Source organism: Syngnathus acus, chromosome 16 (genome assembly GCF_901709675.1).
Source record: "Syngnathus acus chromosome 16, fSynAcu1.2, whole genome shotgun sequence".
Classification (NCBI taxonomy): Eukaryota; Metazoa; Chordata; class Actinopteri; order Syngnathiformes; family Syngnathidae; genus Syngnathus; species Syngnathus acus.
In genome coordinates this window covers 844,310-961,155 of record NC_051101.1, presented here as the reverse complement: position 1 = coordinate 961,155, position 116,846 = coordinate 844,310, and the positions used below count along the sequence as shown (strand labels likewise).

General features: G+C 47.5%; 7 protein-coding genes across 22 annotated transcripts; 2 read left to right on the top strand and 5 right to left on the bottom strand.

The window, feature by feature from the left end:
* Positions 1–1,868: 1,868 nt before the first annotated feature.
* Positions 1,869–9,924, bottom strand: usp5 (ubiquitin specific peptidase 5 (isopeptidase T)). Of its 3 annotated transcripts, none has more exons than XM_037274907.1 (20): positions 9,736–9,924; positions 8,062–8,193; positions 7,916–7,982; positions 7,199–7,326; positions 6,829–6,974; positions 6,569–6,753; positions 6,415–6,509; positions 6,157–6,350; positions 5,941–6,012; positions 5,782–5,869; positions 5,587–5,712; positions 5,343–5,496; positions 5,027–5,189; positions 4,873–4,961; positions 4,616–4,801; positions 3,750–3,893; positions 3,514–3,653; positions 3,014–3,164; positions 2,838–2,922; positions 1,869–2,411 (listed from the first exon to the last, which is right to left on the bottom strand). In XM_037274907.1, exons 1-20 carry the CDS (start codon positions 9,859–9,861, stop codon positions 2,318–2,320), a joined length of 2,565 nt encoding a protein of 854 aa, XP_037130802.1. In that variant the 5' UTR covers positions 9,862–9,924; the 3' UTR covers positions 1,869–2,317. The 3 variants fall into 3 exon arrangements, with proteins under 3 accessions (XP_037130802.1, XP_037130803.1, XP_037130804.1); XM_037274908.1 differs by lacking the exon at positions 9,736–9,924 and adding an exon at positions 8,661–9,037; XM_037274909.1 differs by lacking the exon at positions 9,736–9,924 and adding an exon at positions 8,661–9,026 and having other exon boundaries at positions 4,673–4,801.
* On the top strand, positions 9,741–41,471 carry rgl2 (ral guanine nucleotide dissociation stimulator-like 2). 6 transcript variants are annotated; one of them, XR_005100737.1, is made up of 20 exons: positions 9,745–9,866; positions 10,833–10,948; positions 12,212–12,259; positions 12,409–12,483; positions 12,716–12,882; positions 12,944–13,000; positions 13,287–13,486; positions 14,036–14,154; positions 14,312–14,524; positions 14,612–14,715; positions 14,808–14,892; positions 15,286–15,345; positions 15,549–15,638; positions 15,705–15,737; positions 15,896–16,017; positions 16,103–16,195; positions 16,260–16,449; positions 16,638–16,877; positions 16,950–17,209; positions 41,433–41,471. XR_005100737.1 is itself a non-coding variant. In XM_037274922.1 (20 exons), exons 2-20 carry the CDS (start codon positions 10,847–10,849, stop codon positions 17,736–17,738), a joined length of 2,184 nt encoding a protein of 727 aa, XP_037130817.1. In that variant the 5' UTR covers positions 9,745–9,866; positions 10,833–10,846; the 3' UTR covers positions 17,739–18,694. The 6 variants fall into 6 exon arrangements, 5 of the variants coding, with proteins under 5 accessions (XP_037130819.1, XP_037130817.1, XP_037130814.1 ...); XM_037274922.1 differs by lacking the exon at positions 41,433–41,471 and adding an exon at positions 17,563–18,694 and having other exon boundaries at positions 16,260–16,344; positions 16,950–17,064; XM_037274919.1 differs by lacking the exon at positions 41,433–41,471 and adding an exon at positions 17,563–18,694 and having other exon boundaries at positions 16,950–17,064.
* On the bottom strand, positions 39,181–42,325 carry dnase2 (deoxyribonuclease II, lysosomal). Of its 2 annotated transcripts, none has more exons than XM_037274991.1 (7): positions 42,190–42,325; positions 41,110–41,207; positions 40,578–40,740; positions 40,441–40,516; positions 39,995–40,159; positions 39,730–39,927; positions 39,181–39,575 (listed from the first exon to the last, which is right to left on the bottom strand). In XM_037274991.1, exons 1-7 carry the CDS (start codon positions 42,280–42,282, stop codon positions 39,199–39,201), a joined length of 1,170 nt encoding a protein of 389 aa, XP_037130886.1. In that variant the 5' UTR covers positions 42,283–42,325; the 3' UTR covers positions 39,181–39,198. The 2 variants fall into 2 exon arrangements, with proteins under 2 accessions (XP_037130886.1, XP_037130887.1); XM_037274992.1 differs by having other exon boundaries at positions 39,183–39,575; positions 40,441–40,513; positions 42,190–42,321.
* A 1,228-nt stretch (positions 42,326–43,553) lies between these two features.
* LOC119136459 (G-protein-signaling modulator 1-like) lies at positions 43,554–47,536 on the bottom strand. The gene is made up of 6 exons (XM_037275000.1): positions 47,507–47,536; positions 45,805–45,949; positions 44,730–44,892; positions 44,457–44,619; positions 44,114–44,340; positions 43,554–43,857 (listed from the first exon to the last, which is right to left on the bottom strand). Exons 1-6 carry the CDS (start codon positions 47,529–47,531, stop codon positions 43,717–43,719), a joined length of 864 nt encoding a protein of 287 aa, XP_037130895.1. The 5' UTR covers positions 47,532–47,536; the 3' UTR covers positions 43,554–43,716.
* Positions 47,537–76,472: 28,936 nt separating this feature from the next.
* Positions 76,473–87,155, top strand: pbx2 (pre-B-cell leukemia homeobox 2). Of its 2 annotated transcripts, XR_005100741.1 has the most exons (9): positions 76,473–76,878; positions 79,631–79,704; positions 79,858–80,105; positions 80,380–80,570; positions 80,644–80,779; positions 83,649–83,790; positions 83,940–84,019; positions 86,498–86,631; positions 86,676–87,155. XR_005100741.1 is itself a non-coding variant. In XM_037274990.1 (8 exons), exons 1-8 carry the CDS (start codon positions 76,622–76,624, stop codon positions 86,579–86,581), a joined length of 1,212 nt encoding a protein of 403 aa, XP_037130885.1. In that variant the 5' UTR covers positions 76,473–76,621; the 3' UTR covers positions 86,582–87,155. The 2 variants fall into 2 exon arrangements, 1 of the variants encoding a protein (XP_037130885.1); XM_037274990.1 differs by having other exon boundaries at positions 86,498–87,155.
* Positions 87,156–87,943: 788 nt separating this feature from the next.
* On the bottom strand, positions 87,944–97,811 carry LOC119136432 (zinc finger protein 420-like). 7 transcript variants are annotated; one of them, XM_037274927.1, is made up of 8 exons: positions 97,689–97,810; positions 96,811–96,881; positions 96,150–96,487; positions 95,357–95,635; positions 95,148–95,229; positions 91,181–91,548; positions 90,577–90,721; positions 87,944–88,645 (listed from the first exon to the last, which is right to left on the bottom strand). In XM_037274927.1, the coding sequence occupies exons 2-8, from the start codon at positions 96,869–96,871 to the stop codon at positions 88,002–88,004; spliced, it is 1,917 nt and encodes a 638-aa protein (XP_037130822.1). In that variant the 5' UTR covers positions 96,872–96,881; positions 97,689–97,810; the 3' UTR covers positions 87,944–88,001. The 7 variants fall into 7 exon arrangements, with proteins under 7 accessions (XP_037130822.1, XP_037130825.1, XP_037130823.1 ...); XM_037274930.1 differs by having other exon boundaries at positions 91,202–91,548; XM_037274928.1 differs by lacking the exon at positions 97,689–97,810 and adding an exon at positions 97,346–97,682.
* Positions 97,812–98,956: 1,145 nt separating this feature from the next.
* mrps12 (mitochondrial ribosomal protein S12) lies at positions 98,957–100,406 on the bottom strand. Its single transcript, XM_037275030.1, has 3 exons — positions 100,200–100,406; positions 99,853–99,906; positions 98,957–99,603 (listed from the first exon to the last, which is right to left on the bottom strand). The coding sequence occupies exons 1-3, from the start codon at positions 100,213–100,215 to the stop codon at positions 99,221–99,223; spliced, it is 453 nt and encodes a 150-aa protein (XP_037130925.1). The 5' UTR covers positions 100,216–100,406; the 3' UTR covers positions 98,957–99,220.
* Between the last annotated feature and the right edge of the window lie 16,440 nt (positions 100,407–116,846).

Sequence of the window (116,846 nt, the reverse complement as noted above, 5' to 3'; positions counted from 1 at the left end):
GATCTGATATGTATTTCTGAGCACTTTGAAATAAATGGTTTTTGATATATTGCCTGAATAGCTTAATGACCCTCAAGCAACTGTTTAATGCATGCCTGATGATTTTCTAAATCACGGACACTGCCAAAGTCGTCTAAAAATGTTCAGTACTTCTTATGTTTTGACTAATGCTTAGACGCCAGTTTTCGATTACTACTGAACGTTCTGGACAGAGGGAAATATTTTGCCTAACAAAGAAAAGATATGGTTGGAAGCATGATTACACTAAGAATATGATGACGTAAGCAAGTACATGGAGTATCAAAAGAACAAACTAATAAAAACATGGTAAGTGGTGAGTACAAACTTTGCATAGTCAGTGAACATTAATAAATTGATGATGTCAAAGCTAAAAGCTCACATAATCCCGTACAAAATGACAAAATTGAAAGAATGATGAATGGGTGGTGTGCGACAGTGAGCGAAGTGGATGTATGTGCAAGAATGGTTTACAGGAAGGACACATGGAGATAAAACCGGTAGAGGTGCCAGAGGAAGAGCGGCAGGAGGAAAACAACCAAGAACCCGGCCAAAGGTGATCGCCAAAGCTGAAAGACAGGATGGAAAACAACAGCCCGCACACACACTGAATCACCCATAATCAGCACCCAACCCCACGGAACCAGCTCTCACCGAACCAGCACCCACTCCCATGGAATCAAACTCTCCTGTGAACTTGCCACACCCCCTGACTCATCACCCATCAGACTCGGCCCACACTGGCATGTGCAACTGAATATTAGCTGACCAAAGAACCTTGAACGTTGCCTTTTCTGAATGGAGACTTTCTGCTCTTGAGCATGGTCACACGAAAGGCCCAGCGCTGTATTGTACTTTCCTGAAAACAGAGCTTTCTTAACAAGGATTGTGATGAAACTCAACCAACCTGTGTAAGTCTAAATTTTGTTTCGGTGTCTTAGCCTTTTTCTAAAACTGAAGAAATAAAACGAGCACGCGGTGAGTAAATTGGATAACAGGTGATTGGCTATGGCTTTTGCCGTGAGGCGTGGATAGCGCGCTTCCCAAATTGTGGACCAAATCCAACAAGGCCAAAGAGTCAAGTCGGTCCTGGGAAGCCTGCGAGTCACAGCGTGAGAGCTGTCAAATCACTGTCATCTTCCACTAGGCCGCGGAGGGCAAACCTTTCACAAAACAAAACATTTAGACCTGAGAGTAAGGTCAAGCGGACCGTATTTACCTTCATTTCTTGAGGGGAAACGCATTTAAAGAATACTTTTAATGTGTCACCACTGGTGCAGTATTCTGCCAAATATCGCAATTTTGGAACAATTTATGTTTTCTATCCATATAGTTCAGGTACAAGATGATGGCGTGAATGTGACCCAAAATATTAATTCAAGCGTGACATTTGTAATGTCGTGTCAGCAAAACAAGAGCTCCGACTACGCTAAGACACTTAGAACTACAGCACTGTCACAAAACCAGAATTAGCCCAGCCCGAGTTTTCAGTGGCTCAACTCTACACTTTACTTTAGTTAGCTTAATTGCCTTAATTGCTTCTTAGCTGTTAGATGTGCTATATTCTCAGTCAAGGCAGACATTTTTGCTCATCCTCTGCTACACTTGCAAGAGACTGTAGGAGGCTCAACACAGAATGAAGAAAGCGGCAATTTAGATCATGCAAAAGAAACAACTTTGTGACTTTGATCTTTGTACTTTCGTAAGCAACCCGAGCTGAGATTCTGCACACGCCTTAAGGGTGTAATAACTAATGCCTCTGCATCACTTCACTTGAAGAAGCTCATCTAGGGAAAATGCTAGCTTTATTGTAGGCATGATTGGAATAATACACACAAAACAACATTGGCTGAAAGTTGATTTGGTGTTTTTATTTTCTTTCGTAGCACACATTGGAGCCAACGTGTTGTCGCTATCGCTCGCTCTGTATGAATGAATGAGGTGAAGGCCGACCTGGCTGAAATGATGTTGAACAAGCACAAGGACGTGGACGCTGCTTTTCAAAGGAGGAAGACATGCGTTGAAAACCAACTATGGGCACACCATTTTAGAGGCTGAAGGAGGCCTTGGATATTAAGTGAGAGTTTGTCTCATGGCGGGTTTACTTAGAAAATTTGGATTAAAAAAAAAAACTCAGCCAAGTCATCAGAAAGTATGTACAGTTATGATGTGTGCCAAGGTCTTTCAAAGACACTGTAGGGAAGTATGTGCGCCACGAAAGCTGTGCGTGTGTCCATACTCGCCACTTTCCCTCCCACAAAATTGTTGCCACAAACCCCCCCCCCCCCCCCCCACGGTCTCATTCGGCCATCCGCCGGTAGAAGTAGAGGTAACCCAGGTCCTTGGGAGGTTTCTCGGAGGCACACACCTTCTGGTCGTTGAAGATGACCCACCTGTCAGACACAGACATATGAAGCTATTATTATTCAAAAAAGAAATACATGAGAATTTATAATATGCTATCAAAATAAAAAGAATTCCGTGGTCTTAAAACAACACTCAAGTGTAATGAATGTCTTTAGAGGCCTTGGTTTACTAGCTCAGGATTTGTTTATATAACGACACAGCGCCCTCTGCAGGTATTAAGTATAAGAAAGTCATTTGAGTCTATGATCCATGAATACGCTTTGTCCTCCATAGTCTGGCAATTAGGTGCCTTAGCAGACCAACAATGGTGTACTGGTAGTCGATTTTGACATTTGCCCCCCACGTAGTTCCAGAAGGTCTGGGTTTTCGTTTTCATGGGGCTGCAGGCTGCTAGAATGCGCACGTGGAAAAAAAAAAAGTGCCCACGAGTGAGATCATTTGCGGACACTTACTGCTGATCCTTCTTGATATGACAGACGTAATGGCCGCACATTGTGCTCGTGCCCATGTGGCTGATGAAGGCAAACAGTTCGTATTCTGAACAAGACCACAAGAGAACATCAATCATCATGTCAGGATTTGCCCAAAGAAAATATTTTTCTCCCCCCCCCCCCCCCCAACCACTCACTGCCTGGTCCATCTCTGACGCAAGGCCCTGGCGGAGGCTCCCGAGAAGCCTCGCTCTCGCCGGCCGAGCGTCCTCCTTCAGAAACCTCCATCGACTCCAGGTCGTCCAGGTGCGAGAAGATCCAGTCCACGGCCCGCTCCAGAGTATTGCTCTGACAAACACGTGATATTGTACAAATGACTTAACTTCAAGTAGTTTCATTCATTCAACAGAAAAAGGTGTAAACAAGTTGCTGAGTAAAAACTCAGTTTGAATTCAGATTGCATTTGCTCAGTATGTCTGGTCTGGATAACACTGTTTATTTTCTACCTGGCGGGGTGGCACGAGTTGCTCGGTGTGCGAGCGTAAGCGCGAGAGCCGTGGCTGACGGCAACCTTTGCGTGCGCCAGCGACTGTTTGCCTTACTTTGAAGAAACAACCAAATTGGCACTCCTTTCCCAAACGCGGGGGCACCAGATGACCTGATGAAGCTTCATGTTGTGCGAATGCGCGCCTCTAACCGTCGCTCGAAGCGCTTTGGTGGCTTGCTCTCGGCTGAAGCCCATGGAGACGATGGTTGCCAGGTGCTCCTCAGAGACGCTCTCCATCGTCGGCGTGGTGCCGCCGCTGCAGCCCGGCAGGACCAAGGGGGCGGAGAAGTCTGCGGCCAATGGAAAAGGAGAGGACGGCACGGCTTGAGCGATGTGCTCGAAAGTGACCGAGCCCCGCCCGCAGACCATTGGCTCGCTCGGCGCACCTGGATCGTCCATGTGGCCCATCACCCAGTTCATGGCTGAGTCAATGCCGGTGTTGCCGGTGTAGTAGACTGCTTTGCGGCACGCCTCCAGAGGGAATCCCATGTCGCAGAGCTGTGACACGGTGGAGTCGTCAAGGACCGGCGCTGAGGAATGTTGAAAGGCTGAATTACTTTGACGACGTGATTGTTGAGCCAAATCAAATTAAAATGCTGACACGTTTCCTCATATGGTGGCTGGAGATACCGATTAACTTAACCTCAGAAGGGGTGATACGAAACAATGTGCCAATGTTGTTTTGGGAGCAATTCTGATCATGCCCACTGGTCTCACCCTGTGCCTGCATCATACTGCTCTCATGTGGACAAAAGAAACACCAAGAGGAGCAGCACAACGGCCATTGAAGTGAAGTGAAAAATGTGGCCAAAACTGTCAATTTTGACTCAATCCAATTGTGTCACTTTGGAAGGGTGAATTAAGTACGATACTGTCGTGCTATTAAAAAACATATTTTTGGACCACGTGGGGATACACTAGAGCCGTTTGCAATCCTTTCCACGAGGAAATGATAATTTGTGATATGAATGGTTCAAGTTGCCACAGGAATTCAACTTGTAAGTGAAGCTACTACTGCAGTATTCAAATATGTAAGGCAGGTAATATTTGCCGAAAACGGAGTCGATAAAATGTTGGCCACTATTTGGTAGAAATACGACGAATGATACAACAAACCAACCCTCCCTCGCCGACATGATGGAAAAGTGAAGAACTGAAGCAAGATGAGGACGTCAAAGGCAGAAAAGCAAGAAAAAGAGGAAAAGCCGAGCAGTCCCGTATGAGAGACAAGGAGCAGAAATGACAGACTGACACAGCAGTGGGGAGTAGAGAGAGTCGTCCTCCTCGTTGCCATGGGAGCCCAGGATACCTTTAACCTCCGCATCAGGGGTCATGAGTGGGGGCGGGGCCACCTCGGGTAAGAGCTCCTCCCCCCGCCGCTGCCCCGTGGCGCGCAGCATGCTCAGGTCCAGTGTGTCGGGCACCTCGATGCTCACGTCTGCGCGGAGAATGTCTGTGAGGCGGCTTCCGGGGCTAAGCCAACTCAGGAAAAGTGCTCTCTTTGCTCACCCAGTTTCTTGGGGACCCAGTCAAGGCCAAACGTGAACTTCTTAATCTGAATAATCAGGTGGTCGGGGAATGAGGCGAATCGGGTTGTTCTGACACAACAAAAGCGGTCAACTCAGTGTAAACAATCCAATTTGGAGTGCCGCTGCACGCGTACTTGGTGGCGGTGGTCTTGGCCTGCACGGCGGAGCTCCAGAAGTCGGTGAGCAATTCGGGCTCGCTGAGGGCCGCCAAGCAAACCGCAAAGGGGATTTGCGCTCGCACGGGCATGACCGTTGAGTCACCGTTCTCGCGCTGGCGCTCTGCCTCCTGCAGCTCGTCTGTTGGGCGGACGTTAATACAAAATAAAAGATACTTTTGGATTCTGATCACTCGAGTGGTCCTTGTTTTTGCCGTTCTTGCAAGCGGCCACAGAGAGACAAATATGTTTGCACCTGGAAAGCACGCCATCATATTCAAGCGCACCGGCTCACCAATGTTACTGGCCTGCTCCATGGGCACGGGCAGCTGGATGATGTAATCCACCCGCTGCGTGTACTTGGCCTTTTGGGACTGCTGACACACAATCCTCTCCTCCACCAGGAACCTGAAGGCTTCGGACGGGTTGGGCCCCAAGCGGCAATTTCTCTACAGTCCAAAGAAAGTCACAAGATAAGAAGGAGGAAAGGAGGGCGGGGGGGACCCCGATGAAATAGTGTCTGGGGTGCTCAAACCTACCTCCACCATGTTTATGAAGTGCAATAAAAACTCCTGAGCATCCTGCTGTCGATTGGTGGAGAACTCCGGGTGGTTCCGGCCAACGAGTGCTTTAAACATTCTCGGCGCTATGCCAATTTGGTAGTCCTGGAAGTCAGTGAGAACGCATGAGCAAAACATTATCGGCTGAGACCAAGCCATTTTTGTCGTCTTGACCTTGGGCTCGGCTGCACCATTTTCTCCCCCGAGCTCCGGCGCCGGTTTGGAATAGTCTCCCGACAACAGGCTGTAGCCCAGTTTGGCTCTGCGATAGACAACAGATTTTGTCACGGTTAAATTACAGACGTGGCACGGACACAATCGAGAGATGCTCACACTTGGGTTTTGAAGTCTTGGGTGGGGTCACTCGGGGCCTCGTCTATTATCTTGTCGATGTTGGACACGTACCTGGAACGGAATAGCTTTGCAAAGTTATCCTCTTGCTACTGCGGATTGTCTATGCGCAGCTGTTGTGCTTTGAACGTAAACACAGCTCAGTGCAGCTCTAAAACAAATGTTCAGCTTCATTTTCACTCAAGGACGGATACGAACTTGTTGTGGAAGTCCGGAACGGTGAAGAGCACTTGCATGACGGAGTTGAGGTAGCAGCTGTTGCCCAGGTTCTTCATGCCGGTCAGGCCGGGCCCGTACAGCGGACGCAGGGCGGTGCCGGACTCTTGGATCACCTCCCACTCCCCGACGCGCTGGTTCACGGCAATCTCCAGCTCCGTCATGGTCCGCTCAGTCTGGAAAAGGCCTCACGCGAGTGGGAACAGGGTCGCTAAGGCCACATGCCGAGTGCACTTTTACCTTCTCCATGGTCATCATGTTGATGCCAAAGTGGGAAAGGTGCTCCGGTAACTTGGAGTCCAGCACCATGTCGTCCTCGTCATAAGAATAAACATCTGGAGAGGGAAACTGACCGGGTGAATTGAATTCTTTCGACTGGGCGTGGTGGTCTCACCAGCTCCGTCCGGGGTGATGGTCCCCAGTTTGACGGCCAGCGGGTATCCTGTCTCCTGGAAGTAGAGCAGGGCGTGGTTGTTTCCCCCCGAGCCGTCGTAGTATCTGCGACCGCAGAGAATCTTGCCGTCCGTCAGGTTCATCCAGAGATTCTCCTGGAGGCCGCACACTTCGCAGCGCCAGCCACTATCGCACCGAGGGACACTCATGACGACAGGCAACTGAGCGAAGGAGGCTGGCGGCGGCAATGTCAAGGCTCACCTGGGTGGGATCTTGACTCCGTTGTCAAGCTGCTTGAGGTCGGCGGCGTATCGCGACTCCTGTCTCACCTCGCCGTCCCACTGTTGCACTTGCAAGGTGTGAGACACGGAGTCAGCGGCGATGATGCCCGTCATTGACAGGGATACCTTTGCAGGGCGCGGGGAAAAAGAGCAGATGAGCTAACAAAAGTCAAGTTGACTTGAATTCATTCCCTAATCAAGCTCTGCTGACACGTACGGCAATGCCACCTCACATCCTTCAAATTGAGGTAAGCGGAAAAATATCAAGCGACCGCTGAGCCAGGGCGCAGCCACAAGAAATGCCAACCCGCACGCACAAAACACATTAAGAGCACCTCACAATAGCTCACCCGCTCTTTAACAACATCGGGCATGGCTCCAAGTTCCTCCAATGTGACTTCCTGTCTTTCGGGAAAGATGACAACCTTGTAGTCCTCCTCGTAGTGCTCCTGCTCCACATCGAACCCACCTTCGATCCCTGGGAAAATATGATGATCGATAAGCTGAAGATCAAAATACGCTGTGCGTCGACATGTATTTACAACAGCACCTTGAAAATCCACCAAAATCTAGGGGGGGGGGGAGGCAATGTACTTTAAATGTAGTAAAAATGTTGTCATAAAGCGTCACGTACGTCAACATGGCTGCCTGCGTACCTCACAAGAATGAACTGCATGCTTTGCTTTTGCCGTTGGCTTTTCGGAAACGTGTAAGAGATGAATGTTGATTTTATTAAGTGAGGTTTGATGCCAGTGGTTTTGTATTGCTGGGTTTCCATTTCCCGAATTCCAATTCCAACAGATTGGCCAGTAATGATCAAGTTTAGGCATTCCATCTTTGGTTTCTGGTTCAAGCTTAACTGTTGCGTACGCAATTATTTAGCCATAACCAGAAAATGGATGGATAGTATGAAATTTAAGAGGTGGCACCTGATGTTTTTGCAGTTGAGAGTGTGAATCTGCATTGTCGTCGGGGGTTTTTCCTCAGGTAATATGACATTGATCCCACATTTTGTCAACCTTCAAAGTATGACTCTACTTTATACCAAAGATGCTCCCGTGTTTCACCTATTGCCAATCTGGTGGGCTTCTTCTTGGGCGGGTGTCCGGATCCAGAATTATTTTCATCTTCTTTCTGGCAGAGAAAAGAAATGGCTGACAATTGTGTCACTTGTACAGAAACAGGCACGTGAGGACACGAAATGTGTGTCTACCTTGGTGGTCTTATGAGTCCTTGTGATGTGCAAGTAAGCCCTCTGGCCAGTCCGAGAGTGGTGCTTGTCCACATACTGACTTCCGAATCCCAGGAAGCTGTTCATACACACGTATAGGCCTCCCTCGCTTTCCTGGGAAATAAAATCCATACATTTTATTAGACACTTGAAAGATCTCCTCCCGCATCACCAATAGACGTTGAGAAGAAGTTGGCAGCGATGTTGCTAACTTCACGTCAGTCAACCGGTCTTAATGAAAACTAGCGAGAAAACGCCAAATATGTCATGTTAATGTTTTCAAGTGGAATATACTGACAGCAAACATGCGAACATGAGAGTTTAACTCACGGAATTCCGGCTGCAAGCTAACATGCTAAGGCAGCTAAGTTACACCATTACGCTTAAGGCGCTCCATTAGCTTAGCTTAACGTTCGCTGGCTAGTTTAAGGCACATTTGAGGTAAATGACGCACGACATTTGTGTTTAACATTCCGTTCTGATGAAACAAAACAGAGACGACAGGCAGCGTGGAACGATCGAGCGCCGTTCCCCTCGCTTGGAAAACGAACAGAAAGCGAACAAGAGAGGCTGTTGCTCACCGGAGAGGAAAATGACAAGGCGCATTCATCTTTGTGGACGCGGTCCCCGGGCTTTGGCACCCGAATTGTGGACAAAACCGACATCAAAACCTCGCTGACGTCCGACATGACAAGCTAGCTGGTGCCGATGTTCGGAAAGTAAGCGTGAGTCCACCGGCTCGGAGTGAGAGTTCGTCGCAAGAGCCCGTCAAACGTTGCGTATGGTTGGCTTGAATGAACCATGAGACGATGCCGCCTTGTGTTGTGGGAAGGCCGTGAACACAGCTGCCTCGCAGATACTACCGTAACTACTACAATACACGCATCCTCCTCCAAAACAAATATCCTGTTTTTAAAGATTAAATTCTCATATTTTTCTATCCATATGGATAGAAGACACATATGTGTCTTTCGTTTTAATAAAACGGTGACACCTGTGCTCAATGTTAGTGGCTACTCTTATACTGCGTAACAGAGAGTTCAAAATATCTCTTGATTGCATTGTGGGATAGTTACGGTATAAGTATCACCGTAACTACTGCCACTACCTTCAATTGAGAGGCGTATGTAGTTTTTAAGTCAATTTTGCGCATATTTTCTTATCCCTAATCCCTTTCAACATGACTACGTGTAGTAGTTACTAGTACACTGCGCAAATGAGAAAGTTGAAAACAAGAGTTGGTTCAGTTTTGTGATGGTTACGGTAATAGAACAAACACGCACAAACCTAGAACCTCTTGAGTGGGGTCCAGTTTTTTTTAATATAAAATTTGTTTTAATCCTGAAAATGAGCATGCGATGAAGACCTTTGAGTTTAAATTGTTAGCGCTTTAGCGCCTCCTATGTGCCTGCTTTTTTTTCTTTTCTTCTTCTTCTTCTTATTAGTTTCCTGCCGGCAACGTTGCAGCCAGCGGCTATGCGTCACATCAACAGAGTTGCCTATCAGCTGCTCGCACTGGCACCACGGCCAGGCAGATAGCGGACGAAGGAGAGGCTGGCTGAGTCAGGCTGGTGAGCAGGCGAGCTGGCAGGCAGGCAGGCGAACGGCGACGCCTCCCACCCCCACCCCGAGCGAGCAAACACTCCCCGCCCTTACTGACACCGACGGCCACCAATTCCGGATGGGTGCGACTCTGTCGTCGCCGTCAATTTGCAGTCGGCCAGCCGGCAGCTCCTCGTGAGGCCGAGACAAGCCCAGCGAAGACGACGAGCCCAGGCGCATATGTTGTAAGTTTACTTGCTTGCTTTTTTTTTTTTGCTTGCTTGCTTGCTTGCTTCCTCCTCCTCTCACTCTTTCTCTCTGCGCCCTCTTGATAAGCTCTTCCTGTTCCTGTTTTCATCGCGTTTCTTGTCATGTTGTCATAAGTGTGTGTGTGTTTGTGGGTCACGCGCGCGTGTGGTGTGTGTGTGTGGTGGTGGTGGTCACGTGAGCGTGTGTTAAAACATTCGAATGTTCAGAAGAGGAAAGATGATTTCATAGTTTGGCAAGAGGGAACAAGTGTCCAACAAAATACGATAGTTGGGGGGCCTTGAGATACGAGTGGCCTCATTTGCGTGTTTGGCACATACGAGCTGTCAAACTGACATTGATGAACCCGTGGGTGAACACTTTGACACGTTTCCCATCTTTTGCATGAAAAAAAAAACAGGATCAAAATGGGTCATTATGAGCAAATTGGGGTCTGAGAGCATATTTCCTGTGGCCGACGCAGCGAAAACGTGCGTGCCAATCGGTCGAGCGTTTCCGTGCACGTTCGCCAGTTGCACTGCTGTGGGACCTTGTGGCAGCCATGGAGGGTTGAAGGCGTGAGAACCGCTCCATAATGGAGCGCTATATCGCATGCGCGCTTCAGACCCAATGCGAAATATCGCGTCCGAACGTCGTTTGTATTTTGATCTTGTTCATTCGGTTTGAAATCAAACAATCAGACGTTGACGTACTCACAAATTTTTGCTTCCAGTCATGATGTGGCAATTTAAAGACAGTTTGCATTTTTCCTCCCTTCACAAGAGTGCAATGCTGACGCTGTGCTCTCAATATGGCGCGTCGCGAGTACACGTTGAGTCATCCGGCAGCCGTTTGCCCCCAATGAATAACGGCCATTCACGGACGGACGGAGAGCTGGGCCGGCCCGGAACGAGCTCTAAACGTGTGTGTCTGACGTGCATGTGTTGTTTTTGTGTGTTGAGCAGCCGCGCTGGTCGGCATGCTGCCCCGCCACGCGCCAGCAGGCGGCTACGACCTGCCGGGCTCCAGCGCTGTGCCACTCCTCGCTTACCGGCCTCTGTGCGCTCGGCCGCAGGTGCAGGTGAGCTCCAAGTAAACACGTTGCACAGACGCAAGCTGATGATAGGCGAACCCAAAGGTTTGGATCGGCAAGGAAGCTTTTCTTATGGGGAATGAAAGAAGCGTATTGCACAAGACAAACTGAGGAATGAGCAAAAAGGAGGTTTCTGTTGGTTGAGAAATGTGCAAGTCATCCCAAATTGGGGGAACCCCACGTTTGCCGCCCCGGATTCGGATGCTCTGTCTACAAAATGGCATCCAAAGGCCCCGTTGAGGCCTAAATGTTGAATGTGGCGTCGGCTTTTCCCCAGGCAGGCCAGCCTCCAAGCTGCCGTCCTTTTTCTCGCCATCTCGTCTCTGACGCGGTGCTGAATAATCAACGTGGCGGCCGTGGGCGTCGTCGTTTCACAGCGGCATCCGCTTTCACGCTGCCGCCCGGCAAACGGAATCTGATACAGCCCGACATGTTGTAGCTCTTTATCTGTGTCTTGGTGGGATTCCAATTCCATTTCTGTATTTATTCTGAGTCGGGCCTCCTTGGGATGTGCTTGTGATGGGAGCCCCGTCTGGACAGTGGCCGTTGTTTTTAGTTTTAGCGTTGGCTTCATTCGACGTTGTTGGCATTGCCGTGCGAGAGACGAGTTACCAGTGTCCAAATCTCCTTTTGGTAAAAGACAAAGGGAAGGGGCAAAGGTTTGGCAATCATTGCTTGTGAACTCCTTGTCAAGGACTTGAGGCTAACAAGGACAAGGCTAACAATTAGCATCAAGGTGGCCGCGTGCCCCGCCTCCACCTCATGTTTGTTTGCACTAACGGCCTGTTTGCTGAAATAGCGTCATGGGACAAACTGGTTTCTCACAGTGCACACAAACACAAAGAAGGGAAGAAATAGAGCACTGGAGAAAGACGAGAGGGGCTATTGTTCTGGAAATAAACCCCCGGGCTTTGTGGGCACGCGCACTCCACTGCTTCCCGCCAGCAAATGAAAGACAAAAAGTGACTAACTGCATATGAATTGAGGAGAAAACGTGCCTATGTCAGGCAGCAATTAGCATTAGCCGTATGTCCATGGCCTCGACTCGGCCAGCCCCTCGTGCCTCTCTGGCGTTGCTGAGCCAACGCTCGGTCTTGACTCGCCACGAGCAGCCAGCTGGCCAGCTTTGTCTCTGTGGGCAAAAAGTGGTCCCGTGCTTGTTCAGAAGCCCCTTGCGACGTTTCTGCCACAAAGGCCTATGGAAAGAAACTTGGTTGGGCTTGACGTGCCACTCGTATTTTTCTGGCTCAGGTGGAGTCGTCGCCCATGAAGACAACGTGGTACTGTCCTCTGGATGCGGTGAGGACGCCGACCGCTCTTTTGGCTGCCATAAAGAAAACTAAAACGCTAGATGATAAATATTCGTCTTGCGATACCAATCAAAAGCAGCAGTTATGTGCGTTCCGCAACGAGCAACATTAACATGCGTGCGTGTCTTGTGCGTGCAGTCCACAGTCGCGGAAGAGGAAGAGGATGGACTTATCTACACGGTGGTGGTCAAACAAGTGGCTGGCTCGCCCACGGTAAGAGACAGCGTGTGTATACTGCAGATATCTGCATGGGAGAGCCTTTTCATAGTGGTTTGGAAGTGGAACAGCGTTGTAAACGTGAGAAAAAAAAGGTCTGCGTGCGTGCGTGCCGTGAACTGGGTAAAAGCCTTTCAGTTGTGTGTGTGAGCAAAGTCTGAGTGTGAGAGCATTATACCACTGTGAGAGGTAATTGGTGTGTTGTTTTGGTTTGTCCTTGCGTTTGCAGTCGTGCGTTTCCCGCAGCAAGTATGTGAAGGCAGGCACGGAAGAGAAGCTGGCGCTACACCTGCTGCACTCTTTCGCGCTGGGCGACCCGTCCTTTGTCGCCATCTTCCTGGCGACCTATCGCTCTTTCAGCACCACGCAGAAAGTGTTGGACGTGCTCACTGACAGGTAGGGCTCCCGTTTCCGTGGCCACACCAGACGTGGCCTCACCTGACCTTTGCTCGGGCAGGTTGGAGCGGCCGCCCAGCCACGCTGACGACGGACAGCCCAGGAAATCCTTCAACAGGTCGCCGCGCATTTGACGCCATAAATAGTTTCGGTCAACGCCTTGATTTACGAGTCGAAACGGTCTGTGACCCCGCTCGTATTTTAAGCAAGCGACGGCAGCATTTGGTTGCGTTCTGCCTTCCAAGACACTCGACAATGTATCCCTCGCGGTAAACGGGGGTTGACTGCATTCTGTTCGTGGCCAAGGCAATTGAACGAAGCTCTCTCTGGCAGAGTCAATTTGGTCATTTGGTGAAGGCAAAGTGCTTGCAAGGGTGTCCCTAATGTTGTGACCTGCACCGCAGAGCCGTGCGCTCGGTGTTTGGCGCGTGGCTGTCCGAGTACCCCGAGGACTTCCGCGGCCTCCAGGAGCCTTCGCGCCTCCTGCGATTGGCGCCACTTCTTCCTGGAGACTCACCGTCCGCCGCTGACCTTCGCGCTCGCGTTCTCCGCCTGGCCGAGGAGCTCAGTGAGAAAGCCTTGCTGCCCGACGACGCATATCCAGGTTGAGCCTCAGCCCTCCCCCCACCCCAATATCCATCCATTGTGTGTACCGCTTGTCCCCACCGGGTCGTGGGCGTGCTGGAGCCTATCCCAACAGTCATGGGGCAGTAGGCGGGACACCCTGAACCGGTTGCCAGCCAATCGCAGGGCACACAGAGCCGAACAACCATCCGCACTCCACTCACACCTAGGGCAATTTGGAGTGCTCAATCGACCTACCAACCATGTTTTGGGGATGTGGGAGAAAACCAGAGTGCCTGGAGAAAACCCACACGGGCACGGGGTAAACATGCAAACTCCACACAGGGAAGGCCTGAAGTGGAATCGAACCCGCATCCTCCTAATTGTGAGGCGGACGTGCAACCCAGTGCCGCTCCTCCCCAAATAATGCAGAATTAAAAATAGGGGCCGATCAAAGTTAAATACTACACGACAAAGTATTTCAAGCAGTCCAAATGTTATGCCTGTAAAGAAGTGATTTTTCATTTTTTAATTCATCCGTAGCCTCTCACGCGGGTCAGACCCTGACAGCAAGCATTTTTTGTCCCAGGGGCAGAGGTGAATGTCGCCAGCAGCCCGTCGTCTCGGGATACACATCAGTTCCAGGCCGCCGCCATTCTGAGCTTCCCCACGGCCGTCGTGGCTGAGCAGCTCACCCGCATTGAAACGGTGAGAGAAAATGTCTGCCTTGCCGTCTCTCGCTTTTGCGTTACCACTTGCGTGGGCTTTGCGCCGTCGGTCTTCATTTGGGATTCTGGAGAAAACGGTTAGACTCGCCGATACATGGCGCACCTCACCTGTGCCAAACGTGTCCGCATGCGTGTAGGATCTGTTCGTGCGCCTGGTGCCGTACCACTGCCTGGGCTCGCTGTGGTCGCAGCGCGACAAGAAAGGCCACGAGGGCGCGTGCTGGTCCGTGCGGGCCACCGTGCGCCAGTTCAACTGTCTGGCCAACGCCGTGCTAGTCTCATGCCTGAGCGGCAATGCCGGCACACGGAGGCCGGCCAGGCTGCTGGAGAAGTGGATCGCCGTGGCCCAGGTGAGCGCTGGTGCCAACCGGCTTCAGCACACGGCTCATCTGTCGTAGCTCTGCCTTGCATTTGCACCTCACGCTCACTTTGTTAAGGCGTGTCGCGGCAAGAAGAACTTCTCTTCGCTGTACGCCATCGTGTCGGCCCTGCAGAGCAACCCCATCCACCGCTTGAGGAGGACGTGGCAGGACACCGACAGGTGCGGACGTGCGCCTTGACTCTTTTGACTGCATGTGCTTCGGATCATAACGTGATGTCAAATTGTTTTGCGTGCGGCTGTTTGTTTTCAAGGGAGATGATGAAGAAGTACGAGGATCTGTGCGAGATCTTCTCGGACAAGGACAACTACTCGCAGAGCCGAGAGTTGCTTAAGGAGGTGATGTGAGAAAAGAAATCCTCTGCGTGGAATGACAAATATTTGCGCTGTACAGATGAGCTGAGAGCAGTTGAGACGTCTCACTGGACAATGTATCCTTTTGTCTGTCTGTGTGTTTATACCGCCCCCAGGTGGCCAAGGTGGGCACATTATAAGGAGCAGAATGGCCTCCCAAAACGCTTGCCTTCTTTTGTCTTTGCTGTGAGAAGTTGTCAGCGAGTGCACTATGACGCTTTTTTTGGGGGGGGGCTTGAATCGAGGAATTCAGGGCATTTGCCTTTGTTTTATCAGGAAAATCGTTTTTTTAAATCACGCCAGCGTCGTATGTACCAAATGTACCAGATAGCGATTTGCCACTGAATTAATTTTTTCCCCTTTTTGTGTCGAACGTAGGAAGGCACATCCAAGTTTGCCAACCTGGACGAGCACATCACCAGCAAGCGCGCTACCGAGGTGAGCCCAATTCATATCAAATAGCACTTGGGAAAAAAGTAAGGAACCCAATGTGGGATATAGGCCAACCTTTGGGGTTGAGTTGTTTGAGCCCAAGTAAGGGAACCTGATTTGGAGCCAAGATCGGCGCAAAGCTCGCAAAAAGAAAAACGTGCTGGTTTGAAAAGCAGACGGTGTCATGGTCTTGCTGACTTTCTTGTCAGTGGGGCGCGTGCCAGGGCACGGTGCCCTACCTGGGCCAGTTCCTGACCGACCTGACCATGCTGGACACCGCTGTCAAGGACCGGCTGGAGGTCAGTGCGTCGCCGCCTTTGCCTGCTTTGCCCGCCTCTTTGCTGACCCGCGTGGTCCCGTTGCAGAACGGCTACATCAACTTTGACAAGCGCCGACGGGTGAGTGGACGTGTAGTTAGCCAATCTGAAACATGGAGGCCGCGCCCATAATGAGAGACTTTAGGAGCCAGCCACTCTGCCAGCGCGGTCGCAATCTCACGCTCTTTGCACGCTTCGATCCTCTCTGCTTGGATTCCTTTATTGCTCCTCTTTGACAGGAATTTGAGGTTCTAGCTCAAATCCGGCTGCTGCAGTCGTCGTGTAAAAACTGCGCCTTGGTACCGGATGAGGCCTTCCTGCGCTGGTACCGCAGCGTTCCCACGCTAAACGACCAGGAAAGGTAAACTATGTTCAGCAATGACAACAACCCCGCTATGACGCCCCTTTATTTCAGAAAAAGGAGACGGCCACTCGTGCGTGTTTAGTTACAGACTATCCCATGAGATCGAAGCACCTTGCGAAGCGGTGCCACAAGCCTGCGGCGGCCTGCCGACCGTCGTCATCACGCAGTGCCCCAAGTAAGTCCGCCTGGCCGAAGCGTCCCGCCTGTCTCGCCGTGTTCTGACACTTGCTTGTGTCCAGCTTCAGCGTCTCCGTGAGCGGCCCGGCCGACGCTCCCTCGGACCCGTCCTGGCCCGTCAACAGCCTGCTCTCCAAACTCACCAAGGTGAGCGCGGGCCTCCTTTCGCCAGCGAGCCGAGCGTGCGTCCGCGCCGTCGCCTCCTCGAGGCGGGTCACAGTTGCATCCTCGGACGATCCTCAACTTTTGGAGGTTTGCGTTGGGCTTTTCAAAAAATATCATTTGGATCCACAAATTGGATTTTAAAATACCTAGCTACAAAATATGTGAGTTTTGACCCCCAAAGTCCCCAAAAGGTAGATATTTTGGAGGCAAATTTATACATTTTTTGAAGTCACAAGTTATGGTGGATCGACGTTTTTTTTTTTTTTTTTTTTGAGCATATGAGATCTCCGTCAGTGTCGTGTCTGGATGTGGACACGTCGCCGCCGCTGGCCATCAACGGCTCGGCGGCCTCCCGGTTGGTTCCAGGGACTCCTCCCAAATCCCACCGCCGCTCCGCCTCCTGCGGCAACAACCAGCCTGTCGCCAGCAGCAGGGGTCAGAGTTCGGGCCCCGACATGCGCATTATCAGGATCCGCATGGACCTGCAAGATGGCAACTTGTACCGCAGCATCCTGGTCGGTGGAGCGCAGCGATTGATTGCCACGGCGGCACTGTTGGAATTGTAGTCCAACTTTGTTCGTCCTCAGGTGACGAGCGACGACAAGACGCCGGCCGCCATCGGCACGGCACTGGAGAAGCACAATCAGGACCGGGTGCGGGCGTCAGCATACGAGCTGGTTCAACTTCTGCCCGAAGGGAAAGGTGCACCGCAGCTCAGACTCGTCCCCCAGGGGCGTGTTTTGGGAGCATACATTGTGCTTTGAGCTCAAGCTGTGTAAAAGCTTAATTTAGACACAAGTAGTGCTTTGCTGCCATCAACAGGCAATCAGAAACCTCCTCTGGGGTCTCAATTATTACCAGCCAATCTCCCGCCGCTTTCTTGTCCTCCTTCCGAGTACAAGCTGAAAGTTCCTCAAAGATGCCCAAAAGGTTTTGGTTGTTGTTTCACCACCAAAACATTTATTGAATCGAATTGATTGCTTTTGTACTTCTGAGTTTGTCAGACTCGCCCATGTTTGACTTGGAGTCAAGTCCAGACTAGAGAGACGCCTTGACAACTTTTTCCATGTGTGAGTTACGTGATGACAACGACTTTTTATTTGCGAAGCCAGCCGTCCATTTCTTGCCGCTATCCGAGTCGAGGACTCTTAACTTTTGAGTGTTGCGGCACAGTTGTTGACTTTGTGTTTGTTTCCTCAGAGTTGCTGATCCCGGCCACGGGCAATGTTTTTTATGCCATGATGCCATCCAGCGTGGACTTCCTGCTGAGGCGCAAAGCTGGCGACACGCCCGCAGGCCAATCGGAGCACAGCGCCGCCGCCACGTATCCTCGAATCAAGGCCAAAGGAAGGAGATTGGCCCGAACTCTCTTTTGATACCACACCGGCGCAAGCCGCTTTCATTTCAGTCTTTTTGGCTTTGTCAATTTATTCCCTGCCCATTTTTTTAGGATCTACTTTGTATTTCTTGTTTCTGTTTTTAAAACAACCGGATGTTTTACAGCTTCCACTGAATGTACTGTGTTTATTTCTTTCATTGTTTTTAAATTTTTGAGTTTATTTTTCTTTCGCTTGGGTTTTTGTTTAGTGGGTGGGGGAGTAACTGTTTCATTTTTCTAAGGTAGATTTTACTGCATTTGACTTTCATTTTGCCGCAGCTCCTACCAAATTAAGATGAATCTTTTTTAAGTTAAAGTTTTAAATTTTAATTTGCATTTGTGTGTATCTAATGTCTTATTTTAAACTATGATTTCCAAATTGTGTCTTTCAAAGAGATTATTTGCAAATTCTTGGAGATTTGTTTGGATTTAACTCAAAATGTCATTTTTCCTACATGCTCACAAATTATCCATTTTTTTGACTGGGTTGCTTTCCAAATCATTTGCTTTCTTGAATGTTTTCAATTGGTGCTTTCTGTCAGGGGTGTCAAATCCAGTCCGCGGGGGCTCCTGCAGAACGTGAGGATGAATGATCATTTGAATCAGGTGTGTTTAACAAGGTAAACTTGAGAAACATGCAGGGATGCGACACCCAATGACTGGAGTTTGACACCTGTCCTCCACATGAAGTTTTTTGCTTTGTTTTGATGGTGTTGGAAATGTCCCGCAGTCACTTGTAACGCATACTTGGTCTTTTATCACGGCTGTGTCGTGCGACAGGGCAAAGTGCCACCTTTGGTGAGGCCAAGAGTAGCTGACTGGAGGCCACAGCGGCGCCAGTGAACTCATTGTCTGTTACTGCATAAAAACATGTCTGCTTTTGGGTGCCTTTCTGTAAAAAGTGCACCCCCCTGTAAGTATTTCCAATAAATGTCCTATTTTTGCACAGGCAAATGGTAAACTGTAGCTTTTTTGGATCATTATTTTGAATGTATACGTATTTTTCGGACTAAGAGTCGCTCCGGAGTACAAGTCGTATCAGCCATAAAATGCACAATAAAGTGAAAAAAAACCCCTATAAGTCGCACCAGAGTATAGGTCGCATTTTGGGGGAAATTTATTTGACAAAATCCAACACCAAAAACAGACATGAGCCAGCTACAACAGGCTAACGATACGATATGCTAACGTGACATAAACACAAACGAGAAGCTGAGAACGGGCCTGATGTAACATTAAAAGTTATTCAAATAACTATAACATAAATAACACGTTTATCAAACCATCTGTGTCACTCCAAATCATTAAAGCCATCGATCGCGTTCGTCCTCCTTTATGTAAACAAGTCCGACGTCAGCGGCGCGTTGCAGTTCAAATTTTTCCACAGGCCCATATAACAATATATGAACTATGTATGAAATAACAATAATATAAACAACAATTTTATCGAACCAATCTTCGTCTTGTGTCACTTAAAACCAAAACACATGCGCACACACACACACACACGCACGCACACAACACACACACACACACACACACACACACACACACACACACACACACACACACACAGCTGTTGACGCTGGAAAGACTACGTGCGCCGCTGACGTCAGACTAAATGTAATATAAAGAACAATTTTAACAAACCCTCCGTGACACTTGTTGGATTTTGTCCACAATTTAGGGAGCGCGCTATCTGCGCCTCACGGCAAAAGCCATTGCCAATCACCTGTTATCCAATTTACTCACTGCGTGCTCGTTTGATTTCTTCAGATTTAGGCAAATGCTAAGACACTGAAGGAGAAATTACCGTTTTTTTTCATGTATAATGCGCCCCCATGTATAATACGCACCCTAGTAATGGCATGTCGATGCTGGAAAAAAGCCTGTACCCATGTATAATACGCACCCAAATTTTGACTTTTTTTTTTTTTTTTTAAAGTCCCAGTGATCGTCACACACGCATCTGGGTGTGGTGAAATTTGTCCTCTGCATTTGACCCATCCCCGTGTGATTTTGATCCATCCCCTGGGGGAGAGGGGAGCAGTGAACAGCAGCGGCGCCGCGCTCGGGAATCATTTGGTGATCTAACCCCCCAATTCCAACCCTTAATGCTGAGTGCCAAGCAGGGAGGCAATGGGTCCCATTTTTATAGTCTTTGGTATGACCCGGCCGGGTTACTTAAGTCCGTAAACGTAAAATTATTTCAGAAAAAAAATCATCTTTGGGAACAACCGGATGTTATTCTGCCGGTCAGTATCACTGCGCATGCAGTAGCAAACTCGATAGCGAAGAAATATGTGAGACTCTCAACGGGATCACCAATATTTGAGTGATGTTCCAGTTATTTATCACAATTATTTATTATTATAATAATAATATATATAATATATATAATAATTATTTATTTATTATTCACAATTGTCATGGTGATCTTTCTGGTGATTTCTTAACTAGGCTGGATGTACCCCTCCGTGAGTCGTCACCTTATCGTGGTGGAGGGGTTTGCGTGCCCCTATGATCCTAGGAGCCATGTTGTCTGGGGCTTCATGCCCCTGGTAGGGTCACCCATGGCAAACGGGTCCTAGGTGAGGGGCCAGACAAAGCACGGCTCACACGAGCCCCTTATGATGAACAAAATAAATGGATCTCGTTTTCCCTCGCCCGGACGCGGGTCACCGGGGCCCCCCTCTGGAGCCAGGCCTGGAGGCGGGGCTCGAAGGCGAGCGTCTGGTGGCCGGGCCTTCGCCCATGGGGCCCGGCCGGGCACAGCCCGAAAAGGAAACGTGGGTCCCCCTTCCCATGGGCTCACCACCTGTGGGAGGGGCCAAAGGGGTCGGGTGCAGTGCAAGCTGGGCGGCGGCCAAAGGCAGGGACCTTGGCGGTCTGATCCCCGGCTGCAGAAGCTGGCTCTTGGGACATGAAATGTCACCTCTCTGGCTGGAAAGGAGCCCGAGCTGGTGTGCGAGGCAGAAAAGTTCCGACTAGATATAGTCACACAGTTTGGGTTCCGGTACAAGCCCTCTCGAGAGGGGCTGGACTCTCTTCCACTCTGGAGTTGCCCACGGTGAGAGGCGTCGAGCAGGTGTGGGTATACTTATTGCCCCCCGGCTGGGCCCCTGCACATTGGGGTTCACCCCGGTGAACGAGAGGGTAGCCTCCCTCCGCCTTCGGGTGGGGTGACGGGTCCTGACTGTTGTTTGTGTCTATGCACCAAACGGCAGCTCAGAGTACCCACCCTTCTTGGAGTCCCTGGAGGAAGTGCTGGAGAGCGCTCCTTCTGGGGACTCCATCGTTCTACTGGGTGACTTCAATGCTCACGTGGGCAATGACAGTGAGACCTGGAAGGGCGTGATTGGGAGGAACGGCCCCCCCGATCTGAACCCGAGCGGTGTTCTATTATTGGACTTCTGTGCTCGACACGGATTTTCTATAATGAACACCATGTTCAAGCATAAGGGTGTCCATGTGTGCACTTGGCACCAGGACACCCTAGGCCGCAGTTCGATGATCGACTTTGTAGTCGTGTCATCGGATTTGCGGCCGCATGTTTTGGACACTCGGGCGAAGAGAGGGGCGGAGCTGTCAACTGATCACCACCTGGTGGTGGGTTGGCTCCGATGGTGGGGGAAGATGCCGGTCCGACCTGGCAGACCCAAACGCTCTGTGAGGGTCTGCTGGGAACGTCTGGCGGAATCCCCTGTCAGGAAGAGCTTCAACTCCCACCTCCGGCAGAGCTTTTCCCACGTCCCGGGGGAGGCGGGGGACATTGAGTCCGAGTGGACCTTGTTCCGCGCCTCCATTGTTGAGGCGGCCGACCGGAGCTGTGGCCGTAAGGTCATTGGTGCCTGTCGTGGCGGCAATCCCCAAACCCGCTGGTGGACACCGGCGGTAAGGGATGCCGTCAAGCTGAAGAAGGAGTCCTATCGGGCCGTTTTGGCCTGCGGGACTCCGGAGGCAGCTGACAGGTACCGGATGGCCAAGCGGAACGCGGCTTCGGCGGTTGCTGAGGCAAAAACCCGGGCGTGGGAGGAGTTTGGCGAGGCCATGGAGAATGACTTCCGGACGGCTTCGAGGAAATTCTGGTCCACCATCCGGCGTCTCAGGAGGGGGAAGCAGTGCAACGTCAACACTGTTTACAGTGGAGATGGCGTGCTGCTGACCTCGACTCGGGACGTCGTGTGTCGGTGGGGAGAATACTTCGAAGACCTCCTCAATTCCACCTACACGCCTTCCATTGTGGAAGCAGGGCCTGGGGACTCTGAGGCGGACTCTCCAATCTCTGGGGTCGAAGTCACTGAGGTAGTTAAAAAACTCCTCGGTGGCAAGGCCCCGGGGGTGGATGAGATCCGCCCGGATTTCTTAAGGGCTCTGGATGTTGTGGGGCTGTCATGGCTGACACGTCTCTGCAACATCGCGTGGACATCGGGGACAGTGCCTCTGGATTGGCAGACTGGGGTGGTGGTTCCCCTCTTTAAGAAGGGGGACCGGAGGGTGTGTTCCAATTACAGGGGAATTACACTCCTCAGCCTCCCTGGTAAGGTCTATTCAGGGGTGCTGGAGAGGAGGGTCCGTTGGGAGGTCGAACCTCGGATTCAGGAGGAACAGTGTGGCTTTCGTCCTGGCCGTGGAATAGTGGACCAGCTCTTCACCCTCAGCAGGATCCTCGAGGGTGCATGGGAGTTCGCCCAACCAGTCCACATGTGTTTTGTGGACTTGGAGAAGGCGTTCGACCATGTCCCTCGGGAGGTTCTGTGGGGGGTGCTTCGGGAGTACGGGGTACCGAACCAACTGATAAGGGCGGTTCGGTCCCTGTATCACCGATGCCAGAGTTTGGTCCGCATTTCCGGCAGTAAGTCGGATTCGTTCCCAGTGAGGGTTGGACTCCGCCAAGGCTGCCCTTTGTCACCGATTCTGTTCATAATTTTTATGGACAGAATTTCTAGGCGCAGCCGAGGCGTTGAGGGTGTCCGGTTTGGGGACCTCAGCATCGCGTCTCTGCTTTTTGCAGACGACGTGGTGCTGTTGGCTTCTTCAGGCCGTGATCTCCAGCTCTCACTGGAGCGGTTCGCAGCCGAGTGTGAAGCGGTCGGGATGAGGGTCAGCACCTCCAAATCCGAGTCCATGGTCCTCGATCGGAAAAGGGTGGAATGCCCTCTCCGGATCGGGGATGAGATCCTGCCCCAAGTGGAGGAGTTTAAGTATCTTGGGGTCTTGTTCACGAGTGAGGGGAGGATGGAGCGCGAGATCGACAGGCGGATCGGTGCAGCGTCGGCAGTAATGCGGACTCTGTACCGGTCCGTCGTGGTAAAGAGAGAGCTGAGCCAAAAGGCAAAGCTCTCAATTTACCGGTCGATTTACGCTCCTACCCTCACCTATGGTCACGAGCTATGGGTCCCGGATACAAGCGGCCGAAATGAGTTTTCTCCGCAGGATGTCCGGGCTCTCCCTTAGAGATAGGGTGAGAAGTTCGGTCATCCGGGAGAGACTCGGAGTAGAGTCGCTACTCCTCCACGTTGAGAGGAGCCAGATGAGGTGGCTCGGGCATCTCATCAGGATGCCTCCTGGACGCCTCCCTGGGGAGGTGTTCCGGGCATGTCCCACCGGTAGGAGACCCCGGGGACGACCCAGGATGCGCTGGAGAGACTATGTCTCTCAGCTGGCCTGGGAACGCCTTGGGATCCCCCGGGATGAGCTAGATAAAGTGGCTGGGGAGAGGGAAGTCTGGGAGTCCCTCCAGAAGCTGCTGCCCCCGCGACCCGACCCCGGATAAGCGGAAGAAGATGGATGGATGGATGGATGGATGGATGGATGTATTTTTTTTTAAATAAATAAACTTGACTTTTGTTGGCGTTGATTTCTCCGACTGCCCAGAAAGGCACCACCGCGATCAGTTAGGTTAAAATGAAAAGAGAGGAAAGTGACGTTGTAAAGAACCATCCGTGACAAGATTTTCTTCAAAAATTGTTGTACCATGATTTTCTTAGAAAAAAAAAAAAAAAAAAAAAAAAAAAAAAAAACTTTTTTTTTTTTGTCCCCATGTATAATGCGCACCCCAGATTTTAGGACAATAAATTAGTTAAATTTTGCGCATTATACATGGGAAAAAACGGTAGACTTACACAGGTTGGTTGAGTTCAATCACAATTCTTGTTAAGAAAGCTCTGTTTTCAGGAAAGTACAATACAGCGCTGGGCCTTTTGTGCGACCATGCTCAAGAGCAGAAAGTCTCCATTCAGAAAAGGCAACATTCAAGGTTCTTTGGTCAGCTTATATTCAGTTGCACATGCCAGTGTGGGCCGAGTTTGATGGGTGATGAGTCTTTGGGGTGGAGCAAGTTCGCAGTAGAGTTTAATTCCATGGGAGTGGGTGCTGGTTCGGTGAGAGCTGGTTCCGTGGGGTTGGGTGCCAGGGCCGGTTCGAGGAATGCACATAAGAGGGGGCAGTCAGAAATGTGAAGGGGGCATGTTCTTTTTTTTTTTTTTTACACATTTTTAACACTGTTAGTGTTTTCTTCATGGCAGTTGTTATCTGCGTGTCCAGATCTCAACCTGGAGAAGTGGATTGCACTCTGTCAGGCCTCTACACTAAGACCTGTCCAGCTTGGGTGTCCCACCTGAAGATTAAAGCTTCTGCTGGTATTGCTCTTAGGGTCACTGAGGCACGCAAACCCCCTGACCACAATAAGGTGGCAATCTCTCAGGGGGGGGAACATATAATATGAATGTTATATTAACTATTATTTGAGTTGTCGTTAATCATTAGTTATATCATGGGTCATTACCATTTGGTGGAGTTTTTACTGCTTCTTCCAACTCCTACCGCGCTGACTGTAACTTGACACTCTCTGGCTGCGTCTTGCCCATTTGCATGCTCACAGTGATTGGATGTTTACGGAGGGGCGCGGAGTCCTGACAGCAGGCTGTGTGAGGACACACACTGCACCGACATGAGAGAAGAGAGGGGGCTGATAAACGTGTGTTTCTATCAGCGGATTTTTCACTTCTAAAAGTTTGATTCGAGGGGGCGGGACATTTGTTTGAGGGGGCGTTGCCCCCTCTTGCCCCTGCGTAGAGCCGGCACTGTTGGGTGCTGGGCGATTCGATGTGTGTGGGGGCTGTTGTTTTCCTTCCGTCTTTCAGCCTTGATGATCATCTTTGGACGGGTTCTTGGCTGTCTCCCTCTGGCAACTGCTGGTTTTATCTCCAAGTGACCTTCCTGTAAACATTCTCCTCCATTCTTGACCTGCGTGAAGCTGGCCCCCCACCCCACGCAATATTTAAGCAAAATAGTCTGTTTCGTTTGTGCTTCGTTTGTGCTGGTTTGTGCAGCAAAAAAATTCGTTTGTGCTGCTATGGTTTTTTAGTTATGAACGATTCTTTTATAGGTCATCCAGAGTTCACCCAGCCCCCCATCTGCTCAAAATGGACCCAAAACGGTACCGTTCGTTTGTGCTTCGTTAGTGCTGGTTTGTGCAGCAAAAATTTTCGTTTGTGCTGCTTCCGTTTCGGAGATATTACACATTTATTTAATAGCGATGACGTCACCTAGCCCCCCACTTCCCTCCAAATGGACCCAAAATGGTACCGTTCGTTTGTGCTTCGTTTGTGCAGGTTTGTGCAGCAAATATTTTCGTTTGTGCTGCTTCCGTTTCGGAGATATTACACATTTATTTTATAGCGATGACGTCACCCAGCCCCCCACCTCGCTCCAAATGGACCCAAAATGGTACCGTTCGTTTGTGCTTCGTTTGTGCAGGTTTGTGCAGCAAAAATTTTCGTTTGTGCTGCTATGGTTTTTTAGTTATGAACGATTCTTTTATAGGTCATCCAGAGTTCACCCAGCCCCCCATCTGCTCAAAATGGACCCAAAACGGTACCGTTCGTTTGTGCTTCGTTAGTGCTGGTTTGTGCAGCAAAAATTTTCGTTTGTGCTGCTTCCGTTTCGGAGATATTACACATTTATTTTATAGCGATGACGTCACCTAGCCCCCCACTTCGCTCCAAATGGACCCAAAATGGTACCGTTCGTTTGTGCTTCGTTTGTGCAGGTTTGTGCAGCAAAAATTTTCGTTTGTGCTGCTTCCGTTTCGGAGATATTACACATTTATTTTATAGCGATGACGTCAGGTAGCCCCGCCCCCCTGTTTACTTCCAAATTGACCCAAAATAGTGCCGTTCGTTTGTGTTTCGTTTGTGCTGGTTTGTGCTGCAAAAATGGTACCGATTGTGCCGCAAAAAAATTTGTTGACGTTCAGTGAATCATTCAATTTGTCATTTATTTAATACTAATTTATTTTCTAGAGATGTCAAATCCTTGCTCCATGGATCGTTAATTAACCATTTGTTTGTGCCATTGCAATTTTTCATTATTAAAATCATGCATCTTCATTAACCCCCTGTCATGTATTTTATTCTTTTTCACTTGACATCATGATAACTCCTTAATTCTTACACATGTATTATCCAACTAATTACCATGCCAAGTGACCTCTGCAGGCCGGTAAGACATATCGCAACAGGGTTGCGAAAAACAAAGACGTGCAACTTTTTCAAGCGACAAATACACAACTATCTCCGAAGATTTAATAACAGTGAGTGACAGAAAGTGTCTTTTTCTGGGAAGTGACCATCGACCAATGTAAGTAAAAACTTTGTGAGGGCAGGATGGAACCACATGTATGGCGAGCATCACAGGCAAATAAATCGATGGACTTCGGAGACCCTGAGCCACGCCACCTGCCAAATTTGGCCACCCTGCGCAAGGCAAAGCAAGAGAAAAATGATTTGGCATTAGGTGACAAAAATCCAATTTTATCATTGCAGATGTTGAAATACAGTGCACCTCACAGTGACAGCATCAAAGACATTGGACTTGACAAGTTTTTCTGTCACTATTGGAGTCAAACACAAATGCATGTGTACAAGAGCTTAAAGAAATCCCACCCAATATTATGTGTTGATGCAACTGGCTCAATAGTTAAAAAACTGATGAGGCCGAATGGCATGTCTGGCCATATCTTCCTGTATCAGGGTGTTATGACAGGGCATACCAGCTCCAGTGTCCCAGTCGTGCAGATGCTGTCAGAGAAGCATGATGTTAATGCTATCACACAGTGGCTGAAGGAATGGATCCATGCATCCAAGATGGCGGCGCCCCTGTTGGCCGCGGCCGCTACGGGTCTCAGCATTCGACGAGGATATTCACAAAATATGTCGCCTAGGACACTACAAACAACTCAAAGTTTAGTTTATCCATCCAGTAGATTAGCGTATGATCGCCAGCGCCTGCTGGAGGTACGGTCATCGAGTGTTTTCGGACACGTAGCCACAACTACCCTAGTCTGTTTGCGTAGCCTCGGAGTGCTCAGGGCGCTAGCCCCAGGAGCTCACGACGCAGCGGGCTCGCCGGGCAGCACACGCCGGAGGAGGAGTAAGCGTAGGCGGTGTGACCGGCGGCGAAAGCGCGGCTGTCGAGGTGGGCTAACGGCTAAGCTGAGAGCTAACCCCTACAAACCGCCGCTTCCATCCATCTTCCTCTCCAACGTCCGCTCGCTGGATAATAAAATGGACCATCTAAAACTGGAACTCTCTTCAAAGAGGGAAGTTAGAAACTGCTGCGCTCTCATCCTGACGGAGACATGGCTGAACTCATCAATGCCGGACAACGCCGTTAGCCTGGAGGGGCTCGCTACATTCCGCGCCGACAGAAACAGCGAGCTAAGCGGTAAATCCCGAGGAGGTGGGCTGTGTGTCTACATCAACAACAACTGGTGCAAAAATGCTAGATCTGTCGCCAGCTTCTGCTCTTCGGACATCGAGCTTTTGACTGTGAACTGCAGACCCTTCTACCTGCCCAGGGAGTTTACTGTTGTTAGCATCACGGCTGTGTACGTGCCTCCTAGCGCTAACACTAAAGAGGCCATGAGGGTTCTCTACCGGACAATTAGTGAGCTGCAATCCACGCACACAGAGGGGGTTTTCATCATTGCTGGGGACTTCAACCAGGCTAGCATGAAGACTATTCTCCCTCATTTTTACCAACACGTGGATTTTCCAACTCGGGGAGAGAACACTCTGGACTTGGTTTACACCAATATAAAGGATGCATTCAGAGCAGCCCCCCGCCCCCACCTCGGCTCTTCAGACCACCTATCTGTTATGCTAACCCCTGCATACAGGCCCCTGCTGATCAGAGCAAAACCCACAGTGAAGCAGGTGAGGGTGTGGTCTGAGGGGGCCATGGAGGCACTCCAGGACTGCTTTGAGTGCTCTGACTGGGACATGTTCAAATCAGCAGCAACATATGACAATCAGATCAACATTGATGAGTACGCCATGACTGTGTCAGCCTACATCAACAAATGCTCCGAGGACGTCAGCACCACTAAGAACATCATCACCCGAGCCAACCAACGACCCTGGATGACTGAGGATGTACGTCATACGCTGCGAGCACGGAACTCAGCCTTCAAGTCTGGCGACAAGGAGGCACTGAGGACAGCGAGAGCCAACTTGAACCGTGCCATCAGGCTAGCGAAGCGAAGCCACAGTCGGAAAATTCAGGATTTTTTCCACGACGCCAATAACACCAGGAGTATGTGGCAAGGCATACGGGCGATCACGGACTACAACTCACCCTCCCCCCCGGTGGGTGAGGTTGATGCTGACTTCCTAAATGGTCTAAATAACTTCTTTGGGCGTTTTGAGGCACTAAACAGCACTCCGGCAGTTAAAACTGTTCCCCACCAGGAAGAGGAGGTCCTCTGCCTTGACTCAGCCGACGTGTGGAAGACTCTGAGAAGAGTCAACCCACGTAAGGCCCCAGGCCCCGACAACATACCTGGGCGGGTGTTCAAGGAATGTGCAGGCCAGCTGGCTGGTGTCATCACAGACATTTTTAACATCTCGCTGGACCAAGCCAAAGTGCCAGTGTGCTTCAAGGCTGCCTCCATCATTCCGGTGCCGAAGAAACCTCAAATCACCTCATGGAATGACTACAGACCTGTGGCACTGACTCCCATCATGATGAAGTGCTTCGAAAGGCTGCTCAAAGATCACATCGTCTCCAGACTCCCCCCAACATTCGATCCGTTCCAGTTTGCCTACCGGCAGAACCGCTCCACTGAGGATGCCATCTCCTCCGTTCTTCACCTGAGCCTGGCTCACCTGGAGGAGAGGAACACCCACGTGCGGTTGCTGTTCCTGGACTTCAGCTCAGCGTTTAATACCATCATTCCACAACATCTGGTGGAAAAACTGGAACACCTGGGCTTCAGCACCCCCCTTCGGAACTGGCTGCTAGACTTCCTCACCAACAGACCTCAGTCAGTCCGGGTCGGACAGAACACCTCCGATGTCATCACCCTCAGCACAGGCTCCCCTCAGGGCTGCGTCCTGAGCCCCCTGCTGTTCACCCTGATGACACACGACTGCGCCCCCAGGTTCACCACCAATCACATCGTGAAGTTTGCAGACGACACAACGGTGGTGGGCCTCATCAGGGACAACAACGACCTGGACTACAGAGAGGAGGTGGAGCAGTTGGTGGGCTGGTGCAGAGAAAATAGCCTGATCCTGAATGTGGAGAAGACGAAGGAGATCATCGTCGACTTCAGGAAGAACCAGCCTCACCACGCTCCACTGATCATCAACAGCTCAGCTGTGGAGGTGGTCAGCAGCACTAAATTCCTGGGAGTCCACATCACAGACGACCTCACCTGGACTGTGAACACCACAACACTGGTCAAGAGGGCACAGAAGCGCTTGTACTTCCTGCGGAGGATGAGGAGAGCCCACCTGCCCCCACCCATCATGAGGACGTTCTACCGAAGCACCATAGAGAGCATTCTGACAAGCTGTCTCTCGGTGTGGTGTGGAGGTTGCAGCGCCTCCGATTGGAAGAACCTGAGGAGAGTGGTGAGGACAGCAGAGAGGATCATCGGGGCTCCTCTTCCCTCCATTCAGGACTTGTCATCCCAGCGCTGCGTGTCCCGAGCCCGAAATATTATCAGTGACCCATCACACCCCCACCATGGACTGTTCTCCCTGCTGCCCTCTGGGAAGAGGTTTCGCAGCATCCGCTGCAGGTCCACCAGGTTCTGCAATAGTTTTTTCCCTGCTGTCGTCAGACTGCTGAACATTCAAACGTAGCATTCCTCTGCACACTTGTAAATACTGTTTTTGTCTCCTGCACTGTTCACATACTTTATCACTGCTGCACTTTGTACTTTATAATTATCTTATCTCATATTTTTATATAGAATGTCACTTTTTTTAACCAGCCGAAATACCTCTACATTGCTGAAAGCCGTATGCAACGAAATTTCGTTTTGTACACACCTAGTGTTGACAAAATGACAATAAAGTTCTGTCTAAGTCTAAGTCTAAGTCTAAGGTGCATCTGTTCCTAAAGAAGCAGTGAGTGACTTTTCTCTGGCGATTCTTGGAGCTCTAGTCAAAGCTTTTACCCCTCATCCTGATCTGAAGAGCTACATCAATGAGTGCTTTAACATTTCACGTGGGAATCAACCTGGACATCTACCCCCATGTTTTGTCAGGGTAGATGTAGCACACTGCATTAAGATGATCTGCCGATGGGACTGCCTGAAAAACAAAATACCTCGTGTTAAGGATTTCTTTGTTAGGTCAATAGCACAGCTTCTTAAGTCACAATGTTTGCAACATGCAAAAGAACTTCTTCGTGCTATCACCATTGTGGCACTGAGTGAGACAGAGGGTAATGACAATTCTGGAGCCCCTATCCCATCAGAAAAGTGCAAGAAATACTTGAGAGCGCAAATCGCAGAGGAATTTGTCCCCATTTCAGATGAGGAAGTTGAGGGACAAGAACCAGGTGATTCATTAAATCAGCACATCCAGACTAATGTCCGAGAGTGGGTGACAGAAATATGTGAGGAGAGCAGGTCACTTGCCATGGCTGATGGGGATAGAGACAACATCCACTTCCTCCCTGAGATTATTCCCCAAATAACAAGACTTGGAAGTTACTTGCCACTCTGGACAGCAATAATGGTCCCTCTCTTCAAAAGCGCCAGCATCACTGCAAGTTCCGCAGCTGTTGAAGCAGAGTTCAAAAACATAAAAAAAGGCCTTTTCAAGCATGAAAGCCTACCCATTCGTGTGGACCGGTTTGTTGCTCGTCATCTTTCCTTCATTGAGGGAAACATGCGGATTTGCTCTGCAAAACAAAAAAGTGATGTGTGTGATGCCACGACCGTCAGAGAGCCTGACAATGTCTGCAGTACTTCTCAAACTGAAGTAGTAAACAAAAGGGGAGAAAAATCTCATCCTGGAGCGGAGCCAGATGCATCTACTGACAGTGCAGTTGAAAACTGGAGAGGTTTAGCGGTCCCACCGAAAAAAAGAAAGATAACTTCATATCTCTCTCCTTGTCCTGAATGGCTGCATATTGACACACAAGTGGGCTGGAAAAAAGTCAAGGTACCATTGTTGAAAAACGGGAACCATCAACAGCCTGTTAAACTTCGCACATCAAAAGTGTTTGTGCTCAATACTTGTGCATTTGATTCTGTCTTGCAATGCTTATGCTGTTCTTTCTGTGAAAGTTTTTCATTTGAAAAGACTGTTCTGAACTATGAACATGGGAACCAATTCCTCCACCTGGTGAAAACCATCACAACACAGAGTGTGAACCCACAGGTATACTCACAGAGGGCAGAACTGCTGGGGGAAATATTCAAACCTGTCCTCCTGACCTCTGGTGCTCTCCAAATTGATGCACAATGCCACATCTCCACTGTAATTGAGAGCGCAATGAGGAATATCCCAAGTGTTTATTTGATAAAACAATGCTCCTCACAGTACTGCAGTTTAAGCCAACAAGTAACAAGGCAAGTTTCACTTGTTTGTCCAAACGTTGCTGTCCTGCAGACCTGTGGCATGGCTTCTCTTCAGACTGCTGCTGAAGAGGGACTCAGCCTTCCTGACTCTCTCTGCCTCAGGCCAATTGAAAATCCTTCCCATTGTCCGTCTTCATTCAAAACACAGGACAACAATACAGGCAAGGCTCTGTGTTCAGGTAATGTTACTCACAGCTACAATCTGGGAGAGTTTGTGTGGATTGACACTGACCTTGGCAGCAGTTGCAAGGAAGTTGCCTTGCTTGAATTTCCCTCCAGTCTGGAGCTAAAAGAGAAGACCTTTACTTTGAGAGCAGTCATTGGCTTTGAACCAGGACTGACCCAGGATTCTCTCGGGCATTATGTGGCATACTGCAGGAGGACTGCATATGCCTGGGAGATCTATAATGACCTGGGAAGTGGAGTGAAAGCAGCATCAGTAAATACTAAGATCTTCCCACATGCTGTTCTACACAGTGCAGTGATGCATTGTTTGAATTGTTGGAAAAAAATGTTGATAATGTTCCCTTTGACAAAGAAAGTTATTTTTTCACGTTTTCAAGTTTCTTTTTCTGGCTGTCATCAACTTCACATACATGTATTAATTGTTGCATTAATTAATGTTTTGGAGCAGACATAGACTCATCAGGTATTTAGATTGCGGTGAACCTTTTGCATGTCAGATGTAATTGAAAAAAATGATCACATAGGCTTATTGAAAACAAGGAAATTAATCAATGAGCACGATACAAACATAATTACAGAAATATCCTCGTACTAAAAGCCATTCCCCGCAGTGAAAGTTTTCTGTAAGATAAAAAGAAAAGAAAAAAAAGGCTAAGAACATGTTTACCTTGTATTCGTCCTGCATCAGGAGCATTCCAGTCCAGGAGCTTGAAATTCGCGACAAAATACAGTGACGTGGGCTGGGTGACGTCTTTGCTATGAATTAAATGTGTAATATCTGCAAAACCGTAGCATCACAAACGAAACTTTTTGCAGCACAAACCAGCACAAACGAAACACAAACGACCGGCACTATTTTGGGTCAATTTGGAAGTAAACAGGGGGGCGGGGCTACCTGACGTCATCGCTATAAAATAAATGTGTAATATCTACGAAACGGAAGCAGCACAAACGAATTTTTTTGCTGCACAAACCTGCACAAACGAAGCACAAACGAACGGTACCATTTTGGGTCCATTTGGAGCGAAGTGGGGGGCTAGGTGACGTCATCGCTATAAAATAAATGTGTAATATCTCCGAAACGGAAGCAGCACAAACGAAAATTTTTGCTGCACAAACCAGCACTAACGAAGCACAAACGAACGGTACCGTTTTGGGTCCATTTCGAGCAGATGGGGGGCTGGGTGAACTCTGGATGACCTATAAAAGAATCGTTCATAACTAAAAAACCATAGCAGCACAAACGAAAATATTTGCTGCACAAACCTGCACAAACGAAGCACAAACGAACGGTACCATTTTGGGTCCATTTGGAGCGAGGTGGGGGGCTGGGTGACGTCATCGCTATAAAATAAATGTGTAATATCTCCGAAACGGAAGCAGCACAAACGAAAATTTTTGCTGCACAAACCTGCACAAACGAAGCACAAACGAACGGTACCATTTTGGGTCCATTTGGAGCGAAGTGGGGGGCTAGGTGACGTCATCGCTATAAAATAAATGTGTAATATCTCCGAAACGGAAGCAGCACAAACGAACATTTTTGCTGCACAAACCAGCACTAACGAAGCACAAACGAACGGTACCATTTTGGGTTCGTTTTGAGCAGATGGGGGGCTGGGTGAACTCTGGATGACCTATAAAAGAATCGTTCATAACTAAAAAACCATAGCAGCACAAACGAAAATTTTTGCTGCACAAACCAGCACAAACGAAGCACAAACGAAACAGACTATTTTACTTAAATTTTGCGTGGGGTGGGGGGCCAGCTTCACGCAGGTCCATTCTTGCACATACACTGCCGCACCTCATCCATTCATCATTCTTTCAATGTTGTCATTTTGTACGGAATTATGTGAGCTTTTGGCTGTGACATCATCAATTTATTAATGTTCCCTGACAATGCAAAGTTTGTACTCACCACTTACCATGTTTTTGTTTGTTTGTTCTTTTGATACTCCATGTACTTGCTTACGTCATCATATTCTTAGTTTAATCATGCTTTCAACCATATCTTTTCTTTGTTAGGCAAAATATTTCCCTCTGTCCAGAACGTTCAGTAGTAATCGAAAACTGGCGTCTAGCATTAGTCAAAACATAAGATACAATCAAGTACTGAACATTTTTAGACGACTTTGTCAGTGTCCGTGATTTAGAAAATCATCAGGCATGCATTAAACCAGTGCTCTATAATGTTTTGGTTCTTTGCCAGACAGAGTGCAAAGGTTCCCAAACCTTTGCAGGCTGGCGCCCCCTTTGGCTCCCCAGTGAATTCCTAGCCCCCCCCCCAAGGCACATATGGAAACAAACACCTCTTTCTTGATATTTGGTTTGCTGCAATTTGAAAAGAGAAAGGTTAAACACAAATGTGTATTTCACAAATAAAACCCAATTTAGTACTTAGTAAACCAATTTATTTTTTAGCAGTTTCATTTTCTTCCATTTACTCACAGAAAATGGTGGCGGACGTGATCTAAGGCAGTGGTCCCCAACCTTTTTTGCGCCACGGACCGGTTACATGTCAGAAATATTTTCGCGGACCGGCATTTATATAAATAAATAATACATTTATATAAATAAATAAATAATACATTTATAATATCATTACCATTACGTTGAATTAGTGGGAGCACTGAGTTTGTTTCTCAGAAACGAGCCGGTCCCATCTAGACGTAATCGGAGACAATGACACCCGAAGTGATTTAAGGTTTGTCTTTTATTGCAGGATGCTTGGTCTCCATGTGTTGAAGCAGTTTTGAATGCTTCACTGCCTGGTTAGTTAGCCTGTCGCCACATATTAGCTTTGCGGGCTCGACTGGGGAAACATGTCACATGACCGGGACGAGTGTCTTGACCTGAATTAATTGATCGTCGATTAAAAAAAAAATTCTGTGCGGCTTGGCGGCCCGGTACCAAGTGACCCACGGACCGGTACCGGTCCGCGGCCCGGTGGTTGGGGACCACTGCCCTAACCAGCTCAACACAACACAACACGGCGCGTTCTGGCGAGTCCCCAATTTCATGTTGACTTGAACTCAAGATGATGTTGACCGCCAGAATGCGGTTTTTATTATAAGATAAAATTCTGAACATTACAAGCTTGAAATTACAAACCTGAGCTTTTGCTTTTGTAGTCTATGCTGTCGGATCTGACTGGGCCAGAGCGGCGTGTTGTGTACAAATCGACTGCCGCCCCCCTACCGCCCCCCTACCGCCCCTTTCTTCCTCACCGCCCCCCCAGATCTTTCCACTGCCCCCAGGGGGGCGGTACCGCCCACTTTGGGAACCACTGCATTAAACAGTTCCTTAAGGGTCATTTAAGCTATTCAGGCAATATATCAAAAAACATTTGTTATTTCAAAGTGCTCAGAAATACATATCAGATCATACAGTTATAAAAACCTTTGTCATTACCACCTATCAAAAATGTCTATGTCTTCTTTATTTATTTGGTGTGTAGGTATAATTATATGCTTAAAATGTTTCTTTTATTGATTTAATATGTGAATATACTTTTCTGCTTATGTACTTTATTCAATGAGGTTCGAGCATATCTGTTTTTGTAGCTAGGCAGGACTTTTTGTATTTTGACCCCATTCCTTCACACTTTAAATCAGGGGTGGGCAATTCCGGTCCTCGAGGGCCGGTGTCCTGCATGTTTTCTAGGTCTCCCTGCTACAACACACCTGATTCAAATGATCAGGATTGTTATCCAGCTTCTGCAGACCTTGCTAATTATCTGACCATTTGAATCAGGTGTGTTGCAACAGGGTGACAGAAAACATGCAGGACACCGGCTCTCAAGGACCGGAATTGATCATCCCTGCTCTAAATAATTAAATCAATCGGAATATTTATCCTCTTGTGTAAAAAAAAATAAAGAAAAATACACAGCTGTTGACGCCGGAACAAGTGGGCAGCTGACGTCAGACTAGATATATCAAATAAATCAGAGGCGTAGCCAAGCCGGGGCGAGCCGGGGCGAGCCGGGGCGGCGCCCCGGTTAGGACTCCCTGCGCCCCGGTTGAAAAACATCGAGCTTTTTCGATTCTTCATTTTCATGCCGTTTTTTTCTTTCGGTCTTGCGCGAATGTGCTTGCGCTATTCTATGTGCGCGATGTTATCCATTCACCGTTTGCCTCCCAGACCCGGATGTTGTTTTAGCGATCAGCGAACGGCGTGGGTGATGTTCGATTTTTTTTCCTGTGGGCGTGCGCCCCTACTGGAAAAATTCCTGGCTACGCCTCTGAAATAAATGTAATATAAACAATAATTTTAACGAACCATCCGTGTCACTCTCTACATCATTAAATCCACCGGAATATGCATCATCTGTGTCAAAAAACAAACCAAAAAAACAGCTGTGGATTCCGGACCTAAGTGCGCCGCTGACGTCAGCCTCGTCGTCAATTGCGGCCGCAATTATTCCACAGGTCTAGTATATAACTATATTGTAGATTTACCAAAGTACCAGGCAAGACGTGGGTTTGGTAACCGGCTCTTTATTCCACAAATCCAGAGCTCAACATATGGCCAACACACGCAAGCGCCCTGGATCGCGCCCCACCGCCCCCCCTGCTGCCTTCATGGCCTCCCCAGACAATCGGAAACTACTGAAGTCGGAACATACACGTTGCTACTCAAAATAAACTATATGTAAAATAACTATAACATAAATAACAAGTTTATCGAATCATCTGTGTCACTCCAAATCATTAAATATCCCGACTCGGGAAGTCAGTGAATGGAACTCATTGTCAGTGAGGCTCCAATTATTCCACAGCCATAGTGCGTCCTCATGCGGTTTGAAGTGAAAATAACATGTAAAGTGATAGTATCACTGTATAGTAGGGGTGTAAATCGCGGGTTTTGTCACGATACGATTATTGCCGATATCTTAAAGCAGGGGTGTCAAACTCCTTTCCTCGGGGGCCGAATCCCTACATGTTTTCCAAGTTTCCCTTGTTAAACACACCTGATTCAAATGACCAGTTCGTCCTCACTTTCAGCAGGAGCCTGATTAATTGAATCAGGTGTGTTTAACGAGGGAAACTTGGAAAACATGTAGGGATTCGGCCCCCGAGGAAAGGATCTTGACACCCCTGTCTTAAAGCCTGCTGTGATTCATTCACGATACATCACGATATAGTGCTCCACGATCGATATTTTTATTTTTTTAAATAAAAAATATAGAACAATATCCTGATTTATAACAATTCATACGCAAAATCAACAAGGTACTGCAAACTCTTTATTTAGGAAATTACAAGAGTATTGTAGTATACAATACATACTATATTTCTTCTCATATAAGTAAAGAAAAATGAATATTCTTTCTTTTTTGTAATACCATTAACTTTAAAGTGCATTACTGAACTACTTATTTACAATAATTTTAATTGTCCGTTGAGCCATCTTTTCTTTGGAATCCAAAGTGCTTCCAAACGAATGACTTGAAGCCCAAAGGGGAGCGAATTTCTTCGTCTTCTTGGACACTAGCCATAGCACCAGCCCAGGAGCCGCGTAGTTGTCGGCTCCCCTTTCACGTGCCTGCTCTGCTCACAACACAGCACGCCGCGTACTGCTCCCGGAAAGAGGAAGCAAGCAACAATGAACTGGATTTCAAAATAAAGTCGCGTCTAATGTCCGAGGTCAAACACGGCGATATAAATCGATGTTTACGTTTAGCATCGATGCCAATAAATCGTAGAGCATTATATCGATTAATCGATGTGTATCGATGAATCGTTACACCCCTACTGTGGCGCCTCGGTTCTCGAACAAATCGGTATTCGAACAAAAGATTCGAGATTTTTTTGCTTCGGATGTTTTATGGAAGAGGATTGTGCGTATACTCTGTTATCTTTCATTAGAATTTCTGCATGTTTTTTTGTTTTTTGAAATTAAGAAAACGTTTTTGCTGTTTTCTTTCACATGATCTTTGAAATGTTGTCTTTCATTGGTAAAAATAAAAAAAATGTTTAGATGCGCTTTTTTCCCCGTCAATTTAAAAAGATATCTTTTACTATTAGAATGAAACACACAAGCGAGTTGCAACAGATACGGCAATATATATATCCCCAGAACGACTTTTTTAGGTTGCCTCGCCAGCCTAGCCTACTCTATTAATTCAGTTTATTATTTATATTATTTATTTATACATTACCTACTCACTTATTTATGCAGTTTATGATGTAAAATAATGACAAAATGCTTTAAAAAAGCGTTTTTTTTTTGCTTGGAACAGATTAATCTTTTTCCATTATTTGTAATGGGAAAACATGATTAGGAATTCGAACGATTCAGTTCTCGAACAGCCTTCTGGAACGGATTGTGGTCGAAAACCGAGGCTCCACTGTACAAGTAAGTAAGTAATGTGTTAATGATCAATTAAAAATATGTGAAAATTTTCACATTTAAGTTGCTCCTGAGTATAAGTCGCCCCCCCCAGCCAAACTATGAAAAAGCTGCGACTTACAGTCCGAAAAATACGGTAAATGAAAAATGTTGTCTTGCAATTAAAAAGAAAAAACAAGCAATTTCTAAATGAAATATTTTCCGAGATTTGAAGCGGATAATAATAATTAATAATAATTCATTCAATTTATATAGCGCTTTTCAATGACCCAACGCTTTACATGGAATAAAAAAGGGTAGGGGGGGTCAGACAATAGGTTATAGTTAACAGGACATCGGTCAGCAGTGCGAAGGAGATGGATGGAGGAGCAGGAGGGGCGGGAGCGGAGGTTGTTGAGGTTGCCAGTACGGGAGGTGGGGGTGACGGGGGGTTGGTAGTCCAAAAAGAGGAGATGGGTGAGCCATCGGGGAAATGCCGGTCCAGATGTAGCGGCGACGGTGAAGGATCCCAGCCTCGTGTGGAAGCAGCAGTGGACCAGGTGGTGATGCCGGTCGACCTCGACTGCACCCGCTCGAACGGCAGGCCCCAACGCACCACGGCGGCACACAGCAGAGCCACGGTTGGCGAGCCCGCAGGGAGTGGAGCCCGTCCCCTGAGGACGCCGGACGGAAGGCCAGAGAGCCGGGCCAGAGCTGCCGTCGAGTCCACAGCAGGCGGCCACAGGCTCCGAGTCGGGAGGCAGGAGGGTCCGGTGGTGGTTTTGGCCAGTTGGCTGTTGGCTAGCTAGCTAACGTAGCTGGTAGTCCGAGGGAGAGGAAACAGATAGGTGAGAGCGGAGCTGCGGGGATGCGAGGTGGACGGAAGACAACACGAGAAAAATAAAAAAAGAGACGGGTGCACTGAAAACGGGAAAACGAAAAACAAGTAACGGACACGGTCCGGGACAGAAGCGGCAGTCAACAAATCTGACGCCAGCGTGCTCTAACTCGGAAGACAACAGACGGTGGGGGATGATTTGTTATGTATGCTTTATTGGCATTGAGCGGAGCCGAGCGCCGACGCCCGGCAGGGCTGACACTCGAGCGCGGTGGCGCGGTACGCTTTCCACACGGTGGCATGGCGCTGACAAAGTGTGCCGCCCCCCCGCTTTTCCTCGGCCCGGTTGCGGTTGATGTCCCCCACGCACAGCCAACCGCCGTCCGCCGCCGCCGGCCGTGGGCTGACGGCCCACTTGGAGTGGTCCTTGCTGTTGTTATAGGGCGACAGGCCGCCCGGGGACAGGCGCGTGACGTCCAGCACCTTCCAGCCCGAGCTGCAGTCGGACGGCAGGATGCCTCTCGAGTGGATCCAGAACTGCACCAGGAGGTCCGAGCGCAGGGCGGGGGCCACCCATGACTGGTACAGGTCTACACCAGTAGGAGGAGGACAAAGGTTAGGGAGGGCAACAAAATCCACACTTGATTGCTATCCAGCCGAAAATGTCTGCTTGAAACCAAAAGGGCTGACTTGCTGTGTTAGCCGAAAATGCTCGAAAACCAGTTTTTGCCCTATTTTGCCTACCGCGGTCGAAGGCAGCTCCTTTGGCGAAGCTGACGAAGGCGGCACCGCCTTTAGATGTAAGCGTGACGCTGCGGTTGGTGGGTGGGGCCAGCGCACTGATTTGATTGCATACGGCGGCCAGAGCCGGGGCCGCCGCCGCAAAGAAGGGCGGCACATCGCAGTCATAGACGTTGGCCTGGTTGATCTGCAGCTGCTCGCCTGCACAAAGAAAGTCACCACTGACATTTTGCGGTGGTTCTTTTTCTTTGTCGGACGTCTGGTTTACCGATGGTGTGGAAGCGGTCCAGCGGGAAGCTGACGCACAGGAAGTTCTGTCCATAAGTGGCACCACCGTCGGGAAAGTGGTAGTGACCCGCCCGTCGTGCCGGGGGAAAGATGGGCGTGCTGTGGATGAGCCAGAAACCTTGTGTCTTGTCCAGCAGCACCACACCTCCGCGCCACAAAAGGCAACAAACGCACTCCAGTCACATCGCAGAAAAAGTCTGTTTGCCTCTCGAGTCATGCTAGGACTTAGCGTCATGCATTCGTCGAGAAATGAATTGGTTTGATGACATAAGTATCGTTGCTGAATGCGTGTCCCGATCACTAAACGTACGAAGGCACATCGGCAAACGTGGCTCTCCTTGGCAAAAGCGGGACTTGATTTGGGTACACTCGAGAGGCGTATCAACAAAAACGGCCATGGCTTTTTTGGGCAAGTGCGGAGCTCACCTTTGGTGTGTCCTCCTTTGTGGTTGTGCCCGAGCCCATCCTGGTCATTGTAAAGGATGTAGGCCACTCCTGCCTGCTGACAAAGAGGGCATTGTGCATTTGAATCGGGTTACCGTTGGACAGGCGAGCGAGCGTACTTGAGTCTGCCAGTAGAGTTGCGCCAGCGTCCTGCCCAGCGCTCCCATTGTGTCGTTGATGGTCCCCACGCCGGGTGTCCAGCCGGCGCCGCTCTCGTCCAGCAGCAAGTACATTAGACCCGATGCCGTGCCATGCGTCTTTGGCAGCTTGTACATATAAAACCTCAAGGGGAAAAAAAAGGCCGGAACCGCATTTGGCACGTAAGACCAGCTGGCATCGACATTCATGTCGCTCAGATAGAAAATATTTGTCAAGTCTGCGCGCGTGGGGAGGAGGCTCCCGCCGGCTCAGCTTGTCTGTCCAATTCCACTTTGAAATGAAGAAGAAACCCGTGTAAATGGCACCGTTGCATCACGTTAGAAATGCCAACGTGGTGGAAATCAACAATGGTTCCTAACTTGACTGACACTCAAAAGAGAGCTTGTTAGGAGGCTAGCGTGCGTCATGGCGGTGAGAAAAGATAACGCCTGACGCGCGAAAAAAAGCCATGGGCGGCCGTTATTTCGTTTCGGTTTGTTGAGTTGTCATTACCAGTCGACGGCGTCGCCCTGGTCGTTGTAGCAACTTATTGGAGATGCTGGGCCCCCGTGCGGCAAGAAGGAACACAGCAGCAGCAACAGGGAGAACATCTGGAAAACGACATACAAATCCGACAAGACACTTGAAAGAGGGACACTACCTCCATAGTACGCGTGCGCGTGTTTAGTGGAGTACGCAGTGCTCAAGACAAGAGTGACAACCCTCTCAACCGAGGCTCGGCAAGTCCGCTCCTCGGGAGCCACTCAGAAGCCTGATGATTTGAATCGGTCGTGTCAAGGAGGTCAAACTTGGAAAACGGGCGGACTTGCCTTGTTAAAAGTTAAAGTCCCAATGATCGTCACACACACACCTGGGTGTGGTGAAATTTGTCCTCTGCATTTAACCCATCCCCGTGTTCCCGTCTTCACTTTACAGCGAAGGTTGGAGGTCGGCGCGCGAGGGAGGGCTGCTGTTCACAATTGGCAATTATAGGTCAGACACTCTAACACATTATGCAGTTTCAACATTGAAAAATAGGAAAATGTACCAGAATCTTTTTTTAATGTATTACACGCATATTCAATACGAATGTGTACTGCAAGATGAAGATGACATGGAAAATGTACTGCGCTGGACTGGAAAAACGTTGGGCAAGACAATCACAGCAGTTGTAAATGATATGAGCAAATGGAGATCTGCTTATCATTGTTTATGTGAGTGTGACATGTACCTCCGGACAGCAGAGGTAAAGATTCAGAAAATGAACAGGACAAGAGAGACGTAAATGTTCCGGGCTGTATACTGTGTGTGATGAAGCGTGTTGAAAGAAAGTAAAAGTTCTTCTTCCTCAATATACGGTTTGGTTATTAAGAACCCACAACGAAAAAACAACACAGCAGTTGTCTCTTGCACATACAACACGCGCGTGAACATGTCCAGGAATCTTAATGATGCTAAATAATCAACTTGACGCCCTTGCCATCACATAAATGATGTCAAAGTGCTGCAGTGAAAATATCCTCTTACTTACAAGTAACTTTGTGCAGATTGTAAGGCAGATAGAAAGAAATATCTTGCATGAAATCAACTTACCTTGAAATGTGGTCGTTGGTCCTCATGTATGTTGTCGGGTGTTGCTTTTGGCTTACTGGCTGCCAGTCGCGTCATCGCATCCGCACGACACATGAATTCGTTCCACTTTTTGATAAACGGAACTTGTCTCCCTCCCCCCACTTTTTTTTTTTTTTTTTTTTACTTTCGTTTTTGTTTTGGTCGAACTACATGATGGAATGCGGAATTGCAAACCCAAGCCACCATTTTCATTTTGAACATGTACGCGCCATTATTTTCTTTCCAACCTCAAGCCACAATTTTCATGTCAAATTGAACATGAACGCGCTATTACAATTGTGTACAACATAAACTTGATTTTGTTCTCAGATTTGAAACGCACATGACTGAAACGGGAAGTAGACGAAAGGGGAAGTAGACGAGTGTTTACAATTTCGAAATGTACACGAGCGAGTGCAGAAGTGTCTTCTTTTCTTCACCAAAGCTTCACTTTTTAAAATATTTTTAAATCATAGAGATGATTTTATTGCTACATGTGTTTTCTAATGCAATATGAACACTGACAATGGTGTGTCATTTCTTTTCACTTGAATAAGTAAATAAGTTATTCCCTTCAATATATTTCAAATTGTTTTGTTCAGACAAGTAGAAATAGAATTTTTAAGTGTTACCTGCTGCTGAGAGACATGATGAATCTCATCAAAATATTCCCTTCAATGTTAATTGTGTGTTATTTTGCACAGGATGTCAGTTTCCAGGTTCTTAACTGATGAATTTTGTCTTCTGTGACACAGCGGCCCGGCCGACGTCAAGCCTGACTTCTGTCACCAGCCGGTCAACAGATGGAGCAGAACTGCCTCCCCAGCTGGCTGCCAGCTGAGGACACGATGGGGCCAAAAGAAGGTCCGAGGTTAGCAGGAAGCGTTGCATGGCTCGCCGCAAGCATAGCAAAGGCCGTTCCGCCGTGGATTCTTGACATCCTCCAGAAATGCCGCAGCGCTGAGACCTTTATCCTTTGACATATCTTTCTGCGTCATCTCCAAATTGCATTCCTCCAAACCACAGGTGTCAAACTCAAGGCCCGGGGGCCAGATACGGCCCGCCAGATCATTTTATGTGGCCCGCGAAGACAAATATTGCATCAAATTCGTGTGTCATTACTAGAATTGCAAATTGTCTTCACTTTTAATATCTTTTTTTTTTATATTTGACCAGTTTTCACTAGTCTGATTTGTTTGTTTTCTAGCTTATACTGTATATAATATGAGGTGCTCATACATTTTTTGGGTTGACAGTCATAATGGCCCTTCGAGGGAAACGCTGACTACAATGCGGCCCGTGAAAAAAATGAGTTTGACACTCCTGCTCCAAACAAAGCGAGAGGCTCGGGTGCACTTTTGCTTTAATGAATTGCAAAGCAGAGAACAATCCCAGTTGTCAACCAACCCAAAAGCAAGCCTCGCCAGCAGACATTCAAGTAGCTTTGCAACTCGGTAAAAAGCAAAATCACATTGAAGCTCTGCCGTTGTCATCCTGGCGGTCGGTCGGTCATGTTTGCGGCATGCGCAGCGGTTCGGTCCTCTGCTCGTCCATGCGGCCCCCCTGGACCCTCAGCAGCAGGGAGAAAAAGTCGTCGTCGTCCATGGGGCCCGGGGCCCGGCTGCGCTGCTCCTCCAGCCTGCCTTGAGCCTACCGCACCGGCACAAAGTACAAAGAGTGAGGCGCCTTCATGGGCTCCTCTGCCATCAGAATTTAGAGGACAAGTTGCCGCACGAGTAAAACGTCGTCGAGACAACACGCGACTTTGAAATCCGCCATCAGACCGGCGGCTGAGCGTGAATTCGCTCCCCTTCAAATTGTTCCCACCGGAGCTCAGAAGGACGAGACCAAAGTGGTTGGGGGGAGAGGTGTAGGTTTATCGTGGCGAGTGTTTGGGCGCTCCAACCTGCGTGGTGAGAATCATGTCGTAGAGCTCCTCCTTGGCGCCCATCTTGGGCGCTCTCCTGGCCAAGGAGAGCTGCTTGAGGCTTCCTGGGAAGCTTTGGCCTTTCTGCTTGCCCCGCGGCGACCTCCGCAGCTGTGCCCGCTGCTCATCCAGGCGGCGAGCCTGCACCCTGGTCACCAGCTCGAAAAACTCCTCACGCTGCAGCGACGTCATGGACGAGAAGATCACTGGCGGCAACACAGCGTAGAACCAGCTAGAACATTTTTGGCTGGGGAGAGGTCACTGCCTCTAAAAAAAAGAGGTTCCGTCACAGGCCCGGGGGTCTGTGTTGTGCACGTCTCACCTCTATGCGAAGGCTTGGCGGCGTTGGGCTCGGAGTGGCATCGCCTCCTCATGCCACCGTCCAGGAGGAAGGAGCAGCGCTGGTCGTTGAGGCGCCGGCCCTCCTGCAACGTGCACAGCAGCTCATACAGCGACTCCGGGAAGTCCGTCGGCAGCAGGACAGCCTGGTGAGAGCGTGGATGGACGGATGGATGGACGGATGGATAAAATCACTCACCCAGAAAGTATTCATTCGGTTACTGCGTCATGAAAAGCGCGACGTGTTGACGCTAACCTGTTGGGAATCCTCCACGTACATCTCCAACTCGTGACAGTCAACATCTTGGCTTTCTTCCTCCTCATCTTTTAAAGTCTTGTCATCTTTGTTTGTGGCTTTGTCAGCAACTTCCATCCAGGCGGCGCCTTCAGCCATGTGCACGTTGGGATCTGTCTTGAGCCTTGCGGGATAGAGGACAACAAGCGGCATGAGGCGAGGTTGGCTGGGAGTGCCCCTCCAGATGTTGCGCAATGAAGCGGTGCCTTGAATGAATGTGAAAATGTGGCAACGAGCATCCTCCTCAAAAGGTGATTTCTTGCAAGGCTTGGCACTCCGTGGATTCTGCCTAGTGACAATTTGTTGTCTTCTGAGAAGTAACTTGACTTCTCCTTTTGACTTTCCGTCCCCTCTCGCCCTGTCGATTTGTCTCGCAAACAAGTCTGTGCGACATGCTTTTTTTTTTGCTATTTTTCTTTTAATTCTCTACCTGGTAGAGGAAAAGGTGTCAAACTCAAGGCCCGGGGCCACATGCGGCCCGTCACATCATTTTATTATTATTATTATTATTATTTATTATTCCTTGGCGTCTTATAGCTCGAGCTTTCTTGCAAAACACAAAGTGCCCAAGCAGGTCGCAGCTTGTCGCCTACCTTGCAAATGTTGCCAGCCGAAGGCAACTTTGGACATTCCTGCCTGCGCGGTTGAGAGAATGTCGAGTGAATGCAAGCTCACCTCTTTTCTTTCTGTGGCCTCTTATGGACCACAGCGGACCTTTACATCTTGTCAAAGCCTTGAAATATGCAGAAACCTGTTGCCGTTCTCGTGCGTGTGTGTGTGTGTGTGTGAGAGAGAGAGACAGCGAGAGAGACAGCGAGAGAGACAGCGAGGGAGAGTGAGAGAGACAGCGAGGGAGAGTGAGAGAGACAGCGAGAGAGACAAAGAGACAGAGAGAGGCTTGCTTCAGTCGCGCTCGTGTGTCCTCTTTCTTTCCCCTGCGCCCATCTGCCTGCCCATTCCTGTGCACCCCAGAACAGCATTCAAACAAAAGCAGAAGAGACAATCGCCCCCTCCGCGTCCGCCTTCTCTTCATCACCTGCAGCGCGGTTGGTGCGTCTCGGTGAGGTCATGAAGGCGTTGTGCTTCGGGGGAGCCGAAACTCCTCCAGTCGTGTTGAAACCGGCGTGTGCGCTTCTTGACGGCGGCACTGTGGTTTGGCCTCACTTCCTGTTGATTTGCAACTCACTTCCTGTTGATTTGCAGCTGTGAAGAAACACCAAAAAGTCACAGTCAGACCTCGTACGCGTCATCGCAAAGTTAAGGAGTTAAACAGTTAAGTCAGGGGTGGGCAAACATTTTGACTGGCAGGCCAAATTTGGGTCTAAATTTAGACCGGGGGGCCGAACCAGGAGCAGATGGATGTAGTGTTTGTGTGAAGTAATAGAAATGACATGTAAAGGTCATTGCATAAAAGGTTTGTACTTTTAGTAGGTAGTAAAGCAGGGGTGTCCATACTTTTTGCAAGGAGGGCCAGATTTAATAAAGCGAAGGGGCCCGGGGGCCAATAGTTTTTTCAGACATTTTTTAACTACAAAAATTTCATGCAAATACACACTGTTATAAAACAAATTTCATTGTCACAATTGTCTTTATTTTTCAAATGACAAAATAACCAAATATAAGCCATTCAGGCAGATGTGAACAACTCTAAAAACACAAATTCTGCCTTTCATTCATATCTGAAGAGTCAGATAACATTGAACAAACTGTTTGAAATACCTTACATTTACATGAGTTTAAAATGTTCATGAGGCAAAAATAATCTTAAACAGGAGTTACAAGTAATGCAAATTTGTCTGTTATTATTAAAACAAGTGAGTTTTGCTCTTGTCATTTACAATATCTTTCAGAAAGTAATAGTTTGTGTCATGTCTACAGGTTTATAACATCAACAGTATTAACATGGCCACTTCGTAATATTTAATATTAAGAAATATTTAATTTTTATTTAATTTTGACTCACAGCCCCGCGTGAAGAGTCGCTGTTGTGATGCCATTTCAGCTTGGAGCTGCTTCACTTTATCAGCGCGGTTACTCCCTGTTAGCTTGTCGTATGTGTCAGCATGTTTAGTCTACTAGTGTCTCTTTAGGTTGAAATCCTTAAACAAGGCAACCGTCTCTTTAGAAATTAGACAAACACAATTGCCTTGATTTTCAGCGAAGAAGTATTGTAATTCCCATTTCTCTTGAAAGCGACGGCCCTCAATGTCAACTGTCCTCGTTTTCTTTGCAGTCGCCATGGCAGAAATGAGCGGCGAGGGGTGGTGCTGCCACCCTTTGGTAATAGGAGAAATTACAGGTTCAAGTTTCTTTTTTTCTTTTTTTCTTTTCAGTTTGACAGTGCAGGCGGTCCATAAATAATACATTATAAGACCGAAGCTGCGGGCCATATGAAATCTGATCGGGGGCCGGACTTTGGACATGCCTGAGTTAAGTAAAGTACCCGGTTGTTCACTTGCAGGCCAAAGTGGTTTGTATGTTTTACTTTTGTATTTGATGTGCATGTTTTGTGAACTTAAGTTTATATGTTCATTTGTCTCACCAGTTCTACGGTGTGGCTGTGATGTAAAAGAAAGTTAAGCTCACAGTAAACATCAGTACCAAAGAACTCGTCTCCTTTGTGATGTACTCGTGTTATAGTTTCAATGTCGGAGTTCAAACTAGGCTTGCAGTTTCCGAAGGTTGTGAAAATTTGCTTAAATGATTGAAGTGCAAAAAAAAAAAAAAGCTTACAGCACCTGGTATTCCTAGGTGGTCTTCCATCCAAGTACTAACCAGGCCCAATCCTGCTTAGCTTTTGAAATCGAACAAGATGGGGCTTTCTCAGGGAAATATGGCTGCAAGCTGTGATTAGACTCATAACTTAGCATTCTGTAGACACAATCGCCTCTGAAACCATGCCAAGCACTTGATGCCTGTTGTAAAAGTTTCCTTTCCCAATTGACGTGGAAAAAAAAAAGGCTTTCAGCACCTGGTATTCCCTGATGGTCTCCCATCCATTTCACAACCAGGTCCGAAACAGGCCTTCCTAGACTTTTGGTGTTTCATGGAAACATGGCTATCATGAAAAGTTATTGACAGCTTTTTATGTGGTAGCACGAATTTGCTGTTGCGACCTGCATTTTGCTGTATCAAAGTAAATGTCACGAAAAGGGGAAAACACTACATGGAAGCGCAATGTGTTGAGTTGGGTTCTTTTACGAATATAGGACTGTCTCAGAAAATTAGAATATTGTGCTAAAGTTATTTTCTGTAATGCAATTAAAAAAACAAAAATGTCATACATTCTGGATTGATTACAACCCAACTGAAATATTGCAAGCCTTTTATTATTTTAATATTGCTGATTATGGCATACAGCTTAAGAAAACTCAAATATCCTATCTCAAAATATTAGAATATCATGAAAAAGTATACTAGTAGGGTATTCAACTAATCACTTGAATGGGCTAGTTAACTCGAAACACCTGCAAGGGTTTCCTGAGCCTTGAAAAAAACTCAGCTTGGTTCAGTAAACTAAATCACAAGTATGGGGAAGACTGCTGATCTGACTGCTGTCCAGAGGACCATCATTGACACTCTCCATCAGGAGGGTAAGACACAAAAAGAGCAAGCTGTTCACAGAGTGCAGTTTCAAACCACATCCACAAAAAGTCTTTTGGAAGGGGGAAATGTGGCAGGAAACTCTGCACAACCAAGAGAGATGACCGCAGCCTTAACAGCATTGTGAAGAAGAGTCGCTTCCAGAATTTGGGGGATCTTCAAAGACAGTGGACTGAAGCTGGAGTCCAGGTATCAAAAGCCACTGTTCACAACCGTGTCTGGGAAATGGGCTACAATAGCCTTATTCCCATGGTCAAGCCACTTCTGAACTTAAGACAACGGAAGAAGCGTCTGACTTGGGCGATGGAAAAGAAGCACTGGACAATTCCAGAGTGGTCCAAAGTCCTCTTTTCAAACAAAAGCAAGTTTTGTACTAAATTTGGAAGTCAAGGCGCCAGAGTCTGGAGAAAGGCTGGAGAGAAGCAAAATCCAAGTTGCTTGAAATCCAGTGTGAAGTTCTCACAGTCAGCGATGGTTTGGGGAGCCATGTCAGCTGCTGGTGTTGGTCCACTGTGTTTCATCAAGTCCAGAGTAAATGCAGCTGTGTACCAAGAGGTCTGCTGAAAAGCTCAATGGAGATGATGATTTAATTTTCCAGCATGATCTGGCACCTGCCCACAGTGCCAAAACCACCAGTAAATGGTGTACTGACCATGGCATTACTGTCCTCGATTGGCCTGCCAATTCCCCTGACCTGAACCCCATAGAGAATTTGTGGGGTATTGTGAAGAAGCAGCTGAAAGACACCAGACCCAACTATGCAAATGAGCTAAAGGCTGCTATTGAAGCATCCTGGGCATCCACAACAGCTCAGCAATGCCACAGGCTGATTGCCTCCATGCCACGCCGCATTGATGCAGTAATCCGTGCAAAAGGATTCCCAACCAAGTACTGAGTGCATTAATGGACATTTTCAAATGTTTGATTTTGTTTTGCTGTTTTAAATCTTTTTTTTTTACTTGGTCTGAGGAAATATTCTAATTTTTTGAGAAAGGATTTTTGAGTTTTCTTAAGCTGTAAGCCATACTCAGCAATATTAAAATAATAAAAGGCTTGCAATATTTCAGTTGATTTGTAATGAATCCAGAATGTATGACATTTTTGTTTTTTTTAATTGCATTACAGAAAATAAAGAACTTCATCACAATATTCTAATTTTCTGAGACAGTCCTGTACAGAATGCTGCTTTGAGTTCACAGGGAGCCAGGCTCTTTATTCACTGCACATTGTCTGCTCTCTAGCGGTAAAAAACGTGAACTACAATGCTATGGATGACGCCACACAATATAGGTTTCAAACTCGGGTTATAGTTTCAATGTCGGAGTTGAACCTAGGCTTGCAGTTTCCGAATGCCATACGTGATGGGTGTTGTAAAAAAATTCTTTAACGATTGAAGAAAAAAATAAATAAAATTACAGCATCTGATATTCCCAGGCCCGACCCTGCCTAGCTTCCGAGATCAGGCGTTCTCAGGGTAGTATGGCCGTATGCTGTGATTAGACTACCGTGTTTTTCCATGCAAAATGCGCCCCCGTGCATAATACGCACCCTAAAAATGGCATGTCGATGCTGGAAAAAAGCCTGTACCCATGTATAATACGCACCCAAATTTTGACTCTTACTTAAGTCCGTAAACGTAAAATTATTTCAGAAAAAAGATCATCTTTGGGAACAACCGGATGTTATTCTGCCGGTCAGTATCACTGCGCATGCGCTAGCAAACTCGATAGCGAAGAAATGTTTCGGATTTGTGTAGGGTACATTGTGACAGCAAACGAGCAGGTGATCGAGCAAGCGTCTGATACGAGAGCATTGTGTTCGTATGGACCGTGTTTGAAGTGAACAGCAGAGAAGAAAGGAACAAGGCAAAGTGTTGTGAAATAAAATATTACCTGTAATACGCATTCTGTTATTTGCTGATTGAAACTGCTAATTAAACTGTGAATTGAAACTAATAGGTAGAGAACTGAACTCTCGCTCTTTATATAGCTGACGTGTCTTGCGCATCCGTTCTGCGCATACTGTCATGGCGGCCTCCGTATGATATCCAGTCTGCGATGGAGATTAAAAAACAAACAATATTTGACAATAACACACCATCAAGGATTGCACCATCGCATCAAACGATGTGTCGTCAATTATGAATTTTACTGACTAAGTGTGTTGGGCAGGATGGCTGAATGCGATGCGCGATTGACAACAAACAAGAAGAAAGGTGGATTTCAAGTTTTATTTCGAGGGAGATTTTCTTAAAAAATTGTTGTACCCATGCATAATGCGCACCCCAGATTTTAGGACAATAAATTAGTTTTTTTCCATGTATAATGCGCAAAATTTAACTAATTTATTGTCCTAAAATCTGGGGTGCGCATTATACATAGGTACAAATTTCTTTTTTTTTCTTTTTTTTTTAATCCGGATATCATACGGAGTCCGCCATTACAAATGCGCTTTCTTCTCTGCTGTTCACTTCAAACACGCTCCATACGAACACAATGCTCTCGTATCAGACGCTTGCTCGATCACCTGCTCGTTTGCTGTCACAATGTACCCTACACAAATCCGAAACATTTCTTCGCTATTGAGTTTGCTAGCGCATGCGCAGTGATACTGACCAGCAGAATAACATCCGGTTGTTCCCAAAGATGATCTTTTTTCTGGAATAATTTTACGTTTACGGACTTAAGTAGGAGTCAAAATTTGGGTGCGTATTATACATGGGTACAGGCTTTTTTCCAGCATCAACATGCCATTTTTAGGGTGCGTATTATACATGGGGGCGCATTATACATGGGAAAAAACGGTAGTTAAATTTTGCGCATTATGCATGGAAAAACACGGTAATAATTTAGCATTTTGTAGACACAATCGCCCCTGAAAATTCATGCCAAGTAACGATGGCACTTGATGGCTGTTGTAAAAGTTTCCTTTCACAATTCCATCCATTTTCTATACCGCTTGTCCACACGGGGATCGCGGGTGTGCTGGAGCCGATCCCAGAAGTCATCGGGCAGTAGGCAGGGGACAGTCTGAACCGGTTGCCAGCCGATTGCAGGGCACACAGAGACGAACAACCATCCGCACTCGCACTCACACCTCGGGGCAATTTGAAGTGCTCAATTGGCCTACCAAGCATGTTTTTGAGAAGTCGGAGGAAACCGGAGTGCCCGGAGAAAACCCACGGGGAGAACATGCAAACTCTACAGAGGGAGGGTCGGAGGTGGAATCGAACCGGCACCCTCCTAACTGTAAGGCGGACGTGCTAACCAGTGTCCCACCAAGTGTTTATTAGCAACTTAATAACTAAAATCTCCTCCTTTCTCACTATTTTTTCTCCCCACTCCACTCTACAACACCAGTCTCCTGTTTCCTTGTGCAAAAACTCTCACAAATTCATCCATATCCAAGTTACTCGTTATGGACTTCTCATTGGCTAAGATGACCAAATTTATCTTTCGCTTGTGTAACATGGTGCGACGATAAGGGGTTAGGACCCGTGACAATGTGGACAAGGAACGCTCACACAATGCTGAAGACACACCAATTACCAGGGCTGTTACATACAATTTATGCAACTCGGGAAAAGCTTCCTTGTACTCCTATGGGTGTTTACAGACAGTGGATAGGTCTGTTTCATTTGGACATTTCTTGAGCAACATCTGTTTTGCCACAAGAATTTCATTTTTTAGATCATCTGCCACAGTGCCAGCCAGCGCAGACAAAGGATGCAACACGGTTGAATCTAAAAATGTGCTGGATTTGGGTGCAAGACTAGATATGGTTCTCATCAGCTCAACGTTCTTCTGAGAAAATCTATTCTCCATTTCTGAAATGGCCCTGTCAAGGATGTTGAGCAGAGATCTTTTCAGAGACTGAGAGGGGGAAATGGTTGGATCGCCCGAGTCTATATGGCCCACAGTTGAGAGCACAACACTTTGACCAAGACCTTTGCTCATTGTCCTCCTTCTCTTTGGAAGCGATGCATCATCCCCAGCAGCTGCCTGAGATGACTCTCCCCAATCCTCATCTTCACGGAGGCTTTTTAAGGACTCCAGTGCTGCACCAACAACCTCAGAAGCACTGCACATATCCACAGACTGAGACTGTAGAATTGCATTTGCTGGTTTCAAGACACCAAGCACCAGCACTAGAAACTTTCCAGTCTCAAAGAAGTGATGCCTCTTAATTTGACACAGCAGGCCTGATGCCTCAGTGCACAGGTCAACAGCAGCACTATCATCCTCTGTCATCTCAGATAGGATACCGACAATATGGTCTTGATTGTCAACAATGCACCTTGTCACTTCATAGTGGCTTGTCCATCGGATTTCAAGCAGCCTTTTAAGTCAAAGTCAAAGTCAGCTTTATTGTCAATCCCTTCATATGTCAAGACACACAAAGAAACCGAAATTCCGTTACCTCCATCCCACGGTGACGAGTAGACGACACAAAATAAAAACAAGAAGGCACAAACAATAAATAGTAAATAAAAAATAATAAATAAATAAAATGAGCGATGAATAAATAATAAACCAATAACCCAATAAATAAGAGGAGGAAAACCGAGCCAGTGTGCATACAGCAGACAGTAAAGAACAGGACGCTACGCTGAAAGGGGGAGCGAGTTCAGGATCCTAACAGCCTGGAGTACGAAGCTGTTGGAGAGTTTGGTGGTGCGGGAGCGCAGGCTCCTGTACCGCCTCCCAGAGGGCAGAAGATCAAACAAAGAGTGAGCGGGGTGACTCACATCACTCACAATCTTGGTCGCCTTGCGGGTGAGATGGGAGGTGTAAATGTCCTTCAAGGAGGGGAGAGAAGCACCAATAGTCTTACTAGCCGTTTTCACTATGCGCTGCAGGGCCTTCAAGTCGTAGTCAGTGCAGCTGCCACCCCAAACAGCAATACAGCTGGAGAGGACGCTCTCAATGGTGCCGCGGTAAAATGTAGTCATGACGGCCGGAGGAGCTCCCGCTCGCCTGAGTTTCCGAAGGAAGTACAGGCGGCGCTGGGCCTTCTTCGCCAGCGATGCGGTGTTGGTGGACCAGGAGAGATCCTCACTGATGTGCACCCCCAGGAACCTGGCGCTGCTCACACTCTCCACCACAGCACCGTCGATGGTCAGCGGCAGGTGTTGGGCGTGACCCTTCCGGAAGTCAACAACAATCTCCTTGGTCTTGTCGACGTTCAGCAGGAGGTTGTTGTCCCTGCACCACGCGGTCAGAAGGTCAACCTCCAGCCTGTATTGAGTCTCGTCTCCCTTGGTGATGAGACCCACCAGAGTCGTGTCGTCAGCAAACTTCACTATGCGGTTGCCGCTGTAGGTGGCAGTGCAGTCATGCATTGGTTAGGTGCATTATATTATATTTCTCAGACACATAGTGGTGCTGAAAAAACTTGTACAATAATTAGATTAGATTAGATTCAAATTTATTGTCAATGTACAGCACAAGTACAGTACAGTGAAAAGAACTTTGACATCCAACCAGAAGCAGTAAAGTGCAGAGTAAAAAGAATACTGAGCAGTAGGTACAGTGCAATCAGGTAAATATGAGGTGAGTTATACTATGCGGGATAATATGACTAAGTATTTACAATAAGGTGCAGTAGAACAAATATTATAGGGTTATAAAATATATATAGTGTCAGTATAACCAGATATGAACAGATACGTATGTACAAGCGGAGTAAGAGTGATGAATAAATATATAGATTATATAGAATTATATGCAGATATGGACAGTATATGCAGGTAATACAGGTGTTGTTGTGGTGGGGTTATTGTGCTGCAGGGTTCAGAATGAAAAGAGTTCAGGGGGATGACAGGGGTGTTGTGCTGCGGAGTTCAGGGCGATGACGGCAGAGGGGAAAAACCTTTTCCTCAGTCAACTCGTCTTGACCCGAAGTCCGGTATCGCTTCCTAGAAGGAAGAAGAGTAAACAGTCTGTGGTTGGGATGACTGGAGTCTTTGATGATGCTGCGTGCCTTCTTCAGGCACCGTTTTTGGTAAATCAACTCAATGGTAGGAAGTGATGTGCCGATGATGCGTTGGGCCATCTGCAGTGACTTCTGGTCCGCGGCTGTGCAGTTGCCATACCAGACCGTGATGCCATTGGTGAGGATACTCTCGATGGTACACCGGTAGAAGTTCACCAGGATTCGAGGAGATAGATGGGCTTTCCTCAGTCTCCTCAAGAAGAAGAGACACTCGTGGGCCTTACTGACCAGTGACGAGGTGTTGAGGGACCAGGAGAGGTCATCGGAGATCTGGACACCCAGGAATTTGAAGCTGGCGACCCGCTCGACCTCCTCCCCGTTGATATAGATGGGGGCGTGCGTATCAGCCTCAGTCTTCCTGAAGTTAACGATGAGCTCCTTGGTTTTCTTGGTGTTGAGGGCCAGGTTGTTGTTGGCACACCACGTCGTCAGGTGCTGTACCTCCTCCCTGTAGGCCGTTTCATCGTTGTTTTTGATGAGGCCCACCACCGTTGTGTCGTCTGCAAACTTGAGGATGGTGTTCGAGCCATGCGCAGGAGTGCAGTCGTAGGTGTAGAGGGAGTAGAGGAGTGGGCTCAGCACGCAACCCTGTGGGACGCCGGTGCTCAGGGTTAGGGTGGAGGAGGTGAGGCCGTCCAACCTAACGGACTGGGGTCTGTTGGTTAGGAAGTCAAGTATCCAGTTGATGACAGAGGGGTTGATATTGAGGTCCTTTTTCTCCACAAGGTTGCCAAGTTTGGTGATGAGTTTGGTGGGGATGATGGTGTTGAATGCAGAGCTGAAGTCGATGAACAGCATCCGCACATGGGTGTTGCTCTCGTCCAGGTGGGAGAGGGCTGCACGTAGTGCAGAGGAGATGGCGTCATCCGTGCTCCTGTTTGCTCGGTAGGCAAATTGGTGTTTGTCCAGAGAAGATGTGAGCCCAGATTTGACGTGACCCAGGAGTAGCCTCTCGAGGCACTTTATGAAGTGGGAGACGAGTGCAACTGGGCGGTAGTCGTTGAGGCCCTTCGCAGAGGAGTGTTTAGGCAACGGCACAATGGAGGTGGTCTTGAAGCACAATGGGACAGTTGCCTGGACCAGAGACAGGTTGAAGATGTCGGTGAACACCTCCGTCAGCTGCTCAGCACAGTTCCTGAGCACCCGGCCGGGGATGCCATCAGGGCCAGCTACTTTGCGTGTATTTGTCCTTTTCAGTGATGCGCACACTTCAGTGGTTGAGAGAGTGAGGGGTTGGTGATCAGCGGGGAGGGCAATCCTGGTGGCCGTCTCCTGATTGTCTCTGTCGAAGCGGGCATAGTGATGGTTGAGTTCGTCGGGGGAGGGGATGGTTGCAGTGGGGGGGTTGATGGAGGGTTTGTAGTCCGAGATGGCCCGGATGCCCTGCCACATGCGCCGGGGATCGTTGTTGTTGAAATGATCCTCCACCTTTAGCTTGTGGCTGTGCTTGGCCTGTTTTATTACTTTGTTCAGGGCAGCCCTGGCTGAGCAGTAGGCCTGCTTGTCCCCAGATCTGAAGGCAGTGTCACGTGCCTTAAGGTGTAGACGGACCTCGCTGTTCATCCACGGCTTCTGATTTGGAAATGTGGTAATCCGTTTGGTGGTGGTGACACTGTTAATGATGGAGTTGATGTGATCCACCACAGAGGAGGCGAAGGAGTCAATATCAATGACGGAGTCCCTGGTGGCCTGGGTGGCAAACCTCTTCCACTCGGTGTCCTGCAGCCGTTGTCCCATCTCAGCGTCAGCCCCCTCTGGCCAGATCTTAACAGACCTAGCAGAGGGCTTCACACGTTTGATGAGGGGGGTGTATCTGGGCAGGAGGAACAAAGAGAGGTGGTCTGATTGTCCCAGGTGGGGGAGGGAAACGGCCTTGTATGCATCCTTGATGTTAGAGTAAACATGGTCTAATATCTTCTTTCCCCTAGTGGGACATGTGATATGTTGATAGAACTTGGGGAGCACAGTCTTTAGATTGGAGTGATTTAAGTCTCCTGCCACTATAAAGGCTGCCTCTGGATGTTGGTTCTGGTGTTTGCTGATGGTAGCATGTAGCTCCTTCATAGCTTGTTTAGCGTTAGCATCAGGGGCTATGTAGCAAGCAATGACTACAGTTGCTGTGAATTCCCTGGGCTGGTAGAAGGGTCTACATTTCACAAGATATTCTGCATCAGCAGAACAGTGACTCTCAATTGTGGAACTGTCTGAACACCAAGCCTTGTTAATAAAAACGCACAAGCCTCCACCGCGTGTTTTCCCGGAGTCGCCAGTTCTGTCGGACCTGTGCAGGTCGCGGCCTGCTAGCTCAACAGCGCTGTCGGGAATAGCGCTACGGAGCCATGATTCTGTGAAAATCATGACGTTGCAGTCCTTAATCCATCTCTTGGTGTAAATCCACAGCCACAGTTCGTCCATTTTGTCCACCAGAGAACGGACATTGAAGAGGAGTAGGCTCGGATGTGCCGTTCGGTGGGGCGCTAGCCCCAGCCTAGCCTGTGCGCCTCCACGCTTGCCTCGCCTTTGTTTACATTTTCTGGCCGGGTGCGCAATACAGCCAGCCGGCTGAGTCGCGTTGGGTAGCTACGGAGAGCTAGCGATGTCGTTGTCGATTCGTAAACCTTCCAATCCAGCGTGTTGATGTTGTAATCCTATGTCCAGGAGATGTTGTCGAGTGTAGGATAACAACGCACAACTATTTTGGATAAGTAGACTTACAACTGTAAGGTAAATAATCTGATCGGACCTCTGGCTTCGCTGTACAACCACTGCGCCGCCATCTTGGTAATCTCGAATGAACTAGAGAGGTCAAAAAATCTCTTTGCACATGGTTCACTCTGGATGGCATGCACAACCCCTAAGTGCAGTTGTAGCAGTGGATGTCAACCTAGAAAGCTTGTTTTGCAGCAGAGCTTGTACACCACCTCTTATCCCACTCATCACAGAAGCTCCATCATAACACTGGCTAAGTATGTTGTCAGCACTGTAGCCAGCATCAGAAAGGTGTGTCAGTATTTCAGACGTGATGTACTCTGCATCAAGTTGATGCAAGTCAAGCAACCCGATACGATGCTCCTCTGGCATGGAATTGCTGACAAATCTAATCATCACAGACAAATTTTCCACGTTGCACCTGTCCCTGGTCCCATCACTTTTGAGGCAAAACCCTGCAGAATCAGCATTTTCATGTTTTTTCCTGACCTCTGCAAGCACCATGTCTGCCAGTGTTTGGATCATTTCATTTTGGATATCCTTAGATGTGTATTTTGCATTCTGTGGGATACCCTTAGCAATGCTTGCTAGCTTCTCATCCTTGTCTAATGTATACTCCATGAGTTTCAGAAAAAGCCCTGAAGCAACATCATCACCACCTGCATCATGTCTCAAAGTTTCTGCAGTCCCACGGAGCCCCAACTCATTCACACAGAGAAACTTAATAGCACTGCCCACACTCTTGACATAATAATGATTTCTTTCAAGTTGGGTTTTATCAACAAACAGAGAGTCAACAGTACCCCCTGTAGTCTCTCTGCTTTTGTGCTGAGTCCAGGTGGTGGAAGAGTGCACATGGTTGTGGCTGGACACATGCCTCTGTAGCCCCTTGTCTCGTTCGAGTGCTGCTTTCCAATTGTTAAAACCAGTAAGGGTAAAAACAACATCCTTCTCATTAGCAGAGCTACCATATTTCCGACAGGGGAAACAGAAGCATGCGTCCCGCACAACAGAGTACTACAGCCATGGTCGTGAGCGGTAACAGGCAGGATTGAATGGCCTGAATGTTGCACCAAATGCACGCTTTGGGTAGCTACCCAGTATTGGCTGGGATGGTGCATTGACATTTAGTCACTAGGTAGCTGAGCAAGGGACTTTAAGGCAGCACATGTTGAGGGAGAAGGAACAGGAGAAGCAGTGCTTGCTGATGGTACAGGCGTATTATATGCTAGCTACTGCCTCTGATGCACTAGTACTAGCAGCAGCATCACTGCTACTGCTTTCAGTACATGCAAGAGGAGCAACACTTGTTTTAAATGCTCTGAAAAAAGGATGCATCTCCCAGCATTAACTCTCTATTTGTGAGCAGCTGAAAGGTGGAGGGCAAAGTGACGTTTTGAGAAAAACATCTTTATTTATTTATTGAATTCATCCATCCATCCATTTTCTGTACCGCTTAGTCCCCACGGGGGTCGCGGGTGTGCTGGAGCCTATCCCGTCATCGGGCAGTAGGCGGGGGACACCCTGAACCGGTTGCCAGCCAATCGCAAGGCACACAGAGACAAACAACCAGTTGCACTCGCACTCAAACCTAGGGACAATTTGGAGTCTTCAATCGGCCTACCAAGCATGTTTTTGGGATGTGGGAGGAAACCGGAGTGCCCGGAGAAAACCCACGCGGGCCCGGGGAGAACACGCAAACTCCACACAGGGAGGGCCGGAGGTGGAATCGAACCCGCACCCTCCTAACTGTGAGGCGGACGTGCTACCCAGTGCGCCACCGAGCCGCCTTTATTGAATTCTTTTTAAAAAATTATTTCCCTGAGCAGTTTGAAACAAAACCGTGCAGGGGGGCGGGGCTTCACGTAGGGGTCCGGCAGACACCGCTCATTTGTCCTCAGTCTGTTAGATGCAGTGTACAGATGTGCTTGTGACTTGAGAAACGCTCCCAGTGGGTAAAAAAACAGTAGACTATTCCCAGAGGCGTAGCCAGGAATTTTTCCAGTAGGGGCGCACGCCCACAGGAAAAAAAATCGAACATCACCCACGCCGTTCGCTGATCGCTAAAACAACATCCGGGTCCGGGAGGCAAACGGTGAATGGATAACATCGCGCACATAGAATAGCGCAAGCACATTCGCGCAAGACCGAAAGAAAAAAACGGCATGAAAATGAATAATCGAAAAAGCTCGATTTTTTTCAACCGGGGCGCAGGGAGTCCTAACCGGGGCGCCGCCCCGGCTCGCCCCGGCTTGGCTACGCCTCTGACTATTCCCCATGTTTTTACTGCTTCTTCCAACTCCTACCGCGCTGACTTAACTCTCTGGCTGCATCTTGCCTCATTTGCATGCTCACAGTGATTGGATGTTTACTAGGGGTGTAAATCGCGGGTTTTGCCACGATACGATATCATATCGATACAAAGAACCGCGATACGATATTTGCCGATATCTTAAAGCCTGCTGTGATTCATTCACGATACATAACGATATAGTGCTCCACGATCGATATTTTTATTTTATTTTTTTAAATAAAAAATATAGAACAATATCCTGATTTATAACAATTCATACGCAAAATCAACAAGGTACTGCAAACTCTTTATTTAGGAAATTACATGAGTATTGTAGTATACAAAGTGCTTATTTTAACACTGAACTTTATCAAATTCCTATATTTTTTCTCATATAAGTAAAGAAAAATGAATATTCTTTCTTTTTTTGTAATACCATTAACTTTAAAGTGCATTACTGAACTATTTATTTACAATAATTTTAATTGTCCGTTGAGCCATCTTTTCTTTGGAATCCAAAGTGCTTCCAAACGAATGACTTGAAGCCCAAAGGGGAGCGAATTTCCTCGTCTTCTTGGACACTAGCCATAGCACCAGCCCAGGAGCCGCGTAGTTGTCGGCTCCTCTTTCACGTGCCTGCTCTGCTCACAACACAACACGCCGCGTACTGCTCCCGGAAAGAGGAAGCAAGCAACAATGAACTAGATTTCAAAATAAAGTCGCGTCTAATGTCCGAGGTCAAACACGGCGATATAAATCGATGTTTACGTTTAGCATCGATGCCAATATATCGTAGAGCATTATATCGATTAATCGATGTGTATCGATGAATCGTTACACCCCTAATGTTTACGGAGGGGCGCGGAGTCCTGACAGCAGGCTGTGTGAGGACACACACTGCACCGACATGAGAGAAGAGAGGGGGCTGATAAACGTGTGTTTCTATCAGCGGATCTTTCACTTCTAAAAGTTTGATTCGAGGGGGCGGGACATCTGTTTGAGGGGGCGTTGCCCCATCTTGCCCCTGCGTAGAGCCGGCACTGTTGGGTGCTGGGCGATTCGATGTGTGTGGGGGCTGTTGTTTTCCTTCCGTCTTTCAGCCTTGATGATCATCTTTGGACGGGTTCTTGGCTGTCTCCCTCTGGCAACTGCTGGTTTTATCTCCAAGTGACCTTCCTGTAAACATTCTCCTCCATTCTTGCACATACACTGCCGCACCTCATCCATTCATCATTCTTTCAATTTTGTCACGTGTGTTTCTATTAGGATTTTTCACTTCTAAAAGTTTGATTTGAGGGGGCAGGACATATGTTTGAGGGGGCGTTGCCCCCTCTTGCCCCTGCGCAGAGCCTGCCCCGCGTCTACGGGATAGACGTCTATTAGACGTCTATATGTGAACGTTATTTAGACGTTTATTGAGTAGACGTTCGAATGATGGCTAATAGCTATTAGCGCGGTTAGCGCTAATCGCTAGTGATCATTTGAACATCTAGACGTCTATTCAACATTGTCTCTTCAAAACATTTAACCTGTGACCCTTACGTTTGTGTAGTTCCAGGATGGTGTGAAAATGTACATTTTTTGATATAAAAATAGGTTTCAGTAACAGTCATACTTATGTTAGCTGCAGATATAAATACACCTTATGATGTTAAAATTAACCAAAACGATAATTGAACCTAAATAAAACCATTTTTTCAAACTTTATCCAACCATCACAAATATAAATGTGCAATGCTTTTAAATCATGTTTAAAAATGTAAAAATGTACATACAATATTAAAAAATGGGGGCTATTTAATAGAACAAAACTACTAAGTTACAATATAAATATATACATATTTTATGTAGGACATATCAAATAAACAAAACAACCAGCTCGGTGAAACACAAGGGGGAAACAAAATAAACATCACTCTCTTGTGGGGTTTTGATAGCCCCCTTTGCTACTCAGCGCTGGAGCCTGTTTTAATTTTAAAGCCATTGCGGTCCTTGTTTGATCATTCGTGGCCTCTGTGTGTGTCGCTAACAGCTTCTACAGAGATGAACTCGAGCAGACAGTTTTTCTTTTTTTTTTTAATTTACCAGCACTATCAGAGCAGTCTTCCTGAGGGCCCTCTGCACGAGTCACACGAGCACGCATATTGAATGTTGTCATTGTCATTTGTGTAGAGTCTACAACAAAAAAACAATTGAACATTGAGCGCAGCCACCACATCGTAAGCCTTCACTGTTGTCTTTTTTTAGTCTACAGTACAGATGTCAAACTAATCATACCTGTCCATGGTCTTGGAAACATGCAGGTCTTCAAATCAGCGGCCTCCTAACACAAGACTGCTTTGCAATCTGTATACAAGGAATTATGAACAGTGTTTCAGAGGAGTGGAATTAAGAGTAGACAAAATTGAATTGAGGACGTTTTTTATTGTAAATCAAGTAAAAAATAACTGAAAAGTCAGTAACTTTGACAGTACAGCAATTAAACTAACAGAACCCTACAGGTTCCATTTGTAAGCGATCAAGAATGAGGGGTGGGACATCCAAAATTTTGACAAACCAATTTCAAGCTTAATCATTGTCATTTAGTCTTGCATCCTGAGGCTCTTCAGCCCAGGGATTGCCAGAAGGGGCTCCACGATGACCTTCAGAAACTCTGCGAATAAAGAGAAATAGAAGTGAAATACTCACTTAAATTACTGCAGCTATAGCCTCTTTTTAAATGACTAATGCCTACAAAAAAACTCTTACTTTTCCCTGTCATGGGCGTTTCACACTCACTTCCTAGCTGTTGAAGAATGAAGCAAATGTTAGCTGCAAGATTCAAATTAACCATTCTCCAATGATAAACTTTGCCCTGTTTGAACAAAAGAAATGGTGGCATACTGTTTGTGTCTTTGAATGTGGTGCAAATTAATTTGGCTGTTGTACATATCCAATCACGTTTTTTTAAAATACCGTTTTTTTCCATGTATAATGCGCCCCCATGTATAATACGCACCCTAAAAATGGCATGTCGATGCTGGAAAAAAGCCTGTACCCATGTATAATACGCACCCAAATTTTGACTTTTCTTTTTTTTTTTTTTTTTTTTTTAAAAGTCACAATGATCGTCACACACGCATCTGGGTGTGGTGAAATTTGTCCTCTGCATTTGACCCATCCCCGTGTGATTTTGATCCATCCCCTGGGGGAGAGGGGAGCAGTGAGCAGCAGCGGCGCCACGCTCGGGAATCATTTGGTGATCTAACCCCCCAATTCCAACCCTTAATGCTGAGTGCCAAGCAAGGAGGCAATGGGTCCCATTTTTATAGTCTTTGGTATGACCCGGCCGGGTTACTTAAGTCCGTAAACGTAAAATTATTTCAGAAAAAAAATCATCTTTGGGAACAACCGGATGTTATTCTGCCGGTCAGTATCACTGCGCATGCAGTAGCAAACTCGATAGCGAAGAAATATGTGAGACTCAACGGGATCACCAATATTTGAGTGATGTTCCAGTTATTTATCACAATTATTTATTATTATAATAATAATATATATAATGTATATAATAATTATTTATTTATTATTCACAATTGTCATGGTGATCTTCCTGGTGATTTCTTAACTAGGCTGGATGTACCCCTCCGTGAGTCGTCACCTTATCGTGGTGGAGGGGTTTGCGTGCCCCTATGATCCTAGGAGCCATGTTGTCTGGGGCTTCATGCCCCTGGTAGGGTCACCCATGGCAAACGGGTCCTAGGTGAGGGGCCAGACAAAGCACGGCTCACACGAGCCCCTTATGATGAACAAAATAAATGGATCTCGTTTTCCCTCGCCCGGACGCGGGTCACCGGGGCCCCCCTCTGGAGCCAGGCCTGGAGGCGGGGCTCGAAGGCGAGCGTCTGGTGGCCGGGCCTTCGCCCATGGGGCCCGGCCGGGCACAGCCCGAAAAGGAAACGTGGGTCCCCCTTCCCATGGGCTCACCACCTGTGGGAGGGGCCAAAGGGGTCGGGTGCAGTGCAAGCTGGGCGGCGGCCAAAGGCAGGGACCTTGGCGGTCTGATCCCCGGCTGCAGAAGCTGGCTCTTGGGACATGGAATGTCACCTCTCTGGCTGGAAAGGAGCCCGAGCTGGTGTGCGAGGCAGAAAAGTTCCGACTAGATATAGTCGCACAGTTTGGGTTCCGGTACAAGCCCTCTCGAGAGGGGCTGGACTCTCTTCCACTCTGGAGTTGCCCACGGTGAGAGGCGTCGAGCAGGTGTGGGTATACTTATTGCCCCCCGGCTGGGCGCCTGCACATTGGGGTTCACCCCGGTGAACGAGAGGGTAGCCTCCCTCCGCCTTCGGGTGGGGTGACGGGTCCTGACTGTTGTTTGTGTCTATGCACCAAACGGCAGCTCAGAGTACCCACCCTTCTTGGAGTCCCTGGAGGAAGTGCTGGAGAGCGCTCCTTCTGGGGACTCCATCGTTCTACTGGGTGACTTCAATGCTCACGTGGGCAATGACAGTGAGACCTGGAAGGGCGTGATTGGGAGGAACGGCCCCCCCGATCTGAACCCGAGCGGTGTTCTATTATTGGACTTCTGTGCTCGACACGGATTTTCTATAATGAACACCATGTTCAAGCATAAGGGTGTCCATGTGTGCACTTGGCACCAGGACACCCTAGGCCGCAGTTCGATGATCGACTTTGTAGTCGTGTCATCGGATTTGCGGCCGCATGTTTTGGACACTCGGGCGAAGAGAGGGGCGGAGCTGTCAACTGATCACCACCTGGTGGTGGGTTGGCTCCGATGGTGGGGGAAGATGCCGGTCCGACCTGGCAGACCCAAACGCTCTGTGAGGGTCTGCTGGGAACGTCTGGCGGAATCCCTTGTCAGGAAGAGCTTCAACTCCCACCTCCGGCAGAGCTTTTCCCACGTCCCGGGGGAGGCGGGGGACATTGAGTCCGAGTGGACCTTGTTCCGTGCCTCCATTGTTGAGGCGGCCGACCGGAGCTGTGGCCGTAAGGTCATTGGTGCCTGTCGTGGCGGCAATCCCCAAACCCGCTGGTGGACACCGGCGGTAAGGGATGCCGTCAAGCTGAAGAAGAAGTCCTATCGGGCCGTTTTGGCCTGCGGGACTCCGGAGGCAGCTGACAGGTACCGGATGGCCAAGCGGAACGCGGCTTCGGCGGTTGCTGAGGCAAAAACCCGGGCGTGGGAGGAGTTTGGCGAGGCCATGGAGAATGACTTCCGGACGGCTTCGAGGAAATTCTGGTCCACCATCCGGCGTCTCAGGAGGGGGAAGCAGTGCAACGTCAACACTGTTTACAGTGGAGATGGCGTGCTGCTGACCTCGACTCGGGACGTCGTGTGTCGGTGGGGAAAATACTTCGAAGACCTCCTCAATTCCACCTACACGCCTTCCATTGTGGAAGCAGGGCCTGGGGACTCTGAGGCGGACTCTCCAATCTCTGGGGTCGAAGTCACTGAGGTAGTTAAAAAACTCCTCGGTGGCAAGGCCCCGGGGGTGGATGAGATCCGCCCGGATTTCTTAAGGGCTCTGGATGTTGTGGGGCTGTCATGGCTGACACGTCTCTACAACATCGCGTGGACATCGGGGACAGTGCCTCTGGATTGGCAGACTGGGGTGGTGGTTTCCCGCTTTAAGAAGGGGGACCGGAGGGTGTGTTCCAATTACAGGGGAATTACACTCCTCAGCCTCCCTGGTAAGGTCTATTCAGGGGTGCTGGAGAGGAGGGTCCGTCGGGAGGTCGAACCTCGGATTCAGGAGGAACAGTGTGGCTTTCGTCCTGGCCGTGGAACAGTGGACCAGCTCTTCACCCTCAGCAGGATCCTCGAGGGTGCATGGGAGTTCGCCCAACCAGTCCACATGTGTTTTGTGGACTTGGAGAAGGCGTTCGACCGTGTCCCTCGGGAGGTTCTGTGGGGGGTGCTTCGGGAGTACGGGGTACCGAGCCAACTGATAAGGGCGGTTCGGTCCCTGTATCACCGATGCCAGAGTTTGGTCCGCATTTCCGGCAGTAAGTCGGATTCGTTCCCAGTGAGGGTTGGACTCCGCCAAGGCTGCCCTTTGTCACCGATTCTGTTCATAATTTTTATGGACAGAATTTCTAGGCGCAGCCGAGGCGTTGAGGGTGTCCGGTTTGGGGACCTCAGCATCGCGTCTCTGCTTTTTACAGACGACGTGGTGCTGTTGGCTTCTTCAGGCCGTGATCTCCAGCTCTCACTGGAGCGGTTCGCAGCCGAGTGTGAAGCGGTCGGGATGAGGGTCAGCACCTCCAAATCCGAGTCCATGGTCCTCGATCGGAAAAGGGTGGAATGCCCTCTCCGGATCGGGGATGAGATCCTGCCCCAAGTGGAGGAGTATCTTGGGGTCTTGTTCACGAGTAAGGGGAGGATGGAGCGCAAGATCGACAGGCGGATCGGTGCAGCGTCGGCAGTAATGCGGACTCTGTACCGGTCCGTCGTGGTAAAGAGAGAGCTGAGCCAAAAGGCAACGCTCTCAATTTACCGGTCGATTTACGCTCCTACCCTCACCTATGGTCACGAGCTATGGGTCGTGACCGAAAGAACGAGATCCCGGATACAAGCGGCCGAAATGAGTTTTCTCCGCAGGATGTCCGGGCTCTCCCTTAGAGATAGGGTGAGAAGTTCGGTCATCCGGGAGAGACTCGGAGTAGAGTCGCTACTCCTCCACGTTGAGAGGAGCCAGATGAGGTGGCTCGGGCATCTCATCAGGATGCCTCCTGGACGCCTCCCTGGGGAGGTGTTCCGGGCATGTCCCACCGGTAGGAGACCCCGGGGACGACCCAGGATGCGCTGGAGAGACTATGTCTCTCAGCTGGCCTGGGAACGCCTTGGGATCCCCCGGGATGAGCTAGATAAAGTGGCTGGGGAGAGGGAAGTCTGGGAGTCCCTCCTGAAGCTGCTGCCCCCGCGACCCGACCCCGGATAAGCGGAAGAAGATGGATGGATGGATGGATGGATGGATGGATGGCTGGATGTATTTTTTTTAAAATAAATAAACTTGACTTTTGTTGGCGTTGATTTCTCCAACTGCCCAGAAAGGCACCACCGCGATCAGTTAGGTTAAAATGAAGAGAGGAAAGTGACGTTGTAAAGAACCATCCGTGACAAGATTTTCTTCAAAAATTGTTGTATCATGATTTTCTTAAAAAAAAAAAAAAAAAAAAAACTTTTTTTTTTTTTTTTGTCCCCATGTATAATGCGCACCCCAGATTTTAGGACAATAAATTAGTTAAATTTTGCGCATTATACATGGAAAAAAACGGTAGCTTAATGACCTTAAGGAACTGTTTAATGCATGCCTGATGATTTTCTAAATCACGGACACTGCCAAAGTCATCTAAAAATGTTCAGTACTTGATTGTATCTTATGTTTTGACTAATGCTAGACGCCAGTTTTCGATTACTACTGAACGTTCTGGACAGAGGGAAATATTTTGCCTAACAAAGAAAAGATATGGTTGGAAGCATGATTAAACTAAGAATATGATGACGTAAGCAAGTACATGGAGTATCAAAAGAACAAACAAAAACATGGTAAGTGGTGAGTACAAACTTTGCATAGTCAGGGAACATTAATAAATTGATGATGTCACAGCCAAAAGCTGACATAATTCCGTACAAAAGGACAAAATTGAAAGAATGATGAATGGGCGGTGTGCGACAGTGGGCGAAGTGGATGTATGTGCAAGAATGGTTTACAGGAAGGACACTTGGAGATAAAACCGGTAGAGGTGCCATAGGGAGACAGCCAAGAACCCGGCCAAAGATGATTGTCAAGGCTGAAAGACGGAAAGGAAAACAGCCCCCACACACATCGAATCGCCCATAATCAGCACCCAACCCCACAGAACCAGCTCTCACCGAACCAGCACCCACTCCCATGGAATCAAACTCTCCTGCGAACTTGCCCCACCCCAAAGACTCATCATCCATCAAACTCGGCCCACACTGGCATGTGCAACTGAATATAAGCTGACCAAAGAACCTTGAACGTTGCCTTTTCTGAATGGAGACTTTCTGCTCTTGAGCATGGTCGCACGAAAGGCCCAGCGCTGTATTGTACTTTCCTGAAAACAGAGCTTTCTTAACAAGAATTGTGATTGAACTCAACCAACCTGTGTAAGTCTAATTTCTGCTTCAATGTCGTAGCATTTTCCCAAATCTGAAGAAATCAAACGAGCACGCAGTGAGTAAATTGGATAACAGGTGATTGGCAATGGCTTTTGCCGTGAGGCGCAGATAGCGCGCTCCCTAAATTGTGGACCAAAAATCCAACAGCGACCATGTAATCAATAAGCTGCTGCACTACTACTTTTTCAAGAAGTTTTGCTATGAATGGGAGGTTTGAAACTGGCCTATAATTACTGAGACAGTCCGGGTCAAGATTTGGTCGCTTAAGTAACGGTTTAATTATAGCGGTTTTAAAGGCTGTTGGCACTATCCCAGAGGAGACAGACAGATTAATTATATTTAAGACGGACGGTCCTAAAATTTGAAATAATTCTTTAAATAGTTTGGCTGGAAGCGGGTCGAGTAAACATGTTGCTTGTTTAGCTGCACTAACCAATTGTGTAAGCCTTTCAAGGGACACGCTTTTAAAATTTGAGAGGGTTATTGCACGATCGTCAGCGCCGGTAATCGGCGGTCTCGACTGAACGATTGGAATGGTCATCTTGATCTCATCCCTAATGGATTCAATCTTTCGAGCAAAAAATTTCATGAACTCGTCAGCTGAGTGGAAGGAGCTATCGGGGGTCGGCTGGCGTAGTGTTAGCTTTGCCACTGTATCAAATAGGTATTTAGGATTGTTTTTATTGAGATTAATGACTTGCGAAAAATAACGAGTTTTTGCTAAGATAAGCGCATCTTTATATTTCAGGATGCTGTCACGCCCTGCCTGATGGAAAACCTCAAGTTTGGTTAAACGCCATTTGCGCTCATGCTTCCTACATAATTGCTTAAGCGTACGTGTTTCATCTGTGAACCACGGAGTAGCCAATCTACGGCGAGTTTTCAGACGTAGCGGCGCCACAGAGTCGATGGCATTTAACAATGTCGCATTGAATTCATTTGTAAGATTATCAATAGAGCCGATATATGCGGGAAATATGGCAGTAACAGGTGTTGTGCTAGATTTGGTTCCCCCGTGAGATTTTGTTCCCCCTGCCGCGGGAGCGCGCACGCCTTATTTGGGAAGCGAAAAACCGATGTCGTACGCCGTCGTGCGGCGTCAGCACTATGTTGTTTTCAATAAAAACATGAAGAACTTACGTTTGCGTCAGTCAATTTTATTTTTTACAAAGGATTATTCTCATTTGATGTCTTTAAGTTCATCCGCGTTCTGCCATTGAAGCGGGGGGCATTCAAAGACCAGTCGTACAGACGGAACACTCATTCACTTCACCAAAAAGCAACAATATAATTACGTGAGCTCTTTGCATAAACCTCGATGCAAAGAAACTCCTCTTTTTGGGTACCGTTACATGCTACGAGGAGTATATATTACAAAGGAGACTTTCTACTTAATTGTGATCATCATTCATCCATCCATTTTATTACTCAGGTATTTTCAAAGCAAATTAATATTGTTGCATTTATTAATTTGCTTTAAAATGACAGCGCAATATAATTAAAGCTGACACTATAGTCATGTCAAACGTGTTCATTTAAGAAAAAGCCACACACGTTTTATGATCAAATCTTTCATAACGAGAATGATTTGAGTGAATTGATTTGAATGAATAATTGAGAAGAAATTTCAGTTCCGAAGGCTCCTTTTGTCCAAGCAAAGTGACAGGTGGTGGGGAGGGGGGATAAAAATTGTAACAAGAACTCTATAAAAAATGTCAAGCCGTGAGAATTTGTGCCCCCCTCCCATTTTGAGAACGGTGAGTTCTGGACATCGACTGGCTTTTTTTCTATCTTCCTGGGGGTCTGTTCAGGTTGTGTGGCCAATTTGAACAGGTTCCCTCATTCCTAGGCCAAATTACAGGGGGGAACACATCCTCACGGCTGCCCCGTGAGGATGTGTTCCCCCCCCCCCTTATTTTGAGAACGGTGAGTGCTGGACTCCAGCTGTTTTTTTTTCTGTCTTCCTGGGGTTCTGTTCGGGTAGTGTGGCCAATTTGAACAGGTTCCCTCATTCCTAGGCCAAATTACAGGGGGGAACACATCCTCACAGCTGCCCCCTGAGGATGTGTTCCCCCCCACTTATTTTGAGAACGGTGAGTGCTGGACTCCAGCTGTTTTTTTTCTGTCTTCCTGGGGGTCTGTTCAGGTAGTGTGGCAAATTTGAACAGGTTCCCTCATTCCTAGCCCAAGTTACAGGGGGGAACATATCCTTACGGGTGCCCTGTGAAATTCTGTTCACATTTGCCCTGTTCAAATTTGCCACACTACCTGAACTGACCCCCAGGAAGACAGAAAAAAAACAGCTGGAGTCCAGCACTCACCGTTCTCAAAATAAGGGGGGGAACATATCCTCATGGGGCAGCCGTGAGGATGTGTTCCCCCCCTGTAATTTGGCCTAGGAATGAGGGAACCTGTTCAAATTTGCCACACTACCGGAACAGAACCCCAGGAAGACAGAAAAAAAACACCTGGAGTCCAGCACTCACCGTTCTCAAAATAAGGGGGGTGAACATATCCTCACGGGGCAGCCGTGAGGATGTGTTCCCCCCCTGTAATTTGGCCTAGGAATGAGGGAACCTGTCAGTGGCGTAGCGCCCACAGGCCCCACAACCAGATGTTTCAATGTAAAAAAAACTTATATTTTTAACATATAGTTCCAGGGTAATAAATCAACTCAGTAATCAGTAATAACTTGGAATTTCTTAGAAGTACAACCTTGTTTATTGAACATAGATCAGCAGTTACAACATCCATTCATATTGGAGTGGTATAGCATAATGAAATCCAGGCAACATAAGAGATTCATAACTGAGATTCAGTATTTTACTTCAATAACTACAATGAATAACAAATACACTGCTATAATGAATATGAAAAATATATGAGCCAAAAATATAGTCCACCTTGGGTTGATTTAGTAATATACATTCTAAGAAAACACAGTCACTACTATGAGGGAAGGAGTGCTGATTAGAATGATCAGTTTCTGAATTCAGTATTTTAGTTCAATAACTACAATAAATAACCAATACACTGCTATAATGAATATGAAAAATATATGAGCCAAAAATATAGTCCACCTTGGGTTGATTTAGTAATATACATGCTAAGAAAACACAGTCACTACTATGAGGGAAGGAGTGCTGATTAGAATGATCAGTTTCTGAATTCAGTCAAGTCATGCTAATAAAAATCAAGCTATACCAATAACTTTTTGTAAAGGAACAGAAAACATGAAAAACACCTGAACAGAATAGAACTTGCTATAAGAAAAAGTTACAAGAATACCACAAAATAAAAAACAGAATGGAACTGTGGAAGAAAGCAACTGTATCATATTTAACTGTAAAGCTTAATACAACAGGAGTCGCCTGTTTCCATCATTGGCTGCGAATTTCAAAACAATTGCATTAGCATCAATAGGCAGCTGATTCTCAATGTTGATGACAGATAGAGCATGCAGCCTCTCTTCAGTCATTGAAGACCTCAAGTAGCTCTTTACTCGTTTCATAGCAGAGAAAGACCTCTCGTTGCACTGCCACTCGTGCATGCAGAACCATTCTCGATAGTGATTGTGACACTGGCACTGCTCGACTCTGACTCTGAGTCGCTCCCGAGTCGACTTTCAGGAACTCTACCAATGCTACAGCTAGCGCGAGAAGCATCATCCTCTTCCTGACAATTTTTTGCTTTAGGTACACCAAAGAAATCGGTAATTCGCTTTTTATTCATCTTCATGTAGGAGAAAAAAAATCGAACATCACCCACGCCGTTCGCTGATCGCTAAAACAACATCCGGGTCCGGGAGGCAAACGGTGAATGGATAACATCGCGCACATAGAATAGCGCAAGCACATTCGCGCAAGACCGAAAGAAAAAAACGGCATGAAAATGAAGAATCGGAAAAGCTCGATTTTTTTCAACCGGGGCGCAGGGAGTCCTAACCGGGGCGCCGCCCCGGCTCGCCCCGGCTTGGCTACGCCACTGGAACCTGTTCAAATTTGCCACACTACCTGAACAGAACCCCAGGAAGACAGAAAAAACCCCAGCTGGAGTCCAGCACTCACCGTTCTCAAAATAAGGGGGGGAACATATCCTCACGGGGCAGCCGTGAGGATGTGTTCCACCTCTGTAATTTGGCCTAGGAATGAGGGAACCTTTTCAAATTTGCCACACTACCTGAACAGAACCCCAGGAAGACAGAAAAAAAAACAGCTGGAGTCCAGCACTCACCGTTCTCAAAATAAGGGGGGGGAACACATCCTCACGGCTGGCCCGTGAGGATGTGTTCCCCCCTGTAATTTGGCCTAGGAATGAGGGAAGCTGTTCAAATTTGCCACACTACCTGAACAGACCCCCAGGAAGACAGAAAAAAAGCAGTTGGAGTCTAGGACTCACCGTTCTCAAAATAAGTGGGGGGGAACACATCCTCACGGGGCAGCCGTGAGGATGTGTTCCCCCCTGTAATTTGGCCTAGGAATGAGGGAACCTGTTCAAATTGGCCACACAACCTGAACAGACCCCCAGGAAGATAGAAAAAAAGCCAGTCGATGTCCAGAACTCACCGTTCTCAAAATGGGAGGGGGGCACAAATTCTCACGTCTTGACATTTTTTATAGAGTTCCTGTTAGAATATTTATCCCCCCTCCCCACCATCTGTCACTTTGCTTGGGACAAAAGGAGCCTTCAGAACTGAAATTTCTTCTCAATTATTCATTCAAATCAATTCACTCAAATCATTCTCGTTATGAAAGATTTGATCACAAAACGTGTGTGGCTTTTTCTTAAATGAACACGTTTGACATTGCTATAGTGTCAGCTTTTAATTATATTGCGCTGTCATTTTAAAGCAAATTAATAAATGCAACAATATTAATTTGCTTTGAAAATACCTGAGTAATAAAATGAATGGATGAATGATGATCACAATTAAGTAGAAAGTCTCCTTTGTAATATATACTCCTCGTAGCATGTAACGGTACCCAAAAAGAGGAGTTTCTTTGCATCGAGGTTTATGCAAAGAGCTCACGTAATTATATTGTTGCTTTTTGGTGAAGTGAATGAGTGTTCCGTCTGTACGACTGGTCTTTGAATGCACCCCGCTTCAATGGCAGAACGCGGATGAACTTAAAGACATCAAATGAGAATAATCCTTTGTAAAAATTAAAATTGACTGACGCAAACGTGAGTTCTTCATGTTTTTATTGAAAACAACATAGTGCTGACGCCGCACGACGCCGTACGACATCGGTTTTTCGCTTCCCAAATAAGGCGTGCGCGCTCCCGCGGCAGGGGGAACAAAATCTCACGGGAGAACCAAATCTAGCACAACACCTGTTACAGTAACTCAGATAGCGCAGTTGCAGTCATGGAGTTAATATTACGGCTGCTATAATTTTGATTGCGCTCTTGTCTTTGACAAAGAACTAAAATTTCAAATTTTATTAAGTAATGATCAGACAAAACAGTAGTGTATGGCAGTACTGTTATATTTGAGGTTGCAAGTCCTCGGGATAATACCAGATCTAAGGTATTTCCATTCTTATGCGTTGCTGCCTGTACGGCTTGCGTAAAACCAAACGTATCAGTTAAAGTCTGAAACGCCGAAGTAAGTGGCTCTGACGGTAAATTCATGTGGATATTGAAATCGCCCATGATTATTATATTATCCGCATTTGTCACTAGTTCAGCCACGATTTCTGAAAATTCATCCAGGAAGCCAGAGTGACCCCCGGGTGGACGGTAAATAACAGCAAGATAAAATGACGGTAAAGCGGTGGATCGGACAGTGAGAACTTCAAATGTTTTAAATACGTTAATCGAACGAGGCCTAAATCTAAACTCGGAATTAGAGATGAGGGCGACACCCCCACCCTTTTTTCGAGGATGCGCCACATGCGAGCTCACAAAATTTGGAGGCGAGGCCTCGTTAAGCGGCAGCAGTTCATTAGGTTTTAACCAGGTCTCGCAAAGACCAAAAACGTTTAGATTATGTTCCGTGATGAGGTCATTAACGAGAACTGCTTTCGTATAAAGCGATCTAATATTCATAAAACCCAGTTTAAGTGTAATCGGTCGATCAGGGTTCGTATCTATCGAAGGATTTTTAAACGGAATGCGAGTAAGATTGTGTTCTCTAGGCCTGACATCACCTCTCAAATGTTTATTAGCGCGGTGGGACGATACGACCGTGGGAATTTGATAGTAAATATTTGTTACACATGTACAATTATCTGAAACAGGCACCGTTTCATCAGCGCTACCGGTCGGGGTGGAGTGATTGGATTTGTCTACTACCCCAGTAGAAAGTGTGTTCACGTGTACTGTAGCACTATTCAAACTGTGACGCTCTAGTCTACACAAGGAGCTATGTGCATGCTGGAAGTCTAGCCTAGCGCTAGTTAACTTTAACTTAACAGACTCCAAACCCATCCTAACAGGTGGTCTAATCACCTGTGCCCCGGCCTCCTCTAAAGTGACCTGTCATGAGTAGCTCAAACAGTAATCTATATTCCTAGAACAGCTATGTCCAAAGTCCGGCCCGCGGGCCAAATCCGGCCCCCGATCAGATTTCATATGGCCCGCAGCTTCGGTCTTATAATGTATTATTTATGGACCGCCTGCACTGTCAAACTGAAAATTTAAAAAAAAAGAAACTTGAACCTGTAATTCCTCCTTTTACCAAAGGGTGGCAGCACCACCCCTCGCCGCCCATTTCTGCCATGGCGACTGCAAAGAAAACGAGGACAGTTGACATTGAGGGCCGTCGCTTTCAAGAGAAATGGGAATTACAATACTTCTTCGCTGAAAATCAAGGCAATTGTGTTTGTCTAATTTCTAAAGAGACGGTTGCCTTGTTTAAGGATTTCAACCTAAAGAGACACTAGTAGACTAAACATGCTGACACATACGACAAGCTAACAGGGAGTAACCGCGCTGATAAAGTGAAGCAGCTCCAAGCTGAAATGGCATCACAACAGCGATTCTTCACGCGGGGCTGAGTCAAAATTAAATAAAAATTAAATATTACTTAATATTAAATATTACGAAGTGGCCATATTAATACTGTTGATGTTATAAACCTGTAGACATGACACAAACTATTACTTTCTGAAAGATATTGTAAATGACAAGAGCAAAACTCACTTGTTTTAAGTTTTAATAATAACAGACAAATTTGCATTACTTATAACTCCTGTTTAAAATGTTCATGAGGCAAAAATAATTTTAAACTCATGTAAATGTAAGGTATTTCAAACAGTTTGTTCAATCTTATCTGACTCTTCAGATATGAATGAAAGGCAGAATTTGTGTTTTTAGAGTTGTTCACATCTGCCTGAATGGCTTCTATTTGGTTATTTTGTCATTTGAAAAATAAAGACAATTGTGACAAGGAAATTTGTTTTATAACAGTGTGTATTTGCATGAAATCTTTGTAGTTAAAACATGTCTGAAAAAACTATTGGCCCCCGGGCCCCTTCACTTTATTAAATCTGGCCCTCCTTGCAAAAAGTTTGGACACCCCTGTCCTAGAAAGAGTGAAGGCGCCTTCACGGTTAGGATGAAGGCCATCCTTCCTCAGCAGGTCAGGGCGGCCCCAGAAGGAGGACCAGTTATCTATAAAATACAGTCCCTGCTTTTTACAGAACCCAGGCATCCATCGATTAAGGGAGACTAATCTACTAAACCTCTCATCAGTGCCTCTCCCAGGCAGGGTGCCAGAGACAAATACTCGATGCCGACTCATCTTTCTGGCGAGATCACAAGTCCTCGCTATGTTTTTCTTTGTGATCTCTGATTGCCTCATCCTAACATCATTGGCTATTGAATGTTCTGGACAGAAGGAAAATATTTTGACCAACAATGAAAAGATATGGTTGGAAGCATGATTAAATTAAGAATGAGACAAAGTTAGCAAATACATGGAGTGTCAAAAGAACAAACAAACAAATGCCTGGTAAGTGGTGAGTAAGAACTTTGCATAGTCAGGGAACATTAACGAATTGATGATGTCACACAAAACATAAGTCCGTACAAAATGACAAAAGTGGAAGGATGATGAATGGACGAGGTGCGACAATGTATGTGCAAGAATAGAGGAAAATGTTTACAGGAAGGTCACTTGGAGATAAAACCAGCAGAGGTGCCAGAGGGAGAACGCCAGAAGGAAGAACGCCAAGAACCCGGCCAAAGGTGATCGCCAAGGCCGAAAGACGGGAAGGAAACCAACAGCCCCCACACACATCGAATCGCCCATAATCAGCGCCCACCCCCACAGAACCAGCTCTCACCGAACCAGCACCCACTCCCATGGAATCAAAATCTCCTGCGAACTTGCCACACCCCCTGACTCATCACCCATCAAACTCGGCCCACACTGGCGTGTGCAACTGAATATAAGCTGACCAAAGAACCTTGAACGTTACCTTTTCTGAATGGAATCTTTCTGCTCTTGAGCATTGTCGCACGAAAGGCCCAGCGCTATTGTATCTTTCCTGAAGACAGAGTTTTCTTAACAAGAATTGTGATTGAACTCAACCAACCTGGTGAAGTCTAATTTTGTTTCGGTGTCTCAGTCTTCCTAACACTGAAGAAGAAAATGAACACGCAGTGAGTAAATTGGATAACAGATGATTGGCTTTGTCTTTTGCTGTGAGGCGCTTCCCAAATTGTGGACCAAATCCAACAATAGTAAACCGCTATCAGTACCCTATCTTGATTCTTCTATTGTTCACTTGCTTTGGGAGACATGCTCCATGCAAGCGGATACTGTCTGTCACACTTCACGGTGATTTGGATTTGACATCTACAAAGAAAATAAATATCTTACATTTTTTTTTCACTTTGGAGGGTTTTCATTGGAATGCTATAATTCATAAATGTCAGAGTAAACGATTGACATCGACGGTGCTTTATTTTCGATGGAGACAGTCAACTCGTGGAGGTCCCCGCAGCTGCCGCGAGGGGGCGTCCCGGCCGCTAAGCCTCCCGGCCGGCGGCCGCCTGGTGTGCGCTGGGGGAGTGGTGGCGCTGGTGCGCTCAGTTCAGTCTCAATCGTCGGGCAGCAGCAGCAGTCGTAGCCGCCGCCACTGCGCGTCGCTCGACGAGATGTTGCAGCAGCAGCCGCAGCAGCCTCTGACGGCCAACGGGGCCTCCAACGGCCGGGGCCTCGCCATGAGCGGCCACCCCGGGATGGCCCACCGAGCCCCGCCTCCATCGCAAGCGCAACACCACCCCGCCGACGAGCCTCCGTCGGGCCTGGAGAACGGCGCCGAGAACGGACACGAAATACGCCAGGACATCGGAGACATCCTGCAACAGATCATGACCATCACCGACCAAAGTCTGGACGAGGCGCAGGCAAAGTCTGTCAACATTTGGGGATTTGGAACTTGATTTTGGATAAAGTTTACGCAACTTACATACTGCTTGGTTTTTGTAGCCTTTCATCATTTCTCGCCGCTCTCTCCTAGCTAGCAAGTCAAACGTCATAACGTGAATGTATTACTATGAACGAAATAGGAATGTCATCATGTGTAGCTTTTTGGGATTGATGGTTGTCTTGACTCGAGCTAGCCTGGAAGGTAGCCATTGTTAGCTGGCTATGCTAGGGTTGGCTAACAAGCCAATGCCACGAACGCAAAGGGCGGTCGCCAAGCTGCATTAAATTTGCTCAACGACATCTTTTTGGGCGGCAACATTGGTTGAGGTGAGCCCACGCGAGCGCCCAGGGGCTCGTCGTTAGCCCGTTCGAGTCGCTCGTGTTGACCGATCGTCCTGGCCGTGAGCGTCCATGTTAGCGCTGAGCTCGCAACTAATGGCAGCAGCACCTTTTGTTGTTGTTGTTGTTGTTGTTGTTGAAAAACTTGTTTCAACATTTCGCGAGGTGCCCAGCTCGAGCTCGTCCGGTTGTGGCGTCCCGTTTGCGCGCTGCCAACGCTTAACGACTTATTTGCCATTTCCGTGGGCATTCAGCGAGCTCTTACGTTGCCTTCACGTGGTATAGGAAAGATGAACCTTTCCACTTGTACTTGTGAAGTGGAAATTACGAGTACATTGTGTTCAAGTGCTTTTGTTGTCGTAGATAAGGGGAACATGGCAGACCCCGAGTTTACCGTTACCTGCTACTTGGGTAAAACAGTATTGGACCTCTCAATTCATTTGCTACTGCAGGAAGAGGAGAAAATTGCATACGAGCACAGACCACACAGTAGTACCTTCCTATACGGGAGGCATCAACGTTATCCTCAACTGACTGTGAGCGTCTGCTTTTAAAACTAAATAATAATGGTGTTTTTAAACACGGCAACAATGGTGATGTTATTACAATTGTGTATGCCACAGCACCATGGAGGCCACAAATTAACCAACTAACAGTAAAGAACGTTTAACAATGCAACATTTTCCATTCACCGCCATGTTGAAAGGTCAACGTTTCTCATCTCGGCAGTTCATGTATAAAAACATTTTTTCCTGCTTTCCATTGGAAATTATGATGTGAGTTGGTGTTCATGTGCATTTTTGACGTTGGTTTTTGGTATTTTACTTATTTACCGGAGGACTTGACGGCAGCTTTAGCCTGCTTAGTAGGCCACCGGCTCTCGGTGCCCGTGTTCTTACCGCTAAGCTATCTGATCATGCTAACTTGCTTCTTTCATAGTTTCCACAGCTACCTTGCCAAAGTAACACTTACACATTACTTCATTTAAAGAAGGAGGTTTTCTTTAAAGCCCGCGTATCACGGTAATAAATTCTACTGTTTTACGTTTTATTCATTCAGTTGTGGTCTGTATAAAGTGGAACAGCGATGCTTTTGTCTGAATTCCTCGTATTGATACCATCACAGGTCCCGCTTTTCTACTTGTTCCGAGCAAGCCGTATTGGTGCGGTCTCTTTAAATGCAAATGAGATACTTCACACCCTCCAAGCCACAAGATGTGCGCCTCCCTTTCTCGGTCGACATGTTTGTAGTTTAGCCGAGGAAGCGTTTACTTGCGCCGCAAACTTTTTGATTGATTAAAATATGTCAATGGCTGAAGACTTGTCCATACATACATAACACGTAACAAAATAAATCCCATCACAATATTTATGAACACATCTTGTCAAGCTACGAAGTCAGCTAATGCTAGCGTTAGCGAGAAGCAAATGAATGCATTTAAGACATTATTGTGTTCCCCAAGAATAATACAGCACCTTCGATGCAATTATTCTGATACAACTACTCAAAATACACCCACAAAAGTAAACCCATAGAGCGCACAGCTCTAAAATCAGCAGAAAGCCTGACACTAAAGCTATGAATACGAGTTGAAAGACGCACAATATTATTAAAGTGAAATACAGTTTATTATTTTTGTGTCATCTCAAGCTTACTGCTTTACTGTGTCCGTCAGTTCCATAGATTGAAGGAACTGAACCATCAACGAAACAAAGTCTTTCAGCGAATCCTTCTCTATACTGACAAAAGATTTCTGAAACATTCGTCCTTGAACAAGCAGGACTTTGCCCACAGATGTGGGAACACTGCCTGAAAAATGAAATTTGTCCAGGCACTCCTTTGAGGTTCTAATGTTGGGGGACGTGCAATGATTTGTGTGGATTGTGCATCCAACAACGGAACATTTTGATCTCTCCACTTCGGCATCCTGGAGTTGTTTGGTCTCTCCAAGTAATAAAGATGGCAGATTTGCAAAACTGTTTGGCCACACCCACCTTGTTTGGTAGTCCCGCCCCAAAGGATGTGACGTAGTAGATAAAAATACGTAATAGAAAATGGAGAAAACTGAACGGAGTAAAAAATAGCCCCCAAACAGGTCATAAAAGTACCTCTACAACACCTGAAGGGATAGATTACACTTATCTACAACCTTGGAGACTCCAAGTGCACAATAAAATGACTATAAAAGCAAAAGAAGTGGATTTTCCGTGATACGTATGCCCGTTCCTCCGTTAATGGAAATCAATATTCAGCAGGTCAAGCCGCAGTTGCAAGCGTTCTTCTCTAACTTTGCCCTATGGTGCTCTCTGCAAAGTCTTTGCTCAATAACAATGCACTTTTTCCTGTTTTGTTAGTTTGGTGCTAAGCGCCGTGTGCCTTTGTTGTTGTCTTCCCAGGAAACATGCGCTCAACTGTCACAGAATGAAGCCCGCCTTGTTCAGTGTGCTGTGCGAGATTAAAGAAAAGACAGGTACACACAAATTCTGTTGTCGTGCTTGCGCGCTCTTGAGGTCTTTCGTCATCCGTAAGCTGCACGACTTTTGTAACGTCCGCTTTTAAACGAGGCAACAGTTGGACAAACAGACGGTTCTTTCAGGCTATGTTGGCAATCTTTTGTCCACAGGCCTGTCTGTGAGGAACAGCCAGGAGGAGGATCCCCAGGATCCCCAGCTGGTGCGTCTGGACAACATGCTGCTGGCCGAGGGCGTGGCTGGGCCCGAGAAGGGCGGTGGGGCGGTGGCCGCCGCCGTGTCAGCGGCCACAGGCTCGGGCGGCATGTCGCCCGACAGCTCCCTGGAGCACTCGGACTACAAGAGCAAGCTGGGCCAGATTCGCGGCATCTATCACACAGAGCTGGAGAAATACGAGCAGGTGGGCCGGCAACCTCGCCAAAAGAGAATCAAACATTTCATTTGGCCGGGCTTTTTCTGGAGACCCACAAAATGTTGAAGCGTCAACATTGCGGCCACATTTTAACTGGGTGGCTAATCTGTCCAAATAATGGACCGCACACGGAGACGGACTAACGAGCAAACGATGACGCCAAAATGTTGACCCTCAGCCTTATTGCAACAGCAAAATGTCTTCTCGTGGCTCACCCCGCAAGGGACTCATGTTTGCGTGTGAACGTTTGTGGCGGGCGCAGGCGTGCACAGAGTTCACCACCCACGTGATGAACCTTCTGCGGGAGCAGTCACGCACGCGCCCCGTCACGCCACGTGAGATTGAGCGCATGGTCAGCATCATCCACCGCAAGTTCAGCTCCATCCAGACGCAGCTCAAGCAGAGCACCTGCGAGGCCGTCATGATCCTCAGGTCGCGCTTTCTGGACGCCAGGTGAGCTTTCCCCGCCGACAAGCACTGAGCCGAGCTCACCCCTCCCCCGCCCGCCCTTTTGCTGTACCGCCAGGCGCAAGAGGCGTAACTTCAGCAAGCAGGCCACCGAGGTGCTGAACGAGTACTTCTACTCACACCTGTCCAACCCGTACCCCAGCGAAGAAGCCAAAGAAGAACTCGCCAAACAGTGTGGGATCACCGTCTCTCAGGTGCGTGTGCCCATCCGGGCTCCCTTTGAGGGGGTCGGGGTAGGTGCCGCACCGACAACCGGCAATCGTTCGCCCTCGCCGCCGCCGAAGCGTTTTGGTCTTTGACACATCAATTCAAGCGCCGACATAGAAGCCTCTAACACAGGGGTCGGGAACCTTTTTGACTCAGAGAGCCATAAAAGCAAAATATTTGGAAATTTATTTCAGTGAGCCATATAATATATTTTAAGACTGTATTCAACCAAATGTGAGTACAATAAGCCTCTGATTTTATTCTTTTAAATGATGTTGTGATATACTCACCATTAATGCGACTTCTGGTGGTGCATGGATTTGCTGATGACTTTGTAGTCTGGTTGGTACTTGGTGAGGTTAAGCTTCATGCAGGCGTTAAACGTGATCGTAAGTTGGACTCAAGTTGGATTTGAAAGGACTGCTCACATGAATACATAGTGTTGTATGTGACAGGAAGCGCGTTCCAAGTTTTGATAAACAGCTGGTCTTCGCGTTAAGGTTTTTTCCATTTCTGTCCACATGTGCCTGCTCGCCAACTCCGCATTCTGTCGTGCGATTCTTTCCAAATCTTCATTCAGTGATTTAAACTTATTCACCCACATGTCTGAGGCCTTCAGGTCAACCACTTCTGAGGGAGACATCAGGAATGTAACTCAGTCTGTGTTCAGTGAACACTCGTTTGAATGGGTGACTAACTTAAAAAGATGAGTGTGCTCACTAAGTCCTCCAAAGTGTGCTTTGAATGACTGTAGGAGACTGGATATTAAACCAGCTAGCTGGTGGAGATCAAAGTTTTGTGGGGTTACTTGCTGTGCATGCATCTTTAAATTGTCTCAGTTTTTCAAAATGTCGTAAACGACCTGTTTCAAGATCCACGATAAAGAGCTCCAGCTTCTTTTCAAAAGGGATAACACTGTCTTGCCAATGTCTTGCATTTTCACGTTGAGCTGGTTCAGATGTTCTGTCATATCCACGAGCCACTCAGTTTTTGCTAGCTCAGGATGCTTGATGCCTTTCATTTCAAGGAAAGTCCGGATTTCGTTCAGGCATGCTGCAAAACGGCTGAGCACCTGACCTCTTGACAACCAACGCACATTGCTGTGCAAAAGCAGACCGTGACAGTTATTTCCAACTTCATCCAGCAGTGTTTTAAACTGGCAGTCATTTAAGGCTCGGGCAACAATAAAGTTGATCACACGAATGACCAGCGACATCACTTAGCCAAGCTGCCCGTAACACATCTGAGCACAATGTACCTGCTGGTGTGGAATGCAATGGAAACTTTGGATGGGTCCATCTTCATGTTCACGGAGAGGCGCCACAAATCCTTTGTTTCTCCCCACCATACACGGAGCACCATCAGTACGTACTGAGAGAAGTTTATCCATAGGTAGATTTTTTTTCACGAGTGAACTCCATGAAAGACTTGAATAAATCTTCACTTGTGGATCCTTTTTGGCAGAACAGCAAGACTTTCTTTGTGCAGTGTGTCACCAGCAGCATATCTTGCGGTCACACTGAACTGCGACAAATGACTTGCGTCTGTTGACTCTTTCAAAGCCAGGGATCTTCGTTCGGAAGATCATCAAAAAGTTCATTGGCTACATCCAGCATGAATGCTTTAGGATACTCGCTATCTGTGAAGGGTTTTCCATTCCTCACTCTTGCTAAAGATCCAGCAAAACTAACGGAATGGGTGTCACCTTGCCGAGTCCATACGCGGAGTTGCTGCTGGTGCCTTGCTCAGTAGCTCTTGGCACGCTTTCTTCCTGCTGTCTCCCGCAGGGTGTTTTGATGCAAAGGTAGCATGGCGTGTGTCAAAGTGCCACTTTACATTCGACCGTTACATCAATGCAATTTTGTCATTGCAAATTCGGCACACTGCAGAACCTGTTCTCTCCACAAAGGCAAATTCTTCAGACCATTCGTCCTGAAATGTACGATACTCATCATCTTATTTTCTTTTCGTCATCTTCTTCACCGAAGGATTAGCTTTGAGCTAATGACCGAGCAGACTGATTCAAAAGGGGGCGTTTACCTGTTTACCCAGCAACGGCCAACGTAGGCTATTATCATCCAATTAAAATAATGGATAATTGTTCCTGCAGCCCAGAACAGGACATGAGCAGTGCAAAATTGATGGATGGATTACCGTTTTTTTCCATGTATAAAGCGCCCCCATGTATAATACGCACCCTAAAAATGGCATGTAGATGCTGGAAAAAAGCCTGTACCCATGTATAATACGCACCCAAATTTTGACTCCTACTTAAGTCCGTAAACGTAAAATTATTTCAGAAAAAAGATCATCTTTGGGAACAACCGGATGTTATTCTGCCGGTCAGTATCACCGCGCATGCGCTAGCAAACTCAATAGCGAAGAAATGTTTCGGATTTGTGTAGGGTACATTGTGACAGCAAACGAGCAGGTGATCGAGCAAGCGTCTGATACGAGAGCATTGTGTTCGTATGGAGCGTGTTTGAAGTGAACAGCAGAGAAGAAAGCGCGTCTGTAATGGCGGCCTCCGTATGATATCCGGATTAAAAAAAAATAAATAAATTGTACCCATGTATAATGCGCACCCCAGCTTTTAGGACAATAAATTAGTTAAATTTTGCGCATTATACATGGCAAAAAACGGTAAAACAAGTGATAATATTTGATGTTTTATCTAAAAAGCCAAAATCTGCGAGCCTGATGCGACCATCAAAAGAGCCACACCTGGCTCGCGAGCCATAGGTTCCCGACCCCTGCTCTCACGCGTGGAAAACAAGAAGCCCGTTGAAGGCTCCCGACGGGAGTCCGTCCTACCGAGTGGGACAAATATTAGTCAACTTTTGTTCCTCCCGGCAGGTCTCCAACTGGTTCGGCAACAAGCGCATCCGCTACAAGAAAAACATCGGCAAGTTCCAGGAGGAGGCCAACCTCTACGCCATGAAAAACGCTTTGGGGGCGCGGCAGGGCGACGACTCGCCGCACACGCCCAACTCTACCGGTGGGTGCACCGCTTTGCTCGATACGGCGCTACTACAAGTCACAGCAGAGGGGGGCTCACTTCTGCGAGCCCTGGACGAGAGAACGCCAGAGAAGAACTGGGCCGCTGCCACCACATGAGCCTTTGACATTTGCCGCGTGTGCTTTCAGGCTCGGGTTCGTTCTCCGCTGACCTGTTCCTCGGGGTCCCACCCGTCAACGGGGACGCCACCTACCAGATGGCCGTGCAAGTAAGTCTTCTCCTTTCCTCAGGGATGAGAATTTTCCGCGGATCTGCGGATTTCCGTGTTTTTTTCCATCGAAAATATTTTCGTGAATCGTGTAAATCCGTTCAGGAAACTATATTTTTATATATGGGGGGGAGCAGCCGGCCAGCTGGCCGGGCAACGTTAGCCTTGGCGACTCGCGAGCATTCCCCCGCCGGCATGCATATATATATATATATATATATATATATATATTCCCCCCCGCCCCGCTACTTTTCTGTGCTTTTTCACATTTGCCATTCTCATCCCTGTTTCCTGCACTTGTCTTCAGTGACATAGTAAGGCGCAACCTTGTGGGGTAAAGTCACAAATATAAGTTGAATCATGGAACGTTCTGTTGCCACAAACCAAACAGACTGTTATAATACAGTGTCTTGCGAAAGTATTCGGCCCCCTTGAACTTTTCAACATTTCGCCACATTTCAGGCTTCAAACATAAAGATATAAAATTTAAATTTTTTGTCAAGAATCAACAAGTGGGACACAATCGTGAAGTGGAATGGAATTTATTGGATAATTTAAACTTTTTTAACAAATAAAAAACTGAAAAGTGGTGCGTGCAATATTATTCGGCCCCTTTACTTTCAGTGCAGCAAACTCACTCCAGAAGTTCAGTGAGGATCTTTGAATGATCCAATGTTGTCCTAAATGACTGATGATGATAAATAGAATGCTCCTGTGTGTAATCAAGTCTCCGTATAAATGCACCTGCTCTTTTATAGTCTCAGGGTTCTGTTTAAAGCGCAGAGAGAACCATGAAGACAAAGGAACACACCAGGCAGGTCCGAGATACTGTTGTGGAGAAGTTTAAAGCCGGATTTGGATACAAAAAGATTTCCCAAGCTTTAAACATCTCAAGGAGCACTGTGCAAGCAATTATATTGAAATGGAAGGAGTATCAGACCACTGCAAATCTACCAAGACCCGGCCGTCCCTCCAAACTTTCATCTCAAACAAGGAGAAGACTGATCAGAGATGCAGCCAAGAGGCCCATGATCACTCTGGATGAACTGCAGATAACTACAGCTGAGGTGGGAGAGTCTGTCCATAGGACAACAATCAGTCGTGCACTGCACAAATCTGGCCTTTATGGAAGAGTGGCAAGAAGAAAGCCATTTCTCAAAGATATCCATAAAAAGTCTCGTTTAAAGTTTGCCACAAGCCACCTGGGAGACACACCAAACATGTGGAAGAAGGTGCTCTGGTCAGATGAAACCAAAATCGAACTTTTTGGCCACAATGCAAAACGATATGTTTGGCGTAAAAGCAACACAGCTCATCACCCTGAACACACCATCCCCACTGTCAAACATGGTGGTGGCAGCATCATGGTTTGGGCATGCTTTTCTTCAGCAGGGACAGGGAAGATGGCTAAAATTGATGGGAAGATGGATGGAGCCAAATACAGGACCATTCTGGAAGAAAACCTGTTGGAGTCTGCAAAAGACCTGAGACTGGGACGGAGATTTATCTTCCAACAGGACAATGATCCAAAACATAAAGCCAAATTTACAATGGAATGGTTCACAAATAGACGTATCCAGGTGTTAGAATGGCCAAGTCAAAGTCCAGACCTGAATCCAATCGAGAATCTGTGGAAAGAGCTGAAGACTGCTGTTCACAAACGCTCTCCATCCAACCTCACTGAGTTCGAGCTGTTTTGCAAGGAAGGATGGGCAAGAATTCCAGTCTCTCGATGTGCAAAACTGATAGAGACATACCCCAAGCGACTTGCAGCTTTAATTGCAGCAAAAGGTGGCGCTACAAAGTATTAGCGCAAGGGGGCCGAATAATATTGCACGCCCCACTTTTCAGTTTTTTATTTGTTAAAAAAGTTTAAATTATCCAATAAATTTCGTTCCACTTCACGATTGTGTCCCACTTGTTGATTCTTGACAAAAAATTAAAATTCTATATCTTTATGTTTTTTTTGAAGCCTGAAATGTGGCAATGTTGAAAAGTTCAAGGGGGTCGAATACTTTCGCAAGGCACTGTAGGTCTCTTTGGCACATGTGATTAGCTAAGTAGCTTGAGCTATGCCACTATATCGCTGTAAAACTGCTCTTGCTTTATTGGCTTTCTCTTCTCTATGACACTCTTTGCACATACGTAGAAGTCGCTCTCAGTTAAGACTACAAGGTCACACATTATCACACAGGCTAGGCAGAGTCGCCTCCTTGCAGGAGGGCGACCCAGAGTAGTATAAGTCTCGCAGAGAAGGCTCCACAGCTGTGTATTGATCTGTCTGGCATACATTAAATAGTTAAACTGTGAAGGCCGCCTCTTGGTAATTACTGTTAGCATAGCGACCATTAAAGATAAAGAACTGGGACTATATCTAACAAGACAAACATTTGTGTCAACTCTATTTTCATTTTTTGCATTTTGGCTAAAGATGAAAAAATGTCAGAGTATGGTAACTTGTCTGTGTGCCATCACCAGGCCAACGGCAGCTGGCAGGCTCGAAGCTCCACCCCACCGGGCACCTCGCCACCCCACAGCGACCAGTCGGACAACTCTGACTGATCCTCTCTGGACCCCCCCAACCACAACCACCATGCGCGCGCGTGCACACACACACACACACACACACACACACACACACACACACACACACACGCACACACCACTGCCCCACCACCACCCTTGCCAGATTGAGGAGAGACAAAGACCGAACGAATGATATCACACTTGCCCAGTCACTCGGCCACGCTTGTTTTCTTTTTTGGGGGGGGGCGTTTGTGTTGTGTGCATGCAAGGGTGTGAGTTGAGTCTTTGAAAAAGCGTACGTTGTCATTTTCCCCCTCCACATTAGAGATGCGCTCGCATTTTTCTGGTTTGAAGCACACCAAAAGATGAATACGCAGCGCTGTGACATTGGCACCGTTTTGGGACTCGGGCTTGAGCGGACGAGGGCAATAGAGGAAATCCAAAGACTTTGTATGTTTCTGTTTCTCTTGTTTTGGTGGGGGTGTTCCCGCCTTTTGTTATTTTCTTTTGATAACGGCCACGCGTGATCAATGTTGTCCTTTTCTTCTGTACAGCGGAGCACCTGTTTCCTCTCTACCTCTTTTACAATAAATGCTCTGTGTAGTCACAAGTGGGCGCCACCTCCTCCGCTGTCTCTTTGAGTCTGCCGTGAAACACGGAGGAGCCGCATGGCTCTCGAGGACCTTGAGGTACAAGCAGTGCCCGATGAGTGAGTACAGGTCGGGGGTGCCATCTTCATGACCGTGCAGCCACAATCGTTGGCTGCGCATGGCTCCCGGGATTGTGAAGCATGTACTTATCTTGACCAGGTTTAGGCAGGTTTATGCAAGGTCTGCAGATGCTGGATAATAATCATGATAATTTGAATCAGGCGTGTTGACTTAGAAAACATGCAAGACAACAGCCTTCAAAGACCCGAGTTGCCTACTTGGGGGTACTTCATGCGCTTCACACATCGGTTGAGTTGCAAATCAGGTATAACAGCCTTCATTATGGGTAGATGTTTCAAATTGGAGCTTTAAGACAGAATTGGTGTTTAAAGTTTAGGTGTGAATTTGCGGTGAAGATTTCAAGCTAACCTAGTGTTTTTTAAGCAGGGTTAGTGTTTCTCACCATGCGCCCCGAGCAAATCAGGCCTGGAATCTGAGGTTGGGGAATAATTTAAGGTGTGTTTCAAGCACAAGTTGGGGTTGCAAATAAATACAGGAATCAGTTTAGCATTTCAAGCCAGTGTAACAGTTTCGATATTTGAGCTTCAAAGTACAGCAGGCTTAGTGATTTGAATTTAGGTAAGGCCGTGTTCAACATGAAGGAATCAATGAACGAATGATTGGTTAATAGAATTTGATTCTCCTAAAAACAGAACAAGCGTTGTTGCCCTCCAAAAACAAAAACGACTTGCCAGTAGGATGATGAATTTAATGAAGAGAAACGTTGACGTCACTTGCACTTTTCCTCACTTTGCCTCCTCTGCGGCATTGTCCCCGGCGGCCGCGTCAGCCACGACCGATGCCCCGAGTTGGGTGCCTTCCTGCGACTGGTGCCTCCTGGTGTGCTTGCGGAAAGCACGCGCCCCGCTGAAGTTCTTGCGGCAGAGGCGGCAGAAGTAGGGACGGCTGGCGTCATGCACATCCACGTGGTAGCTGAGCTCTAGCGGGCGGCTGAAGGCCTTGTGACAGACAGGGCAGTGGTGGCGCACGTCCGAGTGCACCAGCATGTGGCTCTTGAGCGAGGCGGCCTGTTTGAAGGTCTTGGCACAGACATGACAGGCGAAGGGGCGCGCATCCCCGTGCAGTCGCTGGTGGCGGCGCAGCGCGCTGGAGAAGGTGAAGGTCTTGGTGCAGAGTGAGCAGGCGTAGGGCTTCTCGCCCGTGTGGATTCGGCGGTGCTCCTTCAGGTGCACCTGCTGCGTGAAGGTTTTCTTGCAGGTGGCGCACTGGAAGGGTCGCTCGCCTGAGTGGATGCGTAGGTGCTTCTGCAGCGCTGACGCCTTGAAGCAGTCGCGGCTACACACGGGACACACGTAGCCACGTTTGTCCTCGCCAGACCACCGCATCGCTGCTGCCCTCACCCTCGTCATCCCCGTCGTGCCGTCTGATTCTGCCAAAAAAAGCAGTGGCCCGGGAAACATTAAGATGGCAAGCATCAAGCCAACGGCTCACAACAAACAAAAAACGTAAAGTCGGAGAGGAACAGTGAGCCAAGGGGTAAGGTACCGTATTTATTCTAATTATCGCCCATATTCTAATAATCGCCCAGTGTGTGTAAGCAATGACGTAAATAAAAAACATTGATACCTCTAATTATCGCCCATGCTGCTAAAAATTCCCCCCAAAACTTACGTTTTCCTCCGCGACCACATGCCGACGTCATTGCGCAAGTTTAAATATGACTGATTTGACAGCACGTCGAATGTCCCTTTTAAATTGTTTTTCTCCATAAACTATGATACAATTACACTCGTCACTCCGCTACAATATCCTCACACAATTACGTTATCGAGGCGTGCGCTCGAACAAGACGATCGCGATAACACGACATGCGCAACATGTGATGTGCGACGGTAACGTGTCGCATCGATGGAGCGTCAATTGACGCACCCCGCTGTTAGAGGTAGATCAAAACAGCCGCTGTTCTAGTGTTAAGAACACCAGTGAGATGCAGGTATTGCATACTACATAAGGAAAATATACATATTTTCAGTGCCCCTTGGCGATCGGACAAAAAGTGTTCTCTATTACCGTAATCTTCGGACTACAAGTCGCGGTTTTTTTCATAGTTTGGGTGGGGGGGCAACTTATAATAAGGAGCGACGTGTTTTTCAAAAATTTCCTCCCCCCAAAAAAAAGTGAAACCGCGATAAACGAACCGCGATGTAGCAAGGGATTACTGTAATTTGAATTTCAAGTGACGTCAGCAGCGCGACGCGGCGTGGCGGTTGTTTACATAAAGGACAAAGATTGATCACGGGATGACGAAGGGCCCCGTACTACCGGCATCATTAGCGGCTTTGTTTCTAAGTGACACGGCGGACGAAGAGTTTGAAGGATTTAAGGATTTGGAGTGACACAGAAGGTTTGAAAAACTATTATGGCTTTTACGCACGCCCGGTCCTATTCTATGGAGCTCTCTTCCACCTCCGTGGATGGAAGTCTGGGGCCGGCGCTCGGCCGGGTGGCTGTCCGGGGACGGTGGATAGGGCTCGGTCATGGCTTTTACGCACGCCCGGTCCTATTCTATGGAGCTCTCTTCCACTTCCGTGGCTGGAAGTCCACGCCGCCACACGCCTGGAAGTTTGTTTTGTTAAATAAAGAGCCGTTTACCAAACCCACGTCTTTCCTTGAACTTTGTTAACGCTACAATATAGTTATATAGTAGATCTGTGGAATAACGGCGAGGCTGACGTCAGGGCGCACGCGTGGCGTTGTTGACAAAGGACGAGGAATTTGATCGATGGATTTAATGATTTAGAGTGCACAGATGGTTTGATAATACTATTGCTTCTATAATAGTTATTTGATATATAATTTCTATATCGTTATATGGGCCTGTGGAATATTTTGAAGTGCAAGCGCCATCAGATGGTTTTATAAACGTGTTATTTATGTAATAGTTTTTTTTAAATAACTCTGAATGTTACGTCAGGGCCATTCTCAGCTCTTCGTTTGTGTTTATGTCACGTTAGCATACTTATCGTTTAGCCTGTTGTTGCTCGTTCATGACTGTTCTTGGTGTTGGATTTTGTCGAATAAATTGCCCCCCAAAATGCGACTTATACTCCGGAGCGACATATATATTTTTTTCACTTTTTTGGGCATTTTATGGCTGATGCGACTTGTACTCCGGAGCGACTTATAGTCCAAAAATTACGGTAATCGCCCGCCCCCCCGTTGGACATAAACCTTCTCTAATCGCCCTGGGCGATAATTAGAATAAATACAGTACAAGAAATCACCCTTATAAAAAGGAAAATGGAGAGGAAGACAAAGTCAAGAGGACAACCAGCATGACAAGGGTGAGGAGCAGCGTACGGATGAGGGTGGGGCTCCAGTCCTCTTCTTCGCCATCAGAGTTGATGAGACAGTTGACCAGTTCCTCCTCCCGTTGCTCGCCCACCCTGCTGTCCAGGTCGCCACGGTTACCGGGACGCTGCTCCTCTTTGGGGAGCTCCTTCTTCTGAAGATGACATCATGGTCAACGTCATCATTGCGGTGAGGCTTTTTATCTCATTTCTCGAATTGCAACTTTACATTGACATGCTCCCACCAGCAATTAAGTTAACAGCAAAGGCAGTTGGCCACTCTTGCTTGGAGCGTTTTTCTTTTATGCGGTGCCTATCATTTGGAGTGCGGAATCAAACAAACCACAACACAGGTGAAAAAAGCCTGAAATGTAATGTTTTTGCTCACTGGCTTCAAACCAAAGAGGGTATGCTCCCCATATTGAGATTGACATAGCATGAAACAAAAGATGCAATTCGCCCTCTCTGTGTGAGATTGGAAACCTGCCCAATTGTCTTCAGTGTACAGCAAAAGCAAAGTGATCGACCTGGAACGCTTTGGGATTTCTCGTTGCTATACAAGAAGAACACGTCAGTGCAGATTGGTTAGACTCAGCCAAATGTGATTTTCTCACCTGAGCTTGCGCGTCTCCTGCCTCCGCGCCGGCAGGAATGGTCAGCGCAGGCAGGGCGGGCAGGTCCAGGAGCTCCTGGCGCTCGTGCGTCTTGAGGTGCTTGCGCAGCTCGTACGGCCTGAGGAAGCACTTGGAGCAGACGTGGCAGCGGTGCGGCCGCTCGGCCGTGTGGATCTTCTCGTGGGCCTTCAGGTTGGTGGCATTGGCGAAGCTTTTGCCGCACACCGAGCAGCCGTGCAGCCGCGTGGCGGCGTGAACCTCCAGGTGCTCTTTCAGCTTGTACGGCCTGGAGAAGATGCGACCGCACAGCTGACACTCGTGGACTTTCTTCTTCTTCTTCTTCTTCATCAGGCGCGACGAGCCCTCCGCTGAAGACGGGGAAGAAACGGCTTGACGGCAGCTACGAGACGACCACTCGACCCAACGCTCAAACTGCCCGTGCAATCCACAACATTTGTTCAGTGGCTTGGATTTGCCCTTTAACTAGACAGATGTGAGTCGTCACCTTACCGTGGTGGAGGTGTTTGCGTGCCCCTATGTTGCCATGTTGTCTGGGGCTTCATGCCCCTGGTAGGGTCACCCATGGCAAAAGGGTCCTAGGTGAGGGGCCAGACAAAGCACGGCTCACACGAGCCCCTTATGACGAACAAAATAAATGGATCTCGTTTTCCCTCGCCCGGACGCGGGTCACCGGGGCCCCCCTCTGGAGCCAGGCCTGGAGGCGGGGCTCGAAGGCGAGCGCCTGGTGGCCGGGCCTTTGCCCATGGGGCCCGGCCGGGCACAGCCCGAAAAGGAAACGTGGGTCCCCCTTCCCATGGGCTCACCACCTGTGGGAGGGGCCAAAGGGGTCGGGTGCAGTGCAAGCTGGGCGGCGGCCAAAGGCAGGGACCTTGGCGGTCTGATCCCCGGCTGCAGAAGCTGGCTCTTGGGACATGGAATGTCACCTCTCTGGCTGGAAAGGAGCCCGAGCTGGTGTGCGAGGCAGAAAAGTTCCGACTAGATATAGTCGCACAGTTTGGGTTCCGGTACAAGCCCTCTCGAGAGGGGCTGGACTCTCTTCCACTCTGGAGTTGCCCACGGTGAGAGGCGTCGAGCAGGTGTGGGTATACTTATTGCCCCCCGGCTGGGCGCCTGCACATTGGGGTTCACCCCGGTGAACGAGAGGGTAGCCTCCCTCCGCCTTCGGGTGGGGTGACGGGTCCTGACTGTTGTTTGTGTCTATGTACCAAACGGCAGCTCAGAGTACCCACCCTTCTTGGAGTCCCTGGAGGAAGTGCTGGAGAGCGCTCCTTCTGGGGACTCCATCGTTCTACTGGGTGACTTCAATGCTCACGTGGGCAATGACAGTGAGACCTGGAAGGGCGTGATTGGGAGGAACGGCCCCCCCGATCTGAACCCGAGCGGTGTTCTATTATTGGACTTCTGTGCTCGACACGGATTTTCTATAATGAACACCATGTTCAAGCATAAGGGTGTCCATGTGTGCACTTGGCACCAGGACACCCTAGGCCGCAGTTCGATGATCGACTTTGTAGTCGTGTCATCGGATTTGCGGCCGCATGTTTTGGACACTCGGGTGAAGAGAGGGGCGGCGCTGTCAACTGATCACCACCTGGTGGTGGGTTGGCTCCGGTGGTGGGGGAAGATGCCGGTCCGACCTGGCAGACCCAAACGCTCTGTGAGGGTCTGCTGGGAACGTCTGGCAGAATCCCCTGTCAGGAAGAGCTTCAACTCCCACCTCCGGCAGAGCTTTTCCCACGTCCCGGGGGAGGCGGGGGACATTGAGTCCGAGTGGACCATGTTCCGCGCCTCCATTGTTGAGGCAGCCGACCGGAGCTGTGGCCGTAAGGTCGTTGGTGCCTGTCGTGGCGGCAATCCCCGAACCCGCTGGTGGACACCGGCGGTAAGGGATGCCGTCAAGCTGAAGAAGGAGTCCTATCGGGCTGTTTTGGCCTGCGGGACTCCGGAGGCAGCTGACAGGTACCGGATGGCCAAGCGGAACGCGGCTTCGGCGGTTGCTGAGGCAAAAACCCGGGCGTGGGAGGAGTTTGGCGAGGCCATGGAAAATGACTTCCGGACGGCTTCGAGGGAATTCTGGTCCACCATCCGGCGTCTCAGGAGGGGAAAGCAGTGCACAGTCAACACTGTTTACAGTGGAGATGGCGTGCTGCTGACCTCGACATTGTGAGTCGGTGGGGAGAATACTTCGAAGACCTCCTCAATTCCACTGACACGCCTTCCATTGTGGAAGCAGGGCCTGGAGACTCTGAGGCGGACTCTCCAATCTCTGGGGTCGAAGTCACTGAGGTAGTTAAAAAACTCCTCGGTGGCAAGGCCCCGGGAGTGGATGAGATCCGCCCGGAGTTCTTAAAGGCTCTGGATGTTGTGGGGCTGTCATGGCTGACATGCCTGTACAGCATTGCGTGGACATCGGGGACGGTGCCTCTGGATTGGCAGACTGGGGTGGTGGTTCCCCTCTTTAAGAAGGGGGACTGGAGGGAGTGTTCCAATTACAGGGGAATCACACTCCTCAGCCTCCCTGGTAAGGTCTATTCAGGGGTGCTGGAGAGGAGGGTCCGTCGGGAGGTTGAACCTCGGATTCAGGAGGAGCAGTGTGGGTTTCGTCCAGGCCGTGGAACAGTGGACCAACTCTACACCCTCGGCAGGATCCTCGAGGGTGCATGGGAGTTCGCCCAACCAGTCCACATGTGTTTTGTGGACTTGGAGAAGGCATTCGACCGTGTCCCTCGGGAGGTTCTGTGGAGGGTGCTTCGGGAGTACGGGGTGCCGAGCCAACTAATAAGGGCGGTTCGGTCCCTGTATCACCGATGGCAGAGTTTGGTCCGCATTTCCGGCAGTAAGTCGGATTCGTTCCCAGTGAGGGTTGGACTCCGCCAAGGCTGCCCTTTGTCACCGATTCTGTTCATAATTTTTATGGACAGAATTTCTAGGCGCAGCCGAGGCGTTGAGGGGGTCCGGTTTGGGGACCTCAGCATCGCATCTCTGCTTTTTGCAGATGACGTGGTGCTGTTGGCTTCTTCAGGCCGTGATCTCCAGCTCTCACTGGAGCGGTTCGCAGCCGAGTGTGAAGCGGTCGGGATGAGGGTCAGCACCTCCAAATCCGAGTCCATGGTCCTCGGTCGGAAAAGGGTGGAATGCCCTCTCCGGTTCGGGGATGAGATCCTGCCCCAAGTGGAGGAGTTCAAGTATCTTGGGGTCTTGTTCACGAGTGAGGGCAGGATGGAGCGCGAGATCGACAGGCGGATCGGTGCAGCGTCGGCAGTAATGCGGACTCTGTACCGGTCCGTCGTGGTGAAGAGAGAGCTGAGCCAAAAGGCAAAGCTCTCGATTTACCGGTCGATCTATGCTCCTACCCTCACCTATGGTCACGAGCTATGGGTCGTGACCGAAAGAACGAGATCCAGGATACAAGCGGCCGAAATGAGTTTCCTCCGCAGGGTGTCCGGGCTCTCCCTTAGAGATAAGGTGAGCAGCTCGGTCATCCGGGAGAGACTCAGAGTAGAGCCGCTGCTCCTCCACGTTGAGAGGAGCCAGATGAGGTGGCTCGGGCATCTCATCAGGATGCCTCCTGGAGAGGTGTTCCGGGCATGTCCTACCGGTAGGGGACCCCGGGGACGACCCAGGATGCGCTGGAGAGACTGTGTCTCTCAGCTGGCCTGGGAACGCCTTGGGTTCCCCCGGGATGAGCTGGATGAAGTGGCTGGGGAGAGGGAAGTCTGGGAGTCCCTCCTAAAGCTGCTGCCCCCGCGACCCGACCCCGGATAAGCGGAAGAAGATGGATGGATGGATGTTTTTCTTTTTTTCTCTTCAAAGCCATTAGCATCAAGTGAAAAGAAAAAAGAGAGAGAAAGGCCGAAGTCTGCAGAAGCCCGGTGACTGGATACTTGCAGACACAAGAGCCAAGGTGCGCCACAAAGGGTGCGGCCGAGCCGACGGCGCCAGTCACCTGGCAACGAAGAGCGGTCTTGCAAAGACTCCTCAATCCCACCCTGCGAAGGCTCCTCCTCCACACTGTCCCTCTCGTCATCCTGCCGGCACAGGAATGTCGCCTTTACTCGTTGAAAATGACGCGTGCGCGGGCGGGTCACAATTCATGTTTGTACTCGGGTTGGGTCACTATGCCGCAAAGTGTGCGCCGCGTGGCCGACCACTCACCGCGGCGGCGTCCGCATGTTTCTGTAGATGCTTTCGGAGCAGTCCTGGCCGGTTGAAGCTCTTGCCACAAACGGAGCAGGGATGCGGCTTGTGGCCCGTGTGCAGTGTGGCGTGGTCGCGGAAGGCTGACGGCGTGGTGAAGACCTTGCGGCACACGGTGCAGCTGTAGGCGTCGCCCGAGTGCGTGCGCTGGTGCTCCGAGCGGCCCGCCGTGGAGGCGAAGCGCTTGGGACACAGCGCGCAGGCGTACGGCCGCTCACCCGTGTGCACGCGCTGGTGCTGGCAGAGGCAGAAAACAGCAAAGATGAGCACAAAAACCAATAAGAGGACTGGAAAAGCGCGACAAAAATCAGATACAAAAATCGGACCCATTTTTGTCCAGCCGGCTGTTGTCGCACAAAGAATGCACCGCAAAAAAAATCTCCACAAGCTCTTGAAATGGAGAGGAGCCACAAAACTAGCACGTACGTAATAGCTATGTACGTGAACGAGTGTCCTCCACGTGGCACCTCCATCGGTTAGTGTCTTCTTCCTTTGGGCAAATAAGTACTTTGCCTGCGTTGGCGGCCACCTTCTCTTAGTATTTGCCAAGAGAAAGAAGAAGAAATTGAGAACAAGGAAGGAGTCATCGTCGGCTACCGTTTCCTATTTTCATCAGCAAAAGATGCCACGATCAAGTGGGACAGCCAAAAATTTGCAACACGCCAGCACTTTAATTGATCGAGCACCCCGAGGCGAGGCTCATCAATAGACGGATTTTGAATCGCCAAACATTTTGGCAAGAGGCCCAAACCTGCAGAAGGTATCGTCGCTGCAGGAAGGCACGGCCGCACTGGTCGCACACGTGCGGCTTCTGCGGGGCATGTCGCAGGCGGTGGCGGCGCAGGCAGCCCAGCTGGGCGTAGCGGGCGTCGCAGTCTGGGCAGGCGTATGGCTTCTCACCCGTGTGAACGCGCTGGTGCACCTTGACGTTGATCTTCTTGCTGAAGCGCTTGCCGCACACAGGGCAGGCGTGTGGCTTCTCGCCAAAGTGTGCCGCCATGTGGTCAGAGAGGCGCGACGGGCACGTGAAGTCGCGCTCGCACAGCATGCAGCGGTGCCGTCGTTTGGGCGGCGCCGTCGGGACTTTGCCTGGGGAAGGGCACTTGAGCTGTGACGGGCGGCTGCTCACATCAGTGTGGCACACTAGTAGCACGACTTGGACTCGGGGGCTCCTTCTCTTTGGACTTCATTCCAACACACAATTTGTCTGGCAAGATTACAAACTTGGAGAGTAATACCTCTGTCTTGTATTTTTATGCACACTTTGGTCTCCTAAGGTCCAGACTATTTTATGGGGGACCTGGAGCACAACGTATTTTTGGGAGAGCTCCTTGATGTCAAAATTTGAGAAGCCCCTGTGATAAGCGTGAGTCCCCCCGCATTCCAGCAGCAGAACAAAACATGACCGTTACCTTCAGCCGGCAAATCGCCAAGCTTTTCTTCTGCTGATTCTTCCATTTTCACTTTGTTCATCTCCTCCACACTTTAAAAAAAGAACAAGTTACTAATGAACAGCAGTCACTTACATTGGATCATAAATGCTGGCAGGGAAATCATGGTTAAATCTGAAGCAAACTTAATGTTTACTACGACCCCCTCACCCCACAGGTGAAAGAAATTTCAAAACAAACATCGCTCACACCTCCCAAATCATTTGGCAATCACGTGTGACGCTGAAGGCGACACGATGCGCTGACGACGCAGAATGGGTGAAATATTCCAAGTGGCTATTGCTAAATGTTGCGTTCCCCGAAGCAGTTTGTTGTTCTCATGAATGCAACACATTTTATGTACAACGCACGCAGCGGAACTGCACATGCGGTGTTTTTCTCACTTGAAATAGACGAAATGGCTCTTTTGAGGTTTCCCATCCTCTAGTTACAGGGAGCGACAGTAGCCAAAGGCACTTGGTGACAACTCAAAGGAGCTTGCACTACTCAGAAGCACCTTAGGAGCCCTCAAAACAGCCCCTCCGCTAGCACAGGCAGCTAGCAGCGCTGGTGAAGCAGAAGCCTATTGAGAAGGCTAACGAAGCGGCTGCTTCCCGAACCACGGGCAATTCAAGGGATCTGGAAAAAGTATCGTCGAACCCGAAGGAGGCTAGCAAAAGTGCATTTACAAAAAAAAAAAAGACGTCTACATCTTACACACGACCGAGATGATGGTAACGCCAGCTAGCTCGGATAACAGCGACGTGACGTGTCAGCCACAAACGAAAATACAAAAGCAAAAGGCCGACTTTGCGGTCAACTCGTGATCCGGAACGCATCAATGCTGAACGACTAATTACCTCCAGGGAGCAGCACGGCGACCGTGGAATTAGAAACGTTTTTGCGTCGCATAAACAACTCGTAAGCGGTCACGCCCACGCGTTGTCGCTGGCGCGCACGCGCTCTTAAATGAAGTCAGAGGAACGGTGATGACGTCACAGATCCCAACTATCCTACTACGTATTTCTAAAGAGCAAAACAAACTACAGCAAAACCTCGGTTTTCGACCACAATCCGTTCCAGAAGACGGTTCTCGAAGCGAATCGTTCGAATACCTCATCTATTTTTCCCATTACAAATAATGGAAAAAAATGTAATCCGTTCCAAGACAAAAAACCCCCGCCTTTTTTAAAGCATTTTTTCATTTGCGCATTTTTGTCCGATCGCGCAACTGCAGCGCACCGCCGACCGCGCAACTGCACCGAGCTGGTCGCATATGGTGACAGAGCCGCCGCTGAAATTTAGAAAATATTTTAAAAGTCCTGATGTACATTCCAAAATTTAAGTGGACCTCAGTGCGCAGATAGCTTAATTTTGTCCGATCGCGCAACTGCAGCGCACCGCCGACCGCGCAACTGCACCGCGCTGGTCGCATTATTGTGACAGCCGTCGCTGAAATTTCGAAACTATTTTTAAAGTCCTGATGTACTTTCCAAAATTTAAGTGACCTCAGTGCGCTGGGAGCTTAATTCGGTCCGATCGCGCAACCGCAGCGCGCCGGGTGCTCACTGTCGCATTGCTTTAAGAGCGTCTTTGTGGTTTCGGATGGCTTTACCTCTCCCACTTGCTTTCTTTGGAGGCATGATTAGGGGTTAATACAATCCTCAAAGTAACGAAAATACAATAAACACGGAGTCAGTCGGCATCCGGGCCGCGCGGTCGGGTTTGCTCGGGTCCTCTCGCGAGGTTCGACCTCCGAAATTTGTTTGACAACCGAAGCAAAAAAATTCGAATTTTTCGGTCGAATTCTGATTGGTTCGAGAACCGGGACGTTCGAAAACTGAGGTTTGACTGTACTAGTAAAACAAAATCTCTCATTGTGAGCTGACGGCTAAATTTTGGTGACAGTCATACACCCTGGACAGGTCGCCATCCGATGTCAGGCCACACAGACACCTATTTGGAGCAGTTGCCAGTGTCCTTCACCACCGGCGAAGAAAGGACTGGTCGCCAATTATGAGTGGGCGTGAGGCGGGAGCAACGCACCCAGTCAATGTCAGGTCACACCTGACAACTCATTGGACCGATGACACGCAGGCAACAAAAAATAAAGTTCCTTTCAGCAAACTGCAAGGGGCGGATGGCGCTTTTATTAGTGCTGGCAAAAATAAGGTATGCCGTGTGACTGTTGTCAAGGCAACAGACGGCAACAGACAGCAGCAATGTCGCAAGCACACGGAGACGAAGTGTTTGTGCAAATGTGTACTTAATGTCTGTTATTTCTTGAGGACGCTCGCCAAATGTTTGTGCGGTCCGAAATGTCCTGATGAACCTGAAACAACCTTTGACCTTTACAGGTCACATGCTAGACAGAGAGACTTGACAGGTGTCTTCACTGTTTCTTCTTGACAACGTGCGCGCAGTCGTATTTGCCCCGTACGACGGTGAGCTTGACGCCGGGCAGGTCTTGCGTGCGTCCACCCTGCACCAGGACCACGTTGTGCTCCTGCAGGTTGTGGCCCTCGCCTGGGATGAAGGCCACTGCCTCCTTGCCGTTGGCCAGGCGCACGCGGGCGCACTTCCTGTTAGCCGAGTTGGGTTTTTTGGGCTTGCGGATCATGGTCTTGAGGACTACTGCCTGGATCTGCGGGCGGCCAAAGGTGGCGCCCAGCGCTTTGGCTGCCGCCTTGGGCTTGCTCTGCCGGTGCATCTGGTTGAGGGTGGCCATGGGGCGAAGCCCTGGGAGGCGTACCCATGTTCCGGCCTGCTGGGATGCTGCACGCATGCACACATGAATGTACGAACGAATGAATAATATTATATACAAATCATCCAAAAAATGACATTCATCAATTATTAGTGATCATTAGCTGAAGCCCAAAATGTATTCGTGTCGATTATTTTTTTACTGAATAAGTGAAAGCTATCAAAACATGACTTACAATTTTCATCAATATCAAAAAAGGACATTGTTTTAATTCATCAAAAATTAGGAGCTGAAAATGAATATATTTTGCGACTTGCCTTGAAAGAAGGTCGTGAGCGCCGTCGTACCCAAACCTCGCAACAGTGACATCACTGAAACGGACAAGTCTCATTACGTCACATTCATGCACTCTCTGGGTCAGACAATCGTGTTTGTTTCACACAGTGCACATCGCACACACAAAGCTCCCAGAAACCAAATGTGATCCATCTCGCAACAGTCAATATCAAATACAGAATGTCAACAATAACATGCTGATTAAAGTCATCTATTGCGATAAGGCAGTACAGCGTATGTCGCACAGTCCTATGTTCACGTTTAGGGCGAGCTAAAGCGTCCTTGCGCTAGCTAACTGTTAGCAATTAGCAGCCAGCAAACGACCAACCTTGGTATGACGTCATTACAGCGCTCAAACAACAGCCTCGCGGTCTGCAGTGACTCTTTCCTCGGCGCCAGACTGATCACGTCACACATGTCGCAACATTTTTACTAAGAACACACACAACACGAAAACAAGCCGTCTACAAGCCAGGAGGTCACCAGGAGGTGGGCTGGCAAAGGAAGAGTACTTCCGGGTCAAAGGTTCTCTTCTTTGTTTTGTTTAACGGCGGGGGAAGCTCAAATTCAACAGGAAAAAAGGACGTACTGAATGGAAATTACGCACCATCGACTCAAGAAATGCATTAATAATAAAAAAAAAAGCTTTTCAAAAAAACAAATAAAACATTTACCGTATTGGCCCGAATATAAGACGACCCTGATCATAGGACGACCCCCTCTTTTTCAAGACTCAAGTTTGAAAAAAACCTTTTTGAACTCCAAATTTAATTTTTATACAGAAAATTATTACATCTGAAACAAATGAGTATACCAATATATTCGTGAGAAAAAGCATGTTATTTTGCCTCATTCAAACCATGCAAAAACTGTCTATCACATCTTAATATCTGAACATTTAAATTTGTAAACTAAAGGTCAATCACATTTGTAAATGAATGGCTTCTGGTTTTTGAAATGTAAATAAATCAATCTACTGTGATAAAACAACAAAATTGCAATAACTGCATTAACCATCAAAGTGAAGTCTAACTGCAACTGTAGTCTTGAAACAAATCTGAATAAGGAAAAACATTGCAATAAAATAATGCAAACTGTTACCGCTATTGTTGGGGAGCCTGAGGACTGTATAGGGCAGGGGTCCCCAACTACCGGGCCGCGGACTGGTACTGGTCCGTGGGTCACTTGGTACCGGGCCGTCAAGCCGCACAGAAAAAAAAAGATTTTTTTTTATTGACGATCAATTAATTCAGGTCAAGACGCTTGTCCTGGTGACGTGACATGTTTGCCCGATCGAGCCCGCAAAGCTAGCAAAAATGAGTAAGAATTTACTCTGAAAAATGTCAATAATGTGGCGATTCTCTCCCAATTACATCCGTCGGTGCAGCTGTGTCTCGTGACACAGGTTAATTCAGGTCAAGACGCTCGTCCCGGTCACGTGACATGTCACCCCAGTCGATCTAGCATTGATTCCAATTATGTTTTCTGCAGTCCTGATTGTCCGTTGCAGTTTGTGCTTGTCTTGTTTGGAGGCCGATCCAAACCAGACAGTGATGGAGGTGCAGAGGATAGACTGGATGATGGCAGTATAGAAGGTCTTCAGCAGCTCCTGCGGCAGGTTGAACTTCCTGAGCTGTCTCAGAAAGTACAGCCTCTGCTGGGCCTTCTTCCGGACAGAGTCTGTGTGGCTGGTCCATTTCAGGTCCCGAGAGATTGTGGTTCCCAGGAACTTGAAGGTGTCTGTGGAGAGAATAGTATTACTGCGGATAGTGAGGGGTGAAAGTGGTGAAGGGTCTCGCCTGAAGTCCACTGTCATCTCCACGGTCTTGAGCGGGTTAAGCTCCAGGTGGTTTTGGCTGCAACAGTGGACCAGCCGCTCCACCTCCTGTCTGTACGCAGTCTCGTCACCGTCCCGGATCAGTCCGATGAGAGTGGTGTCGTCTGCATATTTCAGGAGCTTGACAGACAGGTGGAGGCAGGCACCGCGAGCTGGATGAGCTTCTGTTGGAGGATGTCAGGAGCGATGGTGTTGAACGCCGAACTGAAGTCCACAAACAGGATCCTGGCATACGTTCCTGGGGTGTCCAGGTGGTGCAGGATGTAGTGCAGTCCCATGTTGACCGCATCGTCCACCGACCTGTTTGCCCGGTAGGCAAACTGCAGGGGGTCAAGCAGGGGGCCCGTGACGTCCTTCAGGTGGTTCAACACTAACCTCTTGAAATATTTCATGACCACAGATGTCAGGGCGACAGGTCTATAGTTATTCAAACCTGTGATGGCGGGCTGCTTGGCCACCGGTACGATGGTGGAGCTCTTGAAGCACGAGGGCACCTCACACAGCTCCAGGGAACAGTTGAAGATCCGTGCAAAGGTGCCAGTTGTTCAGCACAGACTTTCAAGCAAGAAGGGGACGCGCCGTCTGGGCCCGGTGCCTTCCTGACCTTTTGTCTCCGGATCATCTGGCACACTTCCTCCTCGCGGATCTGGAGTGCAGGCGCGGCTTCTGTAAGAGAGAGAGTAGGTGATAACGGTGATGGAGGTGTGGAGAGAGCGGTTGTGGGGGGAGGTGAGTATGTTGATTATGCTGCAGGAGGTCCTGTTGTGTGGCTGGACCGATCAAACCTGCAGTAAATTATTTATTATTATTATTATTATTATTTTTGTGTTGTTTACTTGTATGTATATTGTGTACTATGTCTTGTCACCGTGGGATAGTGGGAACGTAATTTCGATTTCTTTGTGTGTCTTGGCATGTGAAGAAATTGACAATAAAGCAGACTTTGACTTTGACTAAAACCTGTTTAGCTGGTTTGCAAGCCTTGGGTTCTCCACAGGACAGGGGGTTGGTTTCTTGAAGCCCGTGATGCTCTGCAGACCTTTCCACACTGTTGAGGGATCAGGATTGGCAGAGAGGTGTCTCTCCAAGCTCTCCCCGTAACACCTCTTGGCTTTCCTGACCTCTCGGTTCAGTGTGTTTCTGGTCTGCTTGAACAGGTCCCTGTCGTCACTCCTGTCGGCCTCCTCCTCGACTTTGCGCAGCCTCCTGAGGTTCGGTGTAAACCAAGGTTTGTCGTCGTTGTACGTGCAAAAGGTCTTAGTCTGCACACACAGATCCTCACAAAAACTGATGTATGGTGTGACAGTGTCAGTGAGTTCATGCAGGTCTGAAATTGCAACTCCCCAATCGGTGCAGTCAAAGCAGACTTGGAGGTCCTGCTTTGACTCCACTGTCCATTTCCTCACAGTCCTCACCACAGGCTTAGAAGTTTTTAATTTCTGCCTGTAGGCCGGGATCAGATGAACTAGACCAGGGGTGGGCAAACTTTTTGACTGGCGGGCCGAATTTGGTTCTAAATTTAGACCGGGGGGCCGAACCAGGAGCAGATGGATGTAGTGTTTGTGTGAAGTAATAGAAATGACATGTAAAGGTCATTGCATAAAATGTTTGTACTTTCAGTAGGTAGCAATGCATGGATATTCCAAAAAAGCTTTTTGAAAACAAATGCATTTATTAACAGCATTAAAAAAAAATTTCACCAAAAAACTACTGTCAGTGATTCTCATTACCGTTTTTCCATGCATAATGCGCAAAATTTAACTAATTTATTGTCCTAAAATCTGGGGTGCGCATTATGCATGGTTACAACAATTTTTGAAGAAAATCTCCCTCGAAATAAAACTTGAAATCACACCTTTCTTCTTTGTTGTCAATCGCGCATCGCATTCAGCCATCCTGCCCAACACACTTAGTCAGTAAAATTCATAATTGACGACACTAGTTTGATGCGATGGTGCAATCCTTGATGGTGTGTTATTGTCAAATATTGTTTGTTTTTTAATCTCCATCGCAGACTGGATATCATACGGAGGCCGCCATGACAGTATGCGCAGAACGGATGCGCAAGACACGTCAGCTATATAAAGAGCGAGAGTTCAGTTCTCTACCTATTAGTTTCAATTCACAGTTTAATTAGCAGTTTCAATCAGCAAATAACAGAATGCGTATTACAGGTAATATTTTATTTCACAACACTTTGCCTTGTTCCTTTCTTCTCTGCTGTTCACTTCAAACACGCTCCATACGAACACAATGCTCTCGTATCAGACGCTTGCTCGATCACCTGCTCGTTTGCTGTCACAATGTACCCTACACAAATCCAAAACATTTCTTCGCTATCTTGTCTGCTAGCGCATGCGCAGTCATACTGACCGGCAGAATAACATCCGGTTGTTCCCAAAGATGGTCTTTTTTCTGAAATAATTTTACGTTTACGGACTTAAGTAAGAGTCAAAATTTGGGTGCGTATTATACATGGGTACAGGCTTTTTTCCAGCATCGACATGCCATTTTTAGGGTGCGTATTATGCACGGGGGCGCATTATGCACGAAAAAACACGGTACGACACTGTTATGAATAATAGTTTCCATCACTTCAGCGCCTGCAGGTCAGATTTATGAAATATGTTTATCTAATGAGGCGAAATCACATCAAACGGCAAACATTCTGACCAAATAAATCATCTTGAAGAATCGGTGAAAGAATACATCTAAATAAAGTAGTATTGTTGGTCTCCCTTTTTTGCAAGTGCATCATGGTCTGGAGTAAAATTTGTTGTGGTAATTCTTAGGATAGAGCCGAGGTGTCGGTCTGTTAACCTTGATCTGTGACGGGCTTTGTTGACGTTCATGTGGTCGAGCCAAATTGTCCACTCTATTTTTAAACACTCAGCACTCAGTGTCCACCTTTCTTTTCCTCAGGCCACTCGTTTTAATGGAAGGATTCCAGGGGAAGGTTTGTGGGTGGCATTAGCGTAAAACTGTATCTGAAAGCTCAGCACGCGAATTACGAGAATGCTGACGTCACTGCCCACACTCGAAATTCGGCACTGATGGAAATAAAGCCGCTCTATTGATATAAACACAAACGAGGAGCTGAGAACGGGCCTGATGCAACATTAACAGTTATCAAAATAACTAAAACATAAATAACACCTTTATCAAACCATCTGTGTCACTCCAAATCATTAAATCCATCGATCAAATTCTTCGTCCTTTATGTAAACAACGCCGCGTGTGCGCCGCGCCGCTGACGTCGCGCCGCTGACGTCGGACTCGTCGTCGGTTGCAGTTCAAATGATTCCACAGGCCCATATAATTATAAACAACAATTTTATCAAATTATCACTGTCACTCCAAGTCATTAAATGCGTCGATCGAATCCTACGTCCTTTATGTAAACAACGCCACGTGTGCGCCGCGCCGCTGACGTCAGTTGCAGTTCAAATTACATCGCGGTTCGTTTATTTTTTTCTCAAATTAAAAAAAATAAGATTCAAAATAAAACTTACATTGAGGAATTATGGCACGAATGTTGCCCACTCGTCAGCGGAAGGCAGGGAGTGCCCGGACAATTGCATGTCACGACTCGTCCCCGATCGTGTCCATATTGTCATAGTTTCTGTCCGTGTGTCTGTGTGCTCGCCCCTCCCCTCCTGTGTGCTCATGATCAGTGTGATCATTCTCACCTGCCTCTCATTACCTGTCGTGTATTTAAATCCTGTCTGCGTGTCACAACCTTGTCGGATTTCTTGTCTCTCATCGTTCCTGTGTTTCTGTTTTTGCCTTGGTCATTTTCTGTTTGCCATCCCTGTCGGTCACTCTGTCAGTCGGTCCGTTAAGTTATGTTAGTTTGCCGGTTCTGTTGGTCTTGTTCCCCTCATCCTCCCGTCCAACTACCTTTTCCCTCAATAAACCCTGGTCCAAGCTGCATTTGGTTGCCCTGCTCCATTCCGATCCGTGACGGTATAATCCGACCATCACAGCGACCAGCGCTTGGACCAACCCCACCACCAGCTCCTATCTGCGACGCCGGACACACGTGCGCCATCGGGATCCACCCTAGCGTCGCCGGATCTGCGGCCGCCATTGGAGTTCCTCCCGGCGCCATCGGACTCACGGCCGCCGTCGGACTTCGCTCCAGCGACGCCGGACCCGTGGCCGCCATCGGAGTTCCTCCCGGCACCATTGGCTCCGCGGCCGCCATCGGACTTCGCTCCAGCGACGCCGGACGCACGTGCGCCATCGGGATCCAACTTTGCGCCGCCGGATCCGCGCTGTCGCCGGACTTTGGCCCAGCGCCATCGGATTCGCGGCCGCCATCGGGCCCCACCCCAGCGTCGCCGGACCTGAAGCATTGCCGGACCTGCGATCATCAGAGACCCTGCTCCCACTGCTGAAACACGCGTCTGACTTCTGCTGCTGCGTGCAGCTCTGGATTCCCGTATGCCGCCGTGTGTGCGGCTGTAACTCTTGCCGCTGCACGTGGCTTTCACCTCTTAGTTGCCGCCGAGCGCGGTTCTTACTCTCCGTTTGCCACAGAGTGGGGTTCTGTTTCCCCGAGTTTCCGCCGATTGCGGTTCTGTCCCTGAGTTTCCGCCGATTGGGGGTCTGTCCCCGAGTTTCCGCCGATTGCGGCTCTGTCCCCGAGTTTCCGCCGAGTGCGGTTCTGTCCCCGAGTTTCCGCCGAGTGCGGTTCTATCCCCGAGTTTCCGCCGAGTGCGGTTCTGTCCTCGGCTTTCCGCCAAGTGCGGTTCTGTCCCCGAGTTCCCGCTGAGTGCGGTTCTGTCCCCGAGTTTCCGCCGAGGGCGGTTCTGTCCCCGAGTTTCCACCGAGTGCGGTTCTGTTTCCCCAGTTGCCGCCGAGAGCGGTTCTGTTTCCCCAGTTGCCGCCGAGCGCAGTTCGGACTCTCCATGTGCCGCCGAGCGCGGTACAGACTTTGTCTCAGACCAGTGGGGGCCATTTGGACTGGTGCAACTACCTTTTCCCTCAATAAATCCTGGTCCAAGCTGCATTTGGTCGCCCTGCTCCAGTCCGATCCGTGACATTGCAGTGCATACACTTGTACCTTCTTATAAAAAAAATTGTTATAATAATAAGAGTTCTAAAATCACATTTAAGAGTGTTATACCTTGTTATAGAAAAATCATTCTAATAATAAAACAGTTCTAAAAATATATTTACAGTATGTACGCTTGTACCTTCTTATTAAAAGATATTTACAATATGTGTTAAGAATTCTCCATGTTATTTGTGTTATTCTGCCGTGCTTTGATTTGAGGTAGGGTGCTTTATTTGGAAGGCCGTTTTCAGATGATACCATTTCAAATCATTAAATATCCTGACTCTGGAAGTCAATGAATGGAACTCATTGTCAGTGAGGCTCCAATTATTCCACAGCCATAGTGCGCCCCCATGCGGTTTAAAGTGAAAATAACATGTGACGTGATCAACTATACTAGTAAGTAATGTGTTAATGATCAAGTACAAATTTGTGAATAATTTCACATATAAGTCGCTCCTGAGTATAAGTCACCCCCCCACCCAAACTATGAAAAAAAACGCGACCTATACTCCGAAAAATACGGTAAATGTCTTCTTCATGCAGATAGGTTAACAGGCTAGGAATTTAGTGAGGAGATAATTGATCAATTGATGAGGGTTAATAATTGTACAAATTCTAGTCACATGTTTTGAGGGACAACAACAGCAACATTATGATTAATTTGCAGGCCGTTATTTAGTATGTGACGACAGTGTCTAGATGAGTAGATTGTTTTATCAAAAATCGTGAGAGTGAAAGAGGAGGTTTGATTTGTAACCTGGCATTTGGGTGCCACTTTTAAGAGTCAACATGCAAGGTCTGTGCAGGAGCATAGATTGTTTTTGTTTGTTTTTTAAAGATTTATTTAACAGTTTATCTCGGTGCAGTAAGTGTATAGCAATTTTAGAGGACTTAAAATTAAAAGCAAAATTACATTTTAATTCTGACATATGCCAGCTAACATGAGGATGGCAAATAAATAAATGAATAAATACTAGCTCAAATGTGGCATGTGTTTTAAATTGGGCGATAAGACATTCACTTTCAAGCACTATCCTTTAGCGCTGCTGACAATAATAACTTATGAGATGTTAAATCAAGGAGGAGTGTCATATTTGGAACACAGGCGCTGTATGACCTATAGATTGAACAATAACATTTTACGCATATACAACCATGTTGGTAGAATGTTAAATTACATTACAGTTTATTACGAAGGATTTCTGAACTTTATTTGATGATAAACACTGGAAGTCAGAAGAAAAAAAAAAAGAAAAGAAGAACGAGGATTTTAGCCATGGGTAGGGTGGATGGAATACTCAGAAGGAAAAAGAGAAAGCATTTGATAAGGGCGGCTTGATACTAAGATGATGAGTGTGCCCAACTGATAGAACACAAATGGTAATAGGAGGAGTTGGGGTGTAATAAACAAATGCTACACAGGAAGACTGATAACACGAAGATAGTTTTGTGAAATTTGTGTCCCAGTGTGTTCTGCCCTAGCGCGTGGCACAATTCCTGAACTGAGTCCTCTTACTCCACTGGCTGTCTCAAAAGCAACAGAGGACTGTCCCTCATCATGAGACACCTTTGACCTTTGGGAGAACAACAGGAACTATTATCATGCTTGAAGGGGGCAAGTACAGCTCTTCACAGGACAAGAACCATACAGTTGGTGGAATACACACAGTTGCAGATCAAAAAGAAAATGGACTGAAAGAACAAAGACAAGATGGACGCATTTGAGAGTGGTGGACGGTCCAGCCCTGAATCATCATCATGAGAATCTAAGAGGAGAGGCTGCTAAAGACTTGCACGAGTCACATGAATTCAAACTGGACACATTGCTAAAGACTGCTGAAGCATTACAAAGTTGGTGGAGTGTGGGACAAAAGGGATGGAAGCATGTTTGGGTGCTGGGGCGGACATCAGAGGCGTAGCCAAGCCGGGGCGAGCCGGGGCGGCGCCCCGGTTAGGACTCCCTGCGCCCCGGTTGAAAAAAATCGAGCTTTTTCGATTCTTCATTTTCATGCCGTTTTTTTCTTTCGGTCTTGCGCGAATGTGCTTGCGCTATTCTATGGGCGCGATGTTATCCATTCACCGTTTGCCTCCCGGACCCGGATGTTGTTTTAGCGATCAGCGAACGGCGTGGGTGATGTTCGATTTTTTTTCCTGTGGGCGTGCGCCCCTACTGGAAAAATTGCTGGCTACGCGTCTGGCGGACATAACTGAGAAGTTTTGATAAAAGAGGGAATAATAATATCAATAATATTGACACTAAAACGGGGATAAAAAACAAAATACATAGATATGGACAGTGAAGATACACTAATAATAACAAATCATATGGCAGCGTGATCAGAAACTTTGCAAAGTGGACATTGATCGATCGAAATTAAATCATTTGAATTATGAAATTTTTATATGTAACATAGCATTTCGAAGACATGATGAATCTAATTGAAATAATGAAATTTGATAATTGGACCAGTGAACATTTGGATTCAGGCAACAGGAGGCTGAATTGCTAAACTTAATTGACCTTTATCAAAACGACAGATTGTAATTACACATCAATTGCGACTGATTTATAAGATGCATATTTGAGCTTGAAGGGGTGAGGGGCCTTAAAAGATATTTGGAATTCTGGATAGTCAGCAAAATAGTAATACAGGGCACTACTTAATTAAAAAAGACTACAGTAGGGCTTTAATTAACAAATACATTGACATTACCCTTGTGACAATTAATTTAAATGGCAATTTATGATAGGCACTTGGGGTTAAAATTAACAATCCTTCCATCTATCCATTATTGGTGCGGCTTGGTCACGGAGGATTAACAATGATAACTAGAATTTGTCATTTCTGTAGAAATTGCGTGTGAAGGCGAAGAGGCTGAATAAAAATTCGGGGAATGCTACAAAATTATGTTTAAATTTGGAACGTGTTGAATTGGTCAGAAAATGTATGAAAATATAGAAAGAATTTTGTAAAATTGGGCATGAATTTTAAAGTTGAAAATTTGAAATTTTTCACAAGTGGGAAGTTTTGAAATAGGTCGGCATAAGATGAACAGTTAAGAATTGAAACAGGTTGAGTCGATGAAAAAGAAACTTAGAAATTAGAAGGGAAAAATTTAATTTTGCAAAATTTTGCCGCAATGTCAAAAGTGAAAATGTGAAATTTTAATCTAGGAAATGAAAGAAGGTGAATTGGATGAATTATGTGTAAGAAAATGAGAAATGTTGAATGTGCCATTAAGAATGAATAAAATTTTGGTTTAAAATTTGTGAATTTCTCAAAAAAAAGGTAAATATTTGGAATATTTGGCATGAATATTTGAAATGCGTTAAAAGTGGAATGGAGTAAATCAGATTAATTATGTGGAAGTAGTTAATAAAATAAAATAAAAGGCAGAAGAATGCAGAAGAAGTTGAATAATAATAAAGTCAAGTCAAGTATATGTATATAGCTCACAAGCAAGTCTCAAAGGGCTTCAAATGTACAAAAATTGACAATTTAAAGTACAGTGAGTACTACAAGTACACAATGATGATCATGACAGCAAAAATATTTCTAATTGGTTTTTATAGGTACAAAGGGGGAATGTGGAAGAAGGGTTTCAAAATTTGTGATATAGTGTGACTCCATTATCAAGAGGAAGCTGTTAGTGGTGCTCACTCTAACTTATCTTGCAAGAACCACACGGGAGACAGTATGCCCTTTTTAAGCATTTGCAAATGGAGAGCCATTCGTCGCTGTGCGTACAGCGATGATCGAATGAGGTCTGACTCTGGCCTCTTGCAAGAGCATTTTTATTAATAAGAAACAGGTTGGGGGTGAGAGTGGACTGGATGGAGTTGAAGTCCTTGACCTCTAGTCAAAGCATAGCAGGGGGTGTTTTACGACGTTGTGTAGGATGGGACAAGCTAGGTTATTTATTACAGGTTACATTCCAACATAAGCATAAAACTAATCTAGCTAGGTTATTTATTACAGGTTACATTCCAACATAAGCATAGGATCAAACTAATCTATCAACCCTAACATATCCCTCCTGTTTATCATATGATTATGTCACCCCAATCAACAAATACAAGCAAGAAAATATAAAGAAGAATAGTAAAAATAACAATAAAAAAAACCAATAAAAAACAGAGATAATAGGGGATGGGTTGGAGATCGTGAAGGGTGATACCTGATAAAAACAACAAACAATGACAGTAATAATTTCCAGTGAAGATGAGGTTTTCCCTCAATACTCCAGTCCAATTTTAGTGTGTGAGCGAAAAACCTGCGGCAAGATATTATAATGCAGGAAAAGTCTCACACGGTCCCTCTGCCTTAGGCGACCAGAATGCTATCAATAAAAAAAAGAAAAAGAAAAACACAGAAACAGTACATCATTGTATCCATCACTTGCGAAGCATTTTCGATGGTCAAATCATCAAGTTTCTGTAAAACATGCTCAGCAGAACAGCATCTAAGCAATCCACGTTTCATAATAGTTATCACATCCGTCACGTCTAAGAAGTTGTATATGTACTTGTGCTACGGTAGATGACACAACCCTCGTCACAGCAGACTTCAAACATGGGATAACACAGGTCGTAAACAAGCACAACAACACCAGCACAACAAGCACAGGAGTCACAAAATTAAACAGCAGTTGCCACCAGTTGCCAGAGAATAGCCATGAAAAGAAATCCCATTGATGTGGGACTTTGTCATTTGACATGGCCTGCTGTAAGTTCTTCAGTGAAGTCATGGCGTCGTTGATGTGCGTGTCATTTTCTCCCGGTATGTATGTGCAACAGGAAGTCCCAATGATGTGGCAAACACCACCTTGTGCTGCCGTCAACAAGTCCAGAACCATCCTGTTTTGCAAGACCATCAGCCTAATAACCTGAATCTCTCTATTTTGTCCATCGTTGACTTGCAGTGAGAGATTCACAAAGGATTGAAAACGATAGTTCAGTGTCTCAATGAAGAGTGATTGTTTTCCAACTCCGATCCAAGGAAAAAGCGCATGAACAACTTTGTCTCCAACGGACCATACTTATGGTCGTCTGGAACATTCGCACCCCAGACAGGATCATGAGGGTCAAAGGTTGCAACCGCTCTGCGTCGACGTCCAGAAGAGTTGTGTGCTTTCGTCAGCTGATGATGTTGTATTCTGTCGGTGTGGTCTGTCACCCACACTGGTGCACACACTCTTGTCCAGTTGGCGGGCAGCATCGGATAATCCTTGTGACCACAAAGCCACGATCCGTTCTGAATGAAGTCCGACGGTGCAGCCATGTTGGTAGGAGAGCCCTTACGCCTTGAAATGGCTCTCCCATCCTGGCTCTCAGCGGTGATGTCCAAAGCTCCCATCCAGTTTCCTCCTGGAGAGCAGTCGTCGTTAATGCATTTGTGGGTCTCGTTACCTTGGATGTAACATGTGTAATTCACTCCAGCTGGTCTCTCTGTGTAGGCCACTTGCGGCAATGTTCGTCCTTTAACAGTCACATTGAGATTTGTCCAGAAAAACTGATCACAGGCACCGTCTGCAAGTCCAGGGCGGGAAGGGTCGGCATCACTGACTGTGACAGCACGGTGTTGATATCCAACTCCTCCCATGGATGCCATACATTTCGCTTCAGTGACATTCATTGCTCTGGCCTCCAAGTGAACTTGCGTGGAGGAAGGGGGGAGTTTCGAACACACTTTACATACCGGTACCAAGTGTTGGTTTCGTATGGGTTTCTGGGGTCCCATGACCAGTCCTCAAAGTTCTCATCGTGTGACCATCGTTTTCCACGGTCAACATTGTCACTTGGTCTGTTCAGATGAGTCCATAGACCATAGCACGCTCCAACCACAACGCAGCAGAGGATCCACCTGGCATGTGGAGCCCCGTTGCTACTAGGATGACAGGGACACCGAGACATACCCTCGCCTAGCGGAGTGGGGATCGTTGTTCGCAGACTTCCCCACCACCCTGAAATGAGGGGTCCAGCACTCCCTGTAGCTTGCAGTGGCTGAGGTGAATCCAGCTGGGCCGTTCAGCGATTTTCAATGCGGTGGGGGTAGTCAGCAAGACTTGGAATGGTCCCTCCCACAATGGCTGGCCCAGTTTGTTCTTTTTGACGACCTTTATGTCGTCTCAGTCTCCTGGCTTGATGGGGTTGTCGACCTGTGAGGATGGCAGATCAGGCGGCAGTAAATTTGCATTTGACACATCTGTCAGTCTGAGTGCCCTGATCATGCTACCTGCCAAGGAATGTTCTTCGTCTGCTTTTTGCAACTCTTGCAGTCAATTTTATTGCCCTTTTGAACTGGGCAGATAGGAGTGTTTGCGGGAAGAGTTTGAGCACTTCCTAATGATTCTTCCTAACCAAAGACCGTTTATGACAGGGGCTTTCCCATTTATTGCCTCTTGTTTTAAAGGAGATTCTCTGCACTTTTCAATCATCTTCCGATTGCTTCAAGCAAAAGTTTGAAAAGCTTGAGAAAATTTTAACTTAGTGGTATTGTGGTGAATTCTCTTTGATGGTCAGCTGGTCTTCCAAACAAACGGTGAAAAAGTGGCTGGCTTGGGGAAGGAAAACTTCAGTCACACACGGCTGATTGGGGAAAGATTTTGTTCAACCGATGTCAGAGAGAAGTGTCTCGCGCCCTAGCCAAGATATCGAGTCCCTTTGTCTACTCTCGCCTTAAAACTTACACCCCCCCCCCCCCCCCCCGCTTCCCTTCACTCGGGTGCGCGCACACGGGGCTGTTGGATGATCTATGACCCCCCAGTCAGCCTCCCCAACTCTACACGGTGCATATCTTGTCAGTTGTTAATGGAAACCAGATGTGTCTTGTGCCAATGAGTCTACGTTCATGGACCAAGGCCCAAACAATCCCGCACGAACCTGACCCGAACATGACCCGGTCACACTTAGGCTTACTCGTGAGATATACATTGCATGATACCAGAATAAAAATTTACCACAGTATGACACCAAATGTATTAGAAAATCCATATGTCGTAAAGTGTTGTATTATTACCATCTTCCACTATCTGTCCTACTCACTCCCTCCTTCTGAGGCTTGGCAACGCCCATGCCTCACACCTTGACAAACTTTTTGGGAGAATGTGTTCTTTACTACATATGATTCTATCATCATTTAATTTGACTTTCTTTCCAAAACGCTTCTCAATTTCCCAGTTCACACATCTTCTGCATGTGTTACAGGTTCTCCAGTTGTTTTTTCTAGTTAATTATCAATCCAAAAGCAAAGTTTTTCTTTTTTTTTCTTCTTAGCATTTAACTTACTCAAAATCACTCTTTCATCAAAGTCGCTCTACTAATTTTCCATAGTAGTCGCCAACAACTTCAACCATTCAACCTGTATTTTCCTTTCATTCAGGCAATCATTCATCAATGCTCATTTGCATCTCACACACAATCTCCAAAAAGGAGTCTTTCCATCACATTGGTCCCAATTTATCCAAGCTCTCCACACAACATTCATATACCATTTTCAACTCAAGGTTCCTGATAGAACAATCCACCAATCCCAAAAAACTCAACACAAAAAACTGCTGGCAAATTAATCTGAATTTTTTCTTTGTTTTTAAATTTGAAGAACTCAATCTCTCAGATTTAGCTCGCATATAGAAGTTTGTATAATTTTATAACACAACCAATCAATTATTCCTATTAAATGTAGCATTGCAATGTCTTAAATTCACAATTTTGCTTCTTCCAATTCCTGAAAGCATGTTCTGTCATTTTTTTTCTCGAATTTCTCATGAGGGCTCGACACTAACGTGCACTAGTGTGGATCAGTTTCTGCTCGCAAACAGATTTCTCTCTTTTCCTCTCATTTTTATCTTTCAAAACCGTTTCTGTTCTGCGGTGCAAATTGGATAGACCACAGTCTAGCAAATTTCTTTACACTAAAAGTTTCGCCAATTTTCATCATTTTAACACATATGCACACACATGCACAGCTCTCGCGCGTGAAAGGTAGGTCCCAGCACCAATGATTCGTCACAGGCTGGCCATTTCCTGCAGTCGATCATGAGCTGGTCCCTCCCACGCACTCGAGGACAGCACATTCTAATTTTTTGTTTATCTTCTAGAACAGGGGTGGGCAAACTACGGCCCGCGGGCCACATCCGGCCCACGGGACCGTTTAATCCGGCCCGCCAACCCTGAATTAATTGTATTATTAAACTTTTTTTTTTGTTGTCATTTTGCCTGCAATGACTGCGTTTCCCCAGTAGATGGGGAACCGCTCGCCTGCGCATTTACTACCGGAAGCCGTGTCAGAAAGCTCGGTGCACACTCACAAGTGCGTGTACGTACGTACTCAGTAGTACGGACATGGCGCACTCGCGCTCTATTTGTATCAGTCCCGAATTTAGAGCGTGGGCTGTGACGACAGCATTCTTGTAATTCGCTCGCTGAGCTTTCAGATACAGTTTTACGCTAAAGCCACCCACAAACCTTCCCCTGGAATCCTTCCATTAAAATGAGTGGCCCGAAGAAAAGAAGTGAGTGCCGAATGTTAAAAGAGTGGCCAATTTGGCTCGACGTACGCGACGTGACGTTCAGCCACATCAACCCGTCACAGATCGAGGTAAACGGATCTCTCCTAAGAATTGCCACAACAAATTTTACTCCAGACTATGATGCACTAGCAAAAAAGGGAGACCAACAACACTGTTCCCACTGAAAATGAAGGGGAGGCTCTCACGTTTGTTGTAAAAAAATGCATTTTGAATATGATTTGTACACATAGCAGGGATTGAAACTAGCGACCATTCTCATTTTCAAACAATGCAGGATGCTCAAGGACATTGATGCACCCGCCACCTGTTTGCGACTAATCTTAACCTGTAAAGTTCTTAAGGCTTACTTTAAGGAAGTGTTTCCCGTTTCCTCACCTCTGTTACCAGGTGTTTGTGAGTTAAAACTCTGCTCTGATGTTCAGATACCCCTCACCGTGTTGCCGTTTTGATTACTTTATTTGGATGTATGCTTTCACCGATTCTTCAAGATGATATATTTGGTCAGAATGTTTGCTGTTTGATGTGATCTCATAAGATAAACATTTTTCATTAATCTGACCTGCAGGCACTGAAGTGATGGAGACTGTTATTCATAATAATAGTGTCGTATTTTATGAGAATCACTGATAGCAGTTTTTTAGTGATTTTTTTTTTTTTAATGCTGTTAATAAATGCATTTGTTTTCAAAAAACTTGTTTGGAATATCCATGCTTTACTACCTACTAAAGGCCAAAATCTTTTATGCAATGACCTTTACAGGTCACTTATATTACTTCACACAAACACTACGTCCATCTGCTCCTGGTTCGGCCCTCCGGTCCAAATTTAGAACCCAGTTCGGCCCGCGAGTCAAAAAGTTTGCCCACCCCTGTTCTAGAAGCAAGTTGCATTTATTTACCACTTGATTTGCAAATTTTAACTTTAGTGTGCACACAATTTGATCTCTGGTCATTTGTCATTGGGCATACAAACAGCATTGTCATACTTCTTGGATGGACAGGAGCTCTAATAATCTAAAATATGTTCCAATAATCTGACAATGACATGTTTTGCTGTCATATAGGCATCTATTATTTCTTTCCCTGTATGAGCATGAGCGGTCAAAGGGGAGGAAGCTTGTCACGCTGAAAATGTGACTTTTCCTCTGCCTCCTCCTCCGCCCTTTGATTGGTTTTGTTTTACACGACGACACACTCTTGCCAAGGGTCCCCGTTTCCCACAGTTCCAACAGTCCAAATTTGATGAGGAGTTTGAATTGAATGGCAAACCTCTTGTTTGTACAGGACTTCTAATAATGTGACCCTGACTTTTTTTCTATTGTATGGGGGAGAGTGCAGGTCTGTTAAATTTGGATACAGGTTTTGCATAGTGTCACGAGCGGATGGTGGAAATGGAGCAGGGTGACCAAGTGCAGCTTGGACCAGGGTTTATTGGAGAACTCAAAAGGCAAACTGACACGACTTAACAAAACAATAACTTGAGCGACTGACCGGGACGTGAAACAAGAAGACAGCAGGACATGACGACAGCAACAGGAACCA

What these genes read in the sequence shown, in the direction of transcription:
- usp5 (XM_037274907.1), bottom strand. Translation starts at nt 9,861, where the DNA reads ATGCGCCTGGGCTCGTCGTCTTCGCTGGGCTTGTCTCGGCCTCACGAG. An exon ending in GCCCACCAGATTGGCAATAG is followed by an intron (nt 7,327 to 7,915) that starts GTGAAACACGGG and finishes ATATTTTCCCAG; the next exon opens with GGATCGAAGGTGGGTTCGAT. An exon ending in CGTCAGAGATGGACCAGGCA is followed by an intron (nt 2,923 to 3,013) that starts GTGAGTGGTTGG and finishes GGTCTTGTTCAG; the next exon opens with AATACGAACTGTTTGCCTTC.
- rgl2 (XM_037274919.1), top strand. Translation starts at nt 10,847, where the DNA reads ATGCTGCCCCGCCACGCGCCAGCAGGCGGCTACGACCTGCCGGGCTCC. An exon ending in AGTGGATCGCCGTGGCCCAG is followed by an intron (nt 14,525 to 14,611) that starts GTGAGCGCTGGT and finishes CACTTTGTTAAG; the next exon opens with GCGTGTCGCGGCAAGAAGAA. An exon ending in ACGTGGCAGGACACCGACAG is followed by an intron (nt 14,716 to 14,807) that starts GTGCGGACGTGC and finishes TTTGTTTTCAAG; the next exon opens with GGAGATGATGAAGAAGTACG.
- dnase2 (XM_037274991.1), bottom strand. Translation starts at nt 42,282, where the DNA reads ATGTGTCGTGCGGATGCGATGACGCGACTGGCAGCCAGTAAGCCAAAA. An exon ending in ACCAACGACCACATTTCAAG is followed by an intron (nt 41,208 to 42,189) that starts GTAAGTTGATTT and finishes GTCGTTTTCCAG; the next exon opens with ATGTTCTCCCTGTTGCTGCT. An exon ending in CAGGGCGACGCCGTCGACTG is followed by an intron (nt 40,741 to 41,109) that starts GTAATGACAACT and finishes TTTCCCCTTGAG; the next exon opens with GTTTTATATGTACAAGCTGC.
- LOC119136459 (XM_037275000.1), bottom strand. Translation starts at nt 47,531, where the DNA reads ATGGAAGACCACCTAGGAATACCAG. An exon ending in ACGTGGAGGATTCCCAACAG is followed by an intron (nt 44,620 to 44,729) that starts GTTAGCGTCAAC and finishes CGCTCTCACCAG; the next exon opens with GCTGTCCTGCTGCCGACGGA. An exon ending in ACATGATTCTCACCACGCAG is followed by an intron (nt 43,858 to 44,113) that starts GTTGGAGCGCCC and finishes CCGGTGCGGTAG; the next exon opens with GCTCAAGGCAGGCTGGAGGA.
- pbx2 (XM_037274990.1), top strand. Translation starts at nt 76,622, where the DNA reads ATGTTGCAGCAGCAGCCGCAGCAGCCTCTGACGGCCAACGGGGCCTCC. An exon ending in GTGGGATCACCGTCTCTCAG is followed by an intron (nt 80,780 to 83,648) that starts GTGCGTGTGCCC and finishes TCCTCCCGGCAG; the next exon opens with GTCTCCAACTGGTTCGGCAA. An exon ending in CCTACCAGATGGCCGTGCAA is followed by an intron (nt 84,020 to 86,497) that starts GTAAGTCTTCTC and finishes TGCCATCACCAG; the next exon opens with GCCAACGGCAGCTGGCAGGC.
- LOC119136432 (XM_037274927.1), bottom strand. Translation starts at nt 96,871, where the DNA reads ATGAACAAAGTGAAAATGGAAGAATCAGCAGAAGAAAAGCTTGGCGAT. An exon ending in AACATGCGGACGCCGCCGCG is followed by an intron (nt 95,230 to 95,356) that starts GTGAGTGGTCGG and finishes CTGTGCCGGCAG; the next exon opens with GATGACGAGAGGGACAGTGT. An exon ending in CAGGAGACGCGCAAGCTCAG is followed by an intron (nt 90,722 to 91,180) that starts GTGAGAAAATCA and finishes TGTCATCTTCAG; the next exon opens with AAGAAGGAGCTCCCCAAAGA.
- mrps12 (XM_037275030.1), bottom strand. An exon ending in GCTCACGACCTTCTTTCAAG is followed by an intron (nt 99,604 to 99,852) that starts GCAAGTCGCAAA and finishes GCATGCGTGCAG; the next exon opens with CATCCCAGCAGGCCGGAACA.